The sequence below is a fragment of the Muscardinus avellanarius genome (genome assembly GCF_963383645.1).
Source record: "Muscardinus avellanarius genome assembly, chromosome: 11".
In the NCBI taxonomy this organism is placed as follows: domain Eukaryota; kingdom Metazoa; phylum Chordata; class Mammalia; order Rodentia; family Gliridae; genus Muscardinus; species Muscardinus avellanarius.
The window spans coordinates 69493733-69637911 of NC_137797.1; the positions used below are offsets into that span (position 1 = coordinate 69493733).

The 144179-nt window shown below is 44.4% G+C and overlaps 1 protein-coding gene across 1 annotated transcript; it reads right to left on the reverse strand.

The window, feature by feature from the left end:
* Nucleotides 1-6873: 6873 nt before the first annotated feature.
* On the reverse strand, nt 6874-115050 carry SLC4A8 (solute carrier family 4 member 8; the record flags this gene model as incomplete). Its single annotated transcript, XM_080704886.1, has 32 exons — nt 6874-7181; nt 8211-8301; nt 9420-9601; nt 9889-9993; nt 11178-11317; nt 11431-11603; nt 13525-13659; nt 14956-15091; nt 16510-16605; nt 18624-18715; nt 26466-26603; nt 28672-28845; nt 34273-34341; nt 38526-38777; nt 39655-39816; nt 42059-42172; nt 45284-45445; nt 47284-47389; nt 54135-54380; nt 55293-55426; nt 56625-56799; nt 62490-62590; nt 63960-64106; nt 65031-65118; nt 66267-66424; nt 72509-72600; nt 73797-73985; nt 78678-78838; nt 80899-81034; nt 81960-82106; nt 97525-97606; nt 115006-115050. 32 exons carry the CDS (start codon nt 115048-115050, stop codon nt 6874-6876), a joined length of 4536 nt encoding a protein of 1511 aa, XP_080561012.1.
* Between the last annotated feature and the right edge of the window lie 29129 nt (nt 115051-144179).

Sequence of the window (144179 nt, forward strand, 5' to 3'; positions counted from 1 at the left end):
TCACCACTCCCCTGTCCTTCAGCTCAGCGCCAGCTAGCCAGCTCTCTTACACCTGATAAACATTTGTGGATTACACACAGAGAGCCGGTCTCTGGTGGATGCCTTCTGTATATTTATACACCATGAAACAGTAACATAATAAAGCAGTAGATACATAAAATGATGGGGGTTAAAGTGGAAGACCTTTAAAGCCCATAGAAATTCGACCTCTGCTTTTTGCAGAGAAGGAAACTGACACCCAAAGTGGGGATGTATCTTCCAGGGCAGGCGGCCAGCGAGCCAGGGTCAGAGGTGGGCTGAGGAGCTGCAGGGGCAGCCTGGTGGGGCATCTGTTGCTCCTCTTCTGGGCTGAAGCAGGGAGGCCTGGAGGCTCTACAGGGAAGGCAGATGTTGCTCTATAACAAACTGGTGATGTGTTCAGACCTAAGTTCTCTAAATTTCAAAATATTTTTGGAGTTTCTGTTTCTCTTTAAGTACACTGTACTAACAGGCTAAAGAACAAACAGCAGGTGAGCCCCTGAGAGCAGGGGTCCACTCTTTCTCTTCCTATGTCAGGAGGGCTGGAGGAGGCCCTGGCCCAGCCTGCCATCCTTGTTTTCTCTGGGGAAAAGCTGTGCTTCTTGGGAAAGATTCTGTTTGTACCCTGGTGGAGTGTCTTGGGCTACCCCCATGTGTGTGTGTGTGTGTGTGTGTGTGTGTGTGTGTGTGTGTGTGGTGGGGTGTTTGGTGGAAGCTGGAGAGCCTGCTTGTACCCTGCTGGGGGGGGTGTCAGTTGGTACTTTGGTTGGGGAGGGGAAGCTGTTAATCAGTCCTACCAAGAGCTTTATGGAGTGTGTGTGTGTGTGTGTGTGTGTGTGTGTGTGTGTGTGGTGCTGGGGATTGAACCAGGGGCATTTTACCTCAGACCTACCTTTTTATGGTTTATTTGGGATAGGGTCTCATCAAGTTGCTGAGAGCCTCATTAAATTGTTAAGGTTGCCGGGCGTGATGGCACACTCTTGTAATCCCAGTGCTTGGGAGGCTAAGACAAGAGGATCACACAGGTTCGAAGCCAGCCTCAGCTACTTAGTGAGGCTCTCAACAACTTAGTAAGACCCTGTTTCCAAAAAAAGTATAAAATAGGTCTGGGAGTATAGCTTAGAGGTAGAAAAGCCCCCTGGGCTCCACCCCCAGTACCACAATAAATAAATAAATAAATAAATAAATAAATAAATAAATAAATAGTTGAGGCTGGCTTGGAACCTATGATCCTCCTATCTCAGCTTCCTAAATATTGGAAGTAAGCCGGGCGTGATGGTGCACACTTGTAATCTCAGCATTTTGGAGGTTGAGACAGGAGGATCAGGGTTACTACTACTTAGTGAGGCCCTTTGCAATTCAGTGAGACCCTGCTTTAAAATAAAGACTAAAAAAAAAAGTAGGGCTGGGGGTGTAGCTTGGAGGTAGAATGCTTCTGGGTTCCATGCCCAATACTGCAAAAAGAAATAAATAAAAATAAATAAATAAATAAATAAATAAAATAAATACTGGAAGTATAGTCACATGTGATCACACTGGGCTTGGATTGGTATACTGTGTGTGTGTGTGTGTGTGTGTGTGTGTGTGTGTGTGTGGTACTGGGAATGGAACCCAGGGGCCTTCTACCTCCGGGCTACAGCCCTGACCTATTTTATATTTTATTTGGAAACAGGGTCTCACTAAGTTACTGAGAGCCTCACTAAGTAGCTGAGGCTGGCTTCGCACCTGTGTGATCCTCCTGTCTCAGCCTCCCAAGCGCTGGGATTACAAGCGTGCGCCACCACGCCCGGCTTGGATTAGTATACTTTTTAATCAATAATTTACATTACAGAACCTATGCTAAGAAAATAACGTGACATATGAAACACCTTTGTGCACAGATATATTTGTCACAATGTTAATAATAATGGGCAAAAAATAAAACAGCACAGAAATCAGCAATAAGGAATTAGTTAAATAAGTAATAATATGTCTCAAATTAGATGTTATTCAATCATTAATAATGATGTTTATAATGACTTTTTTTTTCAATACTAAAGACTGAACCCAGTGTCCTACATGCTAGGCAAATGCTATACCACTGAGCCTTAGCCCTAGCTCCAGTGAATGGTGTGTGTGTGTGTGTGTGTGTGTGTGTGTGTGTGTGTGTGTGTGTGTTTAGGGATTGAACCCAGAGACATTCTGTCTCTGAGATATACCCCCAGCCACATTTTGTTTTTCATTTTGAAACAGTGTCTTGCTAAACTGCTGAGGCTGGCTTTGAACCTGTGACCCTCCTATCTCAGCCTTCCAACTACTGGGTTTACAGATGTGCACCATTAAACCCCAGCTCACTGTTATTTTAAGTCACTAGGGTATTGGTAATTTGTTACACAGCAACAGGACATGAAAACGTTTATACTTTGGTGTAACATTATACCTTCTAAATGTGTGATAAGAGCACTGTAAAATAGTGGTGGACATGTTTTATTTTGAGGCATCCAAAAGTCTAGCCACTAGCCACTGTGAAGCTATAAAGCACTTGGCATGGGGCTGGTAAAACCCAGGAACTGAATCTGTTTACATTTTATTTTAATTAAGTTTAAGTAGCCACACACTGCTATTGGACCCCATAGTTCTCTAATTTACTTTTATGATAATTTAAAAACTCTGACCCTGGACGCTGAAATAGGATGAGTGCACAAATCTAGACAGGAGGCTCGGGCAGGAGGGACAAGAGAACTGGCCTTCTGGCCCCGAATGTTCCTATCTGTAATAAGGGAATAGTCGCTGCCTTAGTGTCAAGGATCAGCTAGAATGCCATCTGCAGAAAGACCGGTGTGAAGAAGAAAGCGTGGCTCTCGTGGCGCTTGCAGTCCGCAGCAACTAGAATGGAAGGACCTCCTGGATGGTCCAAGGAAGCGGTGAGGAAGGCCCGGCTCCTGCGTCCCACCCTGGTGTCCCGAGGTCTGCTCTCTGGACTCTGTGATTCCAGCTCAAAGGCACCGGCACTTCCCATGCTAAGGCGCTGGATCTCGCCTTTCTTTCTGGGTGTGCGCGTCTAGCTGAACACAGAAAATCCTGGCCTTTCTCCAAAGGGAATCATACCCCTGTTAGGCAGCTCCTGGCCCTTGGGCAGGGGTGGGTGGGGTGAGAATCTCTTCCTGTGAATTCAGAGCTGACTGCCTGGCAGGAAGAGGAGCAGCAGGATACAGGGTGGGGAAAGAGAATAATTAATATTGTGAAATAATTGTATATTTGGATAATGGAAAAATTTTACCCATTTTTCTAGTAAAAGACACAGAAATCAAATTGGCTGGTGGAGCAGGAGTTCAAAAAGCTTAAGAAAGCCTTCTCTGGAGCCTCTGGGAAGTAAACTAGTGTAGTGGGAAGAGAAAGGGGCTTTGAAGGCAGATCTGCCCCTTAATAGCTGTGTGATCTTAGGAAAATTACTTAGAGTCTCTGAGTTTTATTTGCTTATAAAATATTCCCTTATTACAGATAGGAACATTCGGGGCCAGAAGGCCAGTTCTCTTGTCCCTCCTGCCCGAGCCTCCTGTCTAGATTTGTGCACTCATCCTATTTCAGTGTCCAGGGTCAGAGTTTTTAAATTATGCCTACTATACACTATTGTAAAGGTTTTATTTGAAATTGAGTCTAGTGCTTGTTTTCAGTCTCTATGATGTGAAAGTAGAGGCCTTGCTCTTTACCTTTCTCTGCTTCCCACAGCTGTGCCCTGAGCTCCGCAGACCTGGTCTTACATGAACAGAACCTCTGAAATCTCCAGAACTGTGAGCAAATAAATCTTCCTTTCTCTAAAATAAAGAAGAAAAAAAGAAAGAAATCAAGTCTAGTTCCAAAGCATCCATGTACTCATCCAATTCTAATCCTCCAGGGAGGTAGGAGTAGTAAGGAGAGAGAGAGAGAGAGAGAGAGAGAGAGAGAGAGAGAGAGAGAGAGAGAGAGATATGATATGTGGGAGGCCCTGCTGAGCATGCACCGTGAGGGTCACCGTGAGCAGGAACCAGGGGAGACCTGGAGCTGGGGGTTGAAAGGAAGAATGAGGCCCCATGGTGTTCCCTGATATAGGACCATCTTGCCATGTTTTTGCTGTGCAAGGGGAGAGGTGAATAAGAAGAAAACAGTAGTTGAATTCTCATGTTTTCCTGAGGCAGGAAAAGCTGAGTTAGAGGATCCAGAGGCAGGTAAACAACTTCTTCCATGACCTTCTCAGAGCAGCTGGTAACTTGCAGCACAGTATCAGTAGTGAGATGTTTGTCATGGAGCTTAAAGGCTGATTAGGAGGCCCTGGACAGGCCCATCTTTCCTCTATGGTGTGCATTTCTACTCTTCCTGGCAGGGACCTTGCTGGTGGAATGTATTTGATCTGCAAGCTCACAGTGTGGTCTTTAAAGCGTGGCTCTCTCTGCAGTAACATAATGCTGGTTCCCTCTGGTTAAACTTTTCCAGTAACTCACTAAAGGCAGTACAAAGCTGAGTCAGCCACCCAGTGGTAATACAAGTGAAGCCATGTTCTCTAGGAAAGAGATTGAAGGCCACAAATATTTTACTAGAACCAGAACTGTTATCTCCTGACTTCTCCTCAGTTCATTTATGTTTCTGCTTCTAGACTAGAAGCTCTATGAATTGTTGACCATTGTGTTCTGAGCTCAGGGGACAGTGTACATCCCTATCATTGTTCATTGATTTAATAAACAAGTCAATTCAGAAGTGACCAAACCAAATTATTCAGCTCTCGAAGTAATCTTTGGGAGCCAGGCATGGTGGTGCATGCCTATAATCTCAGTATTTAGGAGGCTAAGACAGGAGAATCACGGGTTCAAGACCAGCCTCTGCACCTTAGTGAGACTCTTAGCAACCTAGTGAGATCGTTTCAAAACAAAATAAATAAGCCGGGCGTGGTGGCGCACGCTTGTAATCCCTGCGCTTGGGAGGCTGAGACAGGAGGATCGCAGAGGTTCGAAGCCAGCCTCAGCTACTTAGTGAGGCTCTCAGCAACTTAGTGAGACCCTGTTTCCAAATAAAATATAAAAAAAGGTCTGGGAGTATAGCCCGGAGGTAGAAAGCTTCTGGGTTCCACCCCCAGTACCACCAAAAAAAAAAAAAAAAAAACCACCACAAAATAAATAAATAAAAAGAGCTGGGGATGTATCTTGGAAGTAGAATGTCCCCTGAGTTCAATCTCTAGTACCATAGTAAAAAACAAACAAACAAACAAAAACCCAAAGTGGTCTTTGGGCCTACAGAACTGAACCAGCTGGTCCAGTGTGGTCAGGGCAGTGATATTAACTTGAGCATGTAGGCACTTTGGACTCAGAAAGACCTGGGTTTGAATCCTTGCTCTGCCACCTACTGGCTGTACATCATCAAGCAAGTTACTTGCCTTTTAACCTCAATTTCCAAACCTATAAAAAAGGAATCACAGCCAAGGGTGTTGGCGCACCCTTATAATCCTAGTCCTTGAGAGGTGAAGACAAAGAGGATTGCAGTGAGACTCAACCTAGTGAGACCCTGTTTCAGAAAAAAATAGGGCTGGGGGTGTAGCTCAGCAGAATGCCCCTTGGTTTATTCCCCTGTACCACAAAAGAGAAAGAAAGAAAGAAAGAAAGAAAGAAAGAAAGAAAGAAAGAAAGAAAGAGAGAGAAAGAAAGGAAGGAAAAGAAGAGGAAGGAAGGAAGGAAGGAAGAGAAATAAAGAAGAAGGAAAGACAGGAAGAAGAAAGAAAGAAAGAAAGAAAGAAAGAAAGAAAGAAAGAAAGAAAGAAAGGAATCTCAATGCCTACCTCTAAGAGCTGTTGTGAGAGTTAGATGAAGGATGTATTTAAAGGACTTGGCCCAGCATTTGGCACATACTTAGCACATTTTTATGTTAGAGGTGCTACTTGTTGCCAGTCCCCCACCCACCTCCTGGGGAGTCACCCCCACTCATAGCCTCTCCTGCCTGCATCAGCCTCACCCTGGCCGCATTTGGTGAGTCCAGCGTGGGGAATCGGCAGGAGGGGCCATCCTGCTCATTCTTCTTCATGGAACCTGAGCTTTCCAGGAAACAGTACCTTGAAATAAACTGTCTCCCTTTGGCCCACTGGAGGAACCAAGGCAATTTAGCTTTAGGATCCCATCGGCGGAAAACGCCTCGATCCTGGCAGAAAGAGCCCCTGAGCCCTGCAGCCAGGCGTTGCTGTGCCAAGAGCCCCCAGGAGCCAGAGCCACCAGTGCATGAGGGGGGCAGCACTTCTGCAGTGGGCGGTAGAGGCAATGGAAGCAGCGGTGTCCTGCTCAGCAGAGCTGGACACAGAGCTGACACAGAGCTGGAACTGGAGCCTGAGATGGAAAGCTTGCCATACTCCTGAGCAAACATGATTCAGCCGCAGGGCTTTTAAGAGGGTCTGGATGTCATACGATCGTACTTGGGGGCAGGGAAAGTCAGGGAAATACCCTTCTATAATATTATGGAACCTTAATTTTTAACCTAGATCCACAAAACCTGGGTCCCATTGTAAACCAAAGCCCTAGCCAGAGCAGCGGGCACTTGGAGTGCCGAGGCCCTTACCCACCTGCTCTGCCTCAGACACAGACAACCTCATCCCACTCTTTTTTCCCACACCCATTGCTCCCTGCTCTCGGCTCAGACATCTGTTCCCACCCACTTCTTCATCATCACCCTCCCATCTCAGCCAGCTCCCGGGAGACGCTGTTTGTCTGTAGCACCCCCCCATCCCTCACAGAATCACAGACATTTAGAGCTTGCGTCCATCCTCCCACAGCTGCAGCGGCCTGGCATCCCCAGGGCTGGGCATGGCTGGTCCAATCCTGCACAGCCTCAGCCTTAGCTGTAAGTATCAAGTCCAAATCTGCCTCACAGAGACCAGCTTGCCCTGATATGTCCTGTCAGAGTGGCCTCTCTATTTCCCATGACAGCTTTGCTCTCAGGCCTGTGACACTGGAGTACTGTTCCACCCACCTCTGTTCCCCCATGCCCAGTCGCTCTTTGGGTCCAGGTTGCTGCTTCTCCCTGGGTCCCCTCATGTGCCCTTCCTCCATCACCACTGCTCAGGGAAGGCCTGTGCTTGCCTCCATCCTGGGACACCTCATCATGAGACAAGGAGCTCACAGGGGACCTCTGGGGAGGGAGCCGTGCAACCTCCTGCAAGTGTCTGTGTGTTCCTGTAATTCAACACGACTAAAAGGTGAAAGGGGTAAATTTGTGTCCAGGTTTGCAACTTGGAGAACAGCTTTTGGCCATCACCAAGTAGACACATCATTACTGTGTCTCTCTGGCTTTTGTTTCCTCTAAGGAAAATGGACAAGTCAGAGCCCCTGCTGAAGACACGCCCCTCAACAGCTACCTCTTTTGCCACTTGACCCTCAGTCTTCCCCAGTTGGCCCACGGGTGGCTCCAGACTCAGAGGTCCCAGATCCAAAGGCCAGTCAGGGGACTACCAGGAAGAAAGGACGCGCAGGGACCAACCACATTCTGTGCTGGGAATCATTTTGGAAATGTAGAGACAGTGACGCTGTGAGCAAGGGAGCTGGAGCTGAAGGAGTCTGGGGGTGGTTAAAGCTGTGAGTCTAGGCAGAAGACGCTGACATCGCAGCAGAGCCTCAGTGAGGAAGAACACCCGGGGTGGGGGTGAGAATGAGCCGGTGAGGTGAGACAGACACAGAGGACCTGAGCCAGGGCCACGGTGAGGCTTCTCGTGGGGGTGGACAGCCACCCACCAGCACTTGGAGTCAGCTGCAGAGCAGCAAGCGACTCCTAGTGCCCGCCTCACCCAGACACTCCACCAGCTGGTGTGGAGTGGGAACCAGTGTCGGGGTCCAGGTGAATGTAATCCAAGGTAAATCCAGAGTGCACAGCCTTGACCTTGGAGGAGACCCCCTCCCCCCCAGGTCCTGCCGCGGAGGTTCACGGAGCTCTCTAGCTGGGCTCTGCGGGAGGCCTCAGGGCTCAGGCTCTCCAAGTCCCTTGGCAGATACTTTTTGAATATGTAATCACTTGGAACTCCTGCCTTATTCTTTACTAACAGAGTCCAAATTTTGTACAACTATTGAGGCAGCAGTATGGTCAAGGAAGATGAGCCCAGTGCCAGAGGATAAAGCCTAACTAGGCCAATCCAAACAAAATCCCATTTCTCTTCTATCTTAAAGGATGGCTATATGGTCCAGTTCTGACCAATGACGTATGTGGGTTACTTCTGGGAGATTCTCTCCATTTGCCTCCTAATCCTTTCCTGCATTTGGAAGTTACACTGGTTAATGCAATGCCTGGAGCTTCAAGAACCACCTTGTGAGTAGGAGGCAAAAAAAAAACCAAGAGGACTATAAAGAAACTGACCAGCGCCTTGATGTGATTACTGCTGAATTAGCCTAGGAACCACCGCCTTCCAATTTTTTTTTTTATTGCTTCCTATGCATTTACTGAACCCAGTGTTGTCCTAAGCCACATAACACCTGATGGAATTATTAACAACCTTGACTGTGAGAATAAGTATCTTCTCCGGCACCAGCACCTCTACCTGTCTGCAGCCTGAGGCATCTGACCTCTGAGATGCATGGTGATACATACCTGTAATCTCAGTGCTTGAGAGGATGAGACAGGAGGATCCCAGGTTCAAGGTTAGCCTCAGGCAACTTGACAAGGTCCTTAGCAACCTAGCAAGACCCTGCTCCAAATAAAAAATAAAGAGGGCCAGGGTGTAGTTCAGAATAATGCCCATTGGTTCAATCCCCAGTAAAACAAACACACAAAGAACTGGCTCAACCGAGCATGGTGGTGTACACCTATATTCCCGGTACTCAGGAGGCTGAGACAGGGGATCGCAGGTGCTGGGTCAGTTCTTTTTTTGGTGGTACTGGGGTTCCTGGAAGCCCTTCTACCTCCGGGCTACACTCCCAGACCTATTTTATATTTATATTTGGAAACAGGGTCTCTTAAGCCAGCGCGGCTGGCTTCAAACCTGTGCTATCCTCCTGTCTCCGCCTCTCAAGCGCGGGGATTACAAGTGTGCGCCACCACGCCCAGCTCTGGGCCAGTTCTTGGGAGGCTGAGACAGGAGGATCACAGGTTCGAAGACAGCCTCAGAAACATAGCAAGACTCTCAGCAACCTACTGAGACTGTTTTTAAAAATAAAATAGGTCTGGGAGTGTAGCCTGGACGTAGAAGGCCCTGAGTTCAACCTCCAGTACCACACAAAAAAGAAAAATAGGGTAAGGGGGTAGCTTGGATGTAGAATGCCCTGGGCTCATTCCCCAGTACCACACACAAGTGAAATGTGGAGAGGGTACATTCTTTACATACAAAGAACTGGCTCTGTTTCTTCCAAAAGTATCTTCTACACTACACGTGACTCAATGAAATTTAGGCACGTGTCTTTGTGAGGTAAAGGGCACCATGCGTGTACTGTGAGGTGTCTGCAGAAGGCCTCCCAGCCAGGGAGCTCTGGCTCGTGCTTAGTGACCTGCTCACACTGGGTGCTGGATGCTTTTATGGAGCCTTTCTCATCACTCGGTACCACCTCCCCATCATCCTTCACGGTCTCTGCTCCACTGCTTCCTCTTCCCCGTCCCTTCAACCCGACAACAGCTTTTGAGGGAAAGGATTTGAGGGAAAGAGAAACCAAGCACGTCGCACCCCTCAAAAAACCAACTCTGGACTGATCACTGATCTCAAACTCTGGACTTCAAGGCTGTGGAGTCCCTAACAACTAGCAACTGCTCTGGAGGACCTGATCATAGCTCCACAATGAGCTCTCTCCTCCTAGAGCCTGTTGCCCTCCGCTTGAGCCATCCCCTACGAAAGGGCCTAAGGCCTCCTCCGTGGCCCTGCCAAGGACTCTCGGGTCTGTGCCATGGAATGCGCCATCCTCTCACCCGAGCCCCTCAGCAGAGAGCACTGCGCCTTTTCTTCACCATCTTCATATCTCTTCTTCACAAGTTCTGAACTTGCTCGGCGTCGACTCAGCCCCTTGACCCAGGCTCAAAGAACACCACGGGTGTCAACAGTTTATACAGACTTTATTTTTCAACTGTGGGGGGTGGGTAAGCACACACAAGGCTGGGCGGGCAGAGGTCTAGAGGTGCGGTGTCACAACACCTGCCCTGGGTCACAGACATGGATGGGAAAAGGGGTCTTATTCCTACCATAGATTGCTATGGGATTATCACAACAGCACATTTGTCCCCAGTTCTATTTACACCATGGAATGTGGAGAGGGTACATTTCTTACACTAAAAATATATACTTTGGAATCTCTAAAATGAAAATATTTCTATCTCTACGTGAGAACTACTAGAAAGAAGAACATAGAAAACAAGGGAAACGTACCAGCACCTCAAGTTGTCCCCTTCCGTGGGAAGGTCACTCTGCTCTCCACCTACGCCATGAGCTTGCAAGGGCAGCCATTTCTAACCAATCAGACAGACAGACACAGAGAAACAAGAGGGAGGCTCATCATCCCAGGAGAGTGAATATGGGAGAAGGGGAGGAGGAAGAGGAGGATTCTGGCTTCTTGTACAAAAGGAGCAATTGCACATTCAGTTTGGTGCTTCTGTTCCCAACATTATTGCACATGGGAAAAACCTGCACATTGACGTCACCACAGACCTGTGAAGAGGAGCCAAGCTTGCTGATTTCTGCTGGCTCAGAAAAGTGCAGTGGGTGGGTTCTCCCTCTCCCTCAGGAAATATTAATGCCATCAGTTAGAAGAAAAAGTTCTGTATTCTCCAGTGCTGACAGTGGGTTAGATTTAAGAAAAATGTTATTCCTTTTCTCTTCAGAAGGATCAGAAACCATTCCATTCCCTTTGAGCACAGAATCTCCTAAAAGAATTACACGTTTGGATGAATCACTGCACTTCCTGCGTTCTCCCGTTGGAAAGGTTCACATAACACTCCTTTCCTCTTTTCTCACTCCAAGTAGTGATATAGTTACTTCACACTTCTCTTGGTTATGAAAATTGCCCTCCTTTCTGACCAAAAAAAAAAAAAAAAATGTAGCTGAGTCAATGGCCCCTTCTCTATAATTAATGTTAAGAGACAAGGGCATCAAGAATCATAAAGGTTTAGTAGAAAAATCACTTCTATTTGGCTTTGGAATGTCCTTTTCTATTTACACTAGAAGATGGACAAGCCTGAGGGCTTGAGAATCCTTAGTTCCTCACCATAAATAAGGAATATAACCATAAAGTCTCCTTTCCGAGAAGCCCCAGAACGGATCAACTTTCTCATCATCCTTGTGATGGAGTGGTAGTTTTGGGACCTTCGATCAAGAGCTTTGTCCCTCCAAGGAGAACTTAGAAGACTGAGGAAAAGGCAGAGGGAGGAGTAAAGGGGGCGGGGACATGGGTGATGTCCTACTTGGCCAGCCAGGGCCTGCTCTGAGGATTTCTACCTCATGGGAAGCCCAATGGCTACCATACCACCAAAAGTAAGTCAAGAAGGATGGAAACATTCAATGCAGGGTTCCAAGATGTCCTGCTAGGATGTGGCTTGGAAACCTGAGAAGTGTGAGAAAAATCCAGTGAAGAACTGGTAAAGATGACTGTTTGACAGTCCTCAGCAGCGGGGCTGTCTCTCTTGCAGAAGGACTTCAGAGACACAGAGAAAGCGGCAGAGAAGACATACTGGGTAGTGAGTGCTTCTGATGCTGAAGCCTGCTCCCTGCTTCAGGAAAACCTGAGGCATCCAACGTGGAAAATGAAGTAGCAGAGAAGATGCGGGCAGAATTACTGATTCCTCTAGTAAAGGGGACACCTAGAGAGTCGAGTGGGCAGAAAATAAAGTAGAATTAGGAACTGCCTTTTTTGGATGACCAGAAACCATAGATTCCCCAAACCAGAGACTTCTTGAAGGTCACAGCACTCATAGCCTGAGCCAGCAACCAAGCCTGGGACTCAGCAGATTTTATCAAACATTTATGACTAACTTTAAAGCCAGTCACGTCCCAGACAAAGAGAAACTGACCGTTCACATCGCCTTTTGGGAGAATATGGTTCCCTCTACCTCAAAGGTTTCTACAATGAGGAGATGGTGATAGAAACCGGACATGGCAAAGACCAGATCTCTTGACAATCTTTCAGGAGTTGGAAATCACACCTAGCCACAAAGAACCAGTCTGTGATGTATGCAACCAAACAGACCTGGCAATTTTATAGTCATTTCTGCTGATCTTCACCTTCTCTCTAAAGCAATCTTTCCCTAAAAGTTATGACCAGGAAGAAATTTACCCACTTAGAATCAAGTTCTTTTCCTTAGAGCCAGTATTCCCTTTACTATCATTTCTTAAATCCTGGCCTCTGTCCCTCCCTGTGTCAACACCACCAGCCTGTTTGGCATTGGCTTGCCAACACTCAAACTCTTCCTGAAAGCTCCCCTTGCTGTGAAAGAGGTAGACCACTGCTCTGGCCCAAGCAGATGTGCGCATAAAAACCACCTAACAATTTGCTTCGCTTTCTACTTCTAAATCAGGTTTTCCTGAACTTAAATACATTTTTTTCATAAGAATTTGTCTGTATTTGTTCTCAAGCTATTTTATCAGAGAAGTCTCAGGTGAGAATCCCCTAATGTTTTCAGAGCTACCCCATCATTTAGTAACAGTGACGAAAGCCTGTGGCTCTGTTCTCATTTGTCGGTACATGAACATGCACTGCTACTGCTGCTTCATCTCCATGCCCAGCTCCTTACCCCAAATACTGCCCACGTTGACTCTGCCATCATGTCAGCAGCCACAGACCTAAGCAAGGAAGCAGCTAAGAACAGGGCTGAGGGTTTGGTGAGAGCTGAGGAAAAGAGAGTAAGAGCATGGAATGGCTCCTGCCAGTCCATGTAGCAGAAATGAGCTTGGCTATTGTTTGAGAAAAAAATCTAATGTCCTAAAGGATCGGCAGAGCCTTCCAAGGTGGCTGAGATTCCTAGGGTACAGTGACTTGGGAGAACCCAGCAGGGGAAGAACTCATGGTCCTGTGACTGCACTGCACAGAATTAACAAAGAAGCTCCCCTCCTGAGTTTCCCTGAGTGACACTCACTGGTTTTGTTCCACCATGGCTCTTTCATATTATGTTTCTTATAGGTGCAACTGAGGCAAGGGAAACGGGGAACACCACCATCCTCCCTACACACAGAGTGGCAGGGAAATATGGTAGGGGTACGACGAAGCAAGAAAAGAGGCATGTTTTCAGGGGATGGAAACAATGACAAAAGCCAAGCTCGAAAAAGCAGCCAAAGAGTGATAGGGGAAAGTCATCAAGAAAGTTTTCCCACTGAAAGGCTGCCTTTAAATTTTTCCAAATTAGGTAAAGGGATACAATTCTTAGATTTTTCCCTAAGGTGATAAAATGTGAAGCTTTGATTCACAAAGGTTGTAGTGCCCACATGTTTTGAAGAAACATGCCCAATCCTGTCTACACTAGGAAAGAAAGCCAAGGCTGTTCCTAAACAGCCTTGTGAGTAGAAATGCGACAAGCCAGGAGCAATACCCACAGCACAGAGGGGATGCCTGTACTTAATACCTGAGGCAGTGTGCCATCAGCCAGTAGCGAGATGGTCTGCTTGTTAAGCAGGCACCCATTCTGAGGGTTGGTGTCTGTCCTGCACCAGTTGTTAAATATCTTGAAAATCATCTCTGAACTAAAATAACTGTGCCCCTAAGAGAGAAGGAACGACAAGGGAAATGCAGAATTCTTTTGACATCAACCTAATGACCAAGACTAGAATACAGGAAAATATTTTAAGAGTCTACTGAATGCAAAATGCAATAAAGTAGCCAACTCCTCTTCTAGGAGAGCATGACTGTCTGTCTGTCTGTCTCCCTCGATGGCCCGTGTTCTCCCTTGAGCGTGCTCCTTGCTTTACCCCAAGGTATCTCTCTCTGGAGATGGCCTGCATTCTCCCTTGACTGTGTATGTGCTTTCCTAAGCAAGTAAGTTTGTGTCTCTGGGGAAAAAAAGGAAAAGAAAGACAGCACAGGAGAGGACCTTCTCACTATATCAAGATCTTCCAGAATAAAAAGCTGATATGACTGGATTCTTGCACAATATCCTGGTTGGCCAGTCACAGTCTGTGCACAAAGGCAGGGAAGGTCTGTATACACTGGAGCCCAGAACCTTGATATTCACTGAAACATAGGAGAGAAAAAATATAGTTTTCAATACCAAAACTAACTTTGCCGGTTACGGTTCATTTCTCAGTGTAGCCTTTTACATCTGAGAACCAGAACTTTTGTCAACCAAAGAATCCATGATGATGAAGAAGCCACATGGCTGAAGGCGGTTCTGGTCCACTGAGCTGATGATGGTTCACTACTAAGGCAGCTAGGGAGACACAAGCACTTGGATCTCTCCGGGATGAAATCTGAATGTGTTCTCAAGAGAAAGCAGCAAGATGTCAAAGTCTCAAAAATGGCCAATAAAAACAGCATGTCTCCCTTTACACACAAACAATTGCTATCAAATCTTTCCTAGATACCTAGAAAGCAGATATTATGGCAAATCTTCAGGCTAGGAAGTCCTTCCTGGTAGCTAAACTAATACCTTTTGTAGCAGTCTAGGCTTATTTTCTTACACTCTCAACGATGAAGACCAAGAGAAGCTGCTCACTTGTCATTACTGGATTTCCCCTGAGCCTTTTCCTAAATGAGCTAAACAACTCCAGTATCCCCCTTGGCCCTTGCATCTTGTAAGGGCCTCACTGAGTTGTACAGACTGCTGCTAGGGAGTGATAGAGGCCCCCAGGTCAGAGGCCGCAGTGGTGAGCACTACTGATGCCCAGGCGGCTGACCTCCTGGTTGCAGACCTCTTGACAGCCTCCAGGTCTCCAGGTCTGACCAGCACCCCCGCCACAGGTAGGCAACTGAACTGAGGCCCAGAGCTGCCTGGAGCCTACAGATACCAATACGACCTGGAAAGCTTCCCTTTCCTCTCTGTTCTCCTGCTACCTCCCACCTCATCCCTGAGGAAGAGGGCGCTCGCTGCAGGAATCCTCAGTGGCAGAATGGATTTATGGGGCTCAGCAGGCCAGCAGAGAGTTTCAGAGACAATGTCTGAAAAACAGGAACCTGGGTCTTGAATGGTGGCAGTTCTGAAGAGCAAGAAAGAAGAGGAGGAGAAGAGCCAACAGGAGGTGGTCTTCTGCTCCTGAGTTCACATCTGGTGAGTGGCTGCTGGTATGGGGATGGCTGGGTGTCCTCCAGGCAACATCAAGAGTAACTGAATGCTTCGGCATGGCTTTGAGATGACCGAGGACAGGGCCAGACTTGGTCTTGCTTCTTCTCCAAGAGACTTGCCATTTTCTCTGTAACCAGAGCTTCCCTGAGGCACCTCATGGCCCAAATCTTCCATCCCAGTAAAGACTCTTAGTTGAAGAGACTGAATAAAAGTGTTACAATGAGACAAAAAGGGAACACATGATTCATTCCTGCTTTTAACACAATACTTTGAAGATGTCACCACAATTTGGATCTGGCTATATTTTAAGTTCATTTACAAGTAGACTAGTTCTCAACTAAAAATAACTGTGTGTGTTATACAGTTCGACAGCTGCCTGGATTTTCCTCTGAAGGAAACAAGATTCTATATTTCACTCACATTCAGCACAGATTTATTTTAACCCATTTGAGGAAGAAATAATCCATCACCCCACCCACTGGTGGCTGTGACTTTTCAAAGTACTTCAGTTTCTCCTCAGAGCAACCTATTATTATACCCATTTCATTCCTGAGTAAACTGCCAAATTATACATGGAATTAAGAATAGGACTAGGTTTCTCAGTTTTAACAAAATCTATCTAGAAAAGTCATTTTTGATGAGGCCTTAGATTTTGCTTTCAGTTATCTGACTGCTTAAACTTACATGATGTTTGGACTCAATTATTCAAGTAATTTGAATACATGTCCTACCTCAGTAAGTGCAAAGATGCCTCAAGTCCTTTAATTTTCTTTATTAGCCTGATTAAAACTTATCTATGCTATTATCAAATGGTAAAAGAATTTAGTTTGCAAAATAAGGAAACAGTTACAATTTAAATTTTTAAAATCTGTGCTTGGCAAGATTTTTCATTCTGAAACAAGTTAAATAGGTTGAAGTCTATGTCAATACTGCCAATACTATTTGTGTTAACAATATTGATACAGACTTGTAGCAATTTTCCAGCTTGTGTGATTGCAGTTAGAGAAAGGCCCTTTAGATTTCAAAATGAGAACCAGGAAGAGGATTAGGGGGACTAAAGAGATTCAGCAAATTTACATTCCAAAATAATTCCATCATGACTTTGGACCTATATAAATGGTCAGCTCAAAACAGCCTGTCTCCTCAAATATTTAGAAAACATCAACACTTTCTTAAGTTGATAGATATTCTTATTGGGTCAGCAATAGTCCTGGGAGTGCTACTTATTAGACAAATTTAATATTACAAGTAAAATATATTTGATCTGCAACATTATTACCATTTTCAAAAAGCCAAAAATAAATAAAACCCAAAAATTATAGCTTTCTTTACCTTTTTTCCTTTGTATTCCCAGAATTCATACTAAGAGCTTTCCAGACTGTGGTTTTAGGCATTTCATCAGATATATTAATCTCAGAAGGGTCACATCTGAAACCAATAATCAAAACTAGGACAGTAAACATCAAACTATAAGTAATTTATCTATCTATCTATATATTATATTTATTATGATCTATATAACTACCACCCCTCCAAAAAGGGAAAATCTGGGTCTGGGGTAGACCAACTAACAGTTCTCAGGAGCTCCAGCAACCAAATGGAGTCTGGTCATTCTTCCTGCAGCCACTGAGGGTCTGTGAGGTGGCGCTGCAGGCTGGGCTGGCGTTCCAGGTGGGGCTGGCCCTCTAAAAGGATGCTGAGATGCTGAATATGGCACAGATTCAGGAGCTGCCACTTCCGCAGCACCTGCCGTGTGCCAGCAGCCTTCACTCTTCTCATTTTCTCATTTATATAGCTAAAGCTTCCCTGTTTGTAGCTTACTTTCACATTTTATTGCCTTAACCACTATAGTAAGAGATTAATGACATCTTCATTTTGAAGGTGCCAAAACCAAAGACCACAGGGCTAAGCACCCAACCAAGGTCAAACAACAATAAGTAGAGAATCAAAACCCTACACCCAGTCTTTGGTGCCCTGGAGCCCTAGAGCACCCTAAGGCCTTCTATAGAGCCTAGGGTCTCCTAAAATGCCAAGAGCAGAAACAGCATCCCACTAGAGAAAGAATATTGCTCCTACTTTGCTGTCAAAGAATTCAGTCTATGGCTCCTTCCATAACAACTTATAGAAAGCTTATTAGGGACCAAAGACTTTCCTAATTTACCCCATGGTATAAACCACAACCAACCTATCCAGTGATTCAGCAGTTGATTACCCAGGACCTAGATATTACCCAGATGCCCTGCTTTCTTCCTTCCTTGCCTCTCATGACCTCTAGGCTCCTTTGACCTACATGTACCTCTTTCAAAGCAAAAACAAGATTCCAGGAGGAAAACCACACATGGACTAATTTAGCTTCTTAGAAGTTGGTAATCAATAGATTTGGTAGCAAAAGGGCTAAAATCACCGGCAGAAGCATTTTTGTGATCCCTGCTCATTTCCCCCTTTGCTCCCTTGAAATGGGCGTCTCTACTTATCCCCAAAAGCAGGCTAAGTATAGAAATTTCATGTCCACCAGATTGAGAACTCTCTAGAAATGAAGATCACATCCCATTCATGTTTGGAAGGTTGCAAAGAAGGCAGAAGGTGCAGTGATTTGGGAAATAGACCATGTTTGAATATTAATCTTTCTAGTAGCATCATAACCATGACAAATGTCCTAAACTCCTCTAAGCCTGTGTTCACACTTGTATAAGATGGATAGTGGGACGTATCTCAGAAAATAGTTGTAAAGACTGATGAAGAATACAGTACTGAGCTGGGCATGGGGGAGCACGTTTGTAATCCCAGCATTTGGGAGGCTGAGACAGGAGGATTGTGGTTTGTGGACAGCCTCAGCTACTTAGTGAGGCCCCTCAACTTAGTGAGACCCTGTTTCAAAATAAATAAATAGGGTTGGGGGGTATAGCTCAGAGATAGAATGCCCCTGGGTTTAATCCTCCAGCATAAAAAAAAAAAGTTGTGTGGGTAAGCGTGGTGGCACATGCTTGTAATCTCTGTACTTGGGAGGCTGAGACAGGAGGATTGTGGTTCATGACCAGCCTCAGCTACTTAGTGAGGCCCTTTGCAACTCAGTGAGACCCTGTTTCAAAATAAAGAATAAAAACAGAGCTGGGCATATAGCTCAGAGGTAAAATGCCCCTGGGTTCCATTCCCAGTATTGCAAAAAAAAAAAAAAAAAAAGTCCTGGCATAGAGGAGGGCATTCAGGATATTGGTCCCTACCTCTCTTCTTGTGACTCCCAACACCTGGCAGAGTGCTGGGGACAGAACAGGCATTCAGCCCACAAGAAAATATTTTGGAAAAGGTATTTCACAGAGTAGAACTGGGAGGCTGGACGTGTGGCTCTTTAAATCAGCAGATATGTCTGTGACAACACCCCACCACAAAGCCAAAACCTTTAAAGAATAACCCAAACAGTAAACGTCTTGGTTTCTGGGGAACATTACCTGAAACTGTTATTCTTTCCAGGACTACTTAGTAACTTCCTGCTTTCTAGGGAGAACTTGTCTCCCCCAATTTCTAACATTTTCTCAGCCTCCTGGAAGAAAAGGAGACATCATTATTATATCTTGGACCAAATAAGATCATGAGTCATAACCAACCCATTCATTCTTCTACCACCACAATTTCTACCTCATTGTCTCTGAGATTCATTATAAGGGTATAATTAGGGTCTTTTGTAGGTTTGATTCATCACAAAATAAAAGACAACCTGATATTTGTACATATAAAATAGTATTGAGATAAAAATAAAACCTGAATCTGAGTAAGACTCTAGATTCAATGACCAATTTACTGGAAATACAGGAGACAGAAGAACTTGTTAAATGACACCCATACATTTTGCAAAACCCACATGGTGGAAAATATTGTAAGTCAAAGACCCAATTTCTTTTTTCTTTTTTCTTTTTTTGGCGGTACTGGGGTTCCTGAAAGCCCTTCTACCTCCGGGCTACACTCCCAGACCTATTTTATATTTTGTATTTGGAAACAGGGTTTCTTACACCAGCGCGGCTGGCTCCGAACCAGCGCGATCCTCCTGTCTCCGCCTCCTAAGCGCGGGGATTACAAGCGTGCGCCACCACACCCGGCTAAAGACCCAATTTCTTTAACAAAAAGAAAAAAAATTGGATATTTAAGAAAGATATCACCCAATTGCAATAGATGGGCCTTCTTTAGATCTCAATTTTCTTTAGATCCTGAGTCAAGTAAATGTGTTGCTATAAATGATAATACAATCAAGGAAATATACTGGTTTTTCTTTCTACTTTTGTATAGCTCCATAAAAAATTGTTTTCTTAAAAATAATGCCACTAAGGCCGGGCATGGTGGTGCACGCTTGTAATCCCTACACTTGGGAGGCAGACACAGGAGGATCGTGCAGGTTTGAAGCCAGCCTTACTGACTTAAGAGACCCTGTTTCCCAATTTAAAAAAATACATTAAAAAAAATAGGTCTGGGAGTATAGCCCGGAGATAGAAGGGTTTCCAGAAACCCTAGTACCACCAAAAATAAATAAATAAAAATAAAAATAAAAATAAATAATGCCACTAAGCCAGGAGTGGTGCCACATGTTTGTAATCCCAGGACTTGGAAGGCTGAGACAGGAAGGATCAAAGGTTTTCAGCTACTTAACGAGGCACTCCTCAACTTAGTGAGACCCTGTTTCAAAATAAAGAATAAAGAATAAAAATAAAGGTCTGAGGATGTAGCTCAGAGGTAGAATGACCCTGGGTTTCATCTCTGGTACTGCAAAATAATAATAATAATAATAACAATGCCACTAATTTAGCCGAGTATGGTGGCACATGCCTATATTCTCAGCTACTGGGGAAAGGGGGAAAGGATACTGAGGCAGGAGGATGAAATCCAGCCTGGGAAACTTAGCAAGATCCTGTCTCAAAATTAAAAATAGAAAAATGGCTGGGTTTACTCTCCAATATTACAAAATTTAATAGTAATAAAAATAATGCCACTAACTTAAAGGAAATAATTCAGAAAAAAATTGTATAAAGATGTTAAAAGCTCTTCCCTTTCAGCCTCAGTGGCGTTCTCTGTGGTCCTGAATCTTCTAGCCCACTACCATTCGGGGCCTTGGCATTCTCTGGTCCCTTTGCATGTCCACGCTGCCACTCAGCTAGTCAGGCCTCTGCTCTGACCACTCTAATCTCTCCCCGCTTACTTTCTTCTTAAAACATATCACTACCTATCACTTTACACCTACATGTGAGATTATGTATAATTACACAGATATAATTGTATGTATATATGTAAAACTGTAACATAATGACAAGTAAACAAGTCATGTCTCCCAATCAGTATGTCTCCATGAGGTCAAAGACTCTCTACCTTGTGTACCAATGGGTTTAGAAAGTAAGAACAAAATAAGCATTCGGAGCTGGACGTGGCTTGGCCAGCCTCGGCTACTAGTGAGGCCTCTGCAACTCAGTGAGACCTTGTTTCCAAAATAAAGAATAAAAAATAGGGCTGAGGTGTAGCTCGGAAGTAGAATACCCCTGGGTTCCATCCCCAGTACTGCAGAAAAAAAAAAAAGGAAAAAAAAAGCATTCAGTAAGTGTTTTAGGAAAGAAGGAAGGAAATAATTTTTAATAAAAATTAATAAAAATTATTTCTAGAATTTAAAAAATATAAAAATTTATGTTTTTATATTTATATATGTTATATATATTATACTATATATATTTTCCAAATATATGTATTTGGAAACAGGGTCTCACTAGGTTGCTGAGAGCCTCACTAAGTAGCTGCACGATCCTCCTGTCTCAGCTTCTCGATACTGGGATTACGAGAGTGCACCACTACGCCTGGCTGGAAGTAAAAATTTTTTAAACTTATACTCTTACCACTCAGATATACAGACTCACAATAAACATTTTATTTTGGGCTATTTTCTTCTCATACATCTTAAATATAAATATATATGTGCAAATTTTAGTAAAATTGAGATTATGTTTCATTTTATATTCCCTTTTTCACAAAACAGTATCAAACATGCCCACATATTATGAAGGTTTTTTTTTTTTTTTGATACTGGGAATTGAACCCAGGCTCATTTTACCTCTGAGCTATACCCCCTTCCCTATTTTTTATTTTTTTTGTTATTTTGAAACAGGTTCTCACTAAATTGTGGAGGGTCTCGCTAAGTAGCTCAGGCTGGCTTTGAACCTGCGATCTTCCTGTCTCAGCCTTCCAAGTACTGGGATTACAAGTGTGCACCACCACACCTGGCTTAAGTATTTTTTTTTTTTTATGGTACTGGAGATTGAACCGGAGCACTCTACCACTGAGCTATATCTCCAGCCCTTTTTATTTTGAGACAGGGTCTCATTAAGTTGTTCAGGCTGGTCTTGAACTTCTGATTCTGCTGCCACAGCTTCCAAATAACCAGGATTACAGGTATATGCCAATGTTCCTGGCTTAAGTAGTCCTTAAAATCTGAATTTTAACTGTTGGACAATATTCAATTGTAACATGTTTGATTTTCCTTCTTGTACTTGTTTTATATAATCATAATTAAATCTTTTGTCTACATTGCTTACATATATTTAGTATAAATTTTAAAATTAAGAGTTGCTGGGCCAAAAGGCTTCTTTCTTTCTTTCTTTCTTTCTTTCTTTCTTTCTTTCTTTCTTTCCTTCTTTCTGTGTGTTACTGGGGGAACTCAGGGGCATTCTACTCCAAGCTACAACCCCAACCTTATCTTTTTTTGAAACAGGGTCTCACTAAGTAGCTGAGACTGGCCACAAACCTGCCATCTTCCTGTCTCAGTCTCCCAAGTACTGAGATTATAAGCATGCACCAACATGTCCAGCTCTTTCTTCTTTTCAATATTAGGGTTTGAACGTAGAGTTATTCTATCACCGAGATACCCCCTCCCTCAGCAGCTTTATTTATTTATTTATTTATTTATTTATTTATTTATTTATTTATTTATGGTACTGGGGTTCCTGGAAATCCTTCTACCTCCGGGCTACAGTCCCAGACCTATTTTTTTTTATATATATTTTTATGTGGAAACAGGATCTCTTAAACCAGTGAGGCTGGCTTCGAACCAGCACAATCCTCCTGTCTCCACTTCCCAAGTGTGGGGATTACCAGGGTGCGCTGCCACACCGAGTATTCAGCAGCTCCTTTTAATTAAAAAAATTTTGAAAGAAGATTTCACTGAATTCTGCACACTAGCCTTAAACCTTTTATCCTCTTGTCTCAGGCTCTCAAGCATTGGGATTACAGGCGTGCAACACTGTGCCCAGCTTCTATTTCTTCTTTTGTAAATTATCTATCTTCAGTGCTTATTTCATATTAGGTTGAAAGCTTATTTGAATAATAATAACTCCTGTTTTAACTTATCTGTTACTTTATTTTTGTGGCACTGGGGATTGAACCCAAGGGCATTCTACCTCTGAGCTACACACGCAGCCTGGTTTTTATTTTTATTTGGAAACATGGTTTCAGTAGGTTGATGAGCCTCTGGGTCTTTGCTGAGACTGTCCTCAAGCCTGATATCCTCCTGTCTCAGCCTCCCAAGTCCTGGCATTACAAGCGTGTACCACAATGCCTGGCTTCTGTTATTTTAAAATTTTGTTTATAGAGTCTTGGAGACCAGAAAGCTTCCTATTTTATCTAGTGAATTCTATCAATATTCCTTTTAAGTTTTCTTCATTGTGTTTATATTTAAAGTTGGTAAACCTTATGTAATAAAGCGAAGTTTTAAAAATTTAAGATATTGAGGACTTCCGGGAAGATGGCGACCGAGAAAAGCGGGGCTTAAGAGCCCCGCTAACAACAAATCTCCATTACCACAAAATCAGCGCCTTTCATAGCCAGAAAACACCATCACCAGTGAAACAAAAAATCACCAGGCTCCAGAGAGAAAGTGGACTGAGAACAGAGCCACAGAGGAGATACACCGGCCTCACGCCCGAGAACGCGGCAGACGCGGCAGCAGCAGCGCCATACTGCCGGCGGCACCAGCGAATTCACGGGATGGCTACAGCCAGCCGAGGTGAGCCACTGCGGAACAGCCAGGCGGGATTTCTCCGTGCAGAGAGCATCTAAAGCTCCCAGTGGCCGAGCTCAGCACACGCTGCAGGGATTCAGAGTGGAAATCAAAACCAAGAGAAAAATGCCAGCCCCACAGCCGAGGGCGTAGCAGCGGCGCCATATTGCCACCAGCGGCAGCAGCACCGAATTCAGTGAGGCCAATACAGCTCCATCTGCGTACTCAAGAACAGTGAGTCAAACTGCGGGCCACAGAGGAGAAATCCCAGTACTGTACTCCCCGGGACTTGACCCAGTGGGGGAGGGGCGGTGGCAGAGATATCACACCATAGGAGAACATGCAACCTGGCACCCCCCCACAGTCTAAAGCAGCCTCTATCGACTCTCTGGGTCGGAGACTCTGTGATACAACCCAGTAAAGGAGTAGTGGGGTCTGAGATACTACTGACTCGAGATCCAGAGCACCTTAGTGAAGTCATAGTGGCCCAAGGGAAGAACCCAGAGAAGGCACAAACTTCCGAAATCATGGGAAAGAGGAATAATACTGGAGCAATGAATGCTCACAACCCCACAACATCAGAATCCGATAAAACAGAAAATCAGAGATTTCTAGAAGATCAAATCAGGAAAATAACTGTAGAAATAATAGAGGTGCTTCGAAAAGAACTCAGAGAGAGCCAAAAAGAGATAAAGGATGCAATTAATGAAGTAAAGGCCTCAATTCAAAGCACAAACAACCGATTAGAACACATGGAGAACAGAATCTCGCTCTTAGAAGATGATCATTCCAAAAATGAACGCATAGTTTCTAATCTAGAAAAAAATATCCGACAGCAGGAATCTGACATTGAAGAAATATGGGCCCATTTTAAGAGAGCTAACCTAAGAATAATTGGAATAGAGGAGGGAAAAGAAAGTGAAACCAAAAGGATCAACAATCTCTTCAAGGAAGTAATAGCAGAAAATTTTCCTGACATAGAGCAAGAGGTCGATACACAGGTCCAGGAAACTTATAGAACTCCCTTTAGACAGGATCGGAGAAGAGGATCCCCACGCCACATAATTGTCAAAACGACCAATGTGGAAGCCAAGCAGAGAATCTTAAAGGCAACAAAAGCAAAGGGCCAAGTGACATTCAGAGGCAAACCAATTAGAATCACTCCAGACTTCCCAAACCAAGTTATGAGAGCCAGAAGGGCTTGGAGTAACATATTCCAAACTCTGAAAGAAAACAACTTGCAGCAAAAAATTTCCTACCCAGCAAAACTTTCTATCAAATTAGATGGAGAAATAAGAAGCTTCCATGACAAACAGAAACTGAAGGAATTTATGTCTTCAAAACCAGCACTAGAGAAAATACTCAAAGAGATTAACTACAAAGAAGAAATAGGTAACACTCACCAGAACCAGAGAAACAAGAGTTTCCATCCAACAGACAACTAAGATTGGTTATCTGTGGAGATTCATTATTTATGTTATTTACCTATCTCTAAAGGGTATTGTTTGCCTTTATTGTTGTTAATTTTTAGGATTTCTAGTTGGAATATTAATATACCTACAGATATAGCAACTGGAAATATTTTATCCCATTCTATTAGTAAGTGTTAACTCTGTTTACATTGTCTTTGGATATACAATATGTTTTTTTATTTTTTAGGGAGTTTGTATACTCTTCTGTTGCCTGTGCCATTGAAATCATAACCAAGAAATCACTGCCAATTTCAATGTTGTGAGGTTTAATGACCCAGATTTTCTCCTAAAAGTTTATAGTCTTAAGATTTATATTTAGGTCTTTTATCTATTTTGAGTTAATATTTGTATATGGGATTAGGTAAGGGTCCAATTTTATTCTTTTCCATGTAATTATTATTTTTAACAATATTTAGTTAAAAGATTAATATTTCCACCACCAAATGTTCGTGGAAACCTTGTCAAAAATAACTTGACAATATAGGGAAAAATTTAGCTCTAGGCTTTTATTTAACTCCAATGGTTTATATATCTGCCTTTAGAATAGTACTACACTGTTTCAATTATTGTAGCTTTATATGGTTTGAAATCAGAAAATATATATCTTCTAGCTTTGTTCTTTTTCAAGATCGTTTTGGGTACCTAGAGTCCATATTCCATATTAGGATAGATTTTTTTCTGAAAAATAAATATATAAATATATGATAGTTTCACCTAAAAAATAGAAAAAAAATATTCTCTGGTAAGAAAGAAAGCAAAAAGAAATATTGAAATGTTATCTTTAAGTCATCAAAAGCTTGTATCAGACAAATGAAACTGTTATGTGAGATTATCATTTTTAATTTTAGATAAATTGCCATAATACTAGATGTCAACTACTAAGCCAAGCATGGGAGGGAGGGATAGGGAGAGAATGGGGTGGGGATTGGGTGGGGGCTGACTGGGAAAAGTGTGCATGTATGTCTACAAAAGTATGTATCCTTCTATGATGTATGAATACAGTGCACCAATAAAAAAAAAAAAAATTTAAGATATTACGCCGGGCGTGGTGGCGCACGCTTGTAATCCCCGCGCTTGGGAGGCAGAGACAGCAGGATCGCGCATGTTCGAAGCCAGCCGCGCACTGGCTTAGGAGACCCTGTTTCCAAATAAAAATGTAAAAATAGGTCTGGGAGTGTAGCCTGGAGGTAGAAGGGCTTCCAGGAACCCCAGTACCACACACAAAAAAAATTAAGATATTAGAAAAATGTATTTAAAAATTATTTCAAAGAATACTGTGTGGGGCACGATCTGTATTTGGAACCACTTCCTAATGCACTCATTTCTTTGCCAGGTATTTTTGGTTTTCTACACCCTCTGCTGAGTCCACTGTGTAGATGGTGAGGTGCCAAGTGAGGAGGGACATGAAGGACAGAAGTGCCATGTAAGTTATCTTTGCAGGGTGTCAACCATGTCAGCTATGATTAGGGATGTAACAAATACTTTCAGAAAATAAAAAGTTTCATATACTTGTCAATTAGACCTTTTGAAAGACCATGAGCCATCAGATCTGATAATAAAAACAGATTCTATGTTCATATTCTAGGTATGTGCCTTATGAGTAGATTTGCAAAACATAGAGAAAAAATAGTGGCTATTAAATCCAAAAAGGAAGGGCAGACAGGAGTAAGAATTCTTAATCCGTTCTCAGCCAAGATCATGTTGGGGTGATCTTTCTGGGGATCTCAGACAAGCTGACTCTTCGTGTGGCCCTTCCTACGTTCTGCAAAATGTACAGTTGATACAAGAGCTACAACCTCTTCCTCCTTGGCCTTCTTTTTGGCATCGTCCAACTTCTTCTTTTTGCTTTCAGGCATGAGATCATCTAACCAGCTCAATTCTCTCTTAGAGAAACAGAAATCCATGACTTTCCTGACAAAGACCAAGGCCAAAACCTGAGGGAAAATAAAGAAATAGAGTGAGTTAATAGGACTAATTTCTTTTCTGAAATGAAAAGCAGTCTTATTTTCCCAACAGATAAGGATATTTCAAGCAAAATCAAACTCATAATAATCATATGAGTTGCCATTTATTGAGTACCCTCTTTGTGCCAGGTACTGAGGTGTTTTACATAGAGTTTTTTTTGTGTGTTTTTTTTGTTTTTGGTGGTACTGGGGTTCCTGGAAGCCCTTCTACCTCTGGGATACATTCCCATGGGCTACACTCCCAGACCTATTTTTTAACTTTTTATTTGGAAACAGGGTCTCTTAAGCCAGCGTGGCTGGCTCCGAACCAGCGCGATCCTCCTGTCTCCGCCTCCCAAGCGCGGGGATGACAAGCCTGTGCCACCACGCCCGGCTACATAGAGTATTTTAACCATCCTTATAACAACCTGACAAATTACAACTTGAATTCAACTACTAATTGAATTCCCCCAAAGGAAAGAGAAAAGTGTCATCTGCAGATGGTCCTAACCGCTGCCTGGCCCTGGCTTGGCCAAGCAGGAAGGACGACAGGGCAGCATGGGAGTGGACAGCCCCCACAAAAGTGCAGCCATGGCCGGCCAGCCACACCCTGCCCCGCCTGCCTGGGTGTGGAGTGATGGGACTGTGTGGGCAGTCTTTGTTTCCTCTGATCCATCTACATCCATCCCCCCATCCCACCCCTGCAAAAAGAAAAATCATTGTTTTATGCCCGCATCATGCATATGTAGTGGTTTTGTCTCTGCTTTCTGGCTTAGCTTAATAATTACTTTACTGGCAAGGACACTGAGGCCCAGAGAGAGATTGTGACTTGGCTAAAATCTGGCAACGGATTTCCCCAATAGAGGCAGATCCACAGTATCTCAATGTTGCTCCACTTTCATTCCATGAGAGCCATATTAGACAAAGAAGGACCTGCCTGGCTCCATCGGCATTAATCAGCTACATCTCTTGGCTGGACAAGGAATGAGGCAAATCAGGCTTCTTAAGTTCAACCATGTTTCTCTCTGATATTGATGACTAGTTTCTGAATAAATCCAAAATTATAGGATCCCTTCCAGTAGTTTTCAGGGATTTGCTGGTTTTTTTTTAACTAAACAATCCCTGAACATAACACATAAATGAAGAGTCCTGCATGTGTTCTGACAAAACCAAGAAGCCCACCAGAGGGTGTGGATCTAAGGGATTAGAGAAAAAAATTAAAAATAGAATGACCATACTCTTAGCTATATTCTCCAAAGAACTGAAATAAGGAACACAAATAGCTGTTTATACACCCATGCATTATTCAGAGCAGCATTCGTCACACCAGCCAAAATGTGGAAGCAACCCAATACCCACTTGGAAAAACAAAACGTAGCCTATATACATATATAAAGGAATATTATTCAGCCTTAAAAAGGAAGGAAATTCTGAAACATACAACATTCGATGCACCTTGAAGATATTATGCCAAGTGAAATAAGTCTCTCTCTCTCTCTCTCTCTCTCTCTCTCTCTCTCTCTCTCTCTCTCTCTCTCTCTCCAAATATTATATGAGAGCTCCACTTACATAAGGTTCCTAGATTTTAAAAATGCATGGAGATAGAAAGTAGAACTGTAGCTTCCAGGGGTGTCACGCAGAGGAGAATGGGGAGTTGCGGCTTAATGAGACTGAGTTTTGCAGGGTGAAAGGTTCTGGAGATGGAGAGCAGTGATGATTCTACAACACCGAATGTAGAATGTCACTGAACTATGCACTTAAAAATGAGCTGGGTGTGGTGGTACACACTTGTAATCCCAGCATTCGGGAGGCTGAGACAGGAGGACCGTGGTTCACAGACAGTCTCAGCTACTTGAGGCCTTTTGTAACTCAGTGAGACCTTGTTTCAAAATAAAGAATAAAAAATAGGGCTGGACATGTAGCTTGGAGGTAGAATGCCCCTGGGTTCCATCCCCAGTACCACAAAAAAAAGAAAAAGGTTAAAATAGGGATTTTTTTTTAATGTTGTATGTATTTTATCATAACTTAAAAAAAAGTAACAATATTTTTAAAAACTCACCATCATTGGGAAAACAATGGCAGCCGGGGACGCCTTGATGACCCAGAGCAGGACGAGGCAGGTCAGCTGGATGAGGGTGAAGAGGTGCACTTTGCGCAGCGGCACGTGCCGCAGGTAAATGAAGTCCGGCTGGTGCTTTGCAGGCATCCCAAAGAGCTTCAGACGATCGAAGAACTGAAAGGAAAGAACTGGCATTTATTTTCAGAAGGATTCTCTAAGTCAGAAGCCTTATTAGACCCATTCATGTCCCTTATATCACCTTCTCCGAAAAGTAGGTAACACCATTTCCACTGGATAGAAATGGAAACTGACTCTCAGAGAGAACAGGGAATTTGGCCAATGCTGGAAAATGGCAGACAGGATGTGAATGCACCTCCTGCATTCTAGCTCTGAGCTTCTTTCCCTAGCTCACACTGAGGCTCCCTTAGTTCTTACTAAGGGAAAGTGGCGCACAAGTAAGACAATTTCATTTTTCTGCTTACTATCAAACCCAAATCTCTCACTTGTTCTTTGGGAATTGGGAACTATTCATTGGTTATTTATAGTAAAAACATAAAATGAAACCTCCTAACATTCTGAATAAAGAAAATAAGATTATTCTTATATTATGAAAATGAAACCCAGAGAATAATCTGCCAAGGACACATTAGAATTCAGTATGTAAGAATGACCACCAGATATTCTACACAAAGAAAAATCTGTGACCAGATTTTTGGGAGGCTGAGACAGGAGGATCGCAGTTTGCACCCAGCCTAAGCTACTTAGTAAGGCCCTTTACAACTCAATGAGACCCTGTTTCAAAATAAAGAATAAAAGCTGGGCATGGTGGCGCACGCCTGTAATCCCCGCGCTTGGGAGGCTGAGACAGGAGGTCGCCCGGGTTTGAAGCCAGCCTCAGCTACTTAGTGAGGCTTTCAGCAACTTAGTGAGACTCTGTTTCCAAATAAAATATAAAAAAGGTCTGGGAGTATAGCCTGGAGGTATAAAGCCTCTGGGTTCCACCCCCAGTACCACCAAAAAAGACAAAAAAATAAATAAATAAACAATACTTGGCCGGGCGTGGTGGCGCACGCTTATAATCCCTGCGCTTGGGAGGCTGAGACAGGAGGATCACACAGGTTCGAAGCCAGCCTCAGCTACTTAGTGAGGCTCTCAGCAACTTAGTGAGACCCTGTTTCCAAATAAAAATGTAAAATAGGTCTGGGAGTATAGCCTGGAGGTAGAAAAGCCCCTGGGTTCCACCCCCAGTACCACCAAAAAACAAACAAACAAAATAAAACAAAATAAAGAATAAAAAACAGGGCTGGGGGTGTAGCTCGGAGGTAGAATGCCCCTGTGTTCCATCCCCAGTACTGCAAAAAAGATAAATAAATAAACTCTGGACAAGAAATTTTAGGATGACTTCCGGGAAGATGGCGACCGAGAAAAGCAGCGTTTACAAGCCCTGCTAAAACTCGATCTCTATTGCCACAAAATTAGCGCTTTTCATAGCCAAAAAAACGCCATCAGCAGAGAAATAAAAAATGTAAACACAAGGGACAGAGAAAAAAACTAGAAGAACAACAAGAGACCAGAAATCAAGCCCTCAATGCAGCAGCAGGGCCGTGTTGGCACCATCTTCCCTCACAGCACCAGGCTCCAGAGAGGAAAGGTAAACAAGGAGCTGAAGTGAGCAGCTGCGGATCATTCGGGTGTAATTCAGCAGTTCTTCAGGAGCAAAGAATGTCTAAAACTCCCAGTGGTCAGGCTCATCACGCCTTCCAGGGACTCAGAACAGAGATCAAAACCAGAAAAGAAATACGCCAGCCTCACAGCCAAGGGCATGGCAGCGGCACCATATTGCCAGCAGCACTAGCCTCACAGCTGAGGGCGTGGCAGCAGCGCCATATTGCCAGCAGCAACAGCGAGTTCACCCCACCCCGCTACAGCTCCTGATCAACATGCACAATAACCGTGAGTGAAATTGCGGCCCCTAAAGGAGAAATCCCTGTACTGCACGCCCAATGACTGATAATCTCCCTGGATCTGAGATTTTGCAGTCCAACCCAGTGAAGGAGTAGTGGTGGCAGAGATACCACACCTTAGTCACAGCTCCCAGTGGGAAAATGCCCAGCCCGGCACCCGCAATGGTCTAGTGCAGCTTCGATTAACTTCCTGGGTCTGAGATTTTGCGATACAACCCAGTAAAGGAGTAGTGGCAGCTGAGATTACCACAGACTCGAGATACAGAGCACCCTAAGTGAAGTCATAGTGATCCAGAGAAGGCACAAACTTCTGAAATCATGGGAAAGAGGAACAACAATAGGGCAATGAATGCCCACAACCCCATATTATCAGAACCTGATAACACAGAAATTCAGAGATCTCCAGAAGATCAAATCAGGAATAAAACTGTAGAAATAATACAGGGCCTTCGAAAAGAATTTAGAGAGAGTCTAAAAGACATAAAGGATGCAATTATTGAGGTGAAGGCCTCAATTCAAAGTATAAACAATCAATTAGAACCACATGGAGAATAGAATCTCGCTCCTAGAAGAGGATCACTCCAAAAACAAACGCATAATTTATAACTTAGAAAAAAAAATCAGACAGCAGGAATCTGACATTGAAGAAATATGGGCCCATTTTAAGAGAGCTAACCTAAGAATAATTGGAATAGAGGAGGGAAAAGAAGGTGAAACCAAAGGGATCAATAATATCTTCCAAGAAATAATAGCAGAAAATTTTCCAAACATAGAGCAAGAGGTTGATACACAGGTCCAGGAAACTTATAGAACTCCCTTTAGACAGAATCAGAGAAGAGGTTCCCCATGCCATATAATTGTCAAAATGACCAATGTGGAAGCCAAGCAGAGAATCTTAAAAGCAACAAAAACAAAAGGCCAAGTGACATTCAGAGGCAAACCAATTAGAATCACTCCAGACTTCCCAAACCAAATCATGAAAGCCAGAAGGGCTTGGAGTAACATATTCCAAACTCTGAAAGAAAACAACTTCCAGCCAAAAATTTCCTACCCAGCACAACTATCTATCAAATTAGATGGGGAAATAAGAAGCTTCCATGACAAACAGAAACTGAAGGAATTTATGTCTTCAAAACCAGTGCTAGATGCTGTGCGTGGTGGCGCACGCTTGTAATCCCCGCGCTTGGGAGGCTGAGACAGAAGGACCGCACGGGTTCAAAGCCAGCCTCAGCTACTTAGTGAGGCTTTCAGCTACTTAGTGAGGCTTTCAGCAACTTAGTGAGACCCTGTTTCCAAATAAAATATAAAAAGGGTATGGGAGTATAGCCCAGAGGTAGAAAGTCTCTGGGTTCCACCCCTAGTACCACAAAAAAAAAACAAAAAACAAAAAACAAAAAACAAAAAACAAAACCAGCACCAGAGAAAATACTCAAAGGGATTAACTACAAAGAAGAAATAGGTAATACACACCAGAACCAGAGAAACAAGATTTTCTATCCAGCAGACAACTAAGCAAAGAAGAATATATTCATGTGTTTATTGGTTAAAATCTGTGGAGATTCATTATGTTAGTCTTTTACCTATTTCTAAATTGTATTGTTTGCTTTTATTGTTGGTAATTTTTAGGATTTCTATTTGGAATATTAATATACCTTCAGATATAGCATTTGGAAATATTTTACCCCATTCTTTCAGTAACTTTTAACTCTGTTTACATTATCTTTGGATGTACAATATTTTTTTTATTTTTTAGGAAGTTTGTTTATTCTGTTGTTGCCTGTGCCTTTGAAATCATATCCAAGAAATCACTACCAATTTCAATGTTGTGAAGTGTTATGACCCAGATTTTCTTCTAAAAGTTTATAGTCTTAAGATTTACATTTAGGTCTTTTATCTATTTTGAGTTAATTTTGTATATGGTGTTAGATAAGGGTCCAACTTTATTCTTTTCATGTAATTATTATTTTTCAACAATATTTAGTGAAAAGTTAATTATTTCCTTCACTAAATATTCTTGGAAACCTTGTCAAAAATAACTTGACCATATATGGAAGAGTTTATTTCTAGGCTTTTTATTTTTTTCCACTGGTTTATATATCTGCCTTTATAGCAGTGCTACACTGTTTCAATTAATGTAGCTTTATAAGGTTTGAAATTAGAAAATGTACATCTTCTAGCTTTGTTCTTTTTTGAGATTTTTTGGGGTATTTAGAGTTCATATTTCATGTTAGGATAGATTTTTTCTGGAAAAAAATTGTATGATAGTTTCACCTTAAAAAAAAGGAAAAAAATATCCTCTGATAAGAAAGAAAGCAAAAAGAAATATTAAAATGTTATCTCTAAGTGATCAAAAGCTTGGTATCAGACAAATGAATCTGTTATGTGAGATTATCATTGTTAATTTTGGATAAATTGCTATAATATTAGATGTCAACCACTAAGCCAAGCATGGGAAGGAGGGAGGGGGAGGGAATGGTGTGGGGTAGGGGCTAACTGGGCAATGTGTGCGTGTATGTCTACACAAGTTTTTTTTTATCCCATTATGATGTTTGAATACAGTGCACCAATAAAAAAATAAAAATAAATTTAAAAAAAGAAAAATCTGTGACCAAAGGAGAAGTTAAGTTACTACATCATCTGGAGCCTCCAACTTCTTGATGAATGATCCTGATTCTCTATTGGAAGGACTCTGAAGAATGAGGGGTTTTGTTGTTGTTTTGGATATTGGGGCTTGAACCCAGGGGCGTTCTACCTCCAACCTACATCCCCAACCCTTTCTATTTTTTGTGTTTTTTCCCTTTTTTTTCTTTCTTTTTATTATTATTATTTTTTTTAGTGGTACTGGGGGTGGAACCCAGGGGCTTTTCTACCTCTGGGCCACACTCCCAGACCTATTTTATACTCTGTTTGGAAACAGGGTCTCACTAAGTTGCTGAGAGCCTCACTAAGTAGCTGAGGCTGGCTTTGAACCTGCGCGATCCTCCTGTCTCAGCCTCCCAAGTGCGGGGATTACAAGCGTGCGCCACCACGCCCGGCTATTTTTTGTTTTGAAAAAAGGTTTTGCTAGGTTCCTGAGAGTCTTGCTAAGGCTAATATGGAACCTGTGATCATCCAGTCTCAGCCTCCCAAGTACCAGGATTACAGATGTGTACCTCCATGCCCGGCTAAGAATGAGTTGATAGATGGGAAAAGGCAGAAGGTAGCAGGAAGTGAAATCTGCTTACCTGGGGCAATTCCCACCACTCCCCAAAGTTAAACTCTCTTCTCTCCCATTTTAGCCTAGTACTAAACCCTGAGCTGTCCAGGTGTCAAAGCCATTTTGGTTTTTGACTAACCTTTCAGATCTACATTTACCAGTATTTGGCAAAGCACCTAGTGTTTAATACATGCCAAGTAATTGTTTAATAAAAGTGAATGGCTGGAACTATGATTTCAAGCCAGGCCTGGAATTCTCTGTACTCTCATGCATACATGACTGTATTTTAGGCCCCAAACTAAACTAAAACAGCCCAACCAAGAAGACTGCAAAATACTTTCTCAAGAATTAGTTGTGCTTCCCTCAGAGAACTGCCCCTCCCTGGTCAGGACAAGTGAATTCAAAGTGAGAAGACACTGTCCTGACTGAGGAATACCATACCTGAATTCCCTGTAGTGAAGAAACTCCCATGTAGAGGAAAACTCCATAAAGTACTGGCATCGGAATAAACTGCAGGCAAAAGGGCAGAAAGACCAGGCATTAAGTCTGGTTTCATACATGTTCAAGACTACATTTATAAACCTTAAAATTTTCAAAAACAAAATCAAGTCATAAAATATCCTCATCAACATTGCATTGTTTTCTGGTGTCTCTCCTCCCCTCCCTCCTCTTTTCCTTCCTTCCTTCTTTTTCTTTCTTTCTTCCTTCCTTTCTTGTACTGGGGATGTAACCCAGAAACTTTCTACCTCTGAGCTACACCCCCAGCCCTGTTTTATTCTTTGTCTTGAAACAGGGTTTCACTAAGTTGCAGAAGGCTTCTGCTAAATTATTCCTGTCTCAGCCTTCCAAGTACTGGAATTATAAGCATGTGCCACCATGCCCGGCACTATATAATTTAAAAGTAGAAACAAAAAAGAAATGACAATGATAAAAATAATTTTTCTCTAAAATGAAATGAAAAAAATAAAATAAAGTGATTACCTGTAAGTTAAGTCATGGGATCACATCTTATCCCGCCTCTTCCTCCTCCTTGGAGATGGGTAGATGGACATGTACACACACACATAACTCTTAAAGAACTGATGCTTTTTTTTTTTTTTGCAGTACTAGAGATTGAATCCAGGGGTACTTTACGTCTGAGCTACACTCCTACCCCTATTTTATTTTGAAACAAGAACATGCTCAATTGTCCTGGATGACCTTGAACTCAAAATCCTCCTGCCTTACCTCCTGAGTAGCTGAGATTATAGGCATGTATCACCATACCTAGCTGTGTGTGTGTGTGTGTGTTTGTTTGTTTTGCGGTATTGGGGATGGAACCCACGGGCATTCTACCTCCGAGCTACACTCCAGCCTTCTTTTTGTCCTTTTATTGTTGAACAGGGTCTCACTGAGCTGAGGCTGTCTGCGAACTGCGATCCTCCGGTCTCAGCCTCCTGAATGCTGGGATTACATAAACCTGCACCACCACGCCTGGCTTATACCTAGCTGTTTTGTTGTTGGTACTGGGGATTGAACCTAGGGGAGCTCTACAAATGAGCTACATCCCTAGTCCTTTTTATTTTTTGTTTTAAGGCCAGGTCTCACTAGGCAGTTGGAGCTGACATCAAACTTTGATCCTCCTACCTCAGGCTTCAGAGTAAGGCCTGGGATTACAGGCATGCACTCATATCCTCAGGAATTTGGTATACTTTGACACATACTAAAAAAGTTTCTCTTTTACTGACCAGAGACTTGAGGGCAAGAATGGGAAAGTATCTAGTGAGGGAATAATTTGGGAGAAAATGTTAATGCTATTATATTGTACTTGAGTATTCACAGTGCTTAACTATGACTTTCCCATCTCATTATGTCTATCAACCTAAATAATCTGAGCAACTCTGTAGGGCAGAGACAAAGACAAATATTTAAGTTTTATAGATGAAGACTAAGTTAATTCACTTTTATTTTGGGACTAAAGAACATTTCCAAACATAATTACTGTCAGAACTGGAAAATCTACATCGGATGAGATGTTGTTCCAGGTCTATGGTGACTATGTAATACAACTCGGTGGCAACCTTGTTTGCACTATTGAATGGTGTCCTAAAATAATCCTCTGAGCCCGTTAGGAGAAGATCAGCCCTTGTGGTTGTATTTTGGAGAAGCAGTAACCTATGGGCCCTCACGATGGCACAGAGACCAAGGGAGTGAGCGGAGGGCTGGAGGAGGACGGCAGAGTGAACACAGGGCACGAGGAGAGGCAGTGAGATGGACAGAAAGCAAAGGGACAGGAAGGTGACTCTGAATATCTTACCATCCCTCTCAGTTCTCACCCCTGAAGAGCACTGTAGGACAGGCTCGGGTGGTTAGAGATTCATCACAAGAGGAAGAGCAAAGGCAAGGGCGGGATCCGGGACATCTTGAGCCTGGCAATATGGCCAGGCACCTTTTCTTTTCACCCCATTTTCCCAGATACAGGACACACACACACACACACACACACACACACACACACACACACACACACACACACTTTTCTTCTTTCTCATCCTCAAGATATCACTCACTTTTTTACAAAAAAGGAAAAAAAACCACCTCTTTTAGCCACATTTCTGCTGTTCTGCTGCACTCGAGAGCCTCATCTGCAGATTATCTTCACTTCCTTCCTCTCCCGTTCAGTTTCCAGCCATCTGTGTTTAGGCCTCTGCCTACTGTTCCCCTGCCTGTGCTGTCTCCATTCCTGCCCTCAAGTCTCTGGTCAGTAAAAGAGAAACATTTTAGTCCATGTCAAAGTGCACCAAAGCCCTAAGAGGATGACTGATGACAGATTTGAAAGGAATAATCAGTCTTGAAAGAGGTGTGTGTGTGTGTGTGTGTGTGTGTGTGTGTGTGTCCATCTACCCATCTCCAAGGAGAAAGAAATGCCACACAGCGGTGAGATGTGCAGCCTATGATCATTTCATTTCAGAACAAAGTAATCTTTATCCTTGTCAGCTTCTGTTTTTGCTTCTACTTCTAAATTACGTAAAGGCAGCATCAACTAATGCAATCCACTGAATCTACTCCTGTTTGATCACATTAAGCAGCCACATTGCTAAATCCAACAGCCTCGGTTTAGCTTTCATCTTTCTAGACAGCTTCTACCCAGTCCCTCCTGGAGACACGCCCCTCACCCGCTTCCCTGACACCACAGCTCGCTGCTCTTCCTCCTGCCCTCTGGCAGCTCCTGAGACTCTGCTGCTGTGCTTTCTCCTCCTCAGCTCAACCACTAAGCTCTGGCTTTTTTTTTTTTTTTTTTGTATTCAGTCTTCTCCCAAGTGATCTCTTCTATCTGTTTACCTTTCAATACCACCTATGTATTGTTGGCTCCCAATTTTTTTTTTCCTGTGCTGGGGATGGATCCCAGGGACATTCTACCTCAGAGCCACACCCCCTGCCCTATCTTTTATTCTTTATTTTGAAACAGGGTCTCACTGAGTTGCAGAGGGCTTCACTAAGTAGCTGTGGCTGGCCACAAACCGCGATCCTCCCGTCTCAGCCTCCCGAATGCTGGGATTACAAGCGTGCGCCACCACACCTGGCTGGCTCCCAATGTTAAAGTAGTCCAGAACTCAGAGGACCCCAGCTGTTCACTAGAACGCTGACCCAGTTCCATCCCTCATGACGTCAAAAGGCAGTCTTTGCCATCTTAGTAAATGCCACCCCTCTCCACCAGAGGGCCCAGTCAGAAACCTAATAGCCATCTCTAATTTTTCTATTTTCCTCATCCTATTCCATAAACAGGCAACCAGCAATACCTTTGGACCTGCCTGTAAGTTCTACAGAAGCCATGTCTTAACCTGTCCCTCCTACCAACTTCTCATGCAAGCCATCACCACCTACCACCCGAGTAGCCTCAGGGGTCTCTGTTTCTATTCTTCCCATACCCTAAAAGCTTGCTCATGTCAGCCAGAGTGATCGCTTAAACATGCCAACTGGATCATGCCCCTCCTCTGCTAAGAGCCCTCAAAGGCAACCTTACAGTGTCTACAAGGCCCTCCCTGATCTGGCGCTGCCCACTCTTCCATCTCACCCCTCCGATATGGCCTAACTTGAATGCATTTCTCCCCGCCCTCCGTGCCACCTCCCACCATCCCTGGTATGCCTGATTCCATCTTATCATAAATACCACCTTCTCAGAGGCCTTCTCTGACCACCGTAAGTAAAACTGAACTCCTTAGTTCTTCCTAGTATCAGACAACATAACCTACTTCCTTTATATCATTTATTTCATTCTATAATTATTGTTTGTTTTCTTTTTTTTATTTATTTATTTATTTTTGCAGGTCTGGGGATGGAACTCAGGGGCATTCGACCTCCGAGCTACACCCCCCCTGCCCTATTTTATATTCTTTATTTTGAAACCGGGTCTCACTGAGTTGCAGAGGGCCTCACTAAGTAGCTGAGGCTGTCCGCTAACGGCGATCCTCCAGTCTCAGCCTCTCAGTGCTGGGATTACAAGCGTGCGCCACCACGCCCGGAATGTTTGTTTTCTTAATGACATGTTTTCTGTCTTGTTCCACTTGAGTAAGCCCTTCCACAGCAGGGGTGTGTGTGTGTGTGTGTGTGTGTGTGTGTGTGTGTGTGTTTGGTGTGCCACTGCTCCCAGAACCCAGCAGGACTATTAACACAGAGGCACTCAATGTTTGCCTAACTGGTGAATGAATGATTACCTTTAAGACAGCTGTCATGAAGACTGAGCAGCCCATCAGCACAAAGATCATAAGGCCTGTCACCCTCTGCTCTCTGATACCCAAGAACTTGGGCTGTTCTCCAGGAGCAGAGCACTCTGATTCCAGCTTGAGGCTGTTCACATGTGTGATGGACAGGACAGTCGCAGCCACAAACCAGGGCAGGCCCATGATGGAGCAGACACCCAGCATGATGGCCACCATCAGCAGGTCCAGGTGGTAGCCACAGCCTTTCTGTGGAGAAACAGAGTATCTGTCACCTTCAGTGGGCTGGCCACAGTGGGGTATACAACAGTGAGCTAAAAGTCTCAAGCCCAAAGCAGGGTAAAGAGGAAGGGGTCCAAGGATTCCAGAAGAGTCATGCAACTCTTTCTACCTAGGATAGAACAGAGAAGGAAAACGAAAATCTTAGTCTGTCCTATAAATGCCAATGTCCATTCTTTAGCTAAGTGCCCCCAGCTTCCTCTGAGTTTCACACATTCAAAGGTCCATCATTCTCCAGAAGAGTAACCAGAGATGAAGTCATATCTTAACCAATCTAGCAGACACTGTAGAAGTTGAAGATGAATGTTCTTATTGAGTTCTTACAACACATTTCCCGATCCTTGCCAGATTTGGATGTTACCTACTCTGAGTAACGAAAGAATAGAGATGGAGGGCATGAAGCATCTCATTAATACATGCACTAGAACTAACCCTAGTGCCTAGTAACTCCTAGGCTTAAGGTTCAATCTGGAAACCCTAGTAATGGACACCAGTGGGAGAATACCTGCCTCTAGGAAACAATGGCCCAAGCCTTGAGTGAGCCTTTAGGAAGATGAGCTATACAGCTACAAAGTCAGAACGTTACAGGAACTACCAAGAACTCTGCCCACCCACAAAACCCACAGGCTTGAGAGAATAATGAACTCCAAGCTTCTTTCACATTGTACTACCATGCTCCACTTTAGTCTCATCGCAAATCAATTTCTGTTATTAATGGGTGAAGAATGACTATGCCTTATGAGTCCCTTGTAGGACTTCTTTTACAGTTCCTGATAGATGGGCTTAGCCTAAAATAAAAATGTAAAAGACTGTCATAGCAGTCATGTAGGTCAAAATCTCTTGTTACCTTGAGCTTATGTTCCTTCCTGTTAATGATGACAGCTGTGATCTGCTGGTCCATGAATATCAAGATAGTGCAGAGAAGAGCTGGGATAATTGCAGCTATCACAGTCCACCAAGGATTAGGGCCAATGGGACTGATAATCCACCCTCGATCGTCCCTTGTTGGCTAAGAGGAAAAAGCAAGACATTATTTTTGTATTTTAAGTTAACTGTAGTGGTTAGGGGAAAACAGACCAAACTAAAACCACAGTTCCACATTTTTTATTCTCATTTGACTGAGAATATAAAAAAAAAAAACACCAAACACAAAATATGGCAACTCCTTAGGAAATTTATGACCTTTCCTTGAATCCTCTTCGAAACAGTCAATCCTCAATTATCAACTTTCTATGGAAAATTCACTAATCTTATACTTCCTCCCCTTGACTCCCTGGGGCCTAGGCATAGGCAAAGCAACTTTATCTCAACATTAGCCCAAGTAAAACACAATTAACAACTAAATCTGTTGTTGAAAGAAACAAATGAATGACTCCTCAAAACAAAGATAAATAACATAGGCTATAGTTCTCACTGCTTCTCTCCAGAAGCCATGCAATGCATATCTGCAGCATAAATAGAGGCAAAATAGGGTTATTCATATGAATCTCTTGGACTTAGATTGGACTGTCCCAAGGGTCTCTCTCATCAGCAGTGAAACAGGGGGCAAGGGATCAGAGGCTTGCAAAGAGGCCGAAGACTGCTAAACTTGGGGCCTTGTTTGACCTAGGACCCTCTTTTTTTTTTTAAAAGTACTGAGGATTAAACCCAGGGGCATTCTACCTTGAGCTACACTCCCAGCCCTATTTTTAATTCTTTATTTTGAAACAGGGTCTCACTAAGTTGCCAAGGGCCTTGCCAAGTAGCTGAGGCTGTCCTTGAACCACGATCCTCCTGTCTCAGCGTCCCAAGTACTGGGATGACAAGCATGCGCCACCATGTCCGGCTGACCTAAGACCCTCTGTAATGTCCCTGTAAGACAATTATTCACAAATCTTCTGGGATGTTCATGATACACCTGAACTCTCCTAGGTCCTTAACCCCCAACCCCAAGGTACTCTGGAGAAGACAAGTTCACCTTTTTTGGCAAGTGGTGCTAGGGGAGAAAAGGCTGGGGACACAAACTGATCCCAGAACTGACCCAAACCCAATAAACAAAGCAGAGACTATTGCATCTGAAATATTAGTCATGCCTCTTGAATTCAAAGACGTCATTAACACTAGCAAGTAACAAACTATGAATAAGTTTGATTCTAAAACCATATAGAACCTATGTGTCTGAGCCCAGTGTGGTGGTACACACCTGCAAATCCTAATACTTGGGAGGTTGAGACAGAAATACTGCAGGTTCAAGGCCAGCCACAGCAACTTAGCAAGGCCCTCAGTGGGACCTGGGACCAATCCCCTATGGAGATAGAGGAATGAAGGACCTGGGGGCATGTGGTTTACTAACAAAAGGAAGAAGGAAGAAAAAAAATTTTTCTCTCTGCTTCCTGGGAGGGAAGCTGCCACTAGCAACATTTCCTTAGACACTCTCTCATTTCCCTTTCTCCTCTCTCCCCCGTCTCCCAGAGGTCTTCTCTTCACACGTGTCCCAGAAATCCAGTACCCTTCTCTCTTAAGCCTACCCATCAGGAAACTTTTCGAAGGACTACTCAATGCTCCCAAATTGCCTATTTTACACAAAATCCATTCCTCCTGAAGGGCTGACCTCAGCGAGGCATTAGAGAGAGAGCTGAGTGTGCTCATTCACACAAAGATGAAAATGCCAGATTCTCCCAGGTGGTAGACTTAAAAAACGGTGTTTGTTAAAATGTAAATTCCCAACTGAGAGTATTTCAGTAAATTTACCAAAATTAAACACAACAATGTGAAAAACTTTATTTATTTATTTATTTATTTATTTATTTATTTATTTTTGCAGTACTGGGGGTGGGACCCAGGGGCATTCTACCTCTCAGCTACACCCCCAGTTCCATTTTTTTATTCTTTATTTTGAAACAGGGGCTCATTGAGTCGCAGAGGGCCTCACTAAGTAGCTGAGGCTGGCCACAAGCCTGCAATCCTCCTGTCTCAGCCTCCCAGGTGCTGGGATTGCAAGCATGCGCCACCACACGCAGCTCAAATAAAACTTTTCATTCACTAAAGGACTTTAGTTTTTCTGTTAGAGAACAGACTTTCCCACTTGAACTCAGTCCAAACTAAAGGGCTTACTTACTTCTCTGAATAGCAAGAAATGAGGAGCAAGGCTCAGATTTGGAGGACCGCACAACCCATTTTAGGAGTGGGATGTGAAAAAGCCTTTGAAATTAACTGGGGCTCCGAGTCTATGAAAGTACTTTAGGACACCAAGCACCCTGAGGTCCATTTACCTTGAACACACTGGGAACCTGAAGCTTCGGTGATGGAACTCCAATCAAAAAATCAATGATCACCATTGTGAAGATAGTGAGGAAAACAGCGAAGTCACTCACCATGGAGCGCACCTGGCACGAGAGGATCGCAGACGTGTTTTAGTAGGTTAACTACAATAGAAAGGAACTTAGCATTTTAAAAGGTTTAAAAATTCTCAGAAAAAAATGCTTTCATTTTACCACTGAACCAATACTAGCATGTTTAAACAACAGGAGCATATTCATACACCCAAATTAATGCCCGTAAAGTATGCACCTGGTGGTGAATACCTGGTCAGAATAAACCCTCTGACAAGGTGCAATGCAACCAAACCCAACCTCTGAGGAATTCAATTGGGGCTTTCAGACCCAAGTTCAGGTTCTAGTTCTGAGAACTTGGAGGAAGATTTCCTGGGCCATCGTGCTAGCCAAGAACCTTGACAGCGGCCTCAGCTCTGCTGCTCTCACATTCAGTGTCCAGTCCACCTGCAAGTCCGGGTGGCCCAGCCTTCAGGACATAAGCAGCGCCAGCACTCCTCAGCACCTCCACTCCTCCCACCCCGGCCCCAGTCACCTCAGCCCTTGCTGGGGCAACTGCAGCAGCCTCTTAGTGTGCTTCTGCCTTGCCCTCTACAGTTTTCTTTAAAAGCAGCTGAGTAATTTAAAACATAAATTGGTTCATGTCACTCCACAAAACCTTGAAATGGCTTCCTGTCTCACCAAGTTAAAACCCCAAAGACCCTCTTAGTCTCTGAGGCATCCCTTCTCTAGTTCCAGCTCCCAGGGCACTCCTGCTTGCCTGCTCAGCTGAGGCCACATGGGCCTCATCACTATTTCTCCCCTTTTTTTTTTTTTAAATGGGTCTGGGGATGGAACTCAGGGGCATTTGACCTCTGAGCTACACCCCCAGCCCTATTTTTATTCTTTGTTTTGAAACAGAGTCTCACTAAGTTGCAGAAGGCCTCCCTAAGTAGCTGAGGCTGTCCAAGAACCGTGATCCTCCTGTCTCAGCCTCCCGAATGCTGGGATTACAAGCATGTGCCACCACGCCCAGCTCATCGCTATTTCTATTATTATTATTATTATTATTATTATTATTTTTGGTGGTACTGGGGTTCCTGGAAACCCTTCTGCCTTCAGGCTATACTCCCAGACATATATATATATATATATATATATATATATATATATATATATATATATATTTTTTTTTTTGAAACAGGGTCTCTTAAGCTAGCTTCGAACCTGCGCGATACTCCTGTCTCCGCCTCCCAAGCATGGGGATTACAAGTGTGCGCCACCATGCCCCGCTCATCTCTTTATTTTTTGGACAGCATTTATTTGCATTCTGTTGTGGATTCTCATCCAATTTAATACCTGCCCTAAGAAGAGTATCCCATTTTATAGTTAGTGTAGGTTTAACAAAACACAGTGACCTGTGCCCGCCTTAATCTGAATTTCCAACAGACAGAACAAAATAGATCTTAGCCAGGCTAAGCTATATCACTAGTAATTTAATCTGACTTCACTTTACTTTGATGCCTAAGGTTTTCATCACTCTCTCCGTGGTTTTGTTAGTTCTTCCCTTCATGTTACATGAATTTTCTGATGAATCATCTGACCCCAAACATGAAACCCCTCTCGACCATCCTGGGGCCTAGTGGCCCTTCTCTTCTCTGAGCTCCTGTGGCACTTACATCCCAGGGTGGTATCCAACTACGTCGTGTGGCACCTGCTTGTTTCATGTTTTTTTTTTTCTATTTCGTGTTTCTTTCAACTTCTTTTGCAGCCCCCACAGCAACTACTCAGGTGTGAGCTTTGAGTTAGTACTCAACAACCACTCATGCTAACTTTTGTCCAGATAGGAGACAAAGGCTCCAAACCTATTTACTATGTGCCGCCCTTCACTGCTCTGCAGACTCACTCAAGTCCAAGAATGGGTTTTGGTAGCCGAGCATGGTGGCGCTTGCCTGTTATCCCAGTACTTGGGAAACTGAGATAGGAGGATCGCAGGTTTGAGGATAGCCTCAGCGAGTAGTGAGACTCTCATCAACCTAGTGAGACACCATTTGAAAAATAAAAATAAAATAAGGCTGGGGATGTAGCTCAGAGGTAGAATGCCCTAGGTTCAATCCCCAGTAACACACACACACACACACACACACACACACACACACACACACACACACTGGGAATGGGTTTGGGTTATGTATGTGCAGCTGATTTCCCCACTCATTCATGTTATTTGTTCTATGAATAAACCTGATGAAACCTCACTTAAAAAATACCATTTCCAGCTGGGCATGGTGGCACATGCTTGTAATCCCAGCATTCGGGAGGCTGAGACTGGAGGATCGCGGTTCGCGGACAGCCTCAGCTACTTAGCGAGGCCCTCTGCAACTCAGTGAGACTTGGTTTCAAAATAAAGAATAAAAAATAGGGCAGGGGGTGTACCTCATAGGTAGAATGCCCCTGGGTTCCACCCCCAGACCCAGACCCGCAAAAAAAACAACAAAAAACAAAAACAAAAAAAAAACATTTCCACCTAAGTTGAGCTCCCTTTCAAAGCAATGGCCCATTTGTCTACCTGCACTCAGCCTCTAATCTACCCTGCTCAAACCTGCAGAAGTAGTGCTCAGGACACAGTGTTTTCTATATCAGGAAGGGTGCTGAGGCTTCAGCCACGCAACCTAGGACCAGGGCATGTCAGCTGCTACTGGCCAATGATTTTTCATAAGCTATTAGAAGAGCCACCCCTGGGAGGAGACCTTGGAGTCCCCTAAAGTATCCAAAATAATCACCCCATTTTACCAGCTTCACAAGCCAGTTCTAGCTACTGAATGCTAAATATCCCAGAATTCTGGAAATGTAACTTAAGAACATTCTGAAAATGAAGCTTAATAGGTTTTAGAAAATATTAATATCATCTTATATTTACCTGGAGCTTTTATATATTTTTCATTTTTGTGGTACTGGGAATTGAATTTGCCTGGCACTTTTAAATCAAAGAGGTTTTAAGTATCCTCACTTCACACCACACACCTAGGAAAGAGGCTCCCAGACACTGGAAGAGGCTGCCCCAGGCAGCCTCAGGACCTTGGCACTCTCCACGCTGCTAATCTCCTCCACAAGCAGCACAGAGGCTGAGAATCGTTCTGTTCTGTTAGAATCCTAACACGAGTCATTCATGAACATGCTACCTACTCTGGTTGGGAAGTAACGGCTCGTCTTAAATGTCTTCAAGGTGCTTGAGAGGATGAAGGTGGTAAAGAAGAGAATGCAAGACCAAAAGAGCACGTCAGGAGTGTAGGGTCCATGGTGGCCACACGCAGATCCCATGAACTCTCCATGCATCTTCTGGCACTCCTGGGGGAACAAGCATTCTGGGTCTCAGAGGAGTCGGGCACGAGGGAACACACGCGGCTGGCTCTGAGTCCACCACTCGCTGCGTCCCACAGCTGCCACAGCTGCCTCAGCACAGGCTGCCAGCTGTGTCCACTTGACATCTGTGCGGTGGGAGGGCTCTCACTTGCAGGTCCCTTTCAAGCAGGGTTCTGTATGGTCCTAAGACACTTCTAAGAATGAAACTATGTCTGTCCTGAACAAACACTACTTCCAAGGCTCTGGGAAGGCCCTAGCAATTTTATTGATTTTTTTTTTTTTTTTTTTTTTTTTTTTTTTTTTGCGGTACTGGGGATGGAACCCTTCTACCTCCGGGCTACACTCCCAGACCTATTTTATATTTTTTTATTTGAAAACAGGGTCTCTTAAGCCAGAGGAGGCTGGCTTCGAACCTGCCGGATCCTCCTGTCTCAGCCTCCCAAGTGCGGGGATTACAAGTGTGCGCCACCACGCCCAGCTAAGTGCAGGGATTTATAAGCATGTGCCACCAGGCCTGGATAATTTTATTGTTTTTAATTATAAAATTCCTCCAAACTTGAATATTCTTCAAGCCCCACAAATCCTGAATCTGCCCCTGGCCCTGCATGATTTCAAAGCTGCATATCCTTGGTGCAGGTCACAGGGTATGGTAGATGTGGTAGAAGAGAGGGGTGATCTTCTTTTACCTTTATGTACATTTACTTATGTATTGACTTTGTTTCAAAAAGAGAAACAAAGTCAATAAGAATATATATAATTTTGGTATTACAGATCAAACCCAGGAGCAACTCCAAGCTATACCCCAGCCCTTTCTTATTTTGAAACAGGGTCTCCCTAAGTTGCTGGGGGGTCTCCCTGTGTAGCTGAGGCTGGCCCCAGACCTGTGATCCTCCTGTCTCTGCCTCCTGAGTACTGGGACTACAGGCGTGCACCATGACACTCAGTAGCAAAAATATTTTTTAAAGAGTTTTTTGTTTGTTTCTGGAAACTCTTCTACCTCTGGGCTACACTCCCAGACCTATTTTTATATTTTTATTTGGAAACAGGGTCTCTTAAGCCATAGAGGCTGGCTTTGAACCTGCGTGATCCTCCTGTCTCCACCTCCCAAGTGCGGGGATTACAAGTGTGCGCCACCACGCCCGGCTTATTTTATATATATATATATATATATATATATATATATGTATGTATATATATACATTATATATACATATATACATATATATGTATATATATACATTATATATACATATATACACATATACATATATACATATATATATGTATATATACACATTATATATACATATATACATATATACATATATACATATATATATGTATATATATACATTATATATACATATATACATATATATATATATATATGTATATATGTAGTACAGGGTTCCTGGAAGCCCTTCTACCTCCGGGCTACACTTTCGGACCTATTTTATACTTTTTTTTATTTTTGGAAACAGGGTCTCTTAAGCAGCACGGCTGGCTTCGAACCTGCACGATCCTCCTGTCTCCGCCTCCCAAGTGCGGGGATTATAAGCGTGCGCCACCACGCCCGACCCTTATTCTTTATTTTGAAACAGGGTCTCACTGAGTTGCAGAGGGCCTCACTATGTAGCCGCTGAGGCTGTCCTCGAACCGTGATCTTCCTGTCTCAGCCTCCCAAATGCTGGGATTACAAGCATGCGCCACCACGCCTGGTGAGTTTTATTTCTTGAATGCCAGCTTTTACAAAGGGCCTCCGCCCTCCCCTGGCAGCCTCTCGTAAGCCTGGAGGTCACGATGTGAAGGCACACCCCACTTACACCGACAGTCAGGTTAGCCCAGTGCACCTCTGCCACCACGATGTTGTTGTCCTTCCAGTACTGCAGAGTGTGGTTGTTTGGATTCTCTGGGAGTGTACACCTGCAGCTGGGGAAAGGAAAAAAGATTCCTAAGAAAGCAGCCAGATAGTCTATTAAATGGTGTTAGCCACGGCTGAGTTACAGACTCTGGCACAGCCCCCTCCTTTCTCTTTTGCATACTTCAGATCCCTGCGATGGGTCCAGTTTTGCTTGAGAGCCACCCACAGGTCCAACTAGATTTTCTACTGGCCATTACTAAAGACAGACTCAAACCAGCAGGTGGGTCTTGGATGAAATTGTACTGACAAGCACACTTTGCATATGAGGTGCCCAGGATAAGCCCTGATGGTTTCCTTGCTTGGCTTCCTTCTCTTAGGTTCTGGCTATGAGATTCAGTCTACATAGCGAGGAGTCCTGACACTGCACTCAGTTCCCAACCCTTCTTTCGAGCCTGAATATCTTACTCCTATCAGCTCCACCATGCTCTTGTTCTAAAATCCGGAGTCTTTCTGGAATTGTGATGCGAGCTTCTCCTCCCACTGCATCATCCTTGATAACACTCCACTACTTTGCCCATTTCCTGGCCACTCATGCTGGAGCCTGGCTGGCAGCTCCGGCTACTTCCCCAGGTCTTCTCTTTCATCCAGACCAGATCATTCCATACCTGTTTCAGTGGCCACCATGCTGTCTCCCAATCCCAGCATGCTTCATGTCTGAACTGGGTCCCAGTATGGTCACCTGACATAGCTGCCCCCACCACCTTTGTGTCATCTGTGAATTTAATAAATACACCTTCTATGACAGAATTAAAATTCAAAAAGATGCTCAACAGGCCAGAATAATAGAAGGAAACCAACAAAATGAAAAGTAATGGGGAAAGCTATAAAGCCCTACCTTTAGGTGAAAAAATCAATTCCATGTGCCGGGCATTTGGGAAGCTGAGACAGGAGGATCGCAGTTCGTGGGCGGCCTTAGCTACTTAGGCCCTTTGTAACTCATTGAGACTGTTTCAAAATAAAGACTAAAAAATAGGGCTGGGGGGTGTCGCTCGGAGGTAGAATGCCCCTGGGTTCCATTCCCAGTACTCCCCCCACAAAATCAATTCCAGCTGGGTTTGGTGGCACATGCTTGTAATCCCCGTGCTTGGAAGGCAGAGACAGGAGGACCATGCAGGTTTGAAGCCAGCCTCGCTGGCTTAAGAGACCCTGTTTCCAAATAAAAAATATAAAATAGGTCTGGGAGTGTAGACCGGAGGTAGAAGGGTTCCATCCCCAGTACCACAAAAAAAAAAAAAAAAATCAATTCCATAGAGATGCTAATTACTCTAATTTGATCATTATACATGTATTGAAATGTCACACTATACCCCATAAATATGATGATTATTATGTGTTCATGGTGGTGCAAGCTCGTAATCCCAGCGCTCGGAAGGCTGAGACAGGAGGATCGCACAAGTTTGAAGCCAGCCTCAGCTACTTAGTGAGGCTCTCAGCAACTTAATGCAATGCTGTTTCCAAATAAAGTATAAGAAATAGGTCTGGGAGTATAACCCAGTGGTAGAAAAGCCCCTGGGTTCCACCCTCAGCACCACAAAAATAAATAATTAAAAAAAAAAAAACCTATAGACCTAGCTACTCAGGAGGCTGAGGCAAGAGGATCTCTGGGTCCCAGGAGTTTGAAGCCAGCCTGGCAACACAGCAACACTTCATCTAAAAAACAAATTAAAAATATTCGGCGCGTAGCACGCCAGACCCCTGGAGAAACCGGACCCAGTAAGACGCTGGGTTCTGGGCGGGGGTCGCAGGCTGGGCACGCCAGATGGGGCCCGGGTCGCGGGACTCTGGGCCCCAGGCCGAACTGCGAGTAGCACGCCAGACCCCTGGAGAAACCAGGCCCAGTACGACGCTGGGTTCTGGGCGGGGGTCGCGGGCGGGGCACGCCAGATGGGGCCCGGGTCGCGGGACTCTGGGCCCCGGCCGAACTGCACGTAGCACGCCAGACCCCTGGAGAAACCGGACCCAGTAAGACGCTGGGTTCTGGGCGGGGGTCGCGGGCTGGGCACGCCAGATGGGGCCCGGGTCGCGGGACTCTGGGCCCCAGGCCGAACTGAGAGTAGCACGCCAGACCCCTGGAGAAACCAGGCCCAGTAAGACGCTGGGTTCTGGGCGGGGGTCGAGCACAGGGCACATCAGCTGGGGCCCGGGTCGCAGGACTCTGGGTCCCGGCCGAACTGCGCATAGCACGCCAGACCCCTGGAGAAACCAGGCCCAGTAAGACGCTGGGTTCTGGGCGGGGGTCGCGGGCTGAGCACGCCAGATGGGGCCCGGGTCGCGGGACTCTGGGCCCCAGGCAGAACTGCGAGTAGCACGCCAGACCCCTGGAGAAACCAGGCCCAGTAAGATGCTGGGTTCTGGGCAGGGGTTGCGCGCGGGGCACGCCAGCTGGGGCCCGGGTCGCGGGACTCTGGGTCCCGGCCGAACTGCGAGTAGCACGCCAGACCCCTGGAGAAACCGGGCCCAGAACAGAAAAAGATAAAGAAAAATATCGGAGAGGTGGTAAGAAAGCCGTTATGGATACCAGGACACTGGAGATGCAGACAAAACTTATCTAAATGCACTGGAACTTATGGAAAAATTCGCCGTGAAAGAGGACTGCTATTTCTCTATATTGTTAAGAATCTCAGACATCACATATAAGGAGAGAGTTTAGCGGAGACCAAGGAGAAATGCGGTGTTGAAAGAGTTCTCCGCGATGGTGGTGGAGACTTGTATTCAGGAGAAGCAGAAACCGGATCTTACCAACTTTATTTTTTTTTTGGAGAAATTACACCAAATGTCGAATGCTACCATCACGCATGCTTAGGAACACTGGACAACATTCAGAGTGGAAAAAGAGCCTGGGAAGGATTTGAAACGGTGGAGGCAGTGGCAATGCCAGTGGCCAATATTCGGGGGAGGCAGAGATCTGATACATTACAACTGGAACCTTTGAAATAATAACCGCAGAGACAGTGATAGGAACCTGCTGAGGGGTTAGGCGGGCGCCGGGGCCAGTGGCCGACATCGGAACTTGCTGTGAGGCAAGGCCACTACTGAGGCCTCCGTGGCCGGGATTGGAACCTGCAGAGGGGTTAGACCGATGCTGGGGCCAGGGAGGCCGGCATTGGAGCCTGCCATGATGCAAGGCTTGTGCTAGGGCCTCCGAGGTCGGGTCCGGAACTTGCTGAGGGGTTAGGCCGGTGCTGGGGTCAGCGAGGCCGGCATCGGAGCCTGCCGTGAGGCAAGGCCGGTACTTGGGCCTCCGAGGCCAGGATAAGAGCCTGCCAAGGGGTTAGGCCGGTGCTGGGGCCGGTGAGGCCGGCATCGGAGCCTGCCTTGAGTCATGACCAGTGCTGGGGCCTCCGAGGTCGGGTCCGGAGCCTGCCGAGGGCTTAGGCCGGTGCTGGGGCCAGCGAGGCCGGCATCGGAGCCTGCCTTGAGGCAAGGCCGGTACTGGGGCCTCCGAGGCCAGGATAAGAGCCTGTGAGGGGTTAGGCCGGTGCTGGGGCCAGTGAGGCCGGCATCGGAGCCTGCCTTGAGGCAAGGCCGGTACTGGGGCCTCCGAGGCCAGGATAAGAGCCTGTGAGGGGTTAGGCCGGTGCTGGGGCCAGCGAGGCCGGCATCGGAGCCTGCCGTGAGGCATGACCAGTGCTGGGGCCTCCGAGGCCGGGATCGGAGCCTGCCGAGGGCTTAGGCCGGTGCTGGGGCCAGTGAGGCCGGCATCGGAGCCTGCCTTGAGGCAAGGCCGGTACTGGGGCCTCCGAGGCCAGGATAAGAGCCTGCCGAGGGGTTAGGCCGGTGCTGGGGCCAGCAAGGCCGGCATCGGAGCCTGCCTTGAGGCGAGGCCGGTACTGGGGCCTCCGAGGCCAGGATAAGAGCCTGCCGAGGGGTTAGGCCAGTGCTGGGGCCAGCGAGGCCGGCATCGGAGCCTACCTCGAGGCATGACCAGTGCTGGGGCCTCCGAGGCCGGGATCGGAGCCTGCCGAGGGGTTAGGCCGGTGCTGGGGCCAGCAAGGCCGGCATCGGAGCCTGCCTTGAGGCAAGGCCGGTACTGGGGCCTCCGAGGCCAGGATAAGAGCCTGCCGAGGGGTTAGGCCGGTGCTGGGGCCAGTGAGGCCGGCATCGGAGCCTGCCTTGAGGCAAGGCCAGTACTGGGGCCTCGAGGCCAGGATAAGAGCCTGCTGAGGGGTTAGGCCGGTGCTGGGGCCAGCAAGGCCGGCATCGGAGCCTGCCTTGAGGCAAGGCCGGTACTGGGGCCTCCGAGGCCAGGATAAGAGCCTGCCGAGTGGTTAGGCCGGTGCTGGGGCCAGCAAGGCCGGCATCGGAGCCTGCCGTGAGGCAAGGCCGATACTGGGGCCTCCGAGGCCAGGATAAGAGCCTGCTGAGGGGTTAGGCCGGTGCTGGGGCCAGCGAGGCCGGCATCGGAGCCTGCCTTGATGCATGACCAGTGCTGGGGCCTCCAAATCCGGGATCGGAGCCTGCCAAGGGGTTAGGCCGGTATCGGAGCCTGCCTTGAGGCAAGGCCGGTACTGGGGCCTCTGAGGCCGGGATCGGAGCCTGCCGAGGGGTTAGGCCGCTGCTGGGGCCAGTGAGGCCGGCATCGGAGCCTGCCGTGAGGCAAGGCCGGTACTGGGGCCTCCGAGGCCAGGATAAGAGCCTGCCGAGGGGTTAGGCCGGTGCTGGGGCCAGTGAGGCCGGCATCGGAGCCTGCCTTGAGGCAAGGCCGGTACTGGGGCCTCCGAGGCCAGGACAAGAGCCTGCCGAGGGGTTAGGTTGGTGTTGGGGCCAGTGAGGCCGGCATTGGAGCCTGCCGTGAGGCAAGGCCGGTACTGGGGCCTCCGAGGCCAGGATAAGAGCCTGCTGAGGGTTTAGGCCGGTGCTGGGGCCAGCGAGGCCGGCATCGGAGCCTGCCTTGATGCATGACCAGTGCTGGGGCCTCCAAATCCGGGATCGGAGCCTGCCAAGAGGTTAGGCCGGTGCTGGGGCCAGAGAGGCTGGCATCGGAGCCTGCCTTGAGGCAAGGCCGGTACTGGGGCCTCTGAGGCCAGGATAAGAGCCTGCCGAGGGGTTAGGCCGTTGCTGGGGCCAGCGAGGCCGGCATCGGAGCCTGCCTTGAGGCATGACCAGTGCTGGGGCCTCCGAGGCCGGGATCAGAGCCTGCTGAGGGGTTAGGCTGGTGCTGGGGTCAACGAGGCCGGCATTGGAGCCTGCCAAGAGGCTAGGCCGGTGCTGGGGCCTCCGAGGCCGGGATTGGAATCCTGCCAAGGGGTTAGACCAGTGCAGGGGCCAATGGCCAGCATCGGAGCCTGGCGTGAGGCAAGTTCACTCCTGCGGCCTCCAAGGTCGGGACCAAAGCCAGCTTAGGGGTTAGACCGGTTCAGGGGCCAGCGAGACCAGAACTGGGTCCTCCCATGAGGCAAGGCCGCTGCTTGAGCCAGCGAGATCTGGATCAGTCCACTGAGTAGCCAGGCCACTACTGGGACCATCAAGAGTGGGATTGGTACTTGCAACGCAGCATGCACAGAGAAATATCGCAGAAAATATAAATCAGACGCTTCTCTTAATCAGCAATAACTAGGAGGAAAAGGGCAACAGGAAGAGGTTGAGCTATAGAAAGGGCCCTATAGTGAAGCAACTAATGTGACCAATCAGAGGGTATGTAATACTGGAGGACGGAGCCTCTTTAAAACGCAGGAGGTACATAAACAAATGTATCAAAGTAAATCACCAAAGAAGTGTGGGATGGAGGGAGGGGGAGGGAATGGGATGGGGGCTGGAGGAGGGCTAATTGCATGATGTGTGCTTGTATATCCTCTCAAGTCTTGTACTCCAATGTGATTGATATATGACTACAATGCACCAATTTAAAAAATAAATTAATTAAAAATAAAAAATAAAAAAATAAAAATATTCAAGCACAGTCACAAGCCTGTGATCCCAGCTGCCTGGGAAGCTAAAGCAGGAGGAGTGCAAGTTCGAAGTCAGCCTATCTTAGTGAGGCCTGTCTCAAAATAAAAAACAAAAGAGCCAGGGATGTAACTCAGTGGTAGAGCAGTTGCCTAGCGTGCACAAGGTCCTGGGTTCAATCCCAAACAAAGAAACTATAGTGGAAAGATACATTTATACATTTGTCAAAATCCATAAAATATATAAAATATATAGCATAAGAGTTAACTCTAATGTAAACTGTGGTCTTTGGGTGATAACGATGTGTCAGTGTAGGTTCACTGCTCGTAACAAATACACTCCTCTGGCGAGGATATAGACGCTGGGGAGGGTGTGTGTGCCATGCGTGGGGGCTGGGAGTATGTGGGAACTCCACTTTCTACTGTGAACCATTTTCTCCTAATGATTCCTAAAAGTTTCCCTTACACCTCAGAAAAAGAGTCCGCTTTCTCACTTGATAACAGGGCCCAGAGGCTCACAAGTCCTTGTAAAAGGAAATTTTTCTAAATACTAACCCAAATGCTCTCTGCTACATTTGCAGCCTATTTTCATTTCAATGCCTAGCTAGAATCAAAGGTATGCTCTGGGAGGAGTTCCTCAGGTTCCCTCTGGGCTTCACTCTTGGTCCATCCTCTGTCCTCACTTTTGATTGCTCCCTTCTGGCGGCCCTCCAAGCCTCCTCATCCATATCTGAGCTGTTTCCCAGAAGGTCAGCACACTTCCTTAAGAGAAGCTACAGGCACTGCCTGGCACACTACACAGCCATTAAACTCAGGCCCTTTGGTCCATTAAGAGAAGAAGAAAAAGGTAAGCAGAAAGCACACTTACTAATAGAGGCTAAGGTGGTCCAGCTGGCTGTGCATGTGGATTGGGTAGGTCTCTGCCAGGTGAATCAGCTTTTCTATTGCTTCATAGATGAAAATAATGCAAATCAGGGAGGCAAATGCTTCCTCAGTGAAGCGGGTAATGTAGCAGACGAGGGAACTTGCATCAGTTGCCACAAGGACAATACACAGGAAGGCAGTCCACAGCCCAATACAAGCTCGCAGGGAGAGGTATGAGAGGGCATAGTCTCTGTAACAAGACCAGAGTTCATCAAAAAGCATGAGTCAGATGTGGTTAGTTCATCTCATGTTACCTACACCAGCCTGCGACCTAAGCCTGACTGCGCTCCACTCCTAAATAATGCCATGGGACAGCTGTGCTAGAGAGCGGCTTCACCAGTGCTATCTGCCATAGTAAAGATACAGAAAGTGAAGGAGGAAGGAGGTGTTTCAGACATATTACAACCCAATGTAATTAAAAGCTTGGTCGTGCAATAAGAAGGGGCCGGCTCTAGTCCCACGTGCTCCTACTTCTAAAATTGAAAAACAAAGCCGGGCGTGGTGGCGCACGCTTGTAATCCCTGCTCTTGGGAGGCAGAGACAGGAGGATTGCGCAGGTTTGAAGCCAGCCGCGCGCGCTGGCTTAGGAGACCCTGTTTCCAAATAAAAATGTAAAAATAGGTCTGGGAGTGTAGCCCGGAGGTAGAAGGGCTTCCAGAAACCCCAGTAACACACACACACACAAAAACAAAATTGAAAAAAAAAAAAGCTTTTATAGGAAAATTGGGGAAACTAGGGCATTGCGCAGCTGCCACTACCATTAGCAATTGGAATATGAAAGAGGAATCGTGGGCCAAATTAAAAACTGACTTGAAATGGAATGGAGGACTTTAAATTAGCTAGGGAAATTTTTTTCAAGATTCAAAGGCAAAACTGCAATAATGATTGAGGGACATAAATCAAGCTGTTTAACAGTAGAGACCTGCTATTTTAGGTACAGAGCTACCTAGGGGCAGGACAACGCACCAAGTGATGTTTTATTTTAAAGTTTCTTAAATTCAGAATCTTTGCTTGCTTGTAAACTTGTACAGGACCCTGACATTCAACCCTGGCGGCATGTTAACCACATCAGCTAAATTTTTCAGAAAAACAAATGTCTTACTTGCAGAATTTGAACAAAATCTTTTCAAACACAAGAACTGGCCCAGTACTTCCCAGGATGGTGAGAGCCTGTCCTGCAAACAAGGAATAGGCAATCCCAGTCATGGAGGCTCCAAATAAGGATTCAATTGCACTCTGAGAAGGGGGAGGGGAAGAAAAACAACCACCACTGAGTCCACAGCCCATCAGTAAAGAGTCATGTTGACTTATATACACTCCTGACTTCACTTTCAGATGTGTCTTTGACAGTCATTTGCTTGTGACGTGTACACACCATCTAATACTCTCGTAAACAGATAGCACTTTAAGAGTTCAGGTGCACAAACTCATTTGCATAAGATTCCTCAACTAAGTTATGTTCTTCAGTCATTCAATTCAGTATTCAAAAGTATATAAAAACCGCAGGGATTCTATTCACACTAAAGCTGTCACAGTCATTTTAAATCTTATTTTCAAATGGCATCAATACATCCATTTTTCATTCTTGAGGCAAGGAGCAATTCAACTGGGCAACCAGCTGCTGTGACTGACATTCAAGCAGAAGTGAGTCTGTCGTAAAGAGAGAACTGAGCCGGGTGTGGTGGCGCACACTTGTAATCCCAGCCTTTAGGAGGCTGAGACAGGAGGATTGTGGCTTGGCTACAGCCTCAGCTACTACTTAGTGAGGCCCCTTGCAATTCAGTGAGACCCTGTTTCAAAATAAAGAATTGAAAAAAACAGGGCTGGGGATATAGCTTGGAGGTAGAAGGGTCCTGGGTTCCATCCCTTGTACCACAAATAAATAAATAAGGTTGGTGGTGTAGCTCAGAGGTAGAATGCCTCTGGGTTCCATCCCTAGTACCACCGAGAGAGAGAGAGAGAGAGAGAGAGAGAGAGAGAGAGAGAGAGAGAGAGAGAGAGAGAGAGAGAGAGAGAGAGAGAGAGAGAGAGAGAGAGAGAACTGTGTTGCTCTTTCATATGAAGTCAGAAGACCTCAGTAGTTAAGAATCCAATGTCTGCCAGGCATGGCGGGGCATGCTTATAATCCCAGTACTTTGGAGGCTGAGACAGTAGGATCACAGGTTTGAGACCAGCCTCAACAACTTAGTGAGACCCTGTTTCAACATAAAAAATAAAATCAGGTTGGAGGTGTAGCTCAGATGTAGAATGCCCCTGGTTTCAATCCCCAGTAACACACGCACGTGCACATACACACACACACACGCGCGCACACACACACACACACATCCATTCTCCTTATTCTAGCTCAGGTAATTTCCCTCAAAGGACTTGGCTGCCACCACAGTGTTTCAAGTCTTGTTTGGGACCACCAAGAGTGATTAGAAGTTCTTACTATGCGTCCCTCAGTGGCTTCTCCAAGCAATCCCCCAAACGTGATCACAGGTGACATGCAGGCACAGTACAGGAACAGAAAGGAGGCCAGACACTGCAAGCTGAGTGCGTCGCGGTAGTCGCTCCAGTACCAGGGGGCCTTCCGCTTGATGTCCAGCACCAAGCCCCCAAACAGCCTGTGGAGACACAGGAGACAGGCCTCTAACGCAATCCCTCTTCTAGAATCGGATACAAACAGCACATGTTTGAAAGCAAATGTACTCTGTACTGAGTTCATATTTTGGCTTCAGTTTGATCTCATATATAGAAAAATTTCTCTGGGGTCAGCACAGATTATATTTGCGATCAAGAGCATGACTTACAATAAATTTGAAGAACTCACTGCAGGGATAAAATGCATTAATTTGGTTATGCATATTACCCACTTGATAAAAAGTTCAAAAAATTAACAAGAAAGCAAGATTAGCTTCAAACTTCAAATTCTAAACTGTTAGAAAAGCACAAAATCAGCTCAAGGTATTAAAGTTGTTAGTTCTATTAAATGTTTTCCAGATAAAAAGCCCCTATTGCATGCACTTTTTTACTCTGAACAACGACCTACCTTACTCTTGAGAAATTAGCATAATAGTTCTTTCATGCAACTGACAAGGAGTAGCAGACACTTGGTGCCGGGCACTGCGCCAGGTGCTGGAGATGCAGCAGGGAGCAAGGCCAACACAGCCCTTGCTCCCCAGACCAACCATCTAGTGCAGGAGACAGGCAGTGTCGTGAGGATGCTACAGGAGCACAGAACAGGGAGGGGCCAAATGGTGGCACCTGGCACTGGCGGTGGGCTGGGGGTGCTGGAAGAGATGTGACCAGATAACACAGCACTGGGGGCAAACACCAACAGACAGGGCTGGGGAAGCTGGGTCACAGAGGGCCTTAATAGTGGTTTTAAGGAGTAAGAACTTCATCCGTTAGCACATCGAGTTACTGTAGGACCGTAAGGCGTGGAGCCCCATAATCCAGTATGCAGTCTGGAAGAGTCGTGGGTGAGGAAAAAAGGATGGATTCCAGGACTAATTAGGAGGTAGGATCAACAGGTCTTATTGGCAGGACTTCTGGGCCCTCTTCACTTCCAAAGGAGGAGAAGAATGAAGAGCACCATCTCTCACACTAAGGAGGAGCAGCCCAGACTCAGTCACTTTTTTAAGAGTGGAGTCACTGCACCAGGTGAAAACCGCCAGGTGAGTAGCAAGAAGAGCCACTCTGCATTCCACAGGACACATCACTTAGTTTCTTCCACAAATCAGTGGTAGAGAAAGAGGAAAGGAAGATGGGCTGTCACAGGATGGGAACAGAACAACCAAGTGCAAACCTTGAGTGGACCCTCTGTCAAACAGATGAACTCTAAAAGGATGTTGCTAATAGTTGCAAAAAATTTAATGTAGACTGGGCATTATTAGATTTAAAGAATGACTGTTTTTGTTAGATTTGATAATGGCAAGATGATTGTTTTTTAAAATGTCCTTATCAACGAGTTACATACTGAGGTATTTATAGGAAAAATGATATGATGTCACTGATTTGGTTTAAAATAATCTAGAAAACATAAAAATAAGTGGAAAGAAATAGATAAAACATGGAAAGAAATAGGTAAAACATGATTGGCAAAATGTTGATAATAGTTGATGGATACCTAAGAGCTCACTGTACAATTCTCTTTTTTTCTATCTTTGAATTTTTTAATAAAAAGCTAAAATAAACATACAAACAAAAAACACATCACTGTCATGGAAGGAGGCTTCCAGCTTTCTCCCCCTCTCTCCTAGGAGCCTGGAGAAGTATGATGGCCCAGGGCCTACATGCCAGGGGAGGAGGCCCAGCCAGCTTTCTCCACGCGGCTCCTCCTCGCGCCACACACTGGGTGCATACCACCTCTTCGGTGCGTATAGTTGGGATTCACCTTTCCTCCGCTAACAGCAGGAAAGTGACAATCTGAGTCTGGCTTTAAGAGGAAGGCCAAGGCCAGCCTTGTGGCCTGCCTAAGTTTAGCCTATCTGGCAAACATAGTTCAGGTGAATATGCTATGTACAGGGTCTAACCTATATTACCAGAGTTCAGCTTCAGGGTTTGGGATCATGACTCCAACTTACAACAAAGTGTCATTTTGTCTTGCTTTCTCTTCTGGGTAAAGAGCCCTGTAAGGACCCTCCTGGCAACAGGGACTAGTCTGGGATAAGATTCAAGTGTTTCTGGGTCTTTAGCTACTATGGCACCTTATTACCCAATGAATGTCACCCCCTCATCACTAGTAACATTCCTTGGATGGGCATTATTGTAGAAAAAGAATGTCTTTATGCACCCCACTGAGGCCACCTGCAAAGCTTCCATGATTGTACACATGAGGCCTCTTGAGAAAGGACAGTCTGTGAGCAACTGATAAAATATTTGTGTGAAGTGGATCTATGAAAAACCACAGAAAGGCAAGACATCTGTCTAGCCATGATTAAAAGAGGTGAGGGAAGGAGATCTGAGGCTCATATCGATGGTATAACTATATATCAATAAAATAACTCTGAATACTATTTATGGAGTCAGCCTCATACCTCATCACGCATAAAATCAGACCTTAATTGAACATCTACCACAGATATTAATCAGGCATGAATGTTTCTCTTCATACTTGAGACTTCCTTTCCCTTTCAATACTATCCTTGATGTTCAAGTTTTTGGGGATAGGAGGCACAGACAGATATGGACTTAAGCTTGATGTAAGAAAGGACTTACCCAAGTAGAGGGTTCACTAGGTTCTGGAGCACTTATTTTGGGATCCCTTCCCTGGAGGGCCTTAGGGACAGGTCAGCCAGCCATTAGTCTGGTGTGCTTTGGAAGAAACCTGTTTCAATATGGGGGATCATCGAGATAGCAGCTCCTGATACTTTTTTTTATTAATCCTTCCCCCAAATTGGCATCCCCAATAAGGGATATAAATCTACCCTGGAAAACCTCTTTCCAAAACATCTTCCTTGCTATAAAGCTTCTGAACTATAAAAATTCAAGTCATCACTTCTTGTTATACATGACATCCTTGCCGGTGTCAACAACAGGAAGATTCAAAACACTGTCTTTGCCCTGATTTGGAGGGTCAGATAATACAAAACTCAGAGTTACTATTTTCAACTTTGTCTCTCTTCCCAACTTCTTAGAGCCCTCCCCATCTTTGAATACCTTTTTATCCAGCAAGGATAACATGTTCTAAGTCTCTAAGTTTTACCTCAAGGTTGAACAAAATAATATAGACCAAAGCAGGTCTTGCACTTAAAGAAACACAACTCATGGTGTGAAGAATTATAATACTCAGACTAATGTATTTTTAGATTGTATAGTCCAGGAAGACCCAGAAACTTCTGGGATGTCAACCTATAGGGAAGGTTCACATTTATCTCCCACATAATTTGAAATGGGAAAGGGGCTACAACGGGCCCAGAACCATGATCTCTAATGTGGACATTAAGTTACCTGGCCAAATAGGCTACAATGAGAGTCCTAAGTCTTGAGGTCCTTAACTAAGGGCTCTGAGGAAGACATCAGGAGCTCAGGAAGAGAAGTTCCAAGTACGACTAAGCTGGCAGCCTAGAGCTTCCGTTTAGCTTTGTCTATTTCAAAAGTTCCTCATGTGCCATTATGGGAGAACTCTTTCAAACCTCACTGTGATTAACCATGTGACTATTCTATCAATATATGACTTTTAGGGGGCATATAGGGCACCAATTCTGAGATCGTATAGTGGTTGAGATCCAATATAATGTTCTCCTAAATCCCCATATAGAATTGATTATAAACATGGAGGCCCCAGCTTATTCTATTTTCTTTGTCAATGAAAGAAATTTGAAATCTGACCTTTGAACAGATGAATGTTTGAGGGAAATCTGAGGCTTATATTGATGTTATAGCTATTCATTAATAAAATAATTTCTGAATACTATTTATAGAGTCAGCCTCATACCTCACCATACATAAAGTCAGACCTCAATTGCACATCTACCACAGATATTAATCAGGCATGGATGCTTCTCTTCATACTTGAGACTTCCCTTCCATTTCAATACTATCCTTGATGTTCAAGTTTTGGGGGACAGAAGGCTCTCAATCTTACTACTTTCCAACTTTTAAGTAGTGGATGGACACCCTTTATAAAAAAGATAATAATTCTGAATATTATAAAAAAAATCATACTCAAGATCTTTTTCTGAAAAACACAGCACCTCCGCAAGGACAGCCTCAGTTCTGGAGCCCACTCAAAGAACAGACACTTCCCGGCTGCTCCTCAGCAGCAGGCCTCACTACCAGTCCAGGGCCTTTCTCAACTCTAAGGAAATGTTTAGCTTATTCTTGTAGGCTTCTCCCTTCTTTGATGCCTTCTCAGAGCATCATTTCCCCCACCCTCAAATGCATTCTAGAAATGCAACCAGAAAACACACTGCCTTATCAGGATACTGCTAGCTAAGTGTGTTTCTCTTGTTTTTCTGTCTCCTCTCCTGGATTCTCTCTGAATTTCGATTAGTAGAAAAATAAATCACTCTTCACAATTCCAAAAAATCCCCTGAGCTTCTAAGGTAGAATGCTAAGGATAGAAGACAAAGGAAAACAACCTCAGCAAGGAGGAAGAAAAGACGGTGAAAGTAAAGAAGCAGAGGGCATACAATCTTCTTTCCATAAAGCTCCTTTCAATTACCTAAGTCCTGCCTGAGAATCTCCACCCGCAGATCCTTCCAGAGACATATTCGCCACATCATCTTCTCACCGGCGGGCACCACTGGGTGCCACACCAATGCCAGATATTTTTTTGCCACCTTCCTACTTGGAAAATACCCCCCCCCAGAGAACCTGCTGCTTTCACCTAACATAAATGGCTACTTCTTTGGACATCTGTCCTTAAAATACAGGTCTAGGCCGGGCGTGGTGGCGCACGCTTGTAATCCCCGTGCTTGGGAGGCGCAGACAGGAGGATGGCGCAGGTTCGAAGTCAGCCGCGCTAGCTTAAGAAACCCTGTTTCCAAATAAAAAGTGTAAAATAGGTCTGGGAATGTAGCCCAGAGGTAGAAGGGCTTCCAGGAACCCCAGTACCACAAAAAATAAAAAATAAAAATACAGGTCTAGAAGAATAGATCTCTATTCTAAGATATATATATATATATACCTAAAATGCACCCATTTACCTACTCCATAGGGGAATTTCTTAACCTAAAATGATCACCCAACATTTATCCATTCCTGGTCCATTCCATGCTACAGAACAGGAATCATGCTAAAAGTATCCACTCATTCATCAGATATTGGGAGCCTACTCCATGTAGGCACTGGGTACTAGGAATATGAAGATTCCCTGCCCTTTTGGAACAAATAGTCTGACAGGAAACTGAAGTAAGCAATAATAATAAAGTATAATAATGTCTGTAATGGAGGGGGGAGATGGGGTCAGAGGTCAGTGCTGTGACAGTATGTAGCAGGAACACCTATCTTCAATCACAGAGAGTACTGAGGCTTTCCAAACAAAGTGACACCCAAGTTGAGAAGAGGGTAAGTAGAGTTAGCCAGAGATGAGGAAGGGAGAGAATGTTCAAATCAGAGGGAACATGGTGTGGGAAGGCCTGGGGGTGAGACTGAACATGGCAGACATGGCAGATGGTGTGAGAAACTTGAATGAATGAATACATTTGATATATTCAGAATACTTAGAGTTGGTGATTCCATTTGAAAAGGCATCTCCAGACAATGAAGCCTCACTACAAAGAAGAGGGATGAAAACAAAGGATGCCGATTCCTTTATACAGCTTCTGCACAGTGTGCAGCATCAGTTGAGAAACTTCCCAGAACTTACCGCCCAGTGCGCTCAAGTTCTGGGCCACTATGACCCCCATGTGATTCAGGTTCTATGTGACAAACATTTCCATTTGGAACTCCAGGCATTTTTCTTTTCTCCTTTTAACAGAAGACCACAAAATTAGTGAGTCAGAATTCATCTGTCCTTCATGCCAATGAATGTGTGTGTGTGTGTGTGTGTGTGTGTGTGTGTGTGTGTGTGTGATGGAATAACCCAAAAGCAACCAGGATGCTTACATGTATGTAGCTTTCAAATGCATTGACTAAGCCGGGCGTGGTGGCTCACACTTGTAATCCCAGCATTCAGGAGGCTGAGACTGGAGGATTGTGGTTCGCGGACAGCCTCAGCTACTTAGTGAGGCCCTCTGCAACTCAGTGAGACTCAGTTTCAAAATAAAGAATAAAAAAATAGGGCAGGGGGTGTAGCTCAATGGTAGAATGCCCCTGGATTCCATCCCCAGACCCACAAAAAAAGCCAAAACAAACAAACAAAAAAAAATGCATTGACTAACTAGATAACATTTATTGACTTCATTGGGAAAAAACTGTGTATTTACAAATATAAAAAATTTTTCTTCCTCTCCAATAGAATCAAACTTCTAAATATATGTTGCTCAGAAATAAAAAAAAAAAAAAGTGTGTGTGTGGGGGGTGGCTTTGGTATCAGAGGGGACCTGAATTCCAGTTGCAAATCAACTTCCCTGTAATCTCTGTAATCTTGCTTTACCTTAAAACCTTGCCCTGGAAGATACTTTGTTCCTCTTGTGTAAACTCAGGGTAACAATACCTTTTAGGGGGACATTGCTGGGAAGATGGAACCCACATGTAGAAAGAGCCTGGCCTGGTACCTAGTACACCACAGGAATTTTCTTTCCATCATTACTATGTCAGAAAAATATGAGAACTTTTGCTCTCTCTCTCTCTCTCTCCAACTTGCTTTTTTCATTTGATGACTTTGTACATATACAACCAAGAAATGTTTTTCCCTTTCCTCTCTGCCATGCTACATCAATCTTTCAAAATATGGCTTAAAATTCATCATCGGAAATCCTTGATACCAAGCGGGGCGTGGTGGCGCACACTTGTAATCCCAGCATTTGGGAGGCTGAGACAGGAGGATCCGGGTCCACAGCCAGCCTCAGCTACTTAGTGAGGCCCTTTGAAATTGAGTGAGACCCTGTTTCAAAATAAAGAATAAAAAATAGGGCTGGGGGTGTAGCTCGGAAGTCAACCCCTGGGTTCCATCCCCAGACCCCCCCCCAAAAAAAAAATCCTTGATATCTTATCACACCTGAGCAGATATATATTACTACAGATTTCATTTTTTATTCCTATCCTGACATTCTAGAATTCCCTAATGAGGCTGCATCTCAATTTATTTAGCATATGCCCACATGGTCTTTGCTTTGTCCACGATGGTCACTAAGTAAACGACACTAGCCACAAATGGCTACTCTGCATACATTACCTGAGAAGGGACGTTTTTGGGTGGCTCAATTCTAATGGAGGGGTCCCACTCCCCCGGAGGGAGCACTGTCACCTGGTCTAGGAACTCATCAATCCCCGCCAGGAGATCATCTCGTTCTTTTGCTTTATATGCCACATCATGAAAAATCTACAGAAAAGAAAAAAACCCTTAGGGGAGTTGAAAGTCACTTTACTTAGAAAAGCCACCAATGGATACAGGGATGGATGGATACAACCTCTTGATTTCTGTCTCTGTCATGGGCATCTGGGAAGCAAAAAAAAAATTAACACTTGGAGAAATGGAAAGATAAAAAGATTAAAATGAACCTAGAGATGAGGTAGGTCAAGAAGAACTAAATATATGTCTGCTAGTATAAGAAGAAATAAGACAGAACTCTAAAGTTACACAATTCTGTTATCTTCACAAAGGATGGAGCAAAAATCAATGTATTTGATCATACTGTTTGGAAAATGTGGATGGGATTACTAATGAAGGCTCTCCATGAAATAAGCCTTCCAGTCAAAGAGAACTGATAAAACACAGGCCCCACCTCTCTCTCTCTCTCTCTCTCTCTCTCTCTCTCTCTCTCTCTCTCTCTGCCCACTAGGACATATGCCTGGAAAACCCTGCTTTGCAGCTTACATGTGCAACGCAGTTCTCACCAGGGTCTGCACTGCAGGTTCAGCACAATGCCAGGACATTCACATTATACTGCCTGAATGACTTTTTACACACTGGTCTCATTTCTGTGGAATGAGAATGAGGTTTCTTTATGCAAATAGCTTGGATTATTGAACCATATTCTCTAAAAAGTTAAGTCAGCTTTAGTATATTTCTCTTGATAACTCACTTAGCAATAATTTTCCCAGAAAAGGAGTTCTCTGCATCCTTGATTACTCAAAAAGGGACTGATAAAACAGGGGGAAAAAATCCCCCAGGGCTTGGTCCTCCCACAACAGGTTCTCAGAGAAGCGCCCTCAGCTGATTCCCGCAGACATGCAGTTGTAACTATTTTATCTCCAACAACTATATTTCTGAAAGGAGGAAATGGAAAGCAGGAGTGGCTCGTACCTCATCTGTCATGATGGTGGCCATGGATCTGCCGATCTCATGATACTGCTGACCTTTCCCTACTGGGCCCAATAAGACAAACAAAAATCTGGCAAGAAACACAGAAGAAAAAATTCTGTAAGTGACTATGAATAAGTGGCATCTTAATTCTAAAGAACAAACCAATTCTCTCTCCTATCAAACAAAAATCATCCCTAGACCTTTAAAAACTAAATATAAAATGAAATAAAATAATCAAATAAAAATTAAAAAGGCCAAGCGTGGTGACACACGTTTGTAATCCTAGTACTTGGGAGGCTGAGATAGGAGGATCACAGGTTCTCTGGCAGCCTGAGCTACTTAGTGAGGCTCTCTGCAACTGTTTAAAAAAACAATTGGGCTGGGGTACACATGTAGCTCAGAGGTAGAATGCTCCTGGGTTCCATCCCTAGCACCACAAAAAAATTAATTAATTAATTAAAATAAATTAAAATAAAAATAAAAAGGAGACATACTAATATGAAACACTTCAAGTTGCTAAGGCCCTGGAGCTTGGTATTCAGATGACATCATTCAATAGTGGGCTATGTCTCTTAGGGCTTCCATAGACATAATTTCTTGCTATAGAAAGGGCGTCTTTTCAAAACATGGCATTATTGTACAAATTCGAGGTTATCTGAATCCCATTCATTATTCTAATAAGAAAATGATAGAGAGAGGAGGAAGCTGAAATGATCAAGCCCTACAGAGAAATCTAACCTATGTTGTGGACATCTGAATACTCTTAACCTTAGCGGGGCTTTTAATCACTGGCGTCACCTTCAGAGTGCAGGAATAGCTTTGAACAGACGCAGGCACGTGTGCAGACTGAACAAGCCCTGCCAGAAGTGTGGAAAGAAACAAAGGAGAAAGATCTTTGCTTGGAGACACTTCCCTGGATGCAGAACTACAGCCCAGGAGAGTGAGACTTAGGCCTCCTGTTATAATGTGCGACTCCTCGCTACGCCCTTTGAATGCTCCTCAGGTTTCTATTTTCGAGGCTGTAAGTACAGTACAGTCATAACCATAACCTTAAAAGTCAGAATTCCTCCGCATGGGGGTTCATCAAATATACCCTAGTTTTCTGAGTTCACTGTTAAATTTTAAATACCACACCCCAAATTAATTCTAACTTTTAGCATTAGCTGATTCTTCTGCCACTATCCACATGAAGTTTTTCTTCACATAGAATACACTGAGTTTTATCTTTGCCTTTACCTGGTTGGGATTGGCACCTCCGTCAGGCCTGAGAGGAGAACAGCCGGGGACAGTCTCACAAAGGCGACGATGGGCCGGTCCAGTGAATCCACCTCTCCAACCAGGACATTTGAGGCCTCTGCCCCCGTGGGGATTTTCTTCATGAAATGAAGATCCACCTAAAAGTGCAAAAGAGACTTCTGACAATTTAGGAGCCCTTATCTTAAATATCAGTCCCTCTTTTCATATCTTATATTCACATGCCATTTTATGGTAAAAAAAAATGTTTTCTCATACTGTTTTATTTGATCCTTACAAAACCATTGTCTGATAGAAAACACAGGTCATATTAGTCCCACTGTTAAAAAAAAAAAATAAAGGTAAAGCAACTGAGTTCTAGAAAGGCAAAGCTGACATGCCCATGACCGCAGTGCATTTTTGTGTGTGTAGTACTAGGGATTGAACCCAAAGGCAATTTACCTATGAGCTACCCTCCCCGCCCTATTTGTATTTTATTTTATTTTATTTTATTTTATTTTATTTATTGTGGTACTGGGGTTGGAACCCAAGGGTCTTTTCTACCTCTGGGCTGTACTCCCAGACCTATTTTATGTTTTATTTGGAAACAGGGTCTCACTAAGTTGCTGAGAGCCTCACTAAGTAGCTGAGGCTGGCTTTGAACCTGTGTGATCCTCCTGTCTCAGACTCCCAAGCACTGCGATTACAAGTGTGCGCCACCATGCCCAGCATTATTTTTTATTTTGAAACAGGGTCTCATCAAGTTGCTGAGGCTGCCCTTGAACCTCTGATCCTCCCATATCAACCTTCCAAGTACTGGGATTATATGTATGTGCCACCACATCTGATTCCACAGAGTTTTTTTTTAAAAAGAATTAGGCAGGCATGGTGGCACACACTTGTAATCCCAGTACTTAAGGAGGCTGTGACAGGAGGATCTCAAGTTTGAAGACAGCCTCAGCAACTTAGTGAGACCCTGTTTCAAAAAAATAAAAAAGACTTCCAGGAAGATGGCGACGGAGAAAAGCGGGGCTTACAAGCCCCGCTAACAACCAATCTCTATTACCACAAAATCAGCGCCTTTCATAGCCAGAAAACACCGTCAGCAGAGAAACAAAAAATGTAATTACAAGGAACAGAGAAAAAGAGGGCTGGAAAAATGAGACACCAGAAAGAAACCAGACCGCAGTGCTGCGGCCGGAGCTGCAGCGTGGAACGGCACGGGCGCCATCTTCCCTTGCAGCACCAGGCCCCAGAGAGGAGGGGGGACTCAGAACGGAGCTCAGAGCCAGAGAGGAGATACGGCGAACTCACAGCCAAGGACGTGGCAGCAGCGCCTTACTACCAGCGGCAGCGGCAAGTTCACCGGACGGCACCAGACCAACACACTCAACAGCCCAGCAGGCTCCAGAGAGGAGGGGCGGACAGCAAGCAGAGGTGAGCCGCTGCGGAACAGCTGGGCGGAATTCAGCAGATTTTTTGGCACAGGGAGTATATAAAGCTCCCAGAGGCTGGGTTCAGCACACCCTGCAGGGACTCAGAGCACAGCTCAAAACCAGAGAAGAAATACGCCAGCCTCACGGCTGAGGGTGTGGCAGTGGTGCCATATTGCCACCGGCAGCAGCAGCAGCAGCAGCAGTGAATTCACCGAGTCCACTACAGCTCCATCAGCGCACTCAACAACAGTGAGTCAAATTGCAGCCCCTAGAGGAGAAATCCCAGTACTGCACTCCCAGGGACTTGACCCAGTGGGGGAGTGGTGGTGGCAGAGATATCACACCATAGTCACAACTCCCAGCAGGAAAACGCCAAACCTGGCACCCCCCATGGTCTAAAGCAGCCTTGATTGACTCCCTGGGTCTGAGACTCTGCGCTACAACCCAGTAAAGGAGTAGTGGGGACTGAGATACTACAGACTCGAGATCCAGAGCACCTTAAGTGAAGTAGTAGTGACCCAAGGGAAGAACCCAGAGAAGGCACAAACTTCTGAAATCATGGGAAAGAGGAATAACAATGGAGTAATGGATGCCCACAACTCCACAACATCAGAATCTGACAAAACAGAAATTCAGAGATTTCTAGAAGATCAAATCAAGAAAATAACTGTGGAAATAGTAGAGGTGTTTTGAAAAGAATTTAGAGAGAGTCAAAAAGAGATAAAGGATGCAATTAAAGTAAAGGCCTCAATTCAAAGTATAAACAATCAATTAGCCCAATTGGAGAATAGAATCTCACTCTTAGAAGATGAGCACTCCAAAAATGAACACATAGTTTCTAATTTAGAAAAAAATATCGGACAGCAGGAATCTGACATTGAAGAAATATGGGCCCATTTTAAGAGAGCTAACCTAAGAATAATTGGAATAGAGGAGGGAAAAGAAGGTGAAACCAAAGGGATCAACAATCTCTTCAAGGAAGTAATAGCAGAAAATTTTCCAAACGTAGAGCAAGAGGTCGATACACAGGTCCAGGAAACTTTTAGAACTCCCTTTAGACAGAATCGGAGAAGAGGATCCCCACGCCACATAATTGTCAAAATGACCAATGTGGAAGCCAAGCAGAGAATCTTAAAGGCAACAAAAACAAAGGGCCAAGTGACATTCAGAGGCAAACCAATTAGAATCACTTCAGACTTCCCAAACCAAGTCATGAGAGTCAGAAAGGCTTGGAGTAACATATTCCAAACTCTGAAAGAAAACAACTTCCAGCCAAAAATTTCCTACCCAGCACAACTTTCTATCCAATTAGATGGGGAAATAAGAAGCTTCCATGACAAACAGAAACTCAAGGAATTTATGTCTTCAAAACCAGCGCTAGAGAAAATACTCAAAGAGATTAACTACAAAGAAGAAATAGGTAACACACACCAGAACCAGAGAAACGAGATTTTCCATCCAACAGACAACTAAAATTGGTTATCTGTGGAGATTCATTATTTGTTAGTCTTTTACCTATCTCTAAATTGTATTGTTTGCTTTTATTGTTGCTAATTTTTAGGATTTCTAGTTGGAATATTAATATACCTTCAGATATAGCATTTGGAAATATTTTATCCCATTCTGTCAGTAACTTTTAACTCTGTTTACATTGTCTTTGGATATACAATATTTTTTTTATTTTTTAGGGAGTTTGTATACCCTTCTGTTGCCTGTGCCATTGAAATCATATCCAAGAAATCACTGCCAATTTCAGTGTTGTAAGGTTTTATGACCCAGATTTTCTTCTAAAAGTTTATAGTCTTAAGATTTATATTTAGGTCTTTTATATATTTTGAGTTAATATCTGTATATGGTGTTAGGTAAGGGTCCAATTTTATTCTTTTCCATGTAACTATTATTTTTCAACAATATTTAGTTAAAAGATTATTATTTCCTCCACCAAATGTTCGTGGAAACCCTGTCAAAAATAACTTGACAATATAGGGAAGAATTTAGCTCTAGGCTTTTATTTAACTCCAATGGTTATATATCTGCCTTTAGAACAGTACTACACTGTTTCAATTATTGTAGCTTTATATGGTTTGAAATCAGAAAATATACATCTTCTAGCTTTGTTCTTTTTCGAGATCGTTTTGGGTATCTAGAGTCCATATTCCATATTAGGATAGATTTTTTCTGAAAAATAAATAAATAAATGTATGATAGTTTTACCTAAAAAAAATATTCTCTGGTAAGAAAGAAAGCAAAAAGAAATATTGAAATGTTATCTTTAAGTCATCAAAAGCTTGGTATCAGACCAATGAAACTGTTATGTGAGATTATCATTGTTAATTTTTGATAAATTGCTATAATACTAGATGTCAACCACTAAGCCAAGCATGGGAAGGAGGGACGGGGAGGGAATGGGGTGGGGATCGGGTAGGGGCTAACTGGGCAATGTGTGCATATATGTCTACAAAGGTTTTTTTTTTTTTATCCCACTATGATGTATGAATGCAGTGCACCAATAAAAAAAAATTTTAATAAATAAAATTTTTTTAAAAATTTAAATTAAAAATAGCTAGGTGTGGTGACCCATGCTAGTAATTCTAGTACTAGGGAGACTGAGACAGGAGGATTTCAGGTTCAAAGCCAGCTTCAGCTAGTTAGTGAGACCCTTCACTACTTACTGAGACCCTGTTTCAAAATAAAGAATAAAAAATTGGGTTGGGAGCCGGGGTGGTAGCACATGCTTGTAATCCTAGTACTTGGGAGGCTGAGACATGAGAATTGGAGTTCACGGCTACTTAGTGAGGCCCTCTGCAAGTTGGTGAGACCCTGTTTCAAACTAAGTGTAGAATGTTCCTTGTTTCAATCTCCAGTACCAAAAATAGGTATATAAATAATTTTTTAAAAAATAGGGCTGGATGGATGCTTTCCCTAATATGCAAAAGGTAGGGAGAAATGGGTAACAGGAGGAACTCTAGATGAAGAAAGAGATTCTAAAGGTGAGAAAACTGAGGGATGGGAGGGGGGAAAGAGGGGAATTCTTAAAGCACATGATGCACTTAAACAAACATACCAAAGTCAATCACTCAGCCATCATGAGAAGGAGGGAGAAGGAGGAAATGGGGCGGGAACTGGGTAAGGGCTAACTGGGTGATGTGTGCATATATGTCTCCACAATCTTTTATCCCATTAAGATGTGTGGCTACAATGCACCAATAAAAAAAAAAATTTAAAAGCCAGGCGTGGTGGCACACTCTTGTAATCCTATCATTTGGGAGGCTGAGACCAGAGGATCGCGGTTTGCAAACAGCCTCAGCTACTCAGTGAGGCTCTTTGTAACTCAGTGAGACCCTATTTAAAAAAATAGAAGAAAAAATAGGGCAGGAGGTGTAGCTCAGAGGCCAAATGCCCCGGGTTACATCCCCAGACCTGCAAATAAATAAATAAATAAATAAATAAATAAATAAATAAATAAATAAATATTTTAAAAATAGGGCTGGAGGTATAGTCCAGAGGTAGAATGCCCCTGGTTTCAATCCCCAGTTTAAAAAAAAAAAAAAGATAAAGAATCAGAGCTGGGCATGTGGCACATGCCTGTAACCCAGTACATGGGAGGCTGAGACAAGAAGGATTGCAGGTTTCAGGTCAGACTCAGAAACATAGTGAGACCCAGTTTCAAAAGAAAAAAAAAACTAAATAAAATAAATAAAAAGGATGGGGTGTAGCTCAGAGGTAAAATGACACAGATTCAAATCCCAGTACCACATGTACATACACACATAAAAATATCAGAATTTAAATCCAGGTACATTAAGGGATAGGGAGGATTAAGGGCCAAGTATTCTGAAGGCTCAGTGTGTTCCTAGCACATGCAAGGCCCTGGGTTTGATCCCTGGAACTGTAAAAATAAAATAAAATAAAAAATAAACCCAGGTGTTCTCATTAGAATTCTATTTCACCATGCCTCCTCAAAGAAGGTTGGGCGTGGTGGTGCATGCTTGTAATACCAGCATTTGGGAGGCTGAGACAGGAGGATCGTGGTTCACATACAGCCTCAGCTACTTAGGCCCTTTGCAACTCAGTGAGATCCTGTTTCAATATAAAGAATAAAAAATAGGGCTGGGGGTGTAGCTCAGAGATAGAATGCCCCTGAGTTCCATCCCCAGTACTGCAAAAAAAAAAAAAAAAAAAAAGTCTTTGAAGCACTGAGCCTCTCCCATTTTAAACACTTGAATCCTTTGTCAGAGATTTCAGGTTTTCTGAATAAAACAGGAGCCTATAGGCAGAGAATGTGACCTGACACTATTATGTTTTAGAGAGATATCACTGATCTAAAGAGGAGAGGCTGGGAGCAAGGAGACCAGAGCCTGAACCAGAAACTGCACTGCAGCAAAGTGACTGGAGGGCCTCACGCACACACAAGTCATAGACTGCAAGAGGAGCATCAACCAGCAGGTAGTTTTAGGAGACAGTAGCAAAAATATGTTTTGGCAAAAATCTTGGAGATGAGAAGGAACTGCAGGAGAGGAAGTACCAAAAGTTATCAAAAAAAAAAAAAAAAAAAAAAAAAGGTCAGGAGGCCTGGGTAAGGGAAGACTCTTAGTGGCCAGCCTCAGTCTTCAGAATGCTGGATCTGGAGGAACAAACCGACGAGTACACCTCAACAGGCTGGGGAGCAGGGAGGAGACATGAACAGAAGCAGCTCTGGCCTTGAAGAAGGTTTTGAAGTACCAAATCTGACCCAGCCTTCAGTAAATGGACCTGGATTCCACAAGAGATACCCTTGTGCCTGGATGCCGACTTCACAGGTCTGCTCACCTTGCTTAAATCCACAGGACTGTGTTCACAATTCACTCCGTTTTTCACTTCAAGATTCGTAGTTGGAACAGACTGAGGAGATAAGGTTTGACCTATTTGGAAAAAATTAAGCAGAATCCTCTAAGTACCTGCCCCTTCCTCTTCTGACACACCTCACCCCACCCATCACCAGTTGGCGAGGACTCTGCAAATTCTACATGGAGAAAAGGTGAAGACGGCTGTGAAACCAGGGCACACTGAGACCTAGCCCTCACCTGCTACTCAGCGCTAAGTGGAGAACAGAGATCTTATTACTTTTGCACCTTCCCCAGCACATCTGTGACCCTCTTTTAGATCTCTATTAAGACAGTTGTTCTTAACCAGAAGTGCATAAAGAGAGACCAATACAGAGAACTTTTCAAAAATATAGATTCCCGCCGGGCGTGGTGGCGCACATTTGTAATCCCCGCGTTTGGGAGGCAGAGACAGGAGGATCGCGCAGGTTCGAAGCCAGCCACACTGGCTTAGGAGACCCTGTTTCCAAATATAAAATAGGTCTGGGAGTGTAGTCCGGAGGTAAAAGGGCTTCCAGGAACCCCAGTACCACATATATATATATATATATATATATATATATATATATATATATATAATATATCCCCAAGCATGTACTTGTACATTGTAATTTAGTAAATGAGACCAATATAGATGAATATAAACCAGAAGATGAGTAGAGACGAAGCCCTGCCTGGCCATAGGAAAGGGAGCCAATTAGCAGATGAGGTTCAATGGGTGTTTACAACCCCCCATGGAGATTCAATCACTGAAACCTCACAATAAACTGAAGTAGATTCTATCATTGTCTCTATTTGACAATAAAGAGGCTCCGTAGTTTGAAGGAGATCATACACTTTGCCAGTGATAAAGCCAGAATCACGAGCCTACAAGTCTGACTCAAGAGTCTATCTACAGTATTTTGTCTCCTTAACCTAAGCCATTTCTAAAATACTCCTAAAAGGCTCTAGTTTGCCTTTTCTGGTCCTAAATCACCAATGTGGCTAACTCCCAAAAGCCATATCAGTTCTGAGAGTACCCTGGGGCACAAGTCCCTCACCTTGGGTCCACTGAGTGCCATGAGAGGCAGGCCTCAGTCCCAGCCTCTGCCCTTGCCAGTCACCAAACAGTACAGTGTTCAAGTAGTGGACACTGATTGACAAATAGAGCCTACTCTCTAGTAACTCAGCATTGCTGACTAGTTCCCAAAAGTTTACTAATAACAAGTAACAATAATCATTCCTAACACTCTTACCATTTTTATCCATTGAATGGGGGTCAGACTGCTTCTTGCCAACCTCAGCAAAAGAGCGAACAATGGGAATGAGGTTGTTCCTCTTCTTTTCATTCTGGTGGTGATGCTTTTTGAGTAGGGCTTCCCGCACTTTGACCCTCATGCTGTCGTTCAGGTCACTGAATAGCTCCTGTTGGTCCAGGATCAGGTCTAGAAAGCAGCATTCACAGGAACTCTCAGACTGAGGGTTGGTGAATCCAAGGAAGCCAGCGTCAGGTGGGGTGGGGGTGAGGGCGAGGGCAGGGAAGCAGCTCCGCCGGGGTCACTGAGCTGCAAGTTCAGCTTCAGTGTCTGAAAAAGCTCCTTGGTTGTTGTGGCTATGAAAAGTTATACTTTATCTGCTCAATCTTTTTTTTTTTTTTTTTGCAGTAGTTTGGATCAAATCCAGGATCTTGTGCATGTTAAGCAAGAGTTCTACTACTGAATTACATCCCAGCTTTCTCTTCCTCCCTCTCTCTCTCTCTCTCTCTCTCTCTCTCTCTCTCTTTTTTTTTTTTTTTTTTTTTTTTTTGCGGTACTGGGGTTGGAACCCAGAGGCATTCTACCTTCGAGCTACACCCCCAGCCCTATTTTTTATTCTTTATTGTGAACAGGGTCTCACTGAGTTGCAAAGGGCCTCACTAAGTAGCTGAGGCTGTCTATGAGCCATGATCCTCCTGCCTAAGCCTCCCAAATGCTGAGATTGTAAGTGTGCGCCACCATGCCTGGCTTCCCAGCTCTCTTTTTATTTGCTTATTTAGTTAGTTTTTGTGGTACTGGGGATGGAATCCAGGGGCATTCTACCTCCGAGCTACACCCCCAGCCCTATTTTTTAGTCCTTTTCTTTTTTGAAACCGGGTCTCACTGAGTTGTGAAGGGTCTCTGTAAGTAGCTGAGGCTGGCTGCGAACTGCGATCCTCTGGTCTCAGCCTCCCAAATGCTGATATTACAAGCGTGCGCCACCACGCCCGACTTATTTATTTTATTTCTCATTTTTGGTATTGGAGGTTGAACAGCTTTGGGCTACACCCCAGCCCTATTTTATTTTATTTCTTTATAAACGGTCTCGCTAATTTTGTGACTGGTCCCAAAGCTGCGATCCTCCTGTCTCACCTCCCAAGTACTGGGATTACAGGTATGAGCCACCACACCCAGCTTTTTATTTTTTTTTAAGAAATGGGGTTTTGCCACATTGGCCAGACTGGCCACAAATATCATGCTCAAGTGATCTTGCCTCAGCCTTAAAGTCTTCATGATATGAAATCTATCTCATCCTTCTAAAAACCCTGAGAAGTAGGTGTTATTATAATAATTTTTACAGATGAGGAAACTGAGGCCCAAATGTTACAAAATTCCTCAAGCTCTCAGATTTAATAAGTTGCAGGGCTGGGGTTCATATTCAGGACTAACTTGAAAGCCCACATTAGTAACCACTTTGTTCTGTCATATTCCAAACTTCCTTTACATTTCCTTCCTCCAAGAATTGTCACGAGGATTATAGCTGCAGAATTCAAAATGGCTCTTTGGAAGTGGAACTTGTAGGAAAAATTAAGTTAACTAACCACTCATCCCAGATGATTATCAACAAGTATCCAACTTTAAAAGATTTGAGAAATGCCGGGCGTGGTGGCGCACGCTTGTAATCCCCGTGCTTGGGAGGCGGAGACAAGGAGGATCGCGCAGGTTCGAAGCCAGCCGCGCTGGCGTAAGAGACCCTGTTTCAAAAATATAAAATAGGTCTGGGAATGTAGCCCGGAGGTAGAAGGGCTTCCAGGAACCCCAGTACCACCAAAAAAAAATAAATAAATAAATAAAAAATAAAAAATAAAAGATTTGAGAAGAAAAACACCCAAGTACTTGGAACTATCAACATAGCTGCTCATAATATGGGGTCTGGAGCTAGAGATCCACACTTTATCCCAGCTCCATCATTTTCTATCTATGTAATCTTGGACAAGTTTTATAACCTCTCTGCATCCAGTTGAAATTATCACCCACCTTAGATGGTTGTTATAAAAATTTAAGTGAAATGATATACGAGTACTGACTTGCAGAAAATGCTTGCTATGGTTTACTTATCCACATCACTAGCATTATAAACACATCAGGTACCTGATGTGAAGGACCATAGCAGTTTTACTTCAACCCTGCATACCTCTCTCCAAGCCTCCCCCGAACCTCAACCTATTCTGAATTTCTAATTATATCTATGACTATCCAAATGCTAGAAATGATGAAGAAAATGTATTGCATATTTCAGCTGAAGATCCATATTCTTGTATCTTTAACCTTTACATTGATTGGTTACTTCTCCCCATATTATAATCATGCTTCTGGGTCCTTCCTCTTGAAATAAGAAAATAAAAGAAAAAAAGAAAAACTCTCCCTAGGTCCACTATCTATTGCTTCTTTATATCTTCTCCTACTGCTTAAAGTCCTCAAAAGAAAAATTCCTCAGTCCTTCTGGCTATCCCAATGAAGTTGTTTTTGTTAAAATCATAAATAAACTTCCAATTGTTAAATCCAATGGATATTTCTAGTCCTTCACCAATTTCTCTACAACATTTGACATTGATAAATTGAAACTCTTTCCCCTCTTGGCTTTTGTAATTGGTTGAGTGGTGGCCCCCCAAAATATCTGTTTGTGTCCTAACTGCCCTCCCCCACCCAAACCTGTGACTGTAACTTTATTTATTTATTTATTTATTTATTTATTTATTTATTTATTGCAGGTCTGGGGATGGAACCCAGGGGCATTCAACCTCTGAGCTACACCCCCTGCCCTATTTTTTATTCTTTATTTTGAAACAGGGTCTCACTAAGTTGTGGAAGGCCTAATTAGCTGAGGCTGTCCATGAACCGTGATCCTCAGGTCTCAGCCTCCTGAATGCTGGGATTACAAGCGTGTGCCACCATGCTCGGCTAACTTTATTTTTTTTTAAGGGTCTAGAACAAGCCAGATGTGGTGGCGCACACTTGTAATCCCAGCACTTGGTTAGGCTGAGACAGGAGGACCACACAGATTCGAAGCCAGCCTCAGCTACTTAGTGAGGCCCTTTGCAACTCAGTGAGACCCGGTTTCAAAATAAAGAATAAAAAATAGGGCTGTGGGTGTCACTCAGAGGTAGAATGTCCCTGAGTTCCATTCCCAGTGCTGCAATAAATAAATAAATAAATAAATAAATAAATAAATAAATAAATAATTTTAAAAGGGTCTAGATGTTCCATATACTGCTACAACACAAAAAAAATACAAAACCAGATTCATTCTTTTTCCACCAGAACTACTTACTTGTTTTCTGGCTACCCATCACCTAAGCTAGAATCTTTAACTCTCTTTCTTTTAGTTCCTCAACCAATCTACCAAATTGGCCTCATCAATTCTACATCCTGAATTACACTGGAAACCATCCCTGTCCATTTCATCCTCTACCCCAACTCCCGGAGTGAAGGCCACGTCTCACCTGAACGACTAGCCCAACCCATTTCTCCCTTCAATTCACCTTTCATATGGCTGTCATCATTATCTATCTAATATGCAAAATTTGGTCACAACTCTGCCAAAAAACTTGTTAATGTCTTCCCATTGTTTACATGGAATTATAGCTTCAATAACTCCCAAGGTTTCTTCATAGGATTTCAGTTATACAGTCAAAAGTTAGCAAAATGTGAATGAGACCTCAGTAGTGAACACAGAGTTCCATTTTTCCCAGTCAGTGGTATTATGGGGGAGACTCCTTTGAAAGGAGGGAGACACAGGATTCCATTACTGCTGACCACTCCCTTGGGTCCTCATATACCCCAGAGAGGCAGAATTACCTAAATACTTAAAGTAGATAAAAGTTTGGAGAAATATTTATTTAACCTGTCCAGCTGAACAGAGCCCATTCAAGGGGGGAAAAAATCCCCATGGGCAACCAGGTGTTTCTCTAATCCCATTCTCAAAACATAGTAACCTAATATCTAATCACATCAGGAAACGCCATCAGCCATGGGTCCCCCCTTCACATCTTACCTAAGAAGTGCCAATACTGTGACTCAGTTTCCTCATATCTGCCCCAGCTATCATATTTAAAGATCTTTGAAGCTGGGTGTGGTGATGCAAGGAGGGCAGGTTTAAAGCCAGCCTCAGCAACTTAATGAGACCTGTTTCCAAAACAATAAAAATTTAAAAAGCTGGGGGTGTAGCTCAGAGATAGAATGCCCCTGAGTTCAATTCCTACTACCACAGAAATAAATAAATAAAAATCTTTGATCCTCTGTAACTCTGTACAACTCCCTATTGCCCTTCTCCTTAATTATTACTAAGCATATCTCTGTTGTTGCACTTATATTGTTGTTTCCATGGCTACCCCCACCCCCGCCACAAAATGAGCTCTGGGAAGGTAGGACACTCATCTGTACAGCTCTGTGCCTCGCACACTACCAAGCAGACAGCAGAGTTTGTCTGCTGAATGAGCAGGCAAATGAAGACAGAATGCTGTGGTTTTTGGAAACCCAAAATAAGCCTGGGAAATAGAGTAACTGATTAGTTTAAAATCCATCTCGCAGTTGAAGACATTGAGATCAGGAAGGCTATGACTTGCCTCAGGACACACAGCCATTTTATTCTTTTTTTGCGGTTCTGGGGCTGGAACCCAGGGGCATTCTACCTCTGAGCTACGCCCCCAGCCATATTTTTTCTATTCTTTATTTTGAAATAGGGTCTCACTGAGTTGCAAAGGGCCTCACTAAGTAGCTGAGGCTGGCTTCGAACCTGTGCAATCCCCCAGTCTCAGCCTCCCAAATGCTGGGATTACAAGCGTGCGCCACCACGCCCGGCTTTCCCAAACTTCTTAATTGTTCACCCTCACCTAACCTTACCTGAAATTTCTTCTATGCTATTTGCACGCATATCCAGAAGGACAGTTCCATTAATGAGGCAGCTCCTTAGCTCGAAGAGACTGTGTAACGAAAGAGTGGCCACGTAAGGCTTGCTCCAGCGTTCTCCCCCGTCCTCGACATCTTCTTCAAACTTCAGCCATCTGAAAGCATTACAAATAACTGATGACAAAAATAGAAAGTGAGGAATTTTTCAAGAGAGAAAAATATCTTAGGAGTCATATTGAACATTGTAAAACCTAATTTATATGTTCAGGGAACATTGCTAGGTATAAAAATACATTATACAACAATACAAGATTGAGTATAGTTTAATTTCATTTCTTATTTTTAAATTTTTAAAAATTTTTTATTGGTGCATTGTAGTCATACATCTTAATTGGTTAAAAGATGGTGGAGACATACGTGCACACATAATTTCATTTTTTAAAGAAAATTTAAAAACATAAATATATACATATATAAGACGCCAATATATATATTTTTTGAGAGTATGGGGTTGGAACCCAGGGGCACTCGACCTCTGAGCTACAACCCCTACTCTATTTTTTATTCTTTATTTTGAAACAGGGTCTCACTAAGTTGCAGAGGGCCTCACTAAGTAGCTAAGGCTGGCCACGAACTGTGATTCTCCAGTCTCAGCCTCCCAACAATATATTCTTTATTGTCCCTGAGGTGATGGGATTACAGGTAATTTTCATTTTCTTATTTTTTAATATCTTTGTTATGTAACTTTCTAAAACAAGCATGTGTTACCTGCAAAATTAAGAATTAGTTACACGTCATTTGGACACATTGAAAAATCACATCAATGAAGTGATAACAAATTTCTTTCTTTCTTTCTTTCTTCCTTCCTTCCTTCCTTCCTTCCTTCCTTCCTTCCTTCCTTCCTTTCTTTCTTTCTTTCTTTCTTTCTTTCTTTCTTTCTTTCTTTCTTTGGTGGTACTGGGGTTCCTGGAAGCCCTTCTACCTCTAGGCTACACTCCCAGACCCATTTTATACTTTTTTAAAAATTATTTTTAGAAATAGGGTCTCTTAAGCCAGCACGGCTGGCTTCAAACCTGCGCGATCCTCCTGTCTCCGCCTCCCAAGCACGGGGATTACAAGGGTGCGCCACCATGCCCGGCTAACATTTTTCTTTTTATTAGTGTTCTGTGTGAACTTTAGTGTTCAATGTTCTGTGCGACTTTTTGAAATCTACAAAGACAGAATGACAGAAGACTAATTGCCTTTTTACTTAATGGCAGGTTGATTGGCCTGTTAACTGTGTATTCATAGAAAATGTCCACAACATAACAGGCACCCAGGAAGAGCTATTTCAGTGAGAGCGGGAATCATACTTTGCTGGTTACCCACCTCATCCCTTTTCCCAAGGTCAGGCATGCTGGTGTTTTATCACCTTAAGGATCACTGGTCAGTTATTAGCAAAGCCTAGAGTTGGCTTTGATTAATCTGAGGGCTATTTGGGGACTTGGGTCTCAGAGCATGGCCACTCTCCAACTACTCCCACAAGTGTTGGACTGACTATAATTCCAATGGCATCTGTGAGGTTGAATTGTCCAAAGAAAATTAAAGCTTCAAAAATTCTGGGACTAGCCGGGCGTGGTGGCGCATGCTTGTAATCCCCGCCCTTGGGAGGTGGAGACAGGAGGATCATGCAGGTTCGAAGCTAGCCATGCTGGCTTAAGAGACACTGTTTCAAAATATAAAATAGGTCTGGGAGTGTAGCCCGGAGGTAGAAGGGCTTCCAGGAACCCCAGTACCAAAAAAAAAAAAAAAAATTCTGGGACTATTGGTCAATTAGATCCAAAGGTTTACAGACAGAAAAAATCTAGACCTATGTCATGTCTGCTCAGTGAGGTTACAACCAAGGTGGCCCTGTCCAGCACCTTCTAACCAGGACTATATTACCAAGAGAGCCCATGAACTTAACTCTGGGCATCAAACAAATTGCAGAACTCCCTGAAAATTACATGTTTATGTCACCAGTCCCATGCCAAGGTCACCAGGCATAGGTGTGACCGGAGATATCATTCAGTCACCAGCACCAAGACTCCCCAAAGGAGATTCTGGAACATCTGACCCCACATCAATTATTGCTTCTCCAAAAAGAAATCAAGACAAACAGGCCTGTCATTTGCTGAAAGGTACACACACTTGCCTACCGAAGCAGATCTCGGTCCAGGTTATGTTAGCGCCTCACCTGGCTGTCTCCTTCCACTCGGCATCTTCCCCCTCCTTCACACAGATCTCATCCAGCTCTGTGAACAGCTCATGAGGCACATGCTCTTCATCCTCCTCAGTGCCAAGAATGAACTGAACACGCTGAGACGGTGTGTCTAGGAAACCAAGCACAGAGCCAGGTCTGCAACTAGCCTCCAAGCCAAAACAGAAAGAGCATTCGGCCTTACCTAACAACTTCAGGAATATGTAGAAAGCCATCCTGAATAAAGATCATAAAATTTCTTCTATTCTCAGAGAAAAAGCTATTCTGTTGAAGCAGTTTCACAAGAGAACAAATTTATGAACTGAAGTCACTTATAGAAATCCCATAACCCCCCCCAAATCTGACAATTTTGATCAAAAGGAATGGCTAATTCTATAGTGAAGGATCTTTTATTTATTTAATTTTGCAGAATAGATATTTGAACCCAGGATTGAACCACATTCTACCTCTGAACTACACCTTCACACCTACTTCTGTGTGTGTGTGTGGGGGGGGGGTACTGGAGATGGAACTCAGGAGCATTCTACCTCCAAGCTGCACCCCCAAGCCCTATTTTTATTCTTTACTTTGAAACAGGGTCTCACTGATTTGCAAAGGGCCTCACTAAATAGCTGAGGCTGTCTGTGAACCATGATCTTCCTGTCTCAGCCTCCCTAATGCTGGGATTACAATCGTGCACCACCACGCCTGTTTTTTTTTTTTTTAAACAGTATTTCAGTTGCTGAGGACCTCGCTAAATTGTTGCTGAGGCTATCCTCGAACACATGTTCCTCCTTTCACAGCTTCCCAAGTACTGGGATTATAGGCATGCACCACCGCGTCTAGTTTAGAATTTCATTTGTTAAGGTATTGATTTGAAGGAGGGATACTAAACTGTAAAGTCTTCGTAAAGACACCTTTGATTCTTCTTGGAGGCAAGCTCTGAAATCCACACCAGAGGGCTAGAGAATCAAGAGGACTGCTTACACGTCCCTCACATGCTCCTCAGCCCCACCCAGCCTCTAACCCTGACACCCGCCTCTCTCCAGGGATGTTACCATGGGCGAGGGCTTCCAGGCCCTCCTCCCCCTGGCTGGCTCCTTTGCCCCGCCCTCGTCTCCGGTGCTTCTGGCCATGGGTGCGGTGGTGCCGGTGGCTCTGTCGGCCCAGTGGCATCCGAACTCCCACGTACAGAGTTCTATGACCTGGAAGGAAGCAGAAAATCTGTGGTGAGAACTCCTTCAGAAAAAAGAGACTAGCATAGTTAGAAGCAAAAAGGTCACAGAAGCAAAGATGCAGCAATCTCAGTGTTGAAAGCCTCTTTAATTTGTCCTACATGTGGTTGCAACCTCACAGAGATATTTTGTAGATAAAAGAAATAATATGCATTAGAGACTGGATGTAGCTCAGCAGTGCAGTGCATGCTTAGCACCAAACAAAACAAGACAAAACATAAAGTTCAAATGTGACTTGCAACTCTAAAGGCCTATGAGATATTAGGTATGCTTATTACCATGATAATTTGACATGCATTTTTTAAAAGGCAAAACAACTGCTCTGTGATAATTCTAGAAAATTTTGGCAGGTAAACAGTTTAGAAGTGGTTAGGTGGGCACGGTGGCGCACACTTGTAATCCCGGCATTTGGGCGGCTGAGACAGGAGGCCCTCCGCAACTTAGTGAGACCCTGTTTCAAAATAAGGAATAAAAAATAGGAAAGGGGGTGTACTTCGGAGGTCGATGCCCTGGGTTCCATCCCCAGACCCGGAAAAAAAAAATTTTTAAAAAGAAAAAGAAAAGAAAAGTGGTTAAGAGCCGGGTATGGTGGCACATGTCTATAATCCCAGTACTTGGGAGGCTGAGACAGGAGGATTTCAGGTCCGTGGCCAGCCTCAGCTACTTAGTGAGGCCTTCCACAACTTAATGAGACCCTGTTTCAAATAAAAAATAAAAAAATAGGTCTGGAAGTGTAGTTTGAATATAGAATACCCCTGGGATGTCAATCCCCAGTACAAGTAAGAAAGAAAGAAAGAAGAAAGAAGAAAGAAAGAAAGAAAGAAAGAAAGAAAGAAAGAAAGAAAGAGGGAAGGAAGGAAGGAAGGAGGAAGGAAAGAAGGAAAGAATAAGAGTACAAGTAAGGTTCAAAACAGCCTGTCTAGCTGGGCGTGGTGGCACATACCTGTAATCCCAGCACTTGAGAGGCTGACACAGGAGGAGCTAAGGTGTGAGGCTAGCCTCAGCAATTTAGCAAGACCCTTAGCAAACTAAAGAGATCCTGTTTCAAAGTAAAAAATAAAAATGACTTGGTGCGGCTCAGAGGTAGACTGGGTTCAATCCCCAATAGAAAACAAAACAAAACAAAAACCCAGTCTGCCTGGGTCCAAACTCAATCTGCTAGCCATGAGACCTTCAACAAGTTACCGAATTCCTTTATGATTCATCTTTCAGAAGGATAAAAGACTTTACTAAAGGCATATTATTTAAACTCATAGGTTTGTCATAAGCAATAAATAAGATAATGCATAAAAAATGCTTAAAACAATGCCTGAATACATCAGCCAAAACATTCTAGGACCGACTTCCTTTTGTTCTTGCATAACAGAACACACGATCTAAAGCAGCAGTTAAAGACTAGTTGTAAATCATCAGGAACGCGAGGGATATTAAACACTGCATGAAGAGTGAGGAACGTGGGAAAAGAAGTGACCGCCAGCACATTCCCCTGTTCCTCTACTCCACAAACCTGCTCTTGGTTTTGATCCTCTGCCTCACTCCACTTGCGTTCCTCCGCAGCCTGGAGCCCAGGATCAGTAGTCTCAGAGCGGCTCCCGTGCCCGACACACACAGCCTTGGTCTTCCCCTTACTCTGCCTGAGTACTGCCGCTCAGCCCTCCCATCTCAGACCGGCTCCCACATCTTCAACCACAGAAGCTGTTCTAATCTTGGCCACAGTCTTCAAATCCACAAGCCACCCACATTCCCTCCCTCCGAGCAGGTGACCTCACTTCATCTATCACCGTGAAGAAACGTGTCCTCACATGGAATCTTCCTTCATCTCAGCCCATCACCGCCCAACCCTCCGGAGTCTTCCTGCTCCGGGTATCTTTAATTGCTCTTTTCTGTCCATCCCTTCACGGTTTCTCCTGACTCATCTTAAAAACAAAAACAAAAACACTTCCCAGCTGGGTGTGGTGATGCACGCTTGTAATCCCAGCATTTGGGAGGCTGAGACCGGAGGATGGAGGTTTGCAGACAGCCTCAGCTATTTAGTGAGGCACTTTGCAACTCAGTGAGACCTGGTTTCAAAATAAAGAATAAAAAATAGGGCTGGAGGTGTAGCTTGGAGAGTAGAATGCCCCTGGGTTCCATCCAGTTCCGGGGGGGGGAAAAAAATTCCCAACAAATCGCTTCTCTCCAAAATTTTCAACTTTCCTCAAACAATTTTTGAGAATAGTCACCCACCTAACTACCTTTCCTCACCAACCCCTGTTCCACGGCTTTTGCATGTGGCTTCTGACCTCACTCTCTACCAAAGCTGCTGATATCAGGGACAGCAGACACCAAATCTTTATCATCTTACATCTCTCTCAGTTTGGCTCAAAAGATTTTCTTAAAGTCGGGTGTGATGGTAAACATCTGTAATCCCCGTACCTGGAAGGCTGAGGCAGGAGGATTGCAGGTTAAAAGCCACCCTTCAGCCACTTTGTGAGACCCTGTTTCCAAATAAAAAAATAAAACTGGGGTGGAGGTGTAGCTCAGAGGTAGAATGCCGCTGTGTTCAAATCCCCAGCACATATCTCTCTCTCTCTCTCTCTCTCTCTCTCTCTCTCTCTCTCTCACACACACACACACACACACACACACACACACACACACACACACACTTTTTTCTTGAAAATCTACCAAGTATCAGGCAGTATCCAAATCCCTTGATGACTTCTCCTTGGGGCTCTGGCCTCCCTTAGCTCTGGTATTCTGCCCTCTCCTGTTTCACTTGTACTGCTCTGACCATGCTCCCCAATCCCTCCACAAGCTACCAAAGGCAGGCTCCTTGGGGTTCCATCTTTGGTCCTTTCCTTAACTCTTTTTAGTGCTATCCACGTGTGTGTGTGTGTGTGTGTGTGTGTGTGTGTGTGTGTGTAACTGGGGATTGAACCTAGGGGCATTCTATCTTCAAGCTACACTCCCACCACTATTTTTATTCTTTTTGTGTGTGTATGTGTGGTGCTAGGAATGGAACCCAGCAGCATTCAACCTCCGAGCTACATCTCCAGAGCCTAATTTTATTCTTTATTTTGAAACAAGGTCTCAATGAGTTGCAAAGGGCCTCACTAAGTAGTAGCTGAGGCTGGCTACGAATTGCAATCCTCCTGTCTCAGCCTCCCAAATGCTAGGATTACAAGCCTGAGCCACTTTGCCTGGCTTATTCTTTGTTTTGAAACAGGGTCTCACTAAATTGCAGAGGACCTCACTAAGTAATTGGGGCTGGCTGAGAACCTGTGATCCTACTATCTCAGCTTCCCAAGTACTGGGATTACAAGTGTGTGCCACTATGCCTGACTCACTCTCCAGATTTCAAAGTTAACTTTTACAAATAAGCCCTAAATTGCCAAGACTGCCTGCTGCCTCGGCATCTATGTGTTGAGACCCCACTCCACATAGTTAATCGGCAACAAGCCCCGAGAAGAAGGTGTCGTCTCTGGCCAAAGTACCCCCTACTTTTAGATACCCTTCATGACTATTATTTTCTTGGTAATGATTCCTTTTAACTCTCTACGCGAATTGCTCCGGTGATGTGAGACCAGGACTATGAAAGAGATTGAGTCCGTGAAAATAAATTCTCTAATAATTTGTCTAAACGCCCTTGGCTTTGCTCAATAATAATGAAAAACTGGCCAGAACTCAGATGCTGTGATAAGCATTCCAGCTGCAGCAATCACAAAGGGTCTCCGACCCTCATTCCTATCACTAATTTAGGTTAAGCCATTAACTCCCCCTCATTCCTATCACTAACTTAGGTTAAGCCATTAACTCCGGTAAGCTAACTCTGTTTACCCTTGAGATCCTGCCTAGAGACAGAGAAGATAAAACTTTGTGTGTGACTTCGAAGCAATTTAGTTGATGAACAACTTAGTTGCCCAAATACAATAGAGCCAAGGAGAAAGATTGTTGACTTTTACGCCCAGTGTGAGCATCCCCGGAGACAGAGAGACTGGCCGCATGGTTAGGAATGAATATGACAAAATAAAGGACAGACGTTCTAAATATATATGTATGAAGGAAAGGAAATACCCTAAGAATAAGAAATGCATTTTTGCATGAAGAAGAGCTTATCATAAGAAAGTCCCAACTGGGAAAGAAAGGAATTAGAAAGTTAGAAGCAGGTTGCAGAGAGTTTGTGACAGGGAAATGGATTATTAAAGATGGATAGGCTTTTAATAGGCTTGTTGTCTAAAGAAGAGTGCTCAGCAGTTAAGGAAATACATCTGACAATTAAATCCAAGAACTTTGTGGTGTTGTTTGTGGTATTTTGTCTGCCAAACTGTGTTGTGAGTTTGCTTAAGCTTTCAGATTTACAAGATAAGATGCCAACACCTGAAGAAACTCTATCGCATCCACCTGAATCACCACATCTCCCCACACTTGCTATATGAACTGAGCCCAGAAGATGGAAAGTTCCAAGAAAGTTAAAGAAGATTCTCCGAGAAGCCCCCAAGCCTTGGGCATGCCTGTTTCTCCTGGGAGGTCGTCCCCTGGAACTGCTTATCTGCAAGACCTTGGAGAGGATCAGGAGTTAATCTCTCGAAGATCAACAGCCAGCTGAAGGACTAGTTTTATTACCTTTGTTTACATGTCATTCATTATTATTTCACAGTGATTGCATTCACTCCCTTTTCTCTTATTATTAACTTTACTGGTGAAGGGTATAAATTTTTCGGGGTTTTTGTAATAAAGTGTCATTGGCTCAAGAAGCCTTTGTCCACCTCAGGTTCTTTCCAAAGCGTCGTACCTAAAAACTTAAGGAATTCATAGAGGGGAAAGAATCGCTGCAGATAAGTTTCTGCAGAACTTCACCTGCCTTTTGCCCCATCTTTCTGAGGATTTGACCGGGAGCGGACAATTACGACCCGACTGAGTTTAGTCTGCGACACTAAATCTTTGTGTGTGTGTGTGTGTGTGTGTGGGTCTGGGGATGGAACTCAGAGGCATTTGACCTCCAAGCTACACCCCCTGCCCAATTTTTTATTCTTTACTTTGAAACAGGGTCTCACTGAGTTGCTGGGGGCCTCACTAAGTAGCTGAGGCTGGCCGTGAACCGCGATCCTCTGGTCTCAGCCTCCCGAATGCTGGGATTACAAGCGTGTGTCACCACGTCTGACTAAAATGAGCCCTAAATTTTTATCTATAGTGGTTAACAGTTTTCAAAGCAAACTTACTATCCCCATCTAAATTTCTGGCTTAACACTTATTTCTTCCATGTGTCTGTTTACAGCATTACCATTGCCTCACCTTTGCAGGCTTGAAACCACAGTTACCTCGGGTTTCTAGCTCTCTTCCTTGCTCTGTCGTCCTACACTCTATAAGTTAGAGATGGCAAGTCTTTGACAAAGCAAGGGCCTCCTTCCTGCCTCCCACACTAATTTTTTTTTTTTTTTTTTTTTTTTTTTTTTTGGTGGTACTGGGGTTCCTGGAAGCCCTTCTACCTCCGGGCTACACTCCCAGACCTATTTTTACATTTTTATTTGGAAACAGGGTCTCCTAAGCCAGCATGCGCGGCTGGCTTCGAACCTGCGTGATCCTCCTGTCTCTGCCTCCCAAGCACGGGGATTACAAGCGTGCGCCACCACGCCTGGTTCCCACACTAATTTAACCTTCCAAATTAATCCCGCTGGTCACAGCTCTGATCCCAGCTTGCCCCTGTGAATTCAGGACTCATCATGTTCAATCTCAGTCTCTTTTTTAGTATTTCTTCCATTAAGACAAACTATACATTCAATGTGAAAATAAAAGGCCTCTAAACCAGGCGTGGTGGCGCATGCTTGTAATCCCGGCATTCGGGAGGCTGAGACCTGGAGGATCGCGGTTCGCAGACAGCCTCAGCTACTTAGTGAGGCCCTCTGCAACTCAGTGAGACCTGGTTTCAAAATAAAGAATAAAAAATAGGGCAGGGGGTGTATCTTAGAGGTCAAATGCCCCTGGGTTCCATCCCCAGACCCGCAAAAAAAAAAAGAATAAAAAAAAAAATAGGGCAAGGGGTGTAGCTCGGAGGTCAAATGCCCGGGTTCCACCCCCAGACCCGCAAAAAAAAAAATTAATAAAATAAAATAAAAGGCCTCTAAAAGAACTGAGAGATCAACTCAAGAAAGATAAAAAAGGAAATCCTGCATGCTCACACAAAACAAACATTCTGGGAAAAACACCTTGAGACACACACCTTGTGCACCTGCCCCAGCAGCATATCGGCCTGGCTTGACTCCATCCCCTGTCCACAGCCCCTGCCGGCACATCCACCATCATCTCACTCTCCTCTCTACCTGAACAAGCTGCAATGCCATAAATGTGCCAGTGCAAATGCACCTTCGTTCTTGGTATTATTTCTGATTTCCCTGATCAGATGGGTCACCTTCTTCTGCTACACACCCAGTGCCTCTGCCAGCCCTTCTCTCTTGCGCTTATTTGCTGCCTTGCATTCAGATTGAGCAGCTGTCCTGTCCCCCACTGCTCATGAGCAAGCTCCTCCAGGTCCTAGGTAAAATCCTCCTCTTAGAATCCCTACATAAGCAAGAGCAGTGTCGTGCACATGGTCACAGCTCCAGAAATGTTCAGCAAATGGAATGTCTCCTAGGTGCCTCCTCCAGGGTATGACCCCTCAGGGCCTCCACAGGAGCTTGCAATCTGACCTAAAAGGACCTCGGCTCTGAAAGAGGTCACAAAAGGAGCACGTAACCAAAGTGAATGTGTTTGGGAAGATGAAGTACTCACCAGGGCATGGGGGATTGAAATGGAAAGCTAAGCAGGAAGACTGAGTTGCCAAATTTCCATCTTCTTTTACCAGCGGTGAGGTTTCCCAACACTGCAATAAACGTCCTTGATAGTGTGCCCCACTTTCAAGTGCAGACAAAGTGCCTTGGGCGCTGCTCTAATATCCCTCTATTACCCCTCCTTTTCTTTGACTTCCCTATTTTCCAGATTCCAAAGTGATAAAATAAAATGAGGCTTAGAAAAGATGATGACCAAGTCAGGCGTGGTGGCGCACACTTGTAATCCCAGCGCTTGGGAGGCTGAGACAGGAGGATTGCACAGGTTCAAAGCCAGCCTCAGCTGCTTACTGAGGCTCTCAGCAACTTAATGAGATCCTGTTTCCAAATAAAATATAAAACAGGTCTGGGAGTATAGCCCGGAGGTAGAAAAGCTCCAGGTTCCATCCCCAGTACCACAAAAAAAAAAAAGAAAGAAAAGAAAAGATGATTACCACTTTGCAGGTCTGTGAGACCATTTCCAAATAAAGAATTAAAAAATAGGTCTGGAGATGTAGCTCGGAGATAGAATGCCCCTGGGTTCCATCCTCAGTACCGAAAAAAAAAAAAAAAAAAAAAAAAAAAAAAAGATGACCAAAGGTTTGTTAGAATGCAGAGAGGCAGAAGGATAAAACATTTAGTTCCTGACAGAATTGTGCTTCATACCCTCCTCCTATCTCAGAATAGTCTTACTGTTTGTTTCATACACATTTCAGGACATTCTGAGAGGGAGAGCTCTGAATGTAATGTAGTTATCAAACTTCATAGAAAGAGAGATAGAGAGCCAGGTATGATGGTGCACACTTGTAATCCCAGCTACTCTGGAGGCTGAGGCAAAAGAATCACAAGTTCAAAGCTAGCCTCAGCAACTTAGCAAGACCATGTCTCAAAAAGTAAAAGATCTGTGGATATAGCTCAGTAGTAGATTGCCCCTAAATCTAATCCCAAGTACACACACACACACACACACACACACACACACACACAGAAACCAGATGATTGATATCTGTTAAGATGTGGGATTCCAGACCTCTCACGTTATCAGTTTAAACTATAAAGTATAAAAATGACTAAAATGAACACAAATAATATTAACTGATAATATTCTACTACAGTAAATCAATAAAGTCCCTATGGTACATCACTGAGATCAAACTAGCGGACGTTACCACAGACTGGAGTCACCGAATTGTGCCAGGTCCTGTTCCAACAGCTGGGATACAGTAGTGAACAGAACAGTCTTCAGGACACATGTCAGATGAGGGACACAGACATCATGAACACAAAAAGATATTATTCCAAATATTGATAATTACTAAGAATCAAAGGTAAAGTGCCAGAGTGTGTGTAGTAGGCGTAGGGGGGAGCAGGGAGACAAGCTAAGACGCTCAGAGGAACAACCGAGCGATGAGGAGACTGGGAGGAGAGCGCTCTAGAGAGGGCAGATCAAGTGCTCAGGCCTTAAACTTGGATGTGCAGAGCAAGTTCCAAGGCCAAAGGGCAGCCGGCAGGGCCAGGGCAAGGTGGAAGGGGAGGAAAGGCTAGAAGAGGACAGAAAGACAGGCAGGAACAATTTGTGGGCCATGAAAAATCACAGTTAGATCCCAGAGAACCACCTCAAATAGACCCTAAAATGGTGACATAGGTGTTACAAAATCTGGTGCATCTATGTAGAGTTGCACCTGGGTAAAGAGCAGCCTCACTGAGAGGTGAAGACTGGTCCTTTAATAGACCCCCCTTGACCACGGGCTTCCTCTTCCCTGAAATTCTCCTAGAGGCTGAACTGTGACCTCCATTCTCATTGAGCACATTCCAAATACTTCCACTAGGTTCACACTGGAATATTGCTAATATTAATTAATTAATTGTGTGTGTGTGTGTTACTACAGATGGAACCCAGGGGCATTCTTCCGCCAAGCTACACCCCCAGTTCTATTTTATTCTTTATTTGAAAACGGTATCTCACTGAGTTGTAGAGGGCCTCACAAGTTGCAGACACTGGCTGGGAACCTGTGATTCTCCTATCGCAGCCTCCCAAGTACCGAGATTACAAGTGTATGCCATTATATATGGCTTAGTAGTATTTAATTTTAACTACATTATAAAGAGAAATTGAGGTATTGGAATATTGATTGGGTGATCGGGTATTAGAAGCATTAGATTGGCTAATTTACTCACTGATACTATTAAACTATTAAATTAAAGCAAAGAAGTTGGACCAAATGATTTCCCAGGCCTTGTACAGATGATGGTGAGTTCAGGTTCTAACATTCATGTCCTAGGAACAATTCAGACTAGATCATTCTTTGCATTCTTTGAGACAACACGATGGTTTAGTGTTCTCACTTTTTTTTTTTTTTTTTTTTTTTTTTTTTGCAGTACTGGGGATGGAACCCAGTGGTATTCTATCTCTGAGTGACACCCTCGGCCCTATTTTTTATTTAGTTTTTTATTTTGAAACAGAGTCTCACTGAGTTGCAGAGGGCCTCACTAAGTAGCTGAGGCTGTCCCGAACGACGATCCTCCTGTCTCAGCCTCCAAAATGCTGGGATTACATGTGTGCTCCACCACGCCCGGCTGTTCTCACTGTCTTAATTATCACTGCAGAGAGGGAGCACAGAAGAGACTCAATAAATGTTTGTTGAGTGAACAATGGATGGTTTTGCTTGGTATCTAAATTCCCACTATGGAGGGCTGAGGCATAATGGGGAAGACATCCTTCAGGTGCCTTTGATGGTTCAGCAGAAGTAAGATAAAGCTTGAATCTTAGAGAAAAGACTTTCTGCCTGTCTTTTGAAAACACCAGAGACAGGTAGAAATGAAAACAAGCTTAAAAAGGGTCATAGCTAAGAAAGATCAAGTGGTTGTTGAGAAATTAGACATCAGTTTCTAGGCAGAGGATTCTGAAGCAGGGATTTGGTATTCTGCATAAAATTAACAAAAAGATGACAAGCCGGGCATGGTGGTGCACGCTGGTAATCCCAGTACTTGGGAGGCTGAGACAGAAGGATAACAGGTTCGTGGCCAGCCTCAGCTACTTAGTGAGGCCCCAGCAACTTAGTGAGACCTTGTTTCAAAATAAAGAAAAATAAGGCTGGGGGTGTAGTTCCAAGGTAGAATGCTCCTGGGTTCATTCCCAGTAACACACACACACACACACACACACACACACACACACACACACACACGATGACAAACAAATAGACACTAGGAAAGACCAGTCCACCCAATGGGATTAATTCTGTGGTCACTTTACTGGTCATTCAGCCACCGTCCTACCCAGTCTTAGTCCCTTTCATCTACCTACCAACTCACCTGAAACACCATCCACTTTTTTTTCCCTTGCGGTACTGAGGATGGAACCCACAGGCATTCTACTTCCAAACTACACCTCAGCCCTATTTTTTATTCTTTACTTTGTTTTTCTTTTAATTAATTAATTTATTTTTGGTACTGGGGGTGGAACCCAGAGGCTTTCTATCTCTGGGCTATACTCCCAGACCTATTTTATATTTTATTTGTAAACAGGGTCTTACTAAGTTGCTGAGAGCCTCGCTCAGTAGCTGAGGCTGGCTTCAAACCTGTGCGGTCCTCCTGTCTTAGCCTCCCAAGCGCGGGGATTATAAGTGTGCACCACCACGTCCGGCATGTTGATGTATTTTTAAAATAACCATATATATTCATACATAACACAATCATTAGTATATTGGCACTAAATCTTGTAGAGAACAGAAACCACAGGTGTGACCCATACAGTGCAGTACACACACACACACACACACACACACACACACACACACACACACAGAGTTTACCAACAGTCAAAGAGAGGTCCTGAGCACATACTGAAGGATGTTCTGCTCCTCTGGGCTCAGAGGTTGACTCCAAGTCAATAACCACAGGGAAAAAACCTAATGTGAACTGATACAAGCCTTTTTTAAAAGTTATATATATGCCAGGCGTGGTAGCGCACTCTGGTAATCCTAGCATTTGGGAGGCTGAGATAGGAGGATCGCGGTTCACAGACAGCCTCAGCTACTTAGTGAGGCCCTTTACAACTCAGTGAGACCCTGTTTCAAAATAAAGAATTTTAGCCGGGCGTGGTGGCGCACGCTTGTAATTCCCGCGCTTGGGAGGCGGAGACAGGAGGATCGCGCAGGTTTGAAGCCATACCACTGGCTTAAGAGACCCTGTTTCCAAATTAAAAAGTATAAAAGTAGGTCTGGGAGTGTAACCCGGAGGTAGAAGGGTTTCCAGGAATCCCAGTACCACCAATAAATAAATACATAAATAAATAAATAAATAATAAAAAAAAATAGGGCCGGGGATATATCGGAGGTAGAATGCCCCTGAGTTTCATTCCCTCAAAAACAAAAGTTACAAATACGGCCAAATGGCTCTGGCCTCTTCTACAAACTTATTAAAAGACATGAAACTTACTCTAGGATTAATAAATCTAGTAGTTATTCAGGAATAAGGGCCTGTCAGAAAAAAATGGAAAAAGCCATTTCTCTAAGTAAGCAATTGCCCTGTTTTACTCTGTGACTGGTAGAGAACACTGAAACATTTGGTGGACTATTGCTCTTCTTGAGTTTATCTTTGGAAGGATATTTTAATGTTTAATTTTGATTTTCCCATACATATATTTAGAGCAGCATCATGATTTAGTGCACCTTCTACTTATAGAATTAGCTTACGCAAAAAGACCCATATTTACAAAGCTTACATTGATGTCCAGATGCTAAATCTCAAAAATTGTTCTGAAACCCGGTAAGAAAATGTTTTTTGTCATGTAGGTGGCAGGTATGGATGGGGGAAGGAAGACCTGAGGATTTCCCTGAAGCCGCAGTATCTTATATCATGGCATGTGCATTTACTTTTGTCTTCCATCAAAGTGGGATTTTTTCTAACTTCTGCCTTCAAGAAACACAATCACTCTGGGTACATCCTCAATGAATCCCAACGTGCACTTCAGAGAGAGTGGGGGTGGAACCCACAGCGTGGCCAGCCCCTACCACAAATCCCAATTCCCCTTCCTCTTCTCCAGAGCTCTTCTCAAGCACTTCAGACCTGAAGAGTAGGAACCATTTGTCCTCTAGTCGCCTGTAATAGCTTTTTAAAAAGGTGCTAATATAACCAGGCATTGTGGCACACGCTTGTAATCCCAGTACTTGTGAGGCTGAGACAGGAGGATTGCAGGCTTGAAACCAGCCTCAGCAGCTTAGTGAGGCTTTCAGCAGCTTAGTGAGACCCTGTTTCCAAAAATAAAAAAATACAGCCTGGCATGGTGGCACATGCTTGTAATCTCAGCATTCGGGAAGTTGGGACAGGAGGATCATGGTTCACGGACAGCCTCAGCTACTATTTAGTGAGGCCCTTACAATTCAGTGAGATTCTGTTTCAAAATAAAGAATAAAAAATAGGTCTGGGCGTGTAGATCAGAGGTAGAATGCCCCTGGGCTCCCTCCCCAGTACTGCAATAAATAAATAAATAAATAAATAAATAAATAAATAAATAAATAATCTATAAAATAGGTCTGGAGGTTGCTCAGAGGTAGAATGTCCCTGGGTTCCATCCGCAGTACCACACACACAAAAAAAGTACTAACATAGCTAGGCATGGTGCTGCACACCTGTAAGTCCAGTACTTGTGAGGCTGAGACAAGAAGTTCACAGGTTCATAGCTCTCAGGAACTTAGCAAGATGCTATTTCAAAATAAAAAATAAAATAGGGCTGGGGGTATAGCTCACAGGTAGAACACCCCTTGATTTAATGCCCAGTACCAGAGAGAGAGAGAGAGAGAGAGAGAGAGAGAGAGAGAGAGAGAGAGAGACTAACATAGAAAAGATTAGTTTTCCGAAAGGTCTATGCATAAAAGGCCAGTTCCCAACACACTGTCTTTTAGTAATGCAGTCATCATATGCAGTCAGGAACAGATGATGTCATCTGCAGATGCTGCTCCTGCTGCCAGTTACTCATCTGACCTTTGTGGATGAAACCTAGTCTCAGATCCAAGAGAGCTTGCCCAACTTCATCACTCTACTCTCAGATAATGCTTACCTCCTTATTAAAGCACAAGTACATTGATAGCAATATGTCCCCAAGTAATGAGAGGATAAAGAGACAACAGGATTATCAGGACAGAAAGAGTGGGAGGAACAACGCCTTACAAATGCCCGTTATGAGTCAGGTACAGCAGCACATGCCTGTAATCCTAGTACTTGGGAGGCTGAGACAGGAGGATCGCAAGCTCAAGGCCAACTTTAGCAACTTAGAGAGACCCTGTTTCAAAATAAAAAATAAAAAGGGCTAGGGGAGTAGCCTGGAGGTAGAATGTCCCTGGGTTAGTACCTAGTACCACAAAGATGGAGTGAGATAAGAAAGCAGTTAAAAAGAGAAAGATTCATTTTTCTTTTTCTTTTCTTTTTTTTTTTTGTCTATTCTTTTTTGATACTAAGGATTGAACCCAGAGCCTCCCATGTACAAGGCAAGCACATTACCTCTGAGCCCAAAAAGAACAGAATTCTATCCCAGTCTCCCCTGCTATTAGGCTGGATGACCCGGAGCAGTTTCCCCACATGTAAAATAGAGATAATATACCTACACCTGCCTGGGGTATGATGAAGATTAAAATATATATATAACTTGCATAAAGTGCTTAATCTGCTGCCTAAAACACAAGGCATTCAACAAATACTTACCTCAGTCCATACCCTTTCTTCTCCCACTTTCTCCCATTTGCTGAAACCCACAATGGTTCTTCATCCATCTGGTCAAAGTAACTTGGATAACTTGACCTTGATACACCCAAGCACCGCTGACCTCCACGGAGCCACCCACAGAAGTTCTCATGGTAACAGACCCAGAGGCTGAGCCAGCCTCTACAGCTTTCATTCTCCCTCATCCAAAGGACAGGTTTTCTCTGGGGGTTGCAAACTTTGATGAAAAACCAGTCACAGGAACAAGCAGTACAGAGAGAACATTTCACATGCTGTCTCGGGCATCAGAAAGTTGTATCCCAGCCTTCAACTGTGCAAGGGATGCTGCAGAGATTTTACAAAGGCTCTTGAGCCACATGTGGCTTCTTATGAAAGCTGTACTGGAGATAGACCTTCTTTTAAGAAAACCGAATGTCACCACTAATCAGAAACCATGGCCAGGTATGAGCCCAAACACTAAGGCTCCGGCTAGCCCGCAGAGGGAAAGGGACAGCAGGAGGACACACACGGGATCACATGGGGCCGAGAGGAAAGGTAGGCTCGGCAGACTTGCCAGCGCTGGTCAAAAAGGCCTCTTTTTTTTCCTTTCACTTCAACTGGGTTTTTATACAGCCTTGACTTGTGAGCTCTTAGAAAGTATGTCACAGGTGAGTTCCTGTTTTTCCTTCTCTTGTTTAAATGAAAAGACCAGGAAGAAATGGGGATAGAATAGAAAGATCAAATATTGTAAATGGGGTAAAAGGAGGGTTTTATAGCCAAACTGAGTTTTTTTTTAATCTAACTTGTATTTTATTTTCTTTTAAAAATTTTTTATATAGCTCTATTTCCAGGCATTTGTCAAGAATCAATGAACTGAACTGAGGATTTCACATTCTCAAAAAACAGGTTATTAATATTTATGTTAAACTTTAGAGTATTCAAAGCAGTGTATTGTATGCTATCAATTAGACCATAATCATATCCCTGTTGAGGAGGATGAGCATTATTACTTCTGCTCTTTTTTTTTTTTTTTTTTTTGCAGTACTACAGATAGAACCCCGGAGCATTCTATCTCTGAGCAACACCCCCAGCCCCATTTTTTAATCCTTTATTTTTTGAAACAGGGTCTCACTGAGTTGCAAAGGGCCTCACCAAGTAATTGAGGCTGTCTGCAAACCGCAATCCTCCAGTTTCAGCCTCCCGAATGCTGGGATTACAAGCGCCTGCACCACACCTGGAACATCTGCTTATATTTAAAAGATGAGGAAAAAGCTGGGTGTGGTGGTGCACGCTTGTAATCCCAGCATTTGGGAGGTTGAGACAGGAGGATCCAGGTTCTCAGCCAGCCTCAACTACTTAGTGAGGCTCTTTGCAACTCAGTGGAGACCCTATTTCAAAGTATAAAAAATAGGGCTGGGGTTATAGCTCTGAGGTCGAATGCCCCTGGGCTCCATCCCCAGTACCAGCCAAAAATAAATAAATAAATAAATAAACAAAAGATGAGGAAATTAGCCGGGTGTGTTGGTGTATGCTTGTAATCCCAGTACTTGGGAGGCTGAGACAGGAGGATTGCAGGTTTGCAGCCAGCCGGAGCTACTTAGTGAGGCCCTCTGCAACCTAGTAGGATCCTGTTTCCAAATAAAGAATAAAAAATAGGGTTGGGGACGTAGCTCAGAGGTAGAATGCCCCTGGGTTCCATCCCCAGTACCACAACCACACACACCAAAATAAAAAGGAAATTGAAGTTAAAAGAAATTAAGTGGTTCCCCCACCTTACTCCAGGGTCTTACAGCTAGTGAGAAAGAGTTAGGACTCAAAGCCAGGTCTGCTGAGGGGAAGCCAGGACTGCCGTTCCCACACCAGGCTGCCTCTTGCCAATGTGCCTCGTCACACAGGACAGAACTTACCTTCCAACTCTTCTTTCTCATAGTGAATGTTGAGAATTGTGCTGGTCCCACCCTGATCCACCACAGCTTCTTCATCTGCTCTCTGTTTAAATACAAACAAGTATGCGGTTATTGTAATGCACAGATATTCATTCCAACACTTGAGTAAGCCAGACACTTTTGAGATACATGGGAGGAAAATACAATGGCTTACATATATTTTTTAATTTGTACCTCACGATAATTTTGAGATGTAAATATGGCACAGCCATTCTCCTTCTTATTTTATAAATGAGCATCCTGAATAATTAGGACCCAAGGTCACAAATGTAGTAAAAGGAAGAGCTAGAACGAAGCCCAGGCTGTGACTGCAGGTCCCGTGCCTCCCCCCCTCCATGATGCATCAGTAAGATGACTCGGCGCTTTTCAAAAGCTGTCAAGGACATTGTCTCATTTCAATTGGTCTCTTTAACCTCTCTGCAACACTTGCGCGCTTACTATACTGTCCTTGAAACTCTCCATCTTGCTTCTATGATCAGGTTTCTTCCGTCTCATCCTCATCTTTTTTCTTTAACCTTATGTGCAAGGGACAGTTCTCTACCCTTTGTTTTCCTCCCTTGAGTCTTACAGGTCCTGGGGATGGAACCCAGGGTCATTCTACCTCTGAGCTATATCCCCAGCCCTATTTTTGATTCTTTATTTTGAAGCAGGGTCTCACTGAGTTGCAAAGGGCCTCACTAAATAGTAGCTGCGGCTGTCCATGAACCGCAGATCCTCCTGATTCAGCTTCCCAAATACTGGGATTACAAGCCTGTGCCACCACGCCCGGCTCTTATTTTGCATCTCTAACATTCCTTATTGTTCTACCACTACTAAGGGACACTCGTTGTAGGTCTGATGTGTAGACATTAGAAGAGTCTGAAGGAAATGTGTCGCCATAAACATTGGATTTGTACATATGAAGTGTGTGTTCCTGAGAAGGACTCTTCTGCTCTAGCAGATCACACCTGGAGAAATGCGGCTCAGTGCAGCTGAAGTTTGTCTTTCCTCATCTGTATCTGATGTGGTTTATAAATGAATAAAAAGTTTAATTGCAAATAAAAAAACACCTGAGACTGTGTGGTTCAGTTACTGGGGTGCTGACCTCAAGATTCATGTGTCTAAAACCAAACTAGGCTTCGCTCCTTAGATCTCTCCTGAATGCTCTTCCTTGGAAGCCTTCCGTGATCACTCCCCACTTCCAGACTAGGCTGGGTCCCCGGCCCACCTCAGTGCACTCCTAGCACTGCAGTCCTCAGTCATGAAATGTCTCCTTTTGCTCCGTGAGGGAGGGGCTAGCTCTGTCTTCCTCAGCTCTGTATCCCAGCACCCAGCACAGACTTGTCACATAATAGGTACTCAATAAATCTTGTTAAAAGAATGAATATAATAGTACCTATCTTACCATATCACTTCCATCCTCACAAGACCCTGCCTGAATTGTTTCCCGAAACACTCTTAACTGACATATCTGCCAATCCATTTTCTTTCTCAGATCTGCAACTCCAGACAGGCTGATGATCCCAAGGGTGAAAACGATGTGTCAGTGCAAGTTCACTAATTATAACAAATGTGCCTCTCTGGTTGGATGTTGGTCATGGGGAGGCTATGCGTATGTGGAGGCACGAGGTGAATGGGAAATTTCTGTACTGTCCTCTCCATTCACTGTGAACATAAAACTATTCTTAAAAACATGACTCCTGCTGGGTGTGGTGGCACACGCTTGTAATCCCCGCGCTTGGGAGGCAGAGAAAGGAGGATCGCGCAGGTTCGAAGCCAGCCACGTGCACTGGCTTAGGAGACCGTTTCCTAATAAAAATGTAAAAATAGGTCTGGGAGTGCAGCCCGGAGGTAGAAGGGCTTCCAGGAACCCCAGTACCACCAATAAATAAATAAATAAATAAATAAATAAATAAATAAATAAATAAATAACAAAATAAAGAATAAAGCCGGGCGTGGTGGCGCACGCTTGTAATCCCCGCGCTTGGGAGGCAGAGACAGGAGGATCGCGCAGGTTCGAAGCCAGCCGCGTGCGCTGGCTTAGGAGACCCTGTTTCCAAATAAAAATGTAAAAATAGGTCTGGGAGTGTAGCCCGGAGGTAGAAGGGCTTCCAGGAACCCCAGTACCACACACACACACACAAAAATGACTCCTTAAAGACCAAACAAAAATGCAACATATGAGATCATTGGAAACTTGAATACTAACTAGAACTTTTATAATATTAAGGAAATCATCACTGGGTGTGGTGGCATATGCCTGTAATCCCAGCACTTGAGGGGCTGAAACAGGAGGATCACAGGTTCAAGGACAGCCTCAGCAATTTAGCAGGCTCTCAGCAACTTAGTGAGACCCTGTTTCAAGTGTACCTCAGAGGGAGAATGCCCCTAGGCCCAACCCCCAGTACCATTTAAAGAAAGAAAGAGAAATTAATTTCATTTTAATTGATATTATGCTTATTTTTAGGAGTCTATATATTTTTAGGGATGTATCTGAAATATTTTCACATAAAACTGAAAATTTACATGTATATAAAATATGAAATTAGAAATGTTACTTTTTTGTGGTACTGGGGATTGAACCCAGAAGCATTCTACCCTTAAGCTATACCCCCAGCCTGATACATTTCTTATTTGGAAATAGAATCTCACAAGGTTGATGAGTCTCACTACTTGCTGAGGCTATCCTCGAACCTGAGATCCTCCTGTCTCAGCCTCCCAAGTGCAGGAATTACAGGTGTATGCCACCTTGCCTGACAGAAATATAGTTTTATAAATCTTATAAAATAATATGATTAAAAATCTTCAAATACGAACCGGGCGTAGTGGCGCACATTTGTAATCCCAGCACTTGGGAGGCTGAGACAGGAGGATCACACAGGTTCAAAGCCAGCCTCAGCCACTTAGTGAGGCTCTCAGCAACTTAGTGAGACCCTGTTTCCAAATAAAATAGAAAATAGGTCTGGGAGTGTAGTCCAGGGGTAGAAAGCCCATGGGTTCTACCCCCAGTACCACCAAAAATAAATAAAAATCTTCAAATACTCCAGGTGTGGTAGCACACGCTTGTAATTCCCAGCATTCGGGAGGCTGAGACAGGAGGATCATGGTTTGCGGACAGCCTCAGCTACTTAGCAAGGCCCTTTGCAACTCAGTGAGACCCTGTCTCAAAAATAAAAAAGACTAAAAAATAGGGCTGGGGGTGCAGCTTGGAGGTTTAATGCCTCTGGGTTCCACCCCTAGTACCTCAAAAAAAAAAAATCTTCAAATACAGCTGGGTATGGTGTACCCAGCTCAGATACATCTTTAACATTTTTTTCCTATCACTGCAGGTGCTTTGACTTAACACAATTTTTTTTTCAGGTGTGGGGATGGAACTCAGGCTCATTCGACCTCTGAGCTACACCCCTGTCCTATTTTTCATTCTTCATTTTGAAACAGGATCTTACTAAGTTGCAGGGGGCCTCATTAAGTAGCAGAGGCTATCAGCGAACCACAATCCTCCCGTCTCAGTCTCCTGCATGCTGGGATTATAAGTGTGCGCCACCACGCCCAGCTTAACACAATTTTTTAGAGCCTATGAGTTTCACTTCCAAGCTAAGTTGTAAAGGCTTACATAGACGGTCTTTTTTTTTTTTTTTTCAGTACTGAGGATGGAACCCAGTGGTATTCTATCTCTGAGTGACACCCTCAGCCCTATTTTTTATTTAGTTTTTTATTTTGAAACAGGGTCTCACTGAGTTGCAAAGGTTGGCCACAAACCATGATCCTTCTGTCTCAGCATCCCAAGCACGGGGATTACAAGCGTGCACCACCACACCCGGCTAGACAGTTTTTTGAGGATTAATTTTAAGTAGAAATAAACTTGGCTTTGCCGGGCATGGTGGCGCACGCTTGTAATCCCCGCGCTTGGGAGGCTGAGACAGGAGGATCGCGCAGGTTCGAAGCCAGCCTTGCTGGCTTAAGAGACCCTGTTTCCAAATAAAAAATATTAAAAAAAAAATAGGTCTGAAAGTGTAGCCCAGAGGTAGAAGGCCCCTGGGTTCCATCCTCAGTACCACCAAAAAAAAAAAAAAAGAAAAGAAATAAACTTGGCTATATTTTAGACTTGTTATTTGCATACCTACCTTAACTTTTATTTTTTTATTTTTTTTATTTTTTTTATTTTTTTTATTGGAAGCACAACAAACGTTTATTTTCTAAATACTAATTTGTAACAATGACATTTGTCAATAAGAATGAGTTTTTTCACGTAAAAATGAATGATTATATATTTTTTTAAATTTATTTTTTTTTATTGGTGCACTGTATTCATACATCATAGTGGGATACAAACTTTTGTAGACATACATGCACACTTCGCCAGTCAGCTCCCACCCAATCCCCACCCCATTCTCTCCCCATCCCTCCCTCCCATGCTTGGCTTAGTGGTTGACATCTAGTATTATAGCAATTTATCCAAAATTAAAAATGATAATCTCACATAACAGTTTCATTTGTCTGATACCAAGCTTTTGATGACTTAAAGATAACATTTTAATATTTCTTTTTACTTTCTTTCTTACCAGAGAGTATTTTTTTTCTATTTTTTTAGGTGAAACTATCATATATTTATATATTTATTTTTCAGAAAAAAAATCTATCCTAATATGGAATATGGACTCTAGATACCCAAAACGATCTTGAAAAAGAACAAAGCTAGAAGATATATATTTTCTGATTTCAAACCATATAAAGTACAATAATTGAAACAGTGTAGTACTATTCTAAAGGCAGATATATAAACCATTGGAGTTAAATAAAAGCCTAGAGCTAAATTCTTCCCTATATTGTCAAATTATTTATGACAAGGTTTCCACGAACATTTGGTGTTGGAAATAATAATCTTTTAACTAAATATTGTTGAAACATAATAATTACATGGAAAAGAATAAAGTTGGACCCTTACCTAATCCCATATACAAATATTAACTCAAAATAGATAAAAGACCTAAATATAAATCTTAAGACTATAAACTTTTAGGAGAAAATCTGGGTCATAAAACCTCACAACATTGAAATTGGCAGTGATTTCTTGGATATGATTTCGATGGCACAGGCAACAGAAGAGTATACAAACTCCCTAAAAAAAAAAAATTGTATATCCAAAGACAATGTAAACAGAGTTAACAGTTACTAATAGAATGGGATAAAATATTTCCAAATGCTATATCTGAAGGTATATTAATATTCCAACTAGAAATCCTAAAAATTAACAACAATAAAGGCAAACAATACCACTTAGAGATAGGTAAAAGACTAACATAAATAATGAATCTCCACAGATAACCAATCTTAGTTGTCTGTTGGATGGAAACTCTTGTTTCTCTGGTTCTGGTGTGTGTTACCTATTTCTTCTTTGTAGTTAATCTCTTTGAGTATTTTCTCTAGTGCTGGTTTTGAAGAATAAATTCCTTCAGTTTCTGTTTGTCATGGAAGCTTCTTATTTCTCCATTTAATTGGATAGAAAGTTTTGCTGGGTAGGAAATTTTTGGCTGGAAGTTGTTTTCTTTCAGAGTTTGGAATATGTTACTCCAAGCCCTTTTGGCTCTCATGACTTGGTTTGGGAAGTCTGGAGTGATTCTAATTGGTTTGCCTCTGAATGTCACTTGGCCCTTTGTTTTTGTTGCCTTTAAAATTCTCTGCTTGGCTTCCACATTGGTCATTTTGACAATTATGTGGCGTGGGGATCCTCTTCTCCGATCCTGCCTAAAGGGAGTTCTATAAGTTTCCTGGACCTGTGTATCGACCTCTTGCTCTATGTCTGGAAAATTTTCTGATATTACTTCCTTGAAGAGATTGTTGATCCCTTTGGTTTCACTTTCTTTTCCCTCCTCTATTCCAATTATTCTTAGGTTAGCTCTCTTAAAATGGGCCCATATTTCTTCGATATCAGATTCCTGCTGTCGGATATTTTTTCCTAGATTAGAAACTATGCATTCATTTTTGGAATGATCATCTTCTAAGAGCGAGATTCTGTTCTCCATGTGTTCTAATCGGTTGTTTGTGCTTTGAACTGAGGCCTTTACTTCATTAATTGCATCCTTTATCTCTTTTTGGCTCTCTCTGAGTTCTTTTCGAAGCACCTCTATTATTTCTACAGTTATTTTCCTGATTTGATCTTCTAGAAATCTCTGATTTTCTGTTTTATCGGGTTCTGATGTTGTGGGGTTGTGGGCATTCATTGCTCCAGTATTATTCCTCTTTCCCATGATTTCGGAAGTTTGTGCCTTCTCTGGGTTCTTCCCTTGGGTCACTATGACTTCACTTAAGGTATTCTGGATCTCGAGTCAGTAGTATCTCAGACCCCACTACTCCTTTACTGGGTTGTATCACAGAGTCTCCGACCCAGAGAGTCAATAGAGGCTGCTTTAGCCTGGGGGGTGGGGGAGGTGCCAGGTTGGGCGTTCTCCTATGGTGTGATATCTCTGCCACCGCCCCTCCCCCACTGGGTCAAGTCCCAGGGAGTACAGTACTGGGATTTCTCCTCTGTGGCCCGCAATTTGACTCACTGTTCTTGAGTACGCAGATGTAGCTGTCCTGGATTCGGTGAATTCGGTGCTGCTACCACCGGTGGCAATATGGCGCCGCTACTACGCCCTCGGCCGTGAGGCTGGCGTATTTCTTCTTGGTTTTGATTTCCACTCTGAATCCCTGCAGCGTGTGCTGAGCTCAGCCACTGGGAGCTTTAGATTTTACCTGCGGCGAGAATTCCTGCCTGGCTGTTCTGCAGCAGCTCACCTCGGCTTGCTGTAGCCGTCCGGTGAACTCGCCGCTGCCGCCGGCAATAAAGCGCTGCTGTCTGTGTGTTCCTACCTTAACTTTTAGATCATGAATTCCCTGGCAGCAGGAGCCAGGTGTTTTTCGTCCTCATCATCTCTCCAAGCCCAGTACAGTAGCTTACCACTGTGAATAGCTGTGTTCCTGTAAGTTCCAGGAGGGCGGGTTCTGTGTCTTATGTTCACCATTATGTATCCAACACCCAGCCCAGTGCCCAGCACATGAGAAGTTTCCAATAAATTACAACAAACGCATGTTTACAAGTGTTATTAGTGTTATGAATTCTATTATATTTTCTCATAAGACCATATACACGAGTAATGGCTGTATGTGAATAACTGTGTTAGTTTCCCCACTGGTTTTTAATATCCAGAGGATCCTTATACTTGGTAATGTCCACAGATCCCTGCCACCGCGTAGAACACAGTGGGAATCTAGAGGAAGGAAGGCGGGGAGGGATGATTGACATGACGCTAAGACTAGAAAACCAGAGTAGGAAGAGCAAAGTAAATCATCTGAAAAGCCCAGCTTGAAAAATTGACTTGTTAGTTTTCTTAATTTAGACTGGTTGACCACAGCCTTCATCCACGTCCTTTGTCTTTCCAAAGGAAACAGAGCCGTTGTCGGTGACCAAGAGTCAGCAGTTGAAAGGTCAGGATCCCGGTTCTAATACACCAAAGTATTCAAAAATAAAAATAAAAGAGGATTAGAAGGCACTCACAGGAATTTAAATAACTGAATGGATGTTTTAAATAATTATTGTTATTTCTTTCAAATTATTATAATGATCTTGTGATAAAGCTGTAATGTCATTTTAAGAGAGTCCTTAATGTTTAATGATACACACTGAAGCTTTTACTGAGGAGATGATATGATGTCTGGTATTTCGAGAATGGATGGAGACATAGATGGAACAAGATGATGTGTTCATTGTTGAAGCCAAATCATGGGTACATGATGACTCATTATGTAAATCTCTCTACTTTGATGTATGCTTGAAATGTTCGGTAAATTTCCAGCATATGCAAAGTTTGAATCATTCAAGATGAAAAGAAAGGGTCTCGTTGGTCCGTGCTTGCTGCATATGCCTCATCAGTTGGCAATGATCTTCTCTGACATTATCACAATTCATGCCAAGGATGCCCTCTCGCTCTAAGGTCCGTGAATCTCTAGGGCACCTAAGAGCAGGCTTCAAGGATCTGTAAATATGCATTTGAGGGGAAGAGGGTCCATAACCTCCATCAGATTCTCATACAGGCCTGACTCAGAAAAGACTGGAATCATAAGAACCACACTAGCTAAGACTAGGAGAAAAGGGAGAGGAAGGGTGGAGGCAAACAGAAAGGGAAAGGACAGTGAGCTGGAGAGAAAGCCCCATTTCTCCCATCCAAGTACTAACCAGGCCCGACCCTGCTTAGCTTCCGAGATCAGACGAGATCGGGCGCGTTCAGGGTGGTATGGCCGTAGAGAAAGCCCCATTTCTAAACACCCTCTGTTCTGCGCTTCCTCCTGGCTCACTGACAGCGATCCCCTGCGCAGACCTGACCTGGGTGCCCACTTCAAGGAATAGATAAGATGAAAAGAACGAGGGGGTTAAATACACTTTCAAACATTGAACTTGCAAGGCAGGTTCTAAGATAGAAATCATTGCTCTCGGCCTTGAAGAAAGAATGAATGCTAGCTGAAAAGCAGACCAGAGTCTCACTCACAGTGACGGGCAAATTACAAGGAAGGTTCATGTCTTGTATGATGATCCAGCTCCTGGAAGCAGCCACAGAAGCGGCAGGGGAAGGAGAGAGTGGGAGCAGAGCCCACCAGGCACCCTCTGCCTGCCACGCGGCCTGTGGTGTGGGCCTGCACAACAGAACCCCGCCTTTCCTCAAGGAGATCTCAGACTTTACCTCAAAGACTTTCATTTGTACCCCCCAAATCCTCATCCCTACCCAGACCAAAAGTAAAAAAGCCTTTATGAAGTTTTAATACAGTTAACTACTTTTTTTGTTTTGTTTTTTGGTATTGGGGATGGAACCCAGGGGCATTCTACCTCTGAGCTACACCCCTCCCTTCCAATCCTATTTTTATTTTTTATTTTGAAACAGGTTCTCACTAAGTTGCAAAGTTCCTCACCAAGTTGCTAGGTTGGCCTGGAATCTGTGATCTTCCTGTCTCCGCCCCTCAAGTACAGGGATCACAAGGGTGAACCACGCCAGCTAAGTTGACCATTCTAAAATCAACAAATCAGAGATGACTTCTAAGATTTCTAGGCAAGCACTCTGCCACTCAGCTACAGCTTCCAAGGTTTCCAATCAACAAACCAAGCTGATAGAATTGGAATTACAAAGACATGCCTCTTGAGCGCTTACTATAGCAATAGCGTTTTAACTACACATTACCTCACTTAACCGTCCTAAATCAAGGCTAAGTAGGATCTCATGAGAGCTAAGTCAGCTAGGAAGACTCAAACCTGCCTGTGTTTCTTATCAATATTATATGCTAATGTTGAACAAAGCAAAGCAATGGTCATTTTAGAGCTCAGGTCACCTAATTATGGGTTAGTACCCACAGTGAGAACAGTTCAAGATCCATATCACTGCCCCTTCAACCCTCAGTGCTCCAGGGCCTCACACATCAAACTGTCCTTTTGCTAACTAGACCTCCAGCTCTTCTCCAACTCGCTCATTTCCATCTTCCTCTTTATCCACCAGAGCATCTGAGTTCTGGTCCCTGGTCACTGAATGTGACCTGCTCTCTAATGCCCTAAACTACTCCCCCCCTGAGTACAAATGGCCAACAGCAAGAAGAAAAAAAAAAGGTTCCAGCCAAGCGAGGTGGCGCTTGCTTATAATTCCAGTACTTGGGAGGCTGAGACAGGAGGATTACAGTTCATGGCCAGAGTCAGCAACTCAGTGAGGCCCTCTAGAATCTAGTGAGATCCTGTTTCAAAATAAAAAAATAAAATAGGATGGGGGTATAGCTCAGAGGTGAAATACCCTTGGACTCAATCTCTAGGTCCACAAAAAAGAGGTCCCCTAGGATTTATGCAGCTTCTTTAGACATCCTCTTCTCAGGCACACCCATGAGCTCCAGAACATGCAGGAGCTTCCCATTCTGACTCTTGGCAGCCTGTAGGGAACTAAAATTCCAAACCGGCTTGGTTCTCAGTGATTCTTTTACTGAACCTTGCTTGAAGTCATTCCTATTTAGTATAGATGACTAGGTCAGTACACTGACAAAGAGAATAATGACCCCTAAAGAGCTGCACATCCTAACCCCTAGAACTTGTGAATGGCAAAAGGAAATGAAGATTGCAGACAGAAGTAAGGTTGCTAATAAGTTGACCCTACAATAAGGAGATTATTGTGAATTATGTAAGCTACACAGTAATCTCAAGGAATCACAAGGATCTTTTTTTTTTGGGGGGGGGGTGGTACTGGGTTCTTGAAAACCCTTCTACCTCCGGGCTACACTCCCAGATCTATTTTATACTTTTTTATTTGGAAACAGGGTCTCTTAAACCAGCGTGGCTGGCTGCACGATCCTCTGTCTCCGCCTCCCAAACCCGGGGATTACAAGCGTGCGCCACCACGCCCAGCCTCACAAGGATCTTTAAAGTGGCAAAGGAAGGCAGAAGAATAGAATCAGGGGAGAGAGAGATGTGACAAAACTAGGATCTGCACGATGTGGTCTCAGGCTTTGAAGACAGAGGGGAGATGAGGGAGGGAATGATGAGCCAAGGATTGTGGGTAGTCTCTAGAAGAAAAAAAAGGGCAAAGAAACAGATTCTCTCCTGGAACCTATGGGAAAAAAAAATCACAGCCATCACTACTTTGCACTTTTAGTGCAGCAAGACAAGTATTTCCCCCCCCCCCCTGGTACTGAGGATTGAACCCAGGGGCATTTTATCTCCAAGTTATACTCCCAGCCCTTTTTTGCCTTTTTTTTTTTTTTTTGCAGGCCTGGGGATGGAACCCAGGGGCATTCGACCTCCGAGCTACACCCCCTGCCCTATTTTTTATTCTTTATTTTGAAACCGGGTCTCACTGAGTTGCAGATGGCCTAAGTAGCTGAGGCTGTCCGCGAACTGTGATCCTCCAGTCTCAGCCTCCCGAATGCTGGGATTACAAGCGTGCGCCACCAGCCCGGCCCAGCCCTATTTTTGAAACAGAGTCTCACTAAGTTGTGGACAGCCTAAGCAGCTGAGGCTGGCCAAAAATCTAAGATCCTCCTGTCTCAACCTCCCAAGTACTAGGATTACAGGAGTGCACCACCACACCAGGCCAAGTATCAGACTTCTGAACTACAGAACTAAGATGACACATGTTGTTTAAGCCACTAAATTTGTGGTAATTTGTCATGGCAGCAATAGGAAACTAATGCTGCATATATATATTTGGACTTCTTAACTACCAAGACCAGAGTAAACTTGTTACTACCTTATGGGACACAACCAACCTCTCTATTATCTAAGATTTGTTGCTGTAACCTAGCAGCAGATTTAGAACAAACATTACTTCTCTTTGTCCTGATTACTGCAGTGAGCCCTAGCTATTCTGCCACGGCAAATCATGAGCTAAGACAATTATCTATAGATGGTGAAGGAAATACACTTGCAGCCTATATTGTTCTCCAATTTTCTGCTTAAGTCTCTGCTTGACAAATCAACTCACAACTGTCCTCCTGGAGCTCCCCAGGAGAGCTAGTACAGCCAGGTAAGGAGAATGCCCACAGGCTCCCCAGTTCTCACACACCAGCTCCTGTGTGTCGGAGAGGGCAGAGGGCTATGGATGCACATTAAGTATGGTGGGAGGGAAGCTGCTCTTAGGGTTGATACTTTTGTTCAGTAACATTGAGCAAATATTTTCCTGGGTGCTTACCATAAACTTACTATGACCCTCAAAAAAGTTGACCTGGTCTCCATCGAGCCATTCACTCATTCACTCAGCTTATGTTTACTGAGCTCCAAAGGGTGATAGAGTCACTGGGCACTAGAATTCAGGCTTCTTTCAAGAACTCTTGTCCTGGAGTTCTTTCAAGCACACTATAAAACACTGGATGTGACTCTTCTCCTCAGCCTATCAGCCATGGATCTTAATCATCGCTCATTTGCCAGGGTTTGTTATTCTAAAAGTATCTGCAAATCATTTCATTCTAGCAGGACTGATCCACATAAAAAGCCTTGCAGCCAGGCCTGGGGTGCACATCTGTAATCTCAGTACTTGAGAGGCTGAGAGAGGAGGATCACAGGTTCAAGGACAGCCTCAACAAGTAGTGAGCCTCTCATCAACCTAGCAGGATCCTGTTTCAAGATAATAAAACAGAGCCGGGGTGTACCTTGGAGGCAGAAGGCCCCTGTGTTCCATCCAGAACCACACACAAGCAGCCTTGGTAATCACCCCGGTTCACTTGTTCCCCCTCCACTGCTCCCACTCTCCTGAGGCTTCAGTTCCCAGACTACTTGGCACCAATTCAGAGGATCCCACCTCTCCAGCCTTCTCTTTCAACACTTCCTATGAGTTGCTTCTGAAAGTGCTGCTCAGGAAAACTGTGAAGCTACAAGATGTCCCCATTGCAGTCCAATGTAAGGGCTTTCCCTAAAGCCTTCTGATCTTCTGCCATCACTATCCCTTTTAAGAGCTCATCAACTTTTAAAATTCCAATAATACCTCCAGAGATCTCATCAAAATAAATAATGCATGCCTTAATTAACTCATCCTACATCTCACCAGCAGCCTCCTAGAGGGCCTCCCTCAGCCCAGTCTCTCCCACGCCAATACATTCTTTGTATACATGTATCTTCCCAAACACTTCTTGGTGCTGACTCAGAGCCAGGTACTGATCTATATGTCAAGGGCACCAGCTGCAATTGTGCACAGTGAAGACGGCCACATTCTTACATTCTTTGGAGAGAAGCATCCCTGGATTTGGCAGTGTTCTCACTTGGAAAACGGGAACAATAATGGTACATTATTCACAGGCCTGTAGAGAGTTAAATGGAATAAGGGGCTGGGGATGTAACTCAGGGGTGGAGCATGTGACCTAGCATGCACAACGCCTGGGTTTGATCATCAGCATGGCAAAAATAAAACACCAGAATAATAAATAAATAAATGTGTGGAAAACACATAGCACGGTGCCGGGCACATGGCTAGCACTCAGTAAAATTTAACTCAACAGCAAAAACAAAGGGAGCTGCCAGGTGATAGGCAGAGATGAACGTGTATATCCCACAAGTAAGGGATGGAAGATGTGACAGCACTTGGTAGGTGCTGTGAGCAGGAGTCTGAGGAGTATATTCTGATAGAGCAATATGGAGCCAGACCTTGAAGGTCAAAATGGTGAGGAGGAGGAGAAAGGTTTTCCAGCTTGCACACCTGAGCAAAACCACAGCAGCAAAGAAGGGAGAGCCTCTGCACAATCAAGTAGTGGCCATCCACTGCTCTTCACCCCCTGACTAGACCACGCGCTCCACTCCGTAAGGAGAAGCAGGCTGGCTGCGGATGTGGGAGTGTCATTCACTCCCGTCACTCATGCCACTGAGCACCGGTTCTTATGCCGGGCTCTGTACTCAAGGGCGTGACTGTTTGCCAGGTCCCTACCTTCATGAAGCTTTGATTTGAGAAGATAATGAACGAGAAATTACTTGTAATCCCAGTACCTGGGAGGCTGAAACAGGAGGATTACACATTCGAGACCAGCCTCAGCTATTTAGTGAGGTCCTCCACATCTTAGCCAGACCCTGTTTCAAAAGAAAGAATAAAAAGAAAGAATAAAAAAAGTGGGCTGGGAGTGTAGCTTGGAGGTAGAATGCCCCTGGATTCAATCCCCAGTACAAAAAAAAAAAAAAAAAAACCCAAGAAATAAAAATAAGAACACTTTGCCATGCATAGTGGTGCATGCTTGTAATCCCAGTACTTGGGAGGCTGAGACAGGAGAACCGAAGGTTTGTGGCCAGCCTCAGCTACTTAGTGAATCTCTCCACAACTTAATGAGACCCTATTTAAAATAAAAAATAAAACACAGGGCTGGAGGTGTAGCTCAGAGGTAGAATGCCCCTGGTTTCACTCCCCAATACCATAAAAAATAAATGAAAATAAAAATAAAGAATAAAAATTAAAAATAGGGCTGGGGGTGAAGCTTAGAGATAGAATGCCCCTGCTCTTGGGTTCCATTCCAAGTATCAGACAAAAAAAAAAAAAAAAAAAAAAAAAGAACACTTCAGATGAATTACAGGTGCCCTTGAGAAAATAAAACAGGGATCCAATGGAGGCGAGCTGAGGAAAAGCCACTGTGAGGAGGTGGCATGGGACTGGGGAGAAGGTCTGGTTAGAGAGTGTAGCAGAAGACATGACAAGGACCAAGCCTTGAGGCCTGAAGGAGCGCGCTGTACTGAAGAAACAGAAAGGACGCTGGACTAGGAGCACAAGGTGGGAGGAGAGGCAGCCTGGGAAGGCCAGCGCGGCCCTGCTCCTGCCAAACCTTGCCAGCGTGAGAGAGGGTTGGGATTTTATTCTAAAATGCACTGGGAAGCCCCTGAAGGGCTTCAAGGAAGGACATGACATGATCTGGTTTGTGGAGGGTTTTTTTTGTTTTGTTTTGTGGTGCTGGGGATGGAACCCAGGGGCATTCTACCTCCAAGCTACACCCTCAGCCCTAGTTTTTGTTCTTTATTTTGAAACAGGGTCTCACTGAGTTGCAAAGGGCCTCACAAGTAGCTGAGGCTGGCCGTGAACTCACGATCCTCCTCTCTCAGCCTCTGGAGTACTGGGATTTCAAACATGTTCCACCATGCCCAGCTTTGGTTTGTGTTTGTAAAATCTCTCTCAGGCTGGAGATGTTGCCTGGTAGTAGAGCACTTGCCTAGTATGTACAAGGCTCTAAATTCAATCCCCAGAGCCGGGCATGGTGGCGCACGCTTGTAATCCCTGCACTTGGGAGGCTGAGAGAGGAGGATTGCGTAGTTTCGAAGCCAGCCTCAACTGGCTTAAGAGACCCTGGGTTCCATCTCCAGGACCACACACACACACACACACACAAAAAAAAAATTCAATCCCCAGCAACTTGGAAAAAGAAACAAAATAAAAATCCCCTGTGGTGCCACATAAAGAGTAGTCTATACAAGGACAAGGAAGCAGAGGATACTGCTGGGAGTCACAGCAGAGAAAACGGCCTGGACTGATAATATAGAGAAGGAGTGTCCAGAACCTCTCTTTACAAGTCACACAATCTACTCACTTTGCAAGACCCAGCTCCCTGCACGCAGCCTCGGCGGCGCACAGGCGCCTTAGCTTATATTATCAGCTGGTTGACTGTCTCCCCAAGTCGCCCATTTCCTTTCCTCCGTTACATTCATTCTCTTCCTCCATATAGCTAAAGCCCCTTCTGCGTATTGCCTGACTTGAGCCTTCGTGGGGTCCTAAGTCCCCACTCTCCATTGTCCCTCCTCTCTCCACTACCCACGAAAGTTTCACAAACCAGATGTAAAGCAGATTATTGTTTTCTAACCTCCTTCAGAAGCACTCAGAAGTTATCAGTTTCACAGAACATTCACAGAAACCTAAGGGTTATTATGCTGTCAGCAATACAACCTGTACATATTCTGCATGTTAAGAACACTGTCTCCTCGCAGTTGTTCCAGTGTGTTCTACCCTCTGCAGCCAGAGAAACCATTCCATCAGAAAACTGACCATGATCTCATTTGTTCTCTCCTGAGCCCTCTTTCTCCTGCCTAACGTCCACCTCCCTGACTAAACCTCTCCAGTGGTACCCTCTTATTCCTCAGATGAATGCTAACTTCAACGGGGATATGATGGCTTGCTATGTTACAAGCTCAGAACACACCTCACACCATGCTCATTGCCCCAGAGGTTCCACCACACTGCCTTCTTTCATGACATGCCCCTCTGCCACAGGACTTTTGTATATGCTGTTCTTTTTGTCTCCAAGTCCCTTTGCCCTCCTTTTCCCTCAAATAATATTTATTCATTCTTTAGATCTTTATCCAAATTTTCTTTCGTAGCAAAATCTCTGAGATTAAGGCTAGAGCTATTGCTTACACACTCATAGGGCTGCCTACATTTCTTCCTTAACACCTATCACAGTATATTATCTTTGTGTGATTTGGTTAAAAATGGTCACGTCTGCCACGCAGAGTGGTGCACACCTGTAATCCAAACTAAACAGGAGGCTGAGGCTGGAGGGTCGCAAATTTAAGGCCAACTGACCAAATGAAACCCTGTCTTGAAATAAAATTTAGAAGGACTGGGTACACAGCTCAGTGGTAGAGTGCTTGTCTACCATGTGTTAGGCCTTGGTTTGATCCCCAGTCCTCCCCCCTAAAAAAAAAAAAAAGAAAAAAGAAAAGAAACAGGTTTCTTCTTTCTCCTTTCCAACAGATGGTAAGTTTCAGGCAGACAAGAATACTGCCTATTTTGATCACCATTATCGTCCAGAGACTGAATACATGTAGCAAGCCTTAAGATTAGATATGGAAAGATTTCCTAAACTCTTAAGATACTGTTCCTTTTTTTTTTTTTAACTGAGAAAAGAAGAAATTATGGATGTTTACCAGGAAAAAGAGGAGGGAGTCTGACAACCACTTTGCCACAAATTCAGGATGCTTTCCCTGCCTCCTCCAGACCCCATCCCTGACGTCATTATGGTACTTGTGCCCGAGACCGGCCATCCTCCCTGAGATGGTTCATCATCCTCTTCACAGTCCTTCATCAGTCTTGCTCCACACACCCCTTCAAGCCTCTTTCCAAAGAAGTAACCATGCCAGCTGATTACAAAGGAAGGGCAGTGAGAAGGCAATGAGCTGCCACTTACTGGGTACCACACAATAAGCCTTCGCAAAGCCCTTCAACAAAGCGCATCTCATTGGATCCTCGAAACTGCCCTGTGGAGGAAGCCAAGCAAATCTCACCATTTCCATTTTAAGATATGGGGAGACTGAGGTTCAGAGAGCCAGGTGATTTGCACAAGGTCATGAAGCCTATGTGGTGCAGATATAGGCTTTGAACCTACAGACATCTAGTCTAATGCTCCATTACATTACTACCCCACAATGCTGTTACCAATTACTGAGACCTAATTGTCCCATTCCCTTAAATAAGTACTTCCCTACCCTAAATATTCTGCTCCCCTACCCACAACTTGTGAAATGTGTGTGCAATGGGGTGGGGGAGTCACAGAGCTGGCCACACTAACGGGGGCTGTGGCCAGCCTCCTCGGCCCCTCTAGCTCTTCCTCTGAGCCACCGAGGAACTAAAAGCCCCCAGAAACAAAAACACAAAGACCCGAGCAAGGTCCCTGGCTACCCTTTCGTCCACGTTCCTGCAGGACAATGAGGCCAGAAGCCGGCCTCCTCCCATCACGGAAGACCCGAGAGAACAGAGGTCACCGCCCACCGGCGCCCGGGCTCCCGGGGCGCCAGGATGCTGCAGCGCCGGCCGGCGCCCGGTTCGGCCCAAGGTCACCCTCGCGGCCCCGCCGGATCCCCAGCCCCCGGAGCGCCCCCTGGTGTCCAGGCTGGCCTCCCCTCGCCCTCGGGGAGTGGCCTGGGGAGCCCGGGCTCGGGGGCCGAGGAAGGAAGGTGGGCAGAGGATGGGGAGGCTGAGCCCCGGGGAGGGGCGGGAGGCGGGGCCCTACCTGGTAGCTGAGGACGCCGTCCGGTTCGTTATGCCCGGCCGGCATGGCGGAAGAGAGCAAGGTCTCCCCGGCGGGTTCCAGGCAGGGCGTCACAGCTCGCGCCCTCTGGTCCAGTGTGAGCTGATGGCGAGCGGCGACCCTTATCCTGGAGCCAACGGTCAACCATCAAGCACCACTGCCTCCATAGCCACCGGCCCGCGAGGCTCCCGCCGCAGCCAATCAGCGAGCGGCCTGTGCAGCCAATCAGGGCGCGGAGCAAGGGAGGACGCTGTCCGCGGTACCCTCGGCGACCAGGAGGAGGAGCAGGAGCAGGAGCGGGAGGAGGAGGGGAAAGGAGCTGGAGGAGCCTGCTGCTCCCCGGCCCCGTTACCGTGGAAACCGCCTCCCTCCCTCCAGGGGCCTCTGGGCTGGAAGGTCCTTCCAGCTGCTGGCTAGAAATTGCAAATCTCTACTTCTACTTAGGGCTGCACCTAACTCTTGAAAACTAGGAAAGTGTCGGGTTTGCCTAATCTGACTTTATTCCTTAGGAGATTTTTTTTTTTTTAATTCTGAGGAAAAGTCCCTTAAGGATTGCAAAAGGAAGTCATTGAGAATAAGGAGAGGCTTTCTTTTCTCCCTTCAGTACTGGGAATGAAACCCAGCATTCTACCTCCAAGCTACATGCCCAGCTCTATTTTTTTAAATTATTTATTTTGAAACAGGGCCTCACTAAGTAGCTGAGGCTGCCCATGAACCACGATCCTCCTGTCTCGGCCTCCCGAATGCTGGGATTACAAGCGTGCGTCACCACACCCAGCTGGGCCTTTTGTCTTATAATACACTATCACATTAGACTGTAGGTGAATCCACATTATTAGGGGGAAAGAATCATTGCAAAATATATCAGCCTCCTAAGAAGCTCTATCTGGAGAACATAGTCTGGTACATGTTAAAGTTTGCGCTCTGACATAGCATCCCTTGGACTGGCCCTGACGTTGGAAGCAAGGTTGGAGGTCAGCATTCCTGAAAAACAACAATACTTTTTCATCTTCTAGATGAGCTTCTTGTCCAGCTTCTGCGTGTCACTGTTTTTATTCATACCCTTTGTTCTTGTCCTCACTAATCCTCTCCCTTTTGTGTGTGTGTGTGTGTGTGTGTGTGTGTGTGTGTGTGTGTGTGTGTGTGTTACTAGGGATTGAAGACAGGGCCATTCTACCTCCATGCTACAATCTTCAGCCCTATTTTTTTTTTCTTTATTTTGAAACAGAGTCTCACTAATTGAGGAGGGCCTCACTAAGTAGCTGAGGCTGGCCGCGGACAGCGATCCTCCCATCTCAGCCTCTCAAGTACTGGGATTACAAGCGTGAATCACCACGACTGGCTCCTATCCCTTGAATCTTAATTCACACCTCATCCTCACCACCATTTTTACCCACCAAAATCTTTTTTTTTTTTTTCAATACTGAGGATGGAACCCAGAGGCATTCTAGCTCTGAGCTACACCCCCAGCCCTATTTTCCTATTTTGAAACAGGATCTCATTGAGTTGCAAAGGGCCTCACTAAGTAGCTGAGGCTGTCCTCCTGGCTCAGCCTCCCAAATGCTGGGATTGCAAGCATGTGCCACCATGCCCGGCTCCCATCAAAATCTTAACCATCCTTCAAAGTGAATCTTAAAGGCCACGTCCTCCAAAATGCTTTTCTTTAGTCCCTCTTCAGAACCCTCACTTGGTATGTTTCTCATAGCAGTTACCATGCTGTGGTTATTTTAGCACTTTTTAAACTTTCTCTTCCTACAATATTGTAAGTTCTTTGAAAGCGCTGGTCATTTGTCTTCCACCTTTCTGTATATTCCACAGAGCCTCAAGGAATGCTAGACACATAGAGAGTAGTCAGCCAGTATGTGTGCTTTTAACTCAATCTAACAAAGATGTATTGAGCATCTACTATGTACAGATCCAAAGGGTCTCATTGAGTTGCAAAAGGCCTCACTAAGTAGCTGAGGCTGACCACAAACCACAATCCTTCTGTCTCAGCCTCCCAAATGCTGGGGTTACAAGCATGCGCCACAATGTCCAGCCCTACAGATATATTTTAATAAAATGGCAAAAAATAGAATATAGAATAAGAGCCATCTGAGCCATCCTTCCAAGTCAAGGCCAAAGGCCACCTCCTCCAAGAAGCCTTCTTTCCAATGATGGTGGTCAAAGTGAAGACGATCTTGGGGAGCAAAGATTACAAAGTTCAGAAGAAAAGATAATATTTATGACTTAGGACACTTTAAGAAGGTGACACAGAGCTGGGCACAGTGGCACACGCCTATAATCTCAGTACTTGGAAGAATGAGATAGGAGGACTACAGGTTCAAAGCCAGCCTCAGCAACTTAGCAAAACCCTTAACAACTTATAGAGACCCTGTTTAAAAGTAAAAACTAGAAAGGACTGGGAGTGTAATTCAGAGGTAGAATGCCTTTGAATTCAATCTCCAGTACAAGAAAGAGAAAGAAAAGAGTCAGGCATGGTGGTGCACTCCATAATCCCAGTACTTGGGAGGCTGAAACAGGAGGATCGCAGGTTCAAGGACAGCCTCAGCAATGTAGCAAGACTCAACAACCTAGCAAGACCCTGTTTCAAAGCCGAACGTGGTGATGCACGCTTTTAATCACAGCATTTGGGAGGCTGAGACAGAAGGATCTGGGTGCGCAGACAGCCTCAGCTACTACTTAGTGAGCCCCTTTGGAACTCAGTGAGACCCTATTTCAAAACAAAGAATAAAAAATTGGGCTGGGGCCGGGCGTGGTGGCACACGCTTGTAATCCCCGCGCTTGGGAGGCAGAGACAGGAGGATCGTGCAGGTTCGAAGCCAGCCACGCTTAGGAGAACCTGTTTCCAAATAAAAATGTAAAAATAGGTCTGGGAGTGTAGCCCGGAGGTAGAAGGGCTTCCAGGAACCCCAGTACCACAAAAAAAAAAATTGGGCTGGGGGTATAACTTGGGGGTAGAATGCCCCTGAGTTCCAACCCCAGTACAGCAAAAAAAAAAAAAAAAAAAAAAAAAAGACCCTGTTTCAAAAATAAAACATAAGCCGGGAGTGGTGGCGCACACTTGTAATCCCAGCATTTGGGAGGCTGAGACCAGAGGATCGCAGTTTGCGGACAGCCTCAGCTACTTAGTGAGGCCCTCTGCAACTTAGTGAGACCCTTTTTCAAGATAAAAAATAAAAAAATAGGGCAGGGGGTATAGCTTGGAGGTCAAATGCCCCTGGGTTCCATCTCCAGACCCAAGTAAGAATAATAATAATAATAATAATAATAATAATAATAATAAATAATATGGGGTGTAGCTCAGAAGTAAAATGCCCCTGAGTTCAATCTATAGGAGAGACAGAGAGAGAGAGAGAGAGAGAGAGAGAGAGAGAGAGAGAGAGAGAGAGAGAGAGAGAGAAGAGGAAGGAAAAAAAGGCAGGCAGTCTCTGGCCCTTGACTCTAGGGTCAAGAGCCCCATCTTCTGGCCTATTGTGCAAATTACAAAAGGAAGTGGGCCATGGAAGCACCTCTGAGGCTGCTGCTATCTAGGGCACGGCAGCCGACCCCGCCTCCTTTCCAGTTTGATTTCTCCTTCCCAAAGGAGGCTAACTCATTTATCTCCTGAGACCACCAGGCTCCCACTACCACTCCCTGTCTGGAAAAGTACAAATGTGTGACAATCAACCTGGCCAACAAACAGGCCTTCAAGAAGCTGGAAAGAAAATATTTAGCCAAGGACATCACCTCACACTGATTTCTTTTTCTAAAGAAGGCATATAAATGGAATTTTTCTTTGCGTGTGTGTGTGTGTGTGTGTATGTGTGTGTGTGTGTGTGTGTGTGTGTTGAACCCAGAGGCATTCTACCTCCAAGCTACACTCTCAGCCCAATTTTATTTCTTATTTGGAAAAAGGGTTTCAGTAGGTTGGTGATGCCTTGCTAAGTTGCAGAGGCTGGCTATGAACTTGCGGTCCTCCTGTCTCAGCCTCCCCAGTACTGGGATTATAAGCATGCACCACCATGCCCAGCTCGATAAATGGGATTTTATTCATCCATGAAGAAGAAAAAAATTATGTCATTTGCAGAAAACTGGATGAAACTTGAGAGCATTTTGTTAAGTGAAATAAACCAGACTCGACTCATAAAATTAAGGGTCATATGTTTGCTCTCATATGTGGAAGCCAGAGAGAAAATAAAAGGAAAAAGGGAGGGAGAGAGCTCCTGAAAATAGAAGGGAGAGTAAAGGAAGGAGAGAGAGGAAGGGAGGAGGGGAGAGAAAGGGGTTGTACTGGGAAATGCAATTGGCTGAATTATGTTGTGTGCACATATTAATATGTAATGAAACCCTAATTATAATCATCAATAAAAGAAAAAGGAGAGAGACAAAAATGGCACACTCAACTCAGCCTCCTGGGGCTGTACTTGGGCTAGAAGAAAGCATGAAGTAGAGAGGAAAACACAAAATATACAGGTAGAGACAGCACCTATACACACACATCGAATTAACAGGGAAGCCGAGAGGCATGCTGCACAGATGATCTCAGTCTCTCCAACAACTCGATGAGGCCGGTTCCATCATTCCATTAATAGATTAGAAGACTGAGGCTCAGAGATGAAGTTGTCCCGGATCACCCAGCCAGCCCAGATAATGAATAAATGGAGAGCCTAGCCTCTGAATGTGTCTACTTCTGGAGTACACATGAGCTTAGTCACCGGCTGCCTGCCATGGGGCTGGAACCTGGGATTTCATCCCTCTACCTTTTCTAGACTTCATCCTCTCTTCGTGGCTCCCAATGTGGCCATTCTTCCAGATTTTATCTCTTGACTCTTTTCTCTAATACTGGTTCTTAAACTTTGGGGAAGGAGGTATGTCTTGAACTCCCGGGAGATATGATAAAGTCTTTCAACTTGGAAATCTTTGGTTCTTTTGGAGCAGTGCACAAAGCCTCGAGTTTTGCATATACAGTCAGGCATAGCTTAATGACAGAAATACTTTGTGAGAAATGCAGCATCATTAAGCCATTCTGTCAGTGTACAAACGTCATAGAGTGTGGCTATACAACGTAAGACAGCTACAACATCACTAGGAAATTTCTTATAGGACCGCCGTTGTATATGCAGGCTATCCTTGACCAAAACATCTTTATGTAGCATGTGGAAGTGTTGGCTCAAAGACACCAAAATTCTCTTATTCAGAGACAAAAGGATAAAAATGCAAGAAACTAAAAACATCTGAGAAAATGTTCTCCTATCATTGTAACCAGTTTTCCCACCAAAGTATCTTAAGAGCCCGGCGTGGTGGCGCACGCTTGTAATCCCAGCACTTGGGAGGCTGAGACAGGAGGATCGCACAGGTTCAAAGCCAACCTTAGTTACTTAGTGAGGCTCTCAGCAACTTAGTGAGACCCTGTTTCCAAATAAAGTATAAAATGGGTCTGGGAGTGTAGCTCAGAGGTAGAAAGCCCCAGGGTTCCACCCCCCAGCAACACACACACACACACACACACACACACACACACACACACACACACTACCAATGCTTTATTAAGTTCTCTGTTTTCTGTTTTCTCTGGGGTGCTACAGGCCCCATTTGCTTGTCCCTTTATTTCATGCTGGAATTGAACCCAGGGCCTCCCACTTTCTGAGCAAGTGCTCTGCCACTGAGCTACATCATCACAAGCCCCCAGCTGAATCTTATACCTGCTTTTATTTCTGCATTTTCCTCTTAATTACACATCTAAGCCCAAGAAAAGGTTGGAGGAAAAGACAGCAGGAGCCAAGGGAAGACTTAATTAGGGTTGTTTGTGCTGTGCTCCAGGCGCATTTCCTGAGGAAGGGACCATTCTTTGTCATGCTGAAAAGGTTATGCAGGTGTGAAATTTGCTTTCAGCCTTTGCCAAGTCACAGCCTAGCAAAAGAGACTATAGACCACAGTTTTCTTTGTTCTCTGCAGGCTGCCAGCCTGGAACACTGCACATCACAAGGTAGAACATGAAGCGCCGGGGTGGAGAGCTGCGCTCCTCACTGTGAAAATCCCCCCTTTATCACCTTGACTAAGGGAGGCTCCGAGCCAGAATGCAAGTAAAATGGTGATGGTGATTAAGATATTAGAACAGAAGCAACGGTGGGGGGAAGGACCTCCAGAAAGAGCAGAACAAAACAGAAAATGCTGCAAAAAACTGTGGTGCGCAAGTCAACAAGAGGCCTCCGAGAAACGGAACTGGAGGACTCCAGATCCAGATGGGGAAGTCACTCAGGGATTAGAAAGAAACAGGTGTTCACCAAGGCCCACTTGCCGAGTCCTTGATACCACATCAAGTACATTTATCTGATCCATCTCTAGCCAAACTTGGCCTGCTTAGAAATGAGGACTGTTGGAAGCCGTTCACCGCACACCTCGTCTGCTTGGGGTAAGACCTGAGCTCTGCGATACATGTGGAGAAGTTCTTACTTCAGTGTTAGCAAGCAGGACCGGGATATCCTTAAGGTGGCAGCAAATTCTATGCTTCACATTTGTGGAATTCTGCATACATGACTGTTTTTAAAAATCATCATTTGCTTCTCTTCAACAGGTCTCTAAATGCACACAGAGCCTTTTATAGACTAGGAAGCTGAAATGTGGCCAGGCATGGGGACTTGCCCCAGCCAACTGATAGCAGAGCTGGGTCAAAAACTACTGATGTTTTCCACTTCATCATGTGGCTTCCTAGAAATAAATTTCATTCAGCCACTTCCTGTATAAAATTAAATTGGCTTCAATTGAACAGTGAAAATGTGGCCCTCTTTTAGAACTGACATTACCCTTCTACCATTAAGCAAAAGCCCAGAGCTCTTCCTCTATTACCCTATCAGATAAGAGTTTCATATAATTTCCACTCTGGAAAGCTTGTCAGTGATACCCATTCATTAGTTTACTGAACAAATTCCCATGAAGTTCAGAAAATAACTATTACTGCTTCTTATCTCTAGAAGCACATTATCTGACATAGATGTAAATTCAATCCAAGCTACTCTTACTGTATCCAACAATACATCCCTTGAGGCCTTTCATTTTGTGGTTAATAAAAAAGAAAAGAGACCCATTCAGACATCTGGGCTGGAACAAAAGGGAATAGGCATGAAATGTGAATTTATTTCACTTGTTTATCTTTTTATATCTCTAATCTTTTGCCAAACTGAAAAGGCTAGTCTCCTCTTTATTTATTTTTTATTTTTGTGGTACTGGGGGGTGAAACCCAGGGGCTTTTCTACTTCCGGGCTATACTCCCAGACCTATTTTATACTTTATTTGTAAACAGAGTCTCATTGAGTTGCTGAGAGCCTCACTAAGTACTTGAGGCTGGCTTCGAACCTGTGTGATCCTCCTGTCTCAGCCTCCCAAGCGTGGGGATTACAAGCGTGCGCCACCAGGCCTGGATTACATCAGAGTTTTCTGGGCCTTCCTGTGAGCCAACAAAAAATATAAGAAATATTTGCCAGATTTGCCAAAAACAACCCAAGCTATGAGATAATCAGCCAATGAATTGGAGGGGGCAAAAAAATCCAGCCGTAAAACATACATATGAGCAATCAGCTTTGTTTTAGGTAGGCAACATAGACCAGAGGGAAAGAACTCTTGTTATGCACAAGAAGTGTCATCATTATTGAATTTACTTTTCTGTTTTAATATAGCATTTTTCAGAAAATTACTTGCATTTCAAAAGGGAGAATTTAGCCCAAGCAATAAAGAACTAAATGTAAAACAAACAAACAAAACCCCTAAACCTCCCAGCAATGGAATGAAGAGTTTTAAAAGACTGCCATTAATTTTATAGATGATAATGAAATTATGGCTATATGGTGGTACTGGGGGTGGAACCCAGAGGCTTTCTACCTCCGGGCTATACTCCCAGCCCTATTTTATACTTTATTTGGAAACAGGGTCTCACTAAGTTGCTGAGAGCCTCACTCAGTAGCTGAGGCTGGCTTCGAACCTGTGCGATCCTCCTGTCTCAGCCTCCCAAGTGCTGGGATTACAAGCGTGTGCCACCACGCCCGGCATAAAATTATGGCTATATGGATGATTCTTAGTCCTGGAAGATTCATGCTGCTGTTTAGAATATTGTGGGATCTACACTTTGTGTGTGTGTGTGTGTGTGTGTGGTTCTATGGATTGAACCCAGGGGCATGCTACCTCAGAGCTACACCCCCAGCACTTTTTGTTTTTTCTGAAACAGGGTCTTGCTAGTTTACTGAGATTTTCACTACATTGCTAAAGCTGCCTGTGAACCCGCATGTCTCTACAAAATAACATTCTAATGGCCTATCCACAAGGGGAAAGGTTAACACATTTGAAAGTACTGTGGAGGACATAAAGCATAACTGGGGTGGAGCAGTGCTAGGTACTAAGGAGTCAGATATGGAGGACGTGGTCCTCATGGTTACAGGACTCCCAGCCTCCAGGACAGACATTTAGAATGTGGTTGGGTGTGACAGCGGAGTGTGTATAGGAGGCCCAGTGACGTCGCTAATGAGAAGGGAGTAGCTAGCGCCACCTGCTGTTAGGAGGACTTAGAAGCGGCAACATGACCCGGACTGTGAAGAATGAGTGGACCTAGGTAAACGAGAGTGGGGCAGGTGGAGTGAAGGGCTTGTGCGGTTCCCACAGTGTGGGGTACAAATAACATGCCCCTGCTAGCCCCTAGAATTTAGTGCCCCAGGTCCCACAGGAAGTGGTGTCAGCCTAGTGTGTGGCCGTCTGAGCCTTCCCCTCTCCTCAGCGTCTCCCCAGGCAGTTGCCAGTGTGGAGAGGATGCACTGGCTGCTTGTAATTCCAGCATTCGGGAGGCTGAAACTGGAGGATCCCAGTTCGTGGACAGCCTCAGCTACTTTTTTCTTTTTTTCTTTCTTTTCTTTCTTTCTTTTTCTTTTTTTCTTTTTCTTTTTCTTTCTTTTGCGGTTCTGGGCATGGAAACCAGGGGCATTCTACCTCCGAGCTACACCCCCGGCCCTATGTTTTGTTTTGTTTTGTTTTATTATTATTCTTTATTTTGAAAAAGGGTCTCACTGAGTTTCAGAGAGCCATACTAAGCAGCTGAGGCTGTCTGCAAACCGCGATCCTCCTGTCAGCCTCCCAAACAGCCTCAGCTACTTAGTGAGGTCCTCTGTAACTTAATGAGACCTTGTTTCAAAATAAAGAATAAAAAAGCCGGGCATGGTGGTGCACACTTGTAATCCCAGCCCTTGGGAGGCTGAGACATGAGGATCACACAGGTTCGAAGCCAGCCTCAGCTACTGAGTGAGGCTCTCAGCTACTTAGTGAGACCCTGTTTCCAAGTAAAGTATAAAATAGGTTTGGGAGTATAGGCTGGAGGTAGAAAGCCCCTGGGTTCCACCCCCAGTACCACCAAAAAAATGAAATAAAATAAAATAGAATTAAAAAATAGGGCAGGGGGTGTAGCTCGAAGGCTGAATTCCCCTAGGTTCCATTCGCAGACCCAAAAAAAAAAAAAAAAAAGTTATTTTGTATACAGGGCTCAGATCTTTTCTTTTCCTTAGGATAATTTTATTTGTAGTTAGTGATTTCTACCATTAGATAAACAGTTCCCTGAGAGAGAAATGAGAGTTCTTTGCCCCCTCTCTGGTCCTAACTCCATTTATATAGAAACAAATGCAGCTGTGCCTGTAATCCAAGTACCTGGGAGGCTGAGGGATCTCAGGTTTGATGACAGCCTCAGCAACTTAACAAGACTCTATTTCAAAATTTAAAAGAGGGGGGGGGACTGGGGACGCAGCTTGTAAGTAGAATACCCCTGGGTTCAATTCCCAGTACCAAAAGAGAAAAGAAACAAATACAGCTATGGCTGTTGTTGCTCCTGCCACTGCCACCACCACTACACTTCCTACTCTCTGGAGTCTCTCAAGGAAGCATCCGGTCGCCCCATTACATCATCTCTCTAGTACTTTCTGTCCTGTGTGTCTCCAGGGAACCAGGCTGTTCAATTTGCTTAATGCCACATGATCCGCTGCACTCACACCACATCTTATGGCCCTAATTTAATTTATTATAGTTATTGTGGTGTGGCTCTGTTTTTCCAAAAAACAGGTCACTTCTTACATTCATTATTTGGCAATCAGCCTTACCCTAGTTGACAAGGGCTGGAACTTTTTACCTCTCTGTTCTAGAAATGAATAATATTTCTTCCTGGAACATGAATCAAAAATCCTAATAATGTTCATGGCCTTTGACCTGGTAAATTCCACTTTTAGACATTTACTCTAAAAAAAAAAATGACCATAGACAACTCAGCAAGACCCTCGGCAACTTAACAAGACCCTGTTTCAAAATAAAAAATAAAATAAAATAGGGTTGAAGGTATAGCTCATAAGTAGAATGCCCCTGGAATCAATTAATCCCCAGTACCATAAGGGAAGGAAGGAGGGAAGGAGGGAAGAAAGGAAGGAAGGAGGGAGGGGAAATGACCATATATATGTACGAAGGGGGTTTGCAGCAGCATTATTTATATAAATAATGGGGGAGATCTCATTGGAGAATTTGGACATGATCTCTCCAAAGCAAATTTGAGGGTCACGGTTAGCAACAGAAGAGCAGCAAGCCCAAGTCTAAGGTTGTAATAAAGTGGATAAATTACTATTCTCCAGTGCTGAGAGGGACTGCGGTGCAGCATGCCCTGAGGGGCTTAGAGTAAGCTAGACACTGGAACAGCCTCTTGCCTCTATTTTGGGAATCACCACCTCTCACAAATGGAAGCCTTCAGTTCCCTGGTTTCCCATCTAGCTCTGAGTCCTACCTGGGAAATTGCCTGGTTCAAGTATATCTTGCGGGATAAAGCCTAGAAAGATGGTGGTCCATTTGTCCACACTTATGACTCCACTGTGAGTCACCACTCAACTCCACAACACTGGTTCTCTGCTCTCTGGAGAATTAGAAGTATCATTTCCTAAGCTTTTCACAGGAGTTTTTTTTTTTTTTTTCTTCTTTTTTTTCTTTTATTTCAGTACTGGGGATGGAAGACAGGGGTATTCTACACCCCCAGCCCTGATTTTTTTTTTTATTCTTTATTTTGAAACAGGGTCTCACTGAGTTGCAAAGGGCCTCACTAAGTAGCTGAGGCTGTCTGTGAACTGCGATCCTCCTGTCTCAGCCTCCCGAATGCTGGGATTACAAGCGTGCGCCACTAACACCCAGCTTCACGGGAGTTTCTGTTTCCTCCCTGTCAGACTGGAGTTGAAATGAACATAGACAACCCTTTTACTAACTCCCCTAGAACAATACCTTTGTTCAATGTATATTATTTATTGATCACATTCTTTTGATTGAAAGTAACAAAAACACAAAATAATTTAAAGAAGACAAGAAAAAGAAGGAAGGAAAAGAAGTAGAAGGGAAAAGTCTAGGAATAATGACTTCGGGCACAACAGGATCCAGAAGTTTAAAAAATATTGCTGGGTCCTCCTGTTCCTTATCTTTCTCTGCTTTCTCAGACTTTGTTTATGTTTAGTTTGATTCTTCTCCCTTACCTAATAGCAAAGATGGCACTAGTCACTGTTTTTGTTTTGGGGTGTGTGTGTGTGTGTGTGTGTGTGTGTGTGTGTGTGTGTGTTATTGGGGATTGAACCCAGAAACATTCTACCTCTGAGCTATACCTTCAGCCGTATTTTATTTTTTCATTTTAAAACAGGGTCTCACTAAGTTGTGGAGCGTCTTGCTAAATTGCTGAGGCTGGCTGGGAACTTGCACTCCTCCCATCACGGACTCCCAAGTACTAGGATTATAAGCATGTGCCACCATGCCCCGCTGGCACAAGCCACTCTAAATTTCTTATCAACCATCTTCCCGGTGAATGATTCCATCAGCAATGATGTTGGGGTGGGGGACAGAAGTGCAAGGGGAGAGGGGTTTGTCTTTTTTGCTGGTTCCAGAAAATGTCTCAGAGAATCAGTGGCCTAACTTGGGTAAAATGCTTACCCTAAACAAAGCGCTACAGCCAGAAGATCATAGGTCCATCCCTGGTGCTGGGGAGTAAAGTGGGCAGAAAATTGAAGAAAGACCATTCCCTGAAGAGATCCTAGACAAAGAAAAAGGGAGCTGGACGTGATGGTGCATTCCTATAATCCAAGTACTTAGGAAGCTGAGACAGGAGGATTGCAGGTTCGAGGCCAGCTTAGGCAATTTAGCAAGACCCTCAGTAATTTAGTGAGACCTTGTTTCAAAATAAAAGGTAACTCAGAGTTAGAATGCTCCTGGGCTCAATCCTCAATACCACATACACACATGTGAGCACACACACACACACACACACACACACACACACACACACAAATACATACATACATACATACATACATACCAGTACTTGGGAGGCTGAGACAGGAGGATTGTGAGTTCACAGCCAGCCTCAGCTACTTAGTGAGGCCCTCTGCAACTTAGTGAGACCCTGTTTCAAAATAAAAAAATAAAAAACAGGGCTGGGGTGGATGTAGCTCAGAGGTAGAATGGTCCTGGGTTCAATCCCCAGTACTGCAAAAATAGTAAATAAATAAAAATAAATAAAGAGTTAAAAATAGGGCTGGAAGCTGGACGTGGTGGCACACGCTTGTAATCCCCACGCTTGGAAGGCGGAGACAGGAGGATTGTGCAGGTTCGAAGCCAGCCGCACTGGTTTAAGAGACCCTGTTTCCAAACAAAAAGTTATAAAATAGGTCTGGGAGTGTAGCCCCAAGGTAGAAGGGTTTCTATTTGGTCAGATGACAGCTTTCACAGACTGGCAAGTCTATGTTTGACAAGCAGCCCATGATTTCAAGCCATCCATCCGCCCATGAAGCTCCTGATAGTGTGTCTGGATCTGTTTTTGCAAAGAGCATCCATTCATGGCTAAGCAGTAAGGGCCCTAAAGTTTTAATTTCCTGAAGTCTGGCTTCACCCCAAGTGAAGCCTACTTCTCTCACCTACCCGAAGGCATGGATTACCATAACGCGCCCCAGGGAGAGGAGACCCCTGTGGCCATCCAGTCTGCGCTCTGTTCTCTGCGCAAGCTCAGCTTTTTAAGCCTGGTGCTCTGATTATAGGCCTGAATCTGCCAGAGAGGGTATGCTTTACACAGAGCTCCTCCTGGGGAGCAACGCTCTGCCTACAGGACAGGCACATATGAGGGTGCCCCAGGGCAAGAGTGTCAAGGCTTGGACTTCAGCCCTGGGCGCAGGGCTGGAGGAACAGGATCACTGCCGTAGGGAGTGCTGCTGTGTATCCGGGTGTGGCGTGTCCGGGCATCACAGGCAGTGGACCCGCAGTCCCAAGCTCCAGCAGACTCACACCCTTGCTCCACCCACTGACTGCCAGCGTGGCCAGGCCCGGGAGTGCTTTCCCAGGAGAGACCGAGAGGCCGTGGGGAGCAGCACCACCAGCCTGGAGGCCCCGGTGTCATTCTCACTCTCTGCATTGCCTTCAGCTGCTTTGAGAATAAACCAAAATGAAAGCATTTTGAGCAGGATCCTAGTGGATATACTTGTCCGCCCCCAAACCCAAACTGAACTTTATGGTTCTGCCACTCATCAACCAGCTCTGGAGGAACCTGCCCAAACTGAAAATGAACAAGGAAAGCTTTCCAGTGCAGTTACACGTGCACATCAGAAAAGCCACACACTGCCAGGCACAGTCACACCTGTAATTCCAGTACTTGGCTGAGACAGGAAGATTGCAGGTTTGAGGCCAGCGTGCAGTAACTTAGTGAGACTCTGTTTCAAAGTGAACAAGTAATATAGGGCTAGAGATATAGCTCAGTGGTAGAGCATCTTTGGGTTCAATCTCCAATACCATAAAAAGAAGGAAAGACTTGTAATCTCGGCGTTTGAGAGGCTGAGACAGGAGGATCGCACAGGTTTGAAGCCAGCCTCAGCTACTTAGTGAGGCTCTCAGCAACTTAATGAGACCCTGTTTCCAAATAAAGTATAAAAATAGGTCTGGGAGTATAGCCCAGAGGTAGAAAGCCTCTGGGTTCCACCCCCAGTACCACACACACACACACACACACAAAAGAGGTGTAGCTTAAAGGTAGAATGCTCAGTACTCAAAGGTAGTTTCATCCGAGAGAGAGAGAGAGAGAGAGAGAGAGAGAGAGAGAGAGAGAGAGAGAGAACAGGTTTAACAATTTGCCAGTGACTATAGAACTGTCAGCTAACTGGGAGATTTCTTGTCTCTCCTTTGATCAAGAGCAGCTCTATCAGGGAACCCCAGCCCCATATACTGAGACCTGCCTCCTCCTTATGGGACAGAACAGGTGGAATGATCTGGACCCTCCAGGATGCTTTCTCATTGCCAGCATTTTGGTTCCAAAGCTCTGGAGTGCACGAAATCCAGCTCCAGGACTTTGGAATCTCAGAGCGACTCCTGCAGTGGTGGCTGGCTAAACCTCCCATCCAGACTCAGTCACTAGAGGTACATTTGCATTAGCTCCAAGGCTCTCTAGCTCCCCAGGCAGGAATATTTCTATTGTTACTTTCCAGGTTCTGCAGAAAATCCTAGTTATTGAAGACTCCTAGCAAAACCTCAGTGCCCTTGGAGAAGGTCCAGGCCCTCTGGGGCTGGCACACCTTGCTTCCCCTTTGTTCCTTCCCTGGCTCCAAACAGCCCACTGGGTTACCTCACATCACAGATGCCAGGGTGGGGTGGACCTCGGAAGCATTATAGGCTCCAGCTCAACACAGTAACAAGGATGAGGTCCTGCCACCCCTCTGCTCCACGCTGCTCGCTATATGGGCTTTGTTTTTGGCGGGTTTCCTGAGGGACTGCCTTATTCTTGTCTCCATTTCTTTCAAAGGAATGAAAACTGCCCCAGAGGCCCCCAGCACCGGCAGGACAGTGGGATCAATAAGTTGAGCTTACACTACTGCGGGGAGCCATTAAGGTTTTCCCCTTTAAGAACACTTCTGACTGTCCTTTGCCCAGAGCCAATAAGGTTTGGGGTCATGGAAAGTTCAACGTCTGAGAGAAGCTCAGGTGGAATTGATTGCTTTGACGGTATACGCACAGGTGATGACGGCACAGGGTTGATTGGTTTGACCGTTACGCGCATAGGTGGTGACGTCACGAGGGTTGGTTGACCGGGAGCGGTATAAATAGGACAAGAGCGATAAAACCAGGATCGGTCAGTAGAGATATCCACCCGGGAGTGTACTGCCAATCCTTCCATGAAAGAATAAAGTATTCTATGAATAAAATTCATTGAATAAAATTCTTTTCATCCTCACTCCTCTCTTCAGAACCCGTACTTTTGCCGGCTGGCTCCGGCACACTACTCACCAAGGGACCAATAAATACCAAGGGGTCAAGGAGCCTGAGCACCGTAGCCTTCAAGCTTAGCTCTTGCGGGCTCATCATGGCCAAGACAGGATAATCCAGTGATGGAGCCCCTTGAGTTCTAAAGCCCAATTTCAAGCTGACCACAGCGGGGCATCTTCTCTCAGCATCTCCAGGCATCCTTGTTTTGCACCTCTTCAGTTCCTCAGCTGTTTGGCAAGCCTGGAATCATTTCCCATAAATCTCTTATAGCAGCTAAAAGCCAGGATGTTTCAAGTCTTAATACCTGTAAGCAAAGTCAGTATCTTTTCAAAGTCTGAGCTCATCCCTCATTGTGACAGTATCTGCCTGTCACGTACATCTTCTATAGTCTGACAGAACACATACATATCAGTCGGGCGTGGTGGCGCACGCTTGTAATCCCAGCATTCGGGAGGCTGAGACTGGAGGATCACGGTTCGCGGATAGCCTCAGCTACTTAGTGAGGCCCTCTGTTTCAAAATAAAGAATACAAAATGCAACTCAGTGAAACCCGGTTTCAAAATAAAGAATGCAAAATAGGGCAGGGGGTGTAGCTCAGAGGTCGAATGCCCCTGGGTTCCATCCCCAGACCCGCAAAAAAAGAACACATACCTATCAAGGTACCACTTTAAGTCTGAAGTCTATCTTCTGATAGGATAAGATACAAAGGATTCATTATGCTCCTCTAAGGTCCTGATTAAAAATAGATATGTCATATAAACAAACTAGATAATACATACCCCTAATCACCTTTTCCATTAAGTGGCTAAAGGGATTGGGACCCCTGAGATGTTTGAGGGATATCCATATATAATCCCCACCGTGCCCAACTGTATAACCCACTACCACAATGAGGGATATTTTTTAATTGGGCCTCACTGATAACCAATGGCTCTTCCCAGAGTTTCTGAAAATCGCTGATTACAAACAATAAAATTTCTTTAGGCTGGATGTGGTGAAACACATCTTTAATCCCAGCACTTGGGAGGCTGAGGCAAGAGGATTTCGGATTTGAAGACAGCCTCAGCAAGTACTGACACTGTGATCAACTTAACAAGACTCTATTTCAGAATTAAAACAAAACAAAAAATAGTACTGGGTATGTATCTTGGAGGTAAAATGTCCCTGGGTTCAATCCCCAGTAAAACATAAAAGAAAAAAAGTGGCGGGCATGGTGGCACACGCTTGTAATCTCAGCATTTGGGAGGCTGAAACAGGATGATCGTGGTTTGCACACAGCCTCAGCTACTTAGTGAGGCCCTTTGCAACTCAGTGAGACCCTGTTTCAAACTAAAGAATAAAAAATAGGGCCGGGGTGTAGATTAGAGGTAGAATGCTCCCTGGGTTCCATCCCCAGTACTGCAAAAAAAGAGAAGGAAAGAAAGAAAGAAAGAAAGAAAGAAAGAAAGAAAGAAAGAAAGAAAGAAAGAAAGAAAGAAAGGGAGAAAGAAAGAAAGAAAGAAAGGGAGAAAGAAAGAAAGAAAGAAAGAAAGAAAAGAAAAGAAAAGTAAATCTATTTTAATCAGCTCTCAGAAAACATAGCCTACAAATTCATGGTGAAAGAAAAGGCTGGTTGTTCTGTCTAGGGCTTCCTTTTTTGGGGGGGCGGGGGGTCTGGGGATAGAACTCAGGAGCATTCAACCTCAGAGCTCCACCCTCTGCCCTATTTTTTTATTCTTTATTTTGAAACCGGGTCTCACTGAGTTGCAGAGGGCCTCACTAAGTAACTGAGGCTGTCCACGAACCGTGATCCTCCAGGTCTCAGCCTCCCAAATGCTGGGATCACAAGCATTTGCCACCACACCCGGCTCCTTGCGTGTGTGTGTGTGTGTGTGTGTGTGTGTGTGTGTGTGTGTGTGTTGCTGGGTATTAAGCCAAGGGGCATTCTACCTCTGAGCTACACCCCCAGCCCTATTTTTTATTCTTTATTTTCTTTATTTTGAGACAGGATCTCACTGAGTTGCAGAGGGCCTCACTAAGTAGCTGAGGCTGTCTGCGAACCTGGATCCTCCTGTCTCAGCCTCCCAAGTATTGGAATTACAAGCATGGGCCACCAGGCCTGGCTTAGGGCTTCCTTTTGAGTCTCTTCTACCTGTGGGTGGTTAGATGTTCTAGCCCTCTACAGGTAACCCACAAGTTGAGGTAGAACAAATCTAGAGAAGGCCAAGGGGCTGTCCTTGGCTCTGTATAGCCTTCAAGCACTCCAGCCACTGCACCTGGGAGAGCAGAGGACCACTGTGTACCTCCATGCTGCCTTTGGACTCTGCCAATATTTTTCAAGGCTGGATTTAAGTTTAGGTGCAAAAACCAGAATCCAATCCAAGATTTACTCCAAAGCAGTTTTTACTTTAGAACTGTTTTTGCTTTGTCAAAATATGCTATTGGGCTGAGAATATATCTCAGTGGTAGAGCAGTTGTTTAATATTCATGAGACTCTGGGTTCAATCTCCAGCATTGCCAAAATAAAATCATCATCATAATAATTTTACTCTGTCAAAATGTGTCTACCTAGAAACCCAAGAGAATCAATTGGAAATCTTTCAGAGCCATAAAGAGAGCTCAATAAGTTGATTTCTTTCTTTCTTTCTTCCTTCCTTCTTTCTTTCTTTCTTTCTTTCTTTTCTTTTCTTTTCTTTTCTTTTCTTTTCTTTCTTTTTTGTTTTTTTCAGTACTGGGGATGGAACCCGGGGCATTCTACCTCCAAGTTATACCCCCAGCCCTATTTTTTAATTCTTTATTTTATTTTATTTTATTTTGTGGGCCTGGGGATGGAACCCAGGGACATTCAACCTCTGAGCTACATCCCCTGCTCTATTTTTTATTCTTTATTTGGAAAGAGGGTCTCACTATGTTGTAGAGGGCCTCACTAAGTAGCTGAGGCTATCCGTGAACCGTAATCCTCTGGTCTTAGCCTCCCGAATGCTGGTATTACAAGCATTCGCCACCACTCCTGGCTCTTTCTTTATTTTAAAACAGGGTCTCACTAAGTTGCAGAAGGCCTCACTAAGTAGCTGAGGCTGACTGCGAACCACGATCCTCCTGTCTCAGCCTCTCAAATGCTAGGATTACAAGCGTGCACTACCACGCCCGGCAATAAGTTGATTTCTTTAAAAAAAAAAAAAAAAAAGCCAGGTGTGGTGGTGCATGCTTGTAATCCTAGTACTTGGGAGGTTAAGATAGGAGGATCACAGGTTCACAGTCAGCCTCAGCTACTTAATGAGGCCCTCCACAACTTGGTGAGACCCTGTTTCAAAATAAAGAATAAAAAATAGGACTGGGGGTATAGCTTAGAGGTAGAATACCCCTAGGTTTAATCCCTAATACCACAAAAATAAATACATTTTTAAACAAATTTTAACCATTTCAGGTCATATAAGGAAAAAATGACTACTTAAGGTATTTGCCAAAATTGAGGTGACTCCTTCTCTGGATTATGTTTCTAAAAAGAACCAAAATAAATTAGTAACAATGGCTGCCTTTGGGGCAGAGGGGAAAACTAGGTGGCTAGAGACAGGAATAGGAGGGTGTCGCCGACTAATCTCAGTTGGGTCGTTATTGTCAGCTCCCGGTCAAATCCTCAGAAAGATGGGGCAAAAGGCAGGTGGAGTTCTGCAGAAACTTATCTGCAGCAATTCTTTCCCCTCTATGAATTCCCTAAGTTTTTAGGTACGGCGCTTGGGAAAGAATCTGAGGTGGACAAAGGCTTCTTGAGCCAATGACACTTTATTACAAAAACTCCAAGAAATTTATACCTTTCACCAGTAAAGTTAATAGTAAGAGGAGAGGGAGGTGGGTGTAATCATTGTGAAATAATAATGAATGACATGTAAACAAAGGTAATAAAACTAGTCCTTCAGCTGGCTGTTGATCTTCGAGAGATTGACTCCTGACTCCTGATTCTTCTCCAAGGTCTTTGCAGATAAGCAGTCCCAGGGGGCCACTTCCCAAAATAAACAAGCATGGCCAAGGCTTGGGGGTTTCTCGGGGAATCTTCTTTGGCTTTCTTGGAACTTTCCATCTTTTGGGCTCAGTTCATATAGCAAGTGTGGGGAGACGTGGTGATTCAGGTGGATGTGATAAAGTTTCTCCAGGTGTTGGCATTTTACCTTCTAAATCTGAAAGCTTAAGCAAACTCACAACACAATTTTGCAGACAAAATACCACAAACAACACCACAAAGTTCTTGGTTTTAATTGTCAGATGTATTTCCTTAACTGCTGAACACTCTTCTTTAGACAATAAGCCTATTAAAAGTCTAACCATCTTTAATAATCCATTTCTCTGTCACAAACCCTCTGCAACCTGCTTCTAACTTTCTAATTCCTTTCTTTCTCAGTTGGGACTTTCTTATGATAAGCTCTTCTTCATGCAAAAATGCTTTTCTTACTCTTACACGGTATTTCCTTTCCTTCATACATATATATTTAGAACGTCTGTCCTTTATTTTGTCATATTCATTAACCATGCGGTCAGCCTCTCTGTCTTCAGGAATATTTACACTGGGCGTAAAAGTCACCAATCTTTTTCCTTGAGTCTATTGTATTTGGGCAACTAAGTTGTTTATCAACTAAATTGCTTTAAGGTCACACACACAAGGTTTTTATCTTCTCTGTCTCTAGGCAGGATCTCAAGGGTAAACAAAGTTACCTTAAACTGAACTACCTTACCGGAGTTAATAGCTTAACCTAAGTTAGTGATAGTGAGGGTCAGAGACCCTTTGTAATTGCTGCAGCTGGAATGCTTATCACAGCATCTGAATTCTGGCCAGTTTTTATTGTTATTGAGCAGAGCCAAGGACGTTTAGGCAAATTATTAGAGATTTTATTTCCACGGACTCAATTTCTATTTATAGTCCTAATTTCACATCACTGGAGCAATTCGTGTAGAAAGTTAAAAGGAATAATAGTGAAGGGTATCTAAAAGTGGGGGGTACTTTGGCCAGAGACGATACCTCCTTCTCGGGGCTTTTTGCCGATTAACTATGTGGAGTGGGGGGTCTCAACACATAGATGCCGAGGCAGCAGGATGTCTTGGCAGGAGGGAGGATAGCACTTCACTTTACTTTTGAACTTTAAATTGTGGTGCTATATATACACTGACCTATTGAAAATAAGTAAGATTCGTGTGAAATAAGACACGAGGCAAAGGTATTATGTTACAAGGACATTATACATCAGGACATGAGAACTGCCAATAGATTATTCTATTGCTTCCTCTTTATTTATTTATTTTTATTTTTATTTTTAATTTTTTGCAGTACTGGGGATGGAACCCAGGGACATTCAACCTCCGAGCTATACTCCCTGCCCTATTTTTTATTCTTTATTTTGAGACAGGGTCTCACTGAGTTGCAGAGGGCCTCACTAAGTAGCTGAGGCTGTTCCCAAACCACTATCCTCCAGTCTCAGCCTCTGGAATGCTGGGATTACAAGCAGTGCGCCACCATGCCCAGTTTCCTCTTTACTTTCAATCCAAAACAATATTAAAGCCGGGCGTGGTGGCGCACGCTTGTAATCCCCGCGCTTGGGAGGCTGAGACAGGAGGACTGCACAGGTTCGAAGCCAGCCTCAGCTACTTAGTGAGGCGCTCAGCAACTTAGTGAGACCCTGTTTCCAAATAAAATATAAAATAGGTCTGGGAGTATAGCCTGGAGGTAGAAAGCCTCTGGGTTCCACCCCCAGTACCACCAAAAAAATAAATAAATAAATAATATTCAGATGTTATCAGATAGATTTCACTCCTCTCTGATAAAATTTATTTTTTCAAATGTCTAAAAAGGTGGAAATTTCCTCTCCTGTTTTCTACGTAACGGAGGTTTTGCTTTTAGCTGGAGGATGGTTTGTTCTGCCGGGATATTTGGTGGTTCTTTTAGTACTTCCCTTTGGGCCAAATGGTTGTCGGATTGAGATTGAATTAACTCCATTTTGCAAAGTTAAATGTGTATATTTCTTTTTCAAAGAGGGATATTAAACAATAAATCATAACTTGAGGTGGAAAGTGTTCTCTCAACAAAACCCTGTAAGCATTTGAATGCCTTATTCATCACAATTACAAAATTTCTCTTTTGCAAAAGATATACACAGATCTTGGACATCTTGATAGCCTTCAGGAGATAATCTTATGTGATAAGAGGTCCCAGTCATCCTCTGCCAGGCCCATATGTTTCCCAAAAGAGGAGAAATTATTAATTGCATATTATTCAGTTATATGAAAGAAAAATTAAACAAGATTCTCCTGGTATTGATAATATTTATAATACTCACCAAAATATAAAATCCCTTGGAATAATTTAATAAGAATAATTCTCTACCAAATATAGTTTGGGGAAAGAGAATACCAGATCACTTTTTTGAGGATCAGAAGACAGAGACTTGTTCCAGTACTTGGGAGGCTGAGACAGGAGGATCACAAGTTCGAAGCTGGCCTCAGCTACTTAGTGAGGCCCTCTGCAACTTAGTGAGAACCATTTTCAAAATAAAGAATTAAAAAATAGGGCTGGGGGTGTAGCTCAGAGGTAGAATGCCCCCCGATTAAATCCCCAGTACTGAAAAGGAGGAGAAAGAGGAGGAGGAGGAGGAAGAGGAGGAGGAGGAGGAGGAGGAGGAGGAGAGTTAAAGGGCAATGATAGAGTACCTGCCTAGCATAGAATAAGCCATGTGTTCAATCCCCAGCCCTGCATTAAAAAAAAAAAAAAAAAAAAGATTAGAGACTTGAATAAATGGAAGGATTGCAGAAAGTAGTGGCTAAGGGCTCAGACTCTGCAGTCATAGGATCCCTCTGTGCTGAAAACACCTCACTTGTAAAATTGCGAATACTTAATATCCACTCTAGTAGGAAGCAACAGAGAAGTGCCTAGTCCTACCCAGAGAGGGGCATTGTTAACCTGCGATGTTGTCTGTGTCATACAGGACTTCGTGATAGAGAAAGATTTTCTGCAGCAGATGGGACAGCCTGGACAGTTTGGGGATAAACTTGTAACAAGGTCAAGGGTTATTTTCTAGTACAGCATCAACCACGAGTATTTGTCCAGTGTCCATAGTCCTATCTCATGCATGACCACTGAATTAGTTGAAGTTTGCTAGAAAAAAGAGAATCAAAAGATGGAGAGAACAAGCTAGAGGATATGAATTGTTTGCTTATTTGTTTATTTTTGGTAGTGGGGATTGGATCCAGGGGCATTCAGCCTCTGAGCTACAACCCTACCCCTATTTTTTTTATTCTTTATTTTGAAACCAGATCTCACTGAGTTGCAAAGGGTCTCACTAAGTAGCTGATGCTGTTCTTGAACCATGATCCTCCGGTCTCAGTCTCCCAAATGCTGGGATTACAAGTGAGCGCCACCACGCTCGGCTCTATTTTTTTTTTTTTTTTTTTTTGAAACAGGGTCTTGTTAAATTTCTGAGAGTCTCACTAAGTTGCTGAGGCTGGCCATGAAACTGTGATACTTCTGTTTCAACCTCCCAAGTTTTAAGGAATTGACTCACAAAATAATGGGGATTGGTAGTCGGATGTGGTGGCGCACACTTGTAATCCCAGCATTTGGGAGGCTGAGACAAGAGAATCGTGGTTTGTGGCCAGTCTCAGCTACTTAGTGAGGGCCTCTGCAACTCAGTGAGATCCTGTTTCAAAAATAAAACATAGCAGGGCTTGGTAGCACACACTTGTAATCTGTGCTTGGGAGGCTGAGACAGGAGGATCGCACAGGTTCAAAGCCAGCCTCAGCTACTTAGTGAGGCTTCTCAGCAACTTAGTGAGACCCTGTTTCCAAAAAAAGTATAAAATAGATCTGGGAGTATAGCCTGGAGGTAGAAAAGTCCCTGGGTTCCACCCCCAGTACCACCAAATAAATAATAATTAAATATTACAAAAATATGCACTCTGCCACTAAGCTTACAACCCCAGGCTGAACTTTTTTTCCTTGGTGCTGGGATGGAGCTCAGGGCCTCACACATGCTACATGCTAGCCAAGAGCTCTGCCACTAAGTCACATTCCCAGCCCACCCACAGTTCCACAGTTCTTTATTTTAAATATTTGTTCTTTATTCATCATAGAATTTTTTTTGCATTGATTTTGATGTCTTTAAAATATTGCACTTAAGGCCGGACATGGTGGCGCATGCTTGTAATCCCTGCGCTTGGGAGGCAGAGACAGGAGGATCGCGCAGATTTGAAGCCAGCTGCGCGCGCTGTTTTAGGAGACCCTGTTTCCAAATAAAAATGTAAAAATAGGTCTGGGAGTGTAGCCCGGAGGTAGAAGGGCTTTCAGGAACCCCAGTACCACCAAAATATATATAAATAAAATAAAATAAAATAAAATAAAATAAAATAAAATATTGCACTTATAGCCCAGACATGGTAATGCACACTTGTAATCCCAGCATTTGGGAGGCTGAGACAGAAGGATCCCGGTTCCCGGACAGCCTCAGCTATGTAGTGAGGCCCTTTGTAACTTCAGTGAGACCCTGTTTCAAAATAAAGAATAAAAAATAGGACTGGGAGTGTAGCTCGGAGGTAGAATGCCCCTGGATTCCACCCCCAGTACCATAAATAAGTAAATAAATAAATAAATAAAATATTGCACTTAAATTACTTAAATTCTATTTATCTTGAGTTTTATTTTGGCACCCCTTTAAATTTTGCTCCCAAATGGTTCATTTGCCTCATTCTAGTCCCAGCTCTGCCCTAGTGATACCCCTGAAATTGACCATGGGGCAGAGAGAGATAGAGAGAGAGGAGTCTTCTCTATCCTGGTATCTCTGTGGTTGACCTCCTACCTAGCACAGAAGCTAGGTTTATATAGTATTTAATAGAAGACATGGAATTATAACAGCTAACATTCTAACCCTCAGTATTTATCGTCTACCAGGTACTAAGCGAAACATATTATCTAAGAGCCCAATGATAACAAAAAAAATATGGCCGATTGGCAGATGAGGAAATTGAGTCACACAGAGGCAAACTGGAATGCATGAATGATTGCGGTAGAACCTGGAGTGGCTGTGCCTGGATTCCTAAAACATCTCTGGCTTAACTGTTTATCCTCTGTTCCCAGGGAGGAGACGAGAAGGAGGACGTGTGGATATTGAAAGAAAAGAGGTAAAGAAACCAGAGGCAGCCTGGCAGGGTGGCACATGCTTGTAATCCAGTGCTTAGGAGGCTGAGACAGAAGGGTAACAGACTAGAAGTCAGCCTCAGCAATTTATTGAGGCTCTCAGCAACTTCGCGAGACCCTGTTTCCAAATAAAAAATAAAATAGGGCTGGGGGGTATAGCCCATAGGTAGAATGGCCCTGGGTTCAATCCCCAGTACCGGGGGTGGGGAAAGAAAGAAACCAGAAAGAATTTTTTAAAAATTTTCACTAGCGCATTGTAATTGTACATGAGAGTGAAATGCATGGTGATACGTTCATATATTAGCATAACATGAACCATCGCGCTTTGAAATAAGTTGGCTCACTTGCACTTCACAAGAACCCAACCTAACCTCATTTGACAGATAAGAAACAGCCATGTGGAGGTTGAAGGGCCTTGATGGGTTGGTTCTAATCGCAGGAACTGCCTCCTGACGGTGAGGAGAGGGGCAGGTGTGGGCAAGTCTCCCTGGCAAGCTCCTGGCATGCTCTGCAAACTGTCCCAGGTCCACGGGGCCCCCACCTCCCAGTGAAGGGCAAGTCTCCCTCCTTCTACCCCACCCAGAGATGGGTGTTTCCTCCCCAGAGACCAGTGTAGAAAGAAGAGACCTGATAAGGACCACCGCAGTGCTGTCACCGGTTGCACCCACGGTCACCGTCATCGCCCCACAGAGCTGCCTTCATGTTTCCTGCCCTATGGTGGAAAAACCCCTGAAGCACACAGACTTGAAAAGGGAAATTCAAAACACCCAGACAGAATCTAAAATGGCCAAGTCAGGAGGCTGAGACAGGAGGATTGCGGTTCGGGACCAACCTCAGCTACTCAGTGAGAGCCTTTACAACTCAGAGAGATCCTGTTTTAAAATAAAGAATAAAAAATAGAGCTGGGGGTGTAGCTTGGAGGTAGGATGTCCCTGGGTTTCATCCCCAGAACTACAAAAATAAAATAAAATAAAATAAAATGGCCAAGAAATTTTAATAAAGGTTGTGAGAAAAATATGAGATTCACAGTCCTTCCTAAGAAGGGTCATGTGAAGTCTTTGCAGTTAGGGAGACCCAGATATGTCCTGCAGAAGCACGTAATGATGGCAAGGGTCTCCCACGTGAACATACACAGATGATTTCTGGAGAGAGAAATTGCAAATCCAGGGAGGAAACTGAGGCACACAGGAAATGTGGATTTCATTCTAAATCTTTTTATGGTGCCTGGCTTTTTTTTTTTTTAAACCACGTGCACATATAACTTAGCCATTAAAAAAAACAAAATAAAACATTTTCTGGCTGGGCACAGTGACACATGCTTGTAATCCCAGTACTTGAGAGGCTGAGACAGGAGGATCACAGGTTCAAGACCAGCCTCCGCAAACAGTGACACGCCCATCTCTAGACCCTGTTTTAAAAGAAAAATTAAATAATAGGGCTGGAGGTGTAGCTCAGAGGTAAAATGCCCCTGAGTTCAATCCCCAGTACGGCAAAAATAAATAAATAAATTAATTAATTAATTAAAGTGCCCTACAGCCAGGTGTGATAGTACACACCTGTAATCCCAGCACTTAGGACCTGAGACAGAAGGACCACAAGTTTGAGGCTGACCTCAGAAACCTAGTGAGACCTTCAGGAGGCTGAAGCAGCAGTCACCAGTCCATGGTGGCTCATCCGCACACCTTTCTGGAGCAGCGGGGAGGGAGCCTGGACCATCCCCCTGCGAGGAGAGACTGCTCGGTGCATGACACACTAGGGGCGGGTCTACTGCATGAACCCAAATTAGGACTCCAACTCATGTTTAAAATCAGAGTCAGCAGCAGTAAGATAGGATGAGTAATTTGCTTCCAGGATGTGAAGCACACATACAGACCAATGCTGCTTCTTGGGAGGCTCGTCACAGTCTCTCCAGGTGGGGGTCAGTGGTTATGAGCCGGCGCTGGAAAACAGCTGAGGCTATCCACCCCAAGACATCTTGGGTCTTAAGGACGCCTGTGAGCAGAGGGCTTCCCAGAGCGATAGGTCAAACCTGAACTGGCAGCGTCCAGCCCCCAAGAGGAGGGAAGCGAGGGGCGGCATTCCCCAATCTTCAGCAGGAAATGCCCTTATCCTAAGCAAGAAAGCCCCAAGAATGGTGGGCACTGGAGCAGTGAGGGAGAAGGAAGTCTGAGCGTCTGTACAGGTGACCACCGAGGAAGCTCTCTGGAAAATGTCTCTTTGGAAGCTGAACCCCCCTCTCCTAGTCTCCAGTGTGAACGGAAGGGAGTTGCTGGAAGCTGGCAGGCTCCTCCAGCTGCTGAGAGTTAGGGGAGCCGGTGACGAGGTCAATAGTGAGCAACCCCCTTTTCCTGCAGGAATGTCCTGCAGTGTCCCTCTGTCCCTCTGCTCTGGCATAGCTAGCTGGGCAAGCTCTTCTTGCCTCGACTCTGCAGGCCTTCTCCTTAGACTCCAAGACTCCACCAAAAAATGCCTCCAGCCTCCGGCTGAATGGCTCAGATTTACTGCGGGGTTGCAGATTAGAAAGCAAGATTATACTCTCCATTCAACTGTTACTCCCCTAGGGGCCCTTCCAAGTTCCATTAGGATCTACTTAAGGTGCTCCTGCGCCCAGGTCCTAGGGATTTGGAAATGCAAACTCATTTAAATACCAATACAAAGCTGGGATTACGAGCATGCATCGAGCATGCATCACCATGCCCGGCTAGGACCCGCAATTTACATGACAGAATCTTAGGGCTGCAGAACAGCTGCAGGCAGCCCTGGTTCATGACCTAGGTTTAGAAATTGAATTTACGTGTGTGTGTGTGTGTGTGTGTGTGTGTGTGTTACCGGGGGTGGAACCCAGGAGCATTCAATCTCTGAGCCACACCCCCCCAGCCCTATTTTTTATTCCTTATTTTGAAACAGGGTCTCACTGAGTTGTAAACAGCTTTACTAAGTAGCTGAGGCTGATGACTAACCTCCATCCTCCTGCCTCCACTTCCCAAAGGCTGGGATTACAAGCGTATGCCGCCACGCCAGCTACTTGGATTCTAATTCCAGCCATACCACTACTTGTTCAATGATTCTCAAAGTTGAGCGAGCACTGGAGGACTTTTAAAACACACATTGCTAGATCCCATCCCCCGGGGTTTCAAATTTATGTCTGCGGTGGGATTATAGAGTCTACATCCTTCATCATCATCATCTTCTTCTTCTTCTTCTTCTTCTTCTTCTTCTTCTTCTTCTTCTTCTTCTTCTTCTTGTTTCAAATTTATGTCTGCGGTGGGATTATAGAGTCTACATCCTTCATCATCATCATCATCTTCTTCTTCTTCTTCTTGTTTCAAATTTATGTCTGCGGTGGGATTATAGAGTCTACATCCTTCTCCTCCTCCTCCTCCTCCTCCTCCTCCTCCTCCTCCTCCTCCTCCTCCTCCTTCTTCTTCTTCTCCTCCTCCTCCTCCTCTTCCTCCTCCTCCTCCTTCTCCTTCTCCTCTTCCTCCTTCTTTTGGGTGCAGTCCTGGGGATAGAACCCAGGAACATTCTACCTCCGAGCCACCCTGCAGCCCTCTTTTATTTATTATTTTGAAACTGGGTCTCACAAAGCTGTTGAGGCTGGTCTCGAACCTGCGATTCTCCTGTCTCAGCCTCCGGAGTACTGGGACTAGAAACGCTCCGCTTAGAATCTACACCTCTAACAAGTTCTCGAGGGACCGCACTTGGCACTCCAGCTGTGTGATCCTCTGCCTCCCAGGTGTGTTCCGGATGCCCCCAGGCCGGGTACCTGGAGCCTTCCGCATAGTTCGTGCACGTGGCTAACACCAGCTCTGGCTAAATGGAGGAGCCGTCTAGCCGGGCAGGCTGGGACCCAGGCTCGGCTCCTCGCTGCCGGCGGCGCTGTCTCGGGCGCCGCCCCGGGCTCCGAGGCTCCACTGCCGGTGCACCAGCCCGCGCGGCACGTCGCGGCTCCCGGTGCCGCGGCCTTTGGGGGTGACCCACCTCCCCTCTGCCGGGCGCTGAGCGGCGGGAGGCGGGCCGCACCTGGCCGGGGGAGGCGGAGGGGCGCCGCCGAGCAGGAACGCCCGCCGCCCCGCCCCGCCCCGCGGCCGCCCCGTCGGGAGCCCGGAGCAGCGCGGCGGCGGCGGCGGCGGCTCTGCCTCGGCGCGACAGGTAAGCCCAGACGAGCCCGGCCCGGCCTCGGGACCCCGGCTCCTCCGGCTCCCCGGCCTCCCCTCCAGCCCCGCTCGCTTCTGCCAACCCCGGTCCCCACCGCCCGGTCCGCCAGCCCTCGCCGCCCCCCCCCCCACAGTCAAATGAAGGGGTTGGGCCAGGCCGGTCCCTCCTGCCGCGCTCCCCGCTCCAGGAGTAAGGGATGAGTGGGGAGCCCAGACCTCTAGAACTTGGAGGGCGGGAGGGGACCAGCCCCAGCCCTCCCTGCAGAGCTGTAGGCCCTGTCCCCTCACCTACCCGTGCCCCCGCGTTCCTCTGCGTCTCCCCAGACCGGGCACCCAGTGCTCCGGGACTGGAAAAAGGGTCCCTCCCGCCAGTGCCACATCAGAAGCCTCGCTGGAGAGGGTGCTGGGAGCCCTGCCTGGCTGCCCCCAGCCCCAGGGCGGGATGGAGGGAGGGAGTTGTGTGGCATTGTGTGGGAGGGGTCTGACGGGTGTCCGTGACTGTGACTCACCAACTTCCTGATTTATGGTCACTTGTTCCAAGCCTCCTGCTATCAAAAAGAAGAAACAGCTTGTTACTTAGCCCCAGG